The 119,683-nt window shown below is 43.0% G+C and overlaps 2 protein-coding genes across 4 annotated transcripts; one reads left to right on the top strand and one right to left on the bottom strand.

Moving 5' to 3' along the window:
- The first annotated feature begins 12,001 nt into the window (after positions 1 to 12,001).
- Positions 12,002 to 102,584, top strand: LOC146497723 (zinc finger protein 521-like). Of its 3 annotated transcripts, none has more exons than XM_085139682.1 (9): positions 12,002 to 12,693; positions 19,757 to 19,813; positions 26,586 to 26,786; positions 53,781 to 57,289; positions 57,425 to 57,509; positions 57,826 to 57,858; positions 84,584 to 84,715; positions 90,554 to 90,669; positions 100,991 to 102,584. In XM_085139682.1, the coding sequence occupies exons 1-9, from the start codon at positions 12,654 to 12,656 to the stop codon at positions 101,018 to 101,020; spliced, it is 4,203 nt and encodes a 1,400-aa protein (XP_084995808.1). In that variant the 5' UTR covers positions 12,002 to 12,653; the 3' UTR covers positions 101,021 to 102,584. The 3 variants fall into 3 exon arrangements, with proteins under 3 accessions (XP_084995808.1, XP_084995809.1, XP_084995811.1); XM_085139683.1 differs by having other exon boundaries at positions 19,760 to 19,813; XM_085139685.1 differs by lacking the exon at positions 57,826 to 57,858.
- A 3,741-nt stretch (positions 102,585 to 106,325) lies between these two features.
- Positions 106,326 to 116,647, bottom strand: LOC146497724 (histamine H3 receptor-like). Its single transcript, XM_085139694.1, has 3 exons — positions 115,430 to 116,647; positions 114,597 to 114,763; positions 106,326 to 111,095 (listed from the first exon to the last, which is right to left on the bottom strand). Exons 1-3 carry the CDS (start codon positions 115,674 to 115,676, stop codon positions 110,343 to 110,345), a joined length of 1,167 nt encoding a protein of 388 aa, XP_084995820.1. The 5' UTR covers positions 115,677 to 116,647; the 3' UTR covers positions 106,326 to 110,342.
- Between the last annotated feature and the right edge of the window lie 3,036 nt (positions 116,648 to 119,683).

Genomic DNA, 119,683 nt, shown 5'->3' on the forward strand with positions numbered 1-119,683 from the left:
GTGGACTAATGATGCTCAGATCAACTATAAGATGTCTGCTAGTTATGGGGTTAATCTCCTCATTCTTGCAAAAGCCATAAAGATAAACATCTTTACACAGAAATGGGCTTGTGAGGATCCCCAGAGATCTGTATCCCAACTTCATAGGAAAGTTTGAAGGACCAGAAATAAAACTGCTGTAAAGACTTGCATGGGCATATTTGCAAAATAAATTCAAAACAAAGCAAAGAACTCTAAGAAGAAAATGCACTAATTACATTTCTATGTGGGTGGTGGTTTCATGCATCGTATATTTTATTTGATGTGTGCGGAACGAAAACGAAAATGTATATTATTAAATATTTGTAGTGTGTAATTTAAATCATTCTAAGCATGCTAAAAGTCTATTCGATAAAGTCCAAAAATATGGACCCTAGCACCCTGGGCAAGAACAGGATATTTACAATATATGCAGCAAAATATCTCTGTGGAGCAACAAATAGCAGTCCCTATATTTATCAATGAGACTTTTTCTTGGCCTCAAAGATTTCAGCTGTTTCAGTGGAGTTTGTAATTCTAACTCACTAAAAGTGGAAACACAAAGTTTCTGGCTAAAAAGTAAAGACGGGATAAGTTGTTTCCTGCCTCTAAGGGTCACTGTTAGAAAGTCTAAAGTTGAATGTGTAATCACTTCCCCACTTCTCAAATGGATAAAAGTGTGGCGGAACCTGGGTTCACCTGAGTGTATGGGTGGTAGAGCTCATGCTAATACATCAAAAGTGTAAGTGTCACGGCTTCTGATGACTTTATCATAAATGCTCTGATCATTACATTGTCATTAGTTAGCCGACTCGGTTGCACCTCGTTAATGCACGCAAACAATCCGAGGAGCAGCAGATAATGTTGTGTGGTGGTGGTGGTGTTTAATGAGGGTCTGCATTTGCATACTGGCCTCCACCCCCACTTGCATTCCCACCCCTCTCTCATTTATAAAAATAAATCACATTAGAACATCACCAGCTAATAAAGTCGACTCCGGCCCACATCCCACGTCCCAGTGATAGCCAAGTCTCAGTGCAGGAAATACACAACGCAGTCTCCCAGGATTAGAGAAAACCTATTATAGAAAATTCTCATAAGGCACTGGAACATTCTTCATATTAACACTGTGCTGCTGAAGAAAATTATGCCAGTTGTTGTGCATGATACAATCAAATCATCTATCAAGAATCTCCTCTGGAAGTAGGAGCAAATGTTCAAAGTCAGCCTATCAAGTAATGCAACTACTTAGAGGAGTCAGATTTAATTACATATTCCATCACTGAAAATAGAAATAAAATAGGAGTGGGTTTGATTTTGAAGTAGTTTGTATTCTTGATTGCACTTAATTGTACAGGATACCACCTGAGGCGAGCCAGTTTCACTGCCATTTCTGCATTACTGAACAGCTTTGATTTGGTGAAGAAAAGATTGCACTTTGATTTTGAAGCAAATGCAGCTAATAGCAAAACCCACGTTTTTCTTTTTTCCAACTTAAATAGCTCAACCTGTTTAATATGCTTTCCCGATATCGTGCAGCGGTGGCAACGAACATCGCGGCCAGAACTAGAGAGGTCAAGAGCTGCAACCTCGTAAGAGTACTTTGTCTTGTGTCGGTGTGTCTGTTCGAGTGTGCACACGTTTGTGCCCCCAAGTCAAAACCCACTAAATAAACAGTGTGTTTCCTGATGCTTAACGGTGTGCACGGCCCATGCACAGCTGATGTCAATCCACCCAGGACTACCAGTGGCCCCACTTTGCTCACTTACTTACTCTTTGGCTCACTCCATCCTTCCTTCATGCTCAAATTGACACTTGGTGCAGAGGCAGTCAGACAGGGGGCCTCTCCGCCCTGCGCCTCCAGAGATGTGGCCCAGCTGTCAGCCGTCTAATCCAGTCCAACCTCCCCCTGAGCCAGGCAGGAACTCCAGGCTGCTCCCCCTCATCCTCACGCCTAGAGGCACAGCAAACAACTCAGCCTTTTTCAACACTACACACAGCAGGCCGGGAGGGGAGCACTTTGCTAGTCAAATCAGTCTGGACGACTCTTCATAAATCAAGCACAACTGTGTGATAGTGCACTCCAAAAGCCTCGTGATTGAGCTGAAAGACAACACGTTTTTGACCGTATGACGTTATTCTGTTGGTATCAGTTGCATCATATATCACCTGTTAATTTGAAGAGAAACTATAGTAAAGATAAGGGATGTAAGAGGAAATAAGCGACACTGCTATTAGCGCAAAACACACACACAAAAACTGTCAAATACTGTAGCTGTAGACGACTGTTTTTGTTTCCACTCAGCCATCACAATCTGAACAAAGGCTCAACTGGCTGTATCATCTCCTTTTACATCCTAGGTGTAACTGTTGCCATTGTTACTATGGAAACAACTATAGAGACAAAAACGGCATATTGGCAAATTTAGATACAATGCTAAGAATGAATGAGACACAATACAATCGATTCTATCCAATTTTAAGCCACACTGTGGATAAGCAGTCTGCATCACAATTACTGACTATTTGTTAATACATAAAACAGCATTTTTAAAAGTGGATTTGCTTTTTTTGTGCGGTTTGTGAGCACTCGTAACAGAGTTGTGGGCATGTGTGTTTTGAGGAGTACGTCTGTACCCTTTCGTGTGGATCCCCATGGCATTCCCAATATCTGTATTCCTGTAGATGTGTTTGATGTGTTTGAAGCCACGCAGCATACCTTGGAACATGACAGTAAACATGGCAGAGGCTCTCCCTCAGTGGAGCAGTGATGCACGTCACCCCTTCAGATGTGTGTGACGGGTGTACAAACCAAACCCACCGGGCCACGTTGCCTCCCGGGGATTTTCCTTTACCATGCAGCACTGACTGGCTGCATTTTGCTCAGCGCTCTGCTGTTCTACCCTCGGCCTGAAAACAAAAGAGCAAACTAAACTGGGTGACGAGGAAAGAAAAAGGAGTGCATAATGCGGACTTGTGACAAGTTGCGGAACCCAGTTAACTGGTTATCTGACCCAGCAGCGGTAGATGTCATGATATATTGTGGTCTAATGTTTTCCCTGTGTTTCATCCTTGGAAAATCACTAGTGTATGTTTCCCGCATGCATCCCCGGGGAAATTAAGAGGCACACTATGTATCTCGGGAGAATTCCCCCAAGAATGAGAATAAAGCAGGCAGCATGAAAGAGTAGTGTTGGTGTGAGGGAGTTATTGGTCTGGCAAAGGAATTGCCAACACATCAAAATAGCATGGGTGTTGAACAAGACAGAAACTTGCACCATTTACACCTGCCAGATAGAGAGAGCGTGAGAGAGACTGAATGAGAGGGAGCGTTATTCTAACATGGGAAATTTCCATAGCCACATACGCGCCACCTGATGTGAAGTGCAAGAGTTGAAGCTCCATGTCAGACTGAATTTTTCAAAGTGACATGTACAACATGTTCACATGACAGAGGTGCTTTGAATGTTATTTTTGGGTTGATAAGATAAGTCTTTTGTATACAGTAGCAGTTTTATAATATCACAAAGCTTTGAAAGAGAATGTGTGGACCCGAATTAAAAAGTAAGTGCACGAGACTTGACAAAATGCTAAGTAGTTTACAGTATACAGTATGTAGTTTATGAAAATGTATAGTATAGTGTTCCTAAATTCAGTGCATAGACATAAACGTGCCGTACTGGACAGCAACATATGTGAGACAATACTGAAAATGAAACATAAAAAAGTAAGAGTAAATGAGTTTGTTTTATTTATTTTCTGGGTTTTCTACTTCTTAACATACGAGCAGAGACAACCAACAACCAAAAGCAAACTCAACTCACCATCTCGCCATGAGATCACTTCAGTCATCCATCAACATCCATTAAGTATTCAAAAGTCATTAGTACTTAAGTACCCAGTGCTGTTATGTTCTGTGATATTGTATTTATTTAATTGAGTTAAGTTGTTTAAATATGTGCACTGGTTAATTTTTAATGTCTTTATCCCTGTAAAATAATGACTTACTTATTACTTTTTCAAAACTACTCTGAGTGCCTGGACTTTAGATGTTTTATGGCTTCCTCTGCTCATAATTTCACTTTTTCTCTCTTTTGTCTAAGCTGTCCTTTCATGTTTTGGCTGTTGTAATGCTGTAATTTCCCAGATTTTATAAATAATCAAAGTATTTCTTCTTTTTGTAGAATTATTACTGCCCACGACCAGTTTGAATTCTGCCTTAATTTTGATCGAATTTGCCGTCCTGTAAGGTTTGTGACAGTGTTATTTCACATAGACAAATACTCAAAACCTCCTTTCTGGTAACTTTTGCTACAGTTTTGTTATGATGACACACACACACAGACTCATAGGTGATCCATCTAAAGGAAAAACAAGGCGAACACAGTGAAAACATGTTCTCAAAACCAAATTAGTATGAGCTCTGATTTTGGGATTCTCTACCAGTTTTTTGCTGAATACAGAAGCAGCACTTGTTTTATGTCTATTTATAAAATGACTTAAGTCGTACCGAGATTTTAGAAGATTTCTGAGAACAACTAAAAACAGGAAATGAAAGAAGGACAGGGCAAAGGGAGAAGATGAAAAGGAGGGGCTGGAGAAGGGCAGTTCATTGAGGGCAGGATGACAGTAAAGAACAGATGAGATGGGGAGGCTGAGGAGTGTTGTTGTAGGTGGTATATTGTAGGAGGGAATAGGAGAGGAGGGGAGTAGTAGAGGGGGGTGAAACTAGGCCATTGTCCAGACTCAGAGCACCAAAGGCCCCGTGTCCCTGGATGCCCTGTGTCAGCCTTCTGACAGGAGAGATGGGACTTTAACACAGAGTTTCTCACCACCATACGCTCCCTGTCTCCTCTGAAGAATACCCCTCCTCCCTGACACACTCACCAGTCAGAGTTTGAGGAGAGAAATGCACTCGTTACAATAAGGAGGGCACATGGCATGGGACCTGAGGCTTTGAGTGCCGCCTCCTCCACACTCTCAGTAGAATTAGGATCTTTCCTGCAAGAAGTGTGCATTTCTAAAGTTGATGTGCAGTAAATAGAATGTTTTAGGCAAGTGCACGACCATACAATACGTTTTTTTTCCTGCTTGTTGGCCACAACCTTATTAACAGTGAATGCATGACTCTCTGATAGCTAAATTTGAATATTCCTCCTCATCCCTGCAGTCTATTCTGCTCACTCCTACCTCGCAGATAAAGCAGACTTATTGTCAGGCTTAATCAGGTGGTCTGTTACCTTGGCAATTAAAGCCTTGTTAGAGATATAAAACCTTGAGACTCAAATGGAGAGTCCCTAGTGAGTCAAACCACTGAGCAAATCCTTAAACCAAACAACCTTCCAGTGGGAACACTTCTTCTCTGAGGATAGATGTTTAATTATCTCTGCTTGTTTGGGGGGGAAAGGAAGGAAAAACTGTTTCACTCCCTCTTGTTTGTCTTAAAAGCTCATGAGTATTTATTGGAATTAATTAAAGTGGCAATCAGCGAGCTATGTTTGATTGTCACAATGTATTGACCTAAGATGGTGAATGATGGGAGCCGTTTGCGTTAAGACTTAAAAGGACTTAGTGCGTTGTTGTGTTCACTGTGAAAAATAGGAACCAAAATCCAAACATAAAATGTCTGTAAAATAAAAAAAAATCTAGTCTTATTACTGGAATATTAAACAGATGCAGAGTTCTTAATTTAATTTAATGAATTAATCTTTAAAATATTGCTGGTAAATGGGAATCCATTTATCATTTATTCCCAGTTGATGCAAAACACCTAACTCTTCTAAACTAGGTCAACAGTTTTCCCCAGTGAACATTGGAGTTTTTGGAAAATAACGCGGCAAAGTTGAGCGATATCAAGTGATAATTTATCATTATTTAATGATCTCCCACAGACAGTACATCACATATTGTGCAGTCAGTGACAACAGCTGTGCGGGATGGCGATGTTCTAATCTCAGCGATTCAACGTTTCTGCACGCTCAGGTTCACAGAAAACTCTGACCCACGCTTTGGTGTCCACCAAAGGCCATTTCTGTTCCTCTCTGTCTCCCTTCATTTTGCCTTTTTTTTATCTGTTTCTCCTTACCTCTCTGACATTCTCCTCTAAATGGGCCTGGCACACATCCCGCTGTCTAACGAAGGTTTGTGTGTGTGTGTGTGTGTGTGTGGGAGGTGTTTAGGGAGGTGAGACCTTCTCTGGGACACACTAATCAGCTCAAAGCCAAAGCCCAGGCAGGGAGGCGCTGGACAGGTGAGCGGAACCACTCAGTACACCTACTGGCTGATCTTTAGTTTGAGGGTCAAATCCATCCTTTATGCCACAGTCACTTCTTCGTTCTGGTGTCCCCCACTCACCTGGCCTCTGTCCCAGGTTGCCAACTCCCTTCCTTGGGGTCTCTGTGGGAGGAAACAGCGAGCAGCTGCTCTACCAAGGGAGCCTCCTGCTGAATGCACCTTCTGCTAACCCCAAGTGTGTTAACCTTTTCTTTTAATTAACACTGTACCAACTCCCAGCTCCTGCAACCATAGTCCAGAGAGAGGTGGCTGCAACTGTCAGAAAAGCCAAGGAATCATCAGGGGACATGAAAAGGTGGTGGGTGGGTGGGAGTGGTGAAGGTGAGAAGGGTGAGGAGGAAGAGGAGGAGGAGGTGGGATGAATAATGTGTTCATGGCCTGGGAGTGAGGCTTCTTCTAATCCTTCAGAGCCTTCTTTATCTGCATGCCTTCACATAACTGCAACACACCAGTCACTCTACACAAAAACTGCCTATTGTCCAGGGAAAATCCTGAAGTAAATGGGACATGCTGATGAGAAGATCTCTACTTCTAATTTACACTATAACTCATAAGGCTGCGGGATAATCAAAAAACCTTTAATTTGTTGTTTAGTCACTCAATTTGTAAGTGTGTGACATTTCAGGAAAACAAAAAAACAACAACTTTCGAACTGTGCATGTTTGTGTTTCTTCACCAGGTTATAAAAACTATAAGCAGTATAGAGGCAGCGGACACACTGAGTAATACATGATATACATTTATTTCTAATTTTATATGCTTCATTAACTTGTTAATTCGGTGTGAAATCCAGTGAACCGAATAACCAGACACCGGTACCCCTCCAGGTGTCTGTCTAACTGTGTAAAATGTTCTGTATGAGAAGGGGCTAGCACAGCTATGTGTGGCAGCCTAGTTAACTAGCACCATATAGAGAGGTGAGCATGCTTGATCTCACCTTAAAGTGAAGATCTCCTAATGAGAGAGTGGTAATGAGCAAGAAAAAAAATTACTCTCATTTCTCTTTAAAAAAAAAAAAAAAGTGTTGAAAGTATGAAAGTATGCTGTCTCTTCCTTTCGTCTCATGTGGTGGTGCCAAGTGGAAAGTGTCCATCTTTCACCGGGAGATTTTTATGTTCACCTTGGCTCATGGTAACGTCCCTGGGGATCCTCTTTCTTGGCATGTTCACAGTGGTCACCATTTGCGAGAGATGGGCTGCTGAGGTCAAAACCATTTGAGAAGGACATAAAACCTCTAAAATAATTTTTGATCACACTATGAAACCATCCCATTGTGGTCAAATAATATTCTTTAGGCCAGTAACGCATCACTGTGGAGTTTATTGTTAGAAAAGTAATTTTAGCCGGTGTATATTCTGGACATCAATGCAGCCAGCTGGTGAATGCTAGAGCTTTAGTTTGTCTGCTAATTTTTCATGCTAGCAATTAGCTAGCTGATGGTATTAACCACCTTTCATTGCCTGATCCAGCGCCACGGGTGATAATTTAGTTATCAAACCATGCTAAGACCCTACAATTCAGGTTGCAACGTTCCAAATGAGAGATATATGCGAATCTAACATCTCGTGACCCTCGGTTTTATGATGGAGTAAGTAAGGGGGAAACTGCCAGGACCTTCTCCTTATGAAGACCCAGAGCAAGGGCACTGTCTCCCCAGCCCCATAGATCAGCCAGCCCTGAATGTCAAACTGCACAGCAGCCACTACAGTGCCAGGAGTCCCTCTCTCACTCCCTCTCTGGCCCATGATCTGCTGTCTGGTGACACCACTGTGCTAATGACCTGGTTTGGGATTTGCACCATGGGGCTCCTTGGCTTACGAAGATGGAAGTTGTGGATATCCAGCTGGAAGGTCACCGTTGACGACGTCCACTCACTCCACATTTCCTCTATTCCGTTGACATCCTTCAGTTTTCAAGGAGGTTGACACAGTACGGCTGTCACCGTTTCTTTGTATATATATTTTTTCAATATAATACACAGTTTCTCAAATTATGAAACAATAATGTCGTTTCCACAGAGTTATTGAAATGACATGCACTATTTATTTTATTTTTATTTTTTTTGGTAGTGAGGGACACAATGTTTATGTGAACTGCATGCATATGATGTTTTTTTGTTTTTTTTGCTCCAGAGTTTAATTGCTTGACAATTTGGATAACAGTAAAGTTGGAAAGCAGCACTCACGCCTTGCTTGCCAACTCTGAAGCCTTGTGATTGTTAGCTCTCCATGTAGTTTTTGTTCTCTTTTTTTTAAACCAGTTTACTGTGAGAAAAAAATGCCTCATTGCTTGGAGAGGGCAATGTTTTCAGTCACTCGCTATCTTCACTTTTTTTTTCAGCCTCAGGAGTTTGGCTTGTTGGAGCAGAGTGTAAAGTCCCTGGGGAGGAGCTCCTCTGGTGTTGGGGGCACTGCCTCGACCTCACTCATGCCTGGTGTGGGTGGCATCCAACAAGGGAGACACACAATGGAGAGCAAGACTTGAAGATGGTGATGCTTCTGGTGGGCTCTCTCAGGACTCAGCCTTATTCTCAGGGTCATGCATTCCAGCAATCTCTGTAATTATAAGCAAGTGAGAAAAAAGTCGAGTCTTCTGCCTTTCTCAAAATGAACGTGCCCCACTCCTCAAGGGAAACATTCACATCTCTGAGTTCTAGTAGCTGGACGGGTTTTAATGAGGCAAGTCAAGTGTGTGTGTGTGAGTGTGTGATTGTGCGTGGTTGGTGTACATGTACGTCTGTGTATCTGCCCTCTTCTAACGAGCGTAATTGACCGACTATGCTTTTAAGCCGCCGTTTTTCACCATTTGTGAGAATATTCTACTAAATAGCCTTCAGTGATTATTACTTCTACGGGAGACACTTCATTGGGATTAAAACTTTCTCTGAGTTTTAAACTTCAGTTACTACTTTTTTTCCCTCCCTTTTTTGACAGTGTACTGTTAGAGCCAAATGGACAGAGGTTGAAGAGGCCACAGGTCAAAAGGAACTGCTGAAGAATCCCACCACCCGAGGACCATGAATTCCACTGGGGAACATTTCACCCTGCTGAGAGGCAGAGTGAAATCTGTGATGCAGCAGCACACGCTCGCTCGCTGTGGTGCCTCGATGTCTAGCTAAAATCTACGGGAGATGGGGGGGAAAAAAAATCTCTGCACAACTGCTCAGTTTTACTACAAATACCGTGGCAAAAAAAAAAAAAATGGAAAAAAAAGACTGTGCTTTTGTGTATTTGATAGCATTTCAAAGACTTCTAGTCCACATAATGACTTTTGGAAGCGCAACGCAATATTGGGGATTGATGTTTATGCAAATGGCTTCATGTGAAGCTGCAATGCAGGCCTATAAAACAAAAGAAAATAGTTGAATATTGAAGGCACGTGTAGGTACATGCATGACCTTATGCGCTGAATAGAAATTTCCTGGCTTGCGTTGTTTTCATTGCAAACATGTCGTCTTTTCTGTATAACTTTGTTTGATTCCCCTTTCCATTCTCCTCAGAGATGAGACTTGAAACAAAAAACAAAAACAAAAAAAACATTTGTGATGATCTTCATTGTGCCTATTTGCTCCCAAAATTTCCACATGGTTCTCCTTTCCTTATTTATAAGGATATCCCTAAGAGGGAAGCCATGTCAGACATGTTTTTTTTTTTTTTTGGAGCTTCTTGAGCAACATTCCTCACATGAGGTTTCTTCTACTTGAAGAAAAAAAACAACTTCTGAGGAAAAGTGTACTGTAACTTAGAGACTTAACAGTGCAAGCTCTGAGTCAAGCCTTGCTTTGTCACTAATGAAAGTAGCAAAGAGCCCTCGAGGACTGAAGAGCACTGTTTGTTTGTGTTTGTGAGAGGAGGTGTGTGTGGGGGGGGAGAGGGGGGGAAGGCAAGGTGGTAAAACTTTGGGAGAGCCGCCTGACAGAGCGCTGAGACACCGAGGGGGGAACTTTGGAGCATTGTTAAGATTGAAGTTTTAAGGCAGCTGAGACCTCCTGACAGATTCCAAGCACCTACAAATAGATGTTTTATATGAGTGTGTTTACCAACTTTACTGTAGTTTGTGAGGGCTTTGAATTTACCAAAGCACCTCGTGTCAATCTGTGTCATACTACCTTTTATTGATCTTCTTCGAGCATTTTATGGCACCATGTGGGTGGGGAGATTATTCCAAAAGCAAAAGGTGTGGACTGCGATTACAAACCGAGGAAAGCTTTGACATCACATATACATCGAAAGCCATATCTTAGAATATTTTAGCCTTGCATTTACTACTGATTGGGGACGAACGAAGGAAAACAACAAGGCCTCTTTAAAGCACGAGCATAATAATGGCTGTCAGTTAATAGCTACATCTTCTCCCTTCATGTAGGTCTAAATTTTCTATTACTTGTGCATTACTTCTCACTAGATGATTACCTTAAATGTCTGTAACAGTATTGCCTCATTATGAACTCCAACGAGAAACTGGGTATGCCCTATAGAATAAGAGCAGCATTATTATACAACCACATCATTAACTTTTATAGTTATAGCTGACTTTATAGTGAATTTTCTTTAACAACATTACATTTGGCCACACTAAAGGCTATCAAAGGTTGCTGTTAATTTTCTTCTTCTACACCAGCCCGTATTCGGGAGTATATCCAGACTGACTGTTTCTCTCCTTCCCTTTAGGATTGCAGTTGAAAAAAAAAAAAAAACCCTTGGTTTCCTCTTATATTTGGCTCTGTGGATCAGTCCAAATAAGAATGCACTGAAAGTGGTGGAAAGCAGTTGCGTGACTGTGATTTTTAGATGGGGCCCTGGCAGAGGCAGCCTCCAGCCTGCAGAGGGGAAGAGTGCAGAGTGAGAAGCCCACTGCAGGGCTCCTCTCTGGATCTCATTTTCACGTAGCAGGGGTAGGTTTGGGGCATGGACCTCCACATGCAGGTGAGGGTGTATTCCAGTGCACTGCTGTGAACATCTTGATAAGAGGGGAAAGGAAAAAAGAAAGAAAGAAAGAAAAAAAAGCCATTTCAAACATCATTAAATTAAGACACACTAAAGTGATGCTTAAAGAAATGATAAAACAAGATAAATCACGGAATATTAATATTATAGTGGGTTGTTTTCATTCTATGTAGCCTCTTATTTGAAATGGAAGAAAACAATGTATTTCTCATGAATAACACTGAAATGATTAAGGGATAGGCTGTAATAGTTCTAGTCCGTAGTACGTTAAAAATCCCTCAATCTTAAAGTACACTCGATATCCCAATTCCGCGCGTGCCGTTACATGTCATATATGTCAACAGCAAAAGAGAAAATGTCTTTCTGCTTAACCATTTCTACCAGAAGGGGGACCAGTCCGTCTGCCGTAGACGGAGAGTGGCCGACGGCGAGCTGAGGCAGAGGAGACGCCAGGGTGAGCAAGCCGACTTTGGGTTTAGAGTTCGACTCCGGATCCGGGGACAAGCAGATCCAGCAATCCGCATCTTGCCATGATCCCTAGGATTTTAATCATGCCTCTCTGTCTGTGTGTGAGTGCAGGCAGGCTGACAATGATTTCCTCAGTGATTACGTACAGAGCGAGTCCCTGCGGGGTAGGGGCCCCCTCTGGAGCCATCCTGATGGCTTTGGGGGCCTTGCTTCCATTTTCCATTATTATGTGGACTACCGGAGCGACAGCGCAGTCCAAGACCTTGCAGGTTTGTGATGAGGAGGGAGCTTCCATCTTCTCTCTGCTTCTTCATCCTCTTTTTAAGAGCAATTTAGACGTAGACTTAGATCAGATTCCGAACCTAATTCATGATTAGCTGACTGGAGTGAGAAAAGGAAGAGTCTGCAATAGTTTTGATGCTGTTAGGTGGATATGAAGTGAAAAGTGTTATTGTCATTTTTTTTCCTCTTTTTTTTGGGTTTTGTTGCATTTTTGCACACTCACGGGAGGCGTTTTGCTGATGTCTTTCTCACGCGGATGCATTTGAGATGAGAAGCGAAAAGCAAATATTGCGCTTTTGTTTCTAAACGAACATCATGCCTACACGCGTGTGTGTTTTCCCGGAGAATGGACGCGCATGACGGGATTACTATATTCTCACACTTTTCCCGATACCTAGCTCAACTAAATAAAGTCGCCTATAGCGATCGGGCTAATTGGATTTTATAACATCCACCTACTCATCACAAAATAACAGCAAACTCGTGTACAGACGGCGCGGCCGGGGCTAAGTTGCATCTTTATGTAATGGTAAAAAGGCAGCCGCGGTTTTGGTCAGTCAATTTTAGAGAGACTATACCTTTAGACTACCCCGTCCTACACAAATTGTCAGGCAGAAACTGAGCAACTTCAGCGTTTTCTATAGGATGTCGCGCCGCAAGCAAGCTAAACCAAGATCACTGAAAGGTAAGTGATAAGCCTGTTTGGTGGCTCTCAAAACATTTTGCTTTTTAAGGACATGACACAAAATGTGGACGAGCATGAACTGAATGCTCGTGAAATGTAACTGTCTCTCCCCCCACCCCTTTCTTTCTTTCTTCCTTTCTTTTTTACGCATTTCGAAGTGTTCCTTCCTATTTGTGTTGCGCATGAAATCGACTGTTTACGTACTTGGCATCGGAGGGGGATAAATAATAATACTAATAATATTAATAATAATAGAAAATTAAAAACATGCTCGGCTTTCAGTTCTCACTGTATACTGATGAGAGTTAAAGAAGGGGTAGGGATACGTTTAAAGAGCAACAGTGCAGCGCGACGCTGGCGAACATCTGGATGCGTTAAAGACGCTCCTGGTCGGAACTTGAGCCGTCTGATGGAATGGGGTGCACAGTCACGTGACTCACCCCGTCTGAAAACTCAAAGAGGAAACATTTTATACGTTGGGGAGGGGGGCTGTGATGTGCGTGCTCGCAAGTGTGTGGTGAGGTGCAAATACTACCCAACGTTTAATACTAATGAGACATTTTCATTAAGAAAAAGAAAAAGTTCTGGATTTACCAGTCAGGTTGCTTAAAGCTTGAAAACAGCTGAATTTCATCGGTAACGTCTATGATGTTATTTGGGGTTTTTTTCTTACTCCCCTTTTTGGTCACTTTTTCCCTTCTTCTTCTTTAAACAGTTGGTTTGGTGGTAATCTGATCCACCATTTGTCACAGAGTGTACATGTCTGTGAGAGTTTCAGAAAGGGGGAGGGAGAGGGAATAGAGACAGAAAGGGAGAGCAACATACACACACACATACACACATATTCACACATTACTTTTCTCTGTAGCATTTTAGTGGGGGGAGCTGTAGGTTTTTGGAGGTTGAGCTCCAGTTCATCTGGCAGGCATTGTATTTTGCTCAGCAAATAATTGTCCACAATTTCACATTCCCAGCTTGTGGTCTGTGGACCCCTTTCTCTCTCCCCCCCTTTTCGTTCTCGGAAGTCTTCATCTCAAAGGAAGATTACATGGTCTGTGGTACATTCATGCAGCCACCATTTTAAATCAATACCCAGGAGAGAGTGGAAATGTGAGTGCATGCACATCTTAAAATTGTCACATTCTGTTTCCAGACCTGCACTGCTCTATTCGCGGTAAACAGCTCCCTACATAGATTTCATATTTTCTCAGAGCAGATTGGCATTGGCATTATTTTTTTTTCTTGTTTAGTTGGTGTGACATTTGCTATTCTCAAAAGACATATCACATATAATCGTCTCCTGCCAGCATGCCTACATGCTACAAGTGTGTGTGTGTGTGTGTGTGTGAGAGAGAGAGAGTGTGTGTGTGCATTCAGAAGAACATCTGTTAAGATTTGTGTACATCTAAGTGTGCGCCAGAGAGGGATGCAGAGTGAGCAAATCAGTATGCAAATGAAGTCAGAGTGATGACATTGTTTGTTTTGTTATTGTCACTAAAATTTAAATTGGGAAAATGTGGAGCACGGAACATCGTGACTTTTATGTCTTCATTCCGGCTGCTCAACCGGAGCAGAAATGCAGATACGTCATAGATATTCCCTTGTTTTGGATCGGACCCAAAGAAGGCCAGGCAGATGTTATTTATTGTTCTTTGTCCATCTATTTCCTCAGGGACAGAGATAAACTTATACAGATGTCCACAATAACTTTGTTTGTCTTTTTTTTTTAAATTGTCATTTGACACTTTATTCTTCCCTATTGTTCAAAGAAGACATGATTGGTCATTTTATTTGTAGTTTCTTGTTTTGTGGCATCTCCTAATTTGTGTCGCTCACATTCATACATGTGTGAGCCCGTGCCTCCTATTCCTGTGTCTTTTCGCGAGCAGACCGGGATCTCCGAGTTCAGATTTCACTTTTATAGGTTGTCTTGAGGCAGTGGTCAATGTGAACGTTCCAATTTTTTCCCCTTTGCTCAGAAAGAACGCATTGTTCTGCGGAGGAGAGAATGAACAGAGGTGCCGATGGAACGTGGTGGGAAGGTAGAACGAGCATCATGTGCAGCGTTTTGAGGGACTGGTATGGATAGTATGGACGTGGGGTGCATGTAGAGAAGATGAGAAAATAATGCTGTGACAGTTGGCACTCCTTTTTCCCTTGTGTACCTCCAACACACACCCACTTGCTCAGTATTGGCTGCTTGTGGGAGTCAGAGGTTATGTTTTTGGTCCCATGGAGGAAAAGGGCAACATTACAAGTCCCGTTTCAATTAAGTCTGAGAGACAGATCCGGCTACGTTATTGCTTGGGGGAATAAATGGCACAGGACGAGACCATACATCATTCGCTTATATGCAAACACTTCACCCCAGCCACTGACATTTACTCAATCCTGAGCCTTCTATATTTCTCAACTGTAGGCACATTGTAATTTTGTTTTGATGTGCAGAGGCTTTGGGTCAGCACATTGCCTCAGTCAGTGGTGAGCAGCGAGGAAGGAGGATCTCACTCCAAATCCTGCATGATGACTGCCACGTTGCCTGTCCTCCACTACTTCCTGAATAACATGAGACGCGGTTGATATTTTCATTTGGAGCGCAAATTACACTCTCAGGTCTTGGCACTGATGTGTTCATTGGCCGAGGAGGAAGTTTCCAGGTCTGTCAATTGCATATATAAATATATTTTCTGCACCATTTCCATTAGGTATGGTGATTGCCATGAAATCAGGGCTGTGCCATGTATACCGTAAATATTTGATGATTTTAAGAAACTCAAATTCATCACCAGACGAGTGATCTCAGGAGGTTATCGTGCTTTAAATATACTTGACAGGAAATATCACTTTACACTTTAAATATACCCCTCATGCACTGGGTGGATTTGTAAAATCTGTAATAGGCCTGTAAAAATAAAATTAATGATTAAATTGTCTGTTTTGGGGGAGGGGTTGAATTCCTAATGCATAATAATTTGATTTTAAAGTTTTTATTGGCATTTTTCTGGTATTGAAACCAGACCTTTCGGGAAAAACTGAAACAAATATTTACTTGCTTAATCAAAGAAATTGGCCATAAAATTCAAAGCTTTTCCTTTTAGTGAAAACAAAATTGAACATTTGACACGCATAACCACTCCCACTCCTATTCTCTTCAGTACTTTGAAGCATAGGTCTGTGTATGTACAAAAAATAAATAAATAAAAGTGTGAAGGGGCGGTTAAAGCTTCTGTAGTTTAGTCGGAAACAAGTCAAAAACTCGCCTGTTTTTTGTTTTTTTTAAGGCAGCCTGTTTGCAGTATGTTCACCGTTAAATGGTCTGAATGTCTAATCTTAATTTTATCAGCTGGAACGCAGACGCATGCTACAGTCCACTCTTTTTTTCTTTTCTCATGTCTGAAAGGTGCGTTATTCTTAGTTTACAGCAAGCTGCAGTATTCCAGTCTGTTCACAATTAATGATCTGTGGCATAACACCCATTAACACTTTTCTAATGTGACACAAAAATATGGATAGTATTATCATTAAGGAAATTATGATGGAGGCATGGAAAAATCCCATTAGCACGGCTGTCAGTGCTCTTGACATGCGGCTCAGTGTGTCGGACTGGGCGTCGCGGGAGCTGGCCGATATGTCTTCTTATTCCATGGCATGTGTCTCTCTTGTTGTCATGGATTGTCTGCCACATGGAGAAAGAGTTCTGATTCAGAGACAATGACGGATTTCCTCCACTGCCGCAAATGAAATGCTACATTTCTGGGGTTTCTTTCTTTCTTTTTCTTGTCCTTTTTTTCCCCTCTCCTCTTGTCTCGTTTGCATTTATGAATAGCATTAATATTTTTGGAAGCTGAAGTTGCAATAATTGCATAATGAGATTATTGATTTGTGACATTTTTATAGTGCTGCTAGTGGAGTCCTCTCGCGCTCTCTTTCTTTTCTTTTTCTTTTTTCTTTTGCTTACAATGCAAGGCAAAATATAGAATCTAAATATTATGCAACATGATTAACATGCTCCTCTATTGCAAATTATTTATGACACCAATCACCAGTTCAAATAATGCTCATTAAGAAAGTTATTCATGTGCAGTGTGTGTTCTCCTCCCTCCCTCCCCAACCCTAATTGAGGAGCGTTGACCTCGTGACCCGAGCTAAATTGAGTTGTAGTCCCTGTGGCGAGCGTCTCCTTCCCGGTCAGTCAGGGCGGATTACACAGCCATTGTGTTCGGCACTTTATCGTCCAAGCTGGCTGTAACCAAGCAGATGAGTCACGCATATCCAGGAACACACTCAGGGCTTTTTTTTTTTTAAATGTCTGAGAAGTGCTGCGAGATACCCTCACACACAAACAGAGACACACCAAATTTGTGGCAATTCTCGCATAAAAGCGCAAGACATGTCCGGCATTAAATACACGTATCTGTGCACATACACACTTCCCAAAGCAGCAGGAATTCATTTGATGGATTTGAAAAAGTCCAAGCTTCTGCGACTCTGCCTTATTCATCTCTGTTAAGCCATTAGTTGTTGATGTTATGGCGTGTCATGGTTTGTGCGCATGTAAATTAGCGTGGGGTATTTTGTTCAGTTGTGAAGGTTTTTTTTGTTTGTTTTTTTAGTTTTGTGTTATTTTTTTTTAATTTTTTGCTCCTCGTTCTGTTCCGATAGAAAATGAATTCATTTCCTAAAAAGTAAGCGTCCTGTCTTGGGAATTGTCACTCACGATATAATGACAGTTACTCCACATTCCTTTTTTTTGTGTGTGTGTTTGGTCATTGTGTTAATTAGCGGCCTTTAATGCTGTGCCACTTGTTGTGGGATTATGTTTTTCCTGCTCTGCATTTTGAAAATCAAAGGAGCTGTGCTGAAATGGTCCCATGTGTGTTTGGTATTGTATCAACAAAACCTTGCAGCATGATTACAGTTTGTCACTGACTGAGTGATACACTGTACCTTGTCAAACATTAATTAACTGATAGCAGTGATGCAGTTACAGCAGTGTGGACTGAGTTGCAGTCAGCTGAAGTCATTATGAGGTAATCATGAGCTTCAGAGTATATTAATTAAAAGTGCCCACCCTATTTATATATGTACTGTTATGACTGTTCATCAAATGTCCAGCCTAAAGGAAACGTCACAGGAGTTTGGCCTGACTTGACAGCTTACCCTCTATGATTGCTCCTAGCTAGCTATTAATTATCTAGCAGACAGGTGCAAATGAGAAAAGAATTTGCATGGTGATGGAAGTTGTTTACTTTAAATGGCAAAACTTTTAATAAGTTCACCGTGGTGACAAATCATCGCAAACCGCTGTAATGTTTAGGTTCTTATGGCAATGTAAAATAGAATTTTCTGCCTGAACTCCCTCATCTCACCAACAGGGACGGTAATCAAAACAAAAACTCCAGCTCCCACCACCAATCTCTGATAGAACCATGGGGGATTTATTAGGACCCCCTATCTCTAGCCCATTTAAATGATTCTAGATGCAAGGCGCTCAACGGTGTTAGAGAAACTCATTAAACTCTCAGGGCGCCAGCCACTAAGGCCTCCTTTAAGAGGACAAGGTTTCTCTGTTGGCTGAAACAGTCCTCTTTGGAGGCTCTGAGGGATATATACCTCCACGGTGTCCAACTATGTCTGCTCCATCACTTTTAATTGATTTAGCTAATTAATTGCTAGACCCATGACCATTTGTTTTGCATATTTTCTTCCTACATCAATTATAATTGTTGCTCGGGGAAATATTAAAGATATTCGGAAAACATCCCTATATGTAACTGAATTTACATTGTCGTTTCTTTACAAGTTTATTTTGAATAAAAGCTTCTTTTTTTTTTCTATATTGGAGTTCCTTGAAAATTCACTTTTGGCTGGACACCGGATGACAGCGAACCATTGTCGCTCCATCGTTTGCCGTCTTCATAAGAAACAGCTCGACACTTTCCTCTTCATTTTTCACTGAAGTTTGACACCCCACTTGACACTAACTTGTGCTCCCCTGTGGAAAAGGCTTCTGCCACCATAGGATCCTGGCTTAATTATGCAAAGTACAGGATATTTTGTGCGATTTTAAAAGTGCGCCAGTTTCTGCTTTGGCAGTCACTGCCACACTCCCCTACTGGGAGGTCCTGTCAGACTCCCCCTTCCTCTTTGCCCAGGAAAATGAAAGGCTAGAAAGAAAAGACATAATGGAGAATGCATTTCAACTGCAGGGGTGGAACGCAGAGGCGTAAGAAGTCCTCAGTGAGACCCTCATTTTACATGGAACAGGTGGGAGACTCTTTTGTTCTCTTCCCGCTGTTAAAATCCATTTCATTTCTTGTACTTGACATGCCACGAGGAACTCTCACCGGTTCCAAAAAGGCTCCAATGTAAGAGGTTCCTACCTTTTACTAAACATAAGTCGTGTTTTTCAAGGCCGGTGCTGTTGTCAGAAAGTCAAAAGTGGTTTAGCTGCCATGCACCTAATGAGCAGATGCGAGTGCCGATCAAGCCGTCACTATTTTGTCACCCACCCTGTTAAAGAGCAAAAACACTTTGCAGCCACTTTGGCTGCATCTATTTTCTATGTGTCTGTTGGCGTCTTATTACATTTGTATACTTTACTGTAGGTTTCATTTTGGATCACAGGATCACAGCTTTAGGAAGATACATATTTATGCTGCAGTGCTCTTTTCATGATGCCAGTCTAACGTTGCTAACCAGTGCACCGTGCAACCTTCTTACTAATATAGTCATCAAGGTATTTTTCACTTGGTCACTGTTGATGTTGGGAGTGTGTTTCATGGGAGACGTTCATAATTCATCACGTCATTACTCAGTCCAATATGTTATTTACGTGGGTGGCTGTTTGCCTCGTTGCCAAACCTCATACATATGAAAGGCTTGTGCGGATTGCCAAACCACAGGTTGAGCTTTGGAAAGCTGCTGAAATCTCCTGGAGTTTCCATATAGAAAATCTCAATAGTAAATAATAGAAAAGAAGGAAATCTCAATGTGTCTAACTTGTTTTTCGCTGTTAACTGTTTCTTTCCCTCTGTTTCTCCCCCTTCTCTTTTTCTGGCAGTAGAAGACAATGTGACAGAGGACCAGCACAGTCCTGGGCAGACTGCCATTCCAAGCGGTAATGCTCCATTTCATATTTCATCATTTTCGGCTGGAAAGTGGATCATGTGTCTCTGTGTGCATTTGTGTGTGCGCGCCTATGTGTGTGCGTCTGTCTGTAAAATTTTTGGTCGGGACCAGAATGAAATAAAGTATGTGCTTCCTGTTTCTGAGGTTTTCTTGCTGTAAACCAAATAGTTGCATGTGTTTTTTATAACTCGAGCGCTTTAGTGCATTTTCCGTGTTTGTGTGCACGCATGCAGGTGTGCCTATAGCTGTCCTTGTGTTTCTGTGTGTTCTTGCCTCTTTTTTTCTTTTACGCTCTTTGTTTCCAAACCCTCTGTATGATGTAGAATAGAGCTACGCAGATGAATGTGTCCTGTCTCCACGCGTGCCATTCACAGTGGCCCTCCAGGAACAGAGCGGTAATTCAGGTCAGGCTAGCAGAAAGCCCCCTATGAATGAAGCCTGCTCCTGATGCACCACACTGTATATTTTCATTTCATTTGTCTCTGGTAAAGGTTAAGTCTCAGGCGTGGTTATTTTAAACCCGATATGGATGGTTTTGCCCAGCAGGCTGGGGACCCTGGGTACTCCTAGGCTGCCACATTAGTCCAGCATTTACCCATAGCTTTCTGAGTGCCTCTGTGTAAAATACAGGAGCTGTATGCATTACTGCAGTAAATCCTGGCTTAACTCACTTGCTCACTAGTACTCAGTAACTGTTTTTGTCTGATGTCTTGTTTGTTAGCTGCTATCTTAAGGTAGATGTGAGGTTCCTGCACTGTTTTAGAAAGAAGCAGTTTTTGCACATACACTTTTCTGCTATCTGACCTGTATGTTTCCGACTGAGCTTTTCCTCTTCATCAGACTTACTGTTAGACCCTTTTGCCACATATTTGTGCATGGCTAAACTAAATAACCGGGCCAATACATCTTCTGCTGTGTTAATTTGTATTGATGGCTATTGGTGGGTGGTTCTTTGAAAAGAATCTGCCTCCTTTGCCCATCTAACCCCGGCTCAAGGGATGAAGGACTGGGCATAAGAGGCAGACTTGCCTCGGAGACCTCCTGTCATCCAGAGCCAAAGCAGAGCTAATGAGTGTGCCTGATTACAACGACCCCCTCAGACACACGAATCTCCCCTCTCCCCGTCTCTGCACCGCCTCTATCTCCAGAGCGAGGGGAGACAGCCGCCACATGATCGATGTCTGCCTGTGGAGAAATCAGGAGGGCGCACAAATTAATTTCTCACTTTCCTCATTTGACTTCGTTTGACTGATTTATTTTTTAACCTCCTCTCAGGATGCAGCTTGACGAATGGTCAATGAGGAAATAGTTGTTTGCAGCGATGAACTTTTAAGATACAGCGAGCTTTCGTTTTGCCTATCTGTCACCTGTCTGAGTTTTAAAATGCAGTAATTCCACACAATGCCCCAACAATGCCCCAACTGAAAAGCAGCAGAAAGAGCTCACCTGATTTTCATGCATTTGCCGCTTTGACGGACAGGGCGACAATAGCCATTAGACTTCTGACAAGCTAAGGGCTTCACCAGACATGGTGTCAGGATCTGCCTCATAAGTAGACCCCCAGTTGCGCTCTTCTGTGACTCTGCAAGCATTCTGCAGACCCTGCATCCTGTTTCTTATTCATGTTTGATATGTAGCAAAGGCAAAGGAGAAATGCTAACAAAAGAGGCCCTCTAAAAGATAGACAGTATTATGCATAGTATAGAGGGGCAGGAACAGTGTGATATCTGAGATTTAATGAGGCAGTGTGCTTTTTTACCCAGAGAGTCTGGAGCAGGCTTAAGATCTGCAGCTTGGCTTTACCACTGCGCTGCCTGTGTGTAATTATAACCACATGCTCAGTGCTTTTTCTTCTCTTTTATATATACATCCCTTTCTTTTTTTCTTTTTTTCTTTTTTTTTTTTGCTCTTGGCTATTACAGATTGAGGCTTTTTTCTTTCTTTGTTTCTTTTTTTTTTTTAGAAGACTGTGTCAGCTCTGTCAAAGTGGAGTGGAGTGAGGCAAATAGAAGAGTTTCAGAGATCTGAAGGGGTGTCTGGGTGGCTAGGTGCTCTAGTGTGGAGTAGTGTAGCGTATTGGTGCGGTGTCTGAGACTCTGGCTCTGGCTGAGGTTGAGGCTGCCCACAGATCAATGTACTGCAGGGCTCGCAACAGCAGGAAGAGGAAAAGGCTCTTTCACTACACCACTTCAGAAAATCATATTCTCTATTATTCATTTCCTTTGATGTTTTACTGCACTAATGGCATAGCAAGGCGCTCCGTGCAATATTATCACTGCCTGTGAGAGCGCGAGTGAGACGGCTGAACAAGAGAAAGAGCATTTGGTGTGTTCAAATGTTGTTTCTCATTCAGCTTCTTTGATTTCCATTCTTCTTTGTGTGCTCATATCTTTTTTGGTGCAGAGATTTTAATGCGGATGATGCCATCTGTATACCTGTGATTATATGTGCTGCTTGCTTCATGAGCTGCTCTCTGTTGTCTCCGTTGTTTGTTCTTGTCTCTCCTGTAATTGTTTGACACCTTTTCTCCCTTCCTTTGCTACTCTTATCTTCATCTCAGCGTGCATCATAAAATTTTCATAAAAATTCTACATGTTTATTTGTAATTTATAACAAGGTGCCAAACACTTTCTGCCAGTGCACCACTTTAAGCTCGTCTTTAGCGCTCTAAGAGAAATGGCTTTTGACAAACACCTCTGCTAATCGGTGTTCAAATTTAAAATGGATCAAATGACTGACTAATAATTAGACTTAATAATTAATAATTAGACTTAGACCCACACACACACACACACATGTAAATTCTTGACAATTATTAACAATCTGGCAAGTGTCAAGCTCATAGCCCTGTCGCCGCATCATATTCTTTAATGATGGCGAATCAGTGGATGTGACGGTTTAAGCGGAGAGCCCCGAGTCCCATCCTCACAGAGGAGGATATACTTGGAGGCACATGTGGCATTAGAATGTAGTGTGACCTATATATGGTAGGTTCTCTGCAAAAAAAAAAAAAAAAGAAAAAAAGTTTCAGATTTTTAAATAATGAGGTGCCGGCAAGCGTGTGAAGGTTATTCAATCTTAATGTCCTCCTATTTCTGACAGCCTCCCTCACTCTGATAAAGAAGCGTGCCCACCTTTGATCAGGCCCGCCGACACGTGTCGAGAGAAGCTGCTTGCTGGTTGGAATAAATTCTTAATTCGAACTTGGGGGTGGTTTGTTGTAGGACGGGGTGCCATGGAGAGAGGGGAGGGGCGTGGGGTGGTGGAGCGGGGGCATCGTAAGATCAGGATCTTTGTAGCATCATGGGGAAATGAGGAGATGGGTGCACTGGTAATGATGTTTTTGACACCCAAGTTCTTTCGCTGCACAAAGGAGGCTCCGTCAGGCTAAACCCCGATGGAGCCTGTATCTACAGGCAAGTAAGAACATGGCCCTCAGTGGTTTCACACTTTTTTGTGCTCAGTATGTCTCAGATGCATTTGAGTCAAATTCACATTAAAACCCTGACATCCGTTAAATTTTGTGCCTAGCATCCACAACTACTTTTCTGTCTTCTCTTTATTGTAGGCCCACCAAGTTTTTATGAATTTTTCCAGCTTATGGTTAGATATTAAATCTCCAGTGTTAAGGTTCACGCAGAGAGTTAAACTTTTTAGATTAAAATTCTATTAACAGGCTTGGCCAGACAGTTCACTTTATATTATTATTGTTTTTTATTATTATACTTTCTTCTATCCCTCTGTGCTCATGCCTCCCTCTCTCCCTGTGGTCAGTGTCTGCACCTGTCGCAGTGTGTGGGCCAGACAGTGGGGGATGAGGCTACGCTTCCTTGCTAGGGACCACGGGTCCCTGGTGGGGCTAATGGAGCAGCGAAGAGAATATCAATTAAAAGGTTATAAATATTTAAAAGCAAAAAAAATATTCAATAATATAAGGGTAGGGGGTCCAGGAGAGTCTTCAACTCACAAGATGAAAGTTGTGGCATGATAAATGTCACTAGGCACCATAAGAGATCATAAGTGTGCGCGTGATGGATGGATTTGGACCCGGACAGATATTACACGGCTCTAAAGACGTCAATCACCATTCAGATCCCCACATTTTATTAGTACAGTATTAATGTGCTTTTAGTACAATAAAGGTTTGAAATTTATCCTTAGGAATCATTTTGTTAGATCTTCATTATATCCCCCCTATGAATAATTTCTCAGTCGCAGCTATGATCATCTCCCTTTGAGCCGCCCTTATCAGAGTATGGATCAGCGGTCAGTGTGGCCTCTCTCTTGTCCTTACCTTCCACGCCGACGCTGTTAAGATGCTCATCGGAAATTAACAAGGGTGTTAATTTGAACCTTTGTTTTAAATTAAAAAGGGTGTTGGGCCTGATGGAAAATTCTCAATATCTTACACATCTTCGCCCAATATTCCACAGCCATCCCGAGCACACTGGTATCGATCTGCTGTCCAGCCAGTAGAGGCTGGTAGAAGAGAATGTCCTGATCTGATGGATTACTGTATGAGGCCCAGAGGCACAGGAACCTCAGTATTGATGTGGCTCTTTAATCCCACGGTTGGACGTGACCTTGCCGTGTCTAAACCCCCACGCCCCCAGAGCGACTTTCCAAACCACCGCCCCCATCCCCTTCCCCCAAACATGTAACAGTTTACACTTCCAGTGCCGCATCGCTACAGCTCAGGTCGCTCACCTCAGCTGAGTGCAGTGACCCAGCTCAGATTCGCTGAAAGTTGGAGCAGAAAGTTGTTACCTGAAACAAGAGAAAGCAAGGGATTGGAAATCAAACTTACAAATGCATAACGCTGATCCTTTTCCCCGGTAATCATAAAAAAAATGTATTTTATTTGGTCGTTATTGAAATAATGAAATAATATGAGAATACCAGTGAAATTCATCCACGCTCTGCTCAGAGGAATGTATTTCTATTTCAGATTAGACATAAAATGCTTAAATGTAGCCATCAGTTGTTTTCCCTGACAGGACCATGCTGTAATATTAGAGAAATTAATGATTCATGAAGGCCTTTGGGAAAAAAAAAAAGTTTTAACCTCCTCCACAGGCACCCTGTAAAAAACACACACACTTGAAGTGTTCACATTTCTGTGCATATTGTGAATTCTGTGCCTCTGTGTGTGGATGAATCATAACTCTATATTGTGTGGCTTTTGGCCTCAGTCAGAAGTGTTTCCCCCCAGAGCAAGAAAGGCCTGCATCTGTGAGGATTGGGTTGGGATTTTCATTTTCTTGAAACACCTTCTGTTCTGTTCTGCATGGTCCCACCGGGGACCACAGTGCTGATATTTTTAGAGGGCATGTTCCGAGAGCCTCAGTCGCCAAGAGGGAAGGACAATGGAGGGTGTGATGTTACATCAATACTTGGCGCAAGTGGGGGAAAGAAAAAAAACCCTGGGTGGCCTTGATGAGTTCTCGACCGCCTTTCCTCAAGGAATTTCACAGTTTAAGAGCACCCTAACAGAAAGAGGACCTAAAATGGCCGCCCCAGTGTACACGCACCCAGCGCCAGTGCAACCACACCTGCACACTTTTGGTGCCACACACTCCTTGTCCTCAGGCTCTATTAACTGTGTGTGGGGTGAAAAAAACAGGCTTACTCCTAACGTTCCCCTCCGGAGTTTCCAGACAAGCCGAGGAACACTTATTGGAGTGGGGCTTAAAATGGCTGCCAGTGAAGTGCAGAGGCTTTTCTTCTACCCCGCAAAAGCCTAACCAGGGTGGCGTGATTGTTTGATTGTAAGTATGGTTTTTTAATTAGACGTATTGTGAAGTGTAAAGGTCGCAATGTGAGGAGAGACAGGGCTGCGGGCCATTCTGCCTATTAATAAGATACTATTCCAAGCTGCTTTGGCTTAACTACGTGTCAGAATGAAGATATGCGTGGTACGCTGCGAGTGAGCGATGCAAGGTTTGATTTGCTGTCGGAACGCTTTAGTATCACGTGAAGAACTTCAGATTAGAGTGGTAATTTGAAAGATGGTTCCTCCTGATTCAGGGTAGTAAGTTGCCCACCCCTGGCACTGCTGCAGCACAAAGCCAACGAGAGACAAAACTGCAGATGGATTGAAGAATATTGATGTGCGCGACCCGCAGCTGCCTGCGAGCAAAGCTGAATAATTTAGGGAAGTGTGTCGTGACGACAGCCCAACACACACCAATCTCACTTTTTGTGTGTCTTCCTCCGCTATGCTACATACATCCACAGTTCTGGTCTAAATGTCTGAGTAATATGGCAAGGTCTTTCTCCTCTGATAGATGCTGACTGATGCAATTCAGCACTCGCTGGCAGAATTTCATATTTCTTTGGTCCAGCCAAAACTGCAATCCAGGATTTATTAACTACACATATTCCCATCAGTCTAGTTTCATATACTGAAGTTTTGCTTGGGTGAAGCAGGGCAAACACAACGTAAAACCATTTCTAATAACAGAGGGTGCGTGCTTGTGTGTTTGTATGTGTGTGTCGGATTTGTGTGTGCGAGCGTCGTACCGCCTTCTCCGCCTGTATATCTCTCGCCCGCACCTGCCCAACAGTTCTGTTATGGCATGAGTGGTTGAGTTACAGAGGCCCAAATTGAACCTGCATTTTTATTACAGCTTTTATTATTGTTTTTATTAAATCCAGAGTCTAGAAATCCATTTTATTGTCACCCAGAGGAAGCCGTAGTACCTCGCTGTGTGGGTCACCCCTCTGACTATGTGGTGCTGTCATTTCCTGTGGCTCGGCAGATCCAGAGTGCGCCCTCGAGAGGGCGGCGGAGGATGGTGAGACCGGGCATCTAAGGAAGAGGCTGCTCTCTCCAGAGGAAGGAGAGGAGGGAGAGGAGGAGGACGAGGAGCCCGCGCTGCACAGCTGCGACAGCTGCCGGCAGGTGTTCGAGTCGCTGAGCGATCTCACCGAACACAAGATTAATCAATGCCAGCTGACAGGTAAACAACGTTCAGCCCACCGAGCCTCCCCTCCACTCTGCCACTCAGCTCTTCTCCCACTCTCACTCTATGCTTTCATCTGAGAATATGCCACACTATGTGTGTTAGTACACTGCACCAAGGGGAGCACAACACCAGACTACCAGTTTCTTTGGTAGATATCCAGCAGCACAGGCCTCCACACACACAGCGCATTAGTTATATTGTGGTGTACGTTAATATCATCAGAGACGACATATAAACAGGCCCACACGTGCCCATTAAAATAGATAGCAGTATATGTATTTATAGTATGAGCCTCGTGTCCTTACATGTGTCAGTGTAAGGTTTTATACAGCACCATACTAATTCGAAACGTTTCAATAACACCGAGTGTTAGTAACATGGAGCTAGTAGGTCCCACAGTAACCAGACCACCAACTGGAGATGGATCTTTGCTCCAGGAAAGTCCCTCAGCTGCTCCCAGTGCGAGCTAGCTGCAGTTGTAATACCTTGTGGGATTGAAAGAGAAGGATGCCATTGGCAGACTGTGTCATTGACCTGTTGATGGATGAATAGGACTATAAATACCCTGACAAGGTGGCAGACAGAACTAATGATGTGAACTGAAGGTTTCCATGTGTTTCTCCTGGACTTGCTGTCCTCCTTTACATGCCCTGACAGGCCCGTATTGAGAAACGCCATCTGATACTCATTTTCTAGTGTTTGGGCACATGTCTCGTCTCTTTCTACTGTCAAAAATAAAGTGAACTAAAATGTCCTATTTCTGTTTCAGATGTAGCACAGACGCTATTGTTTGTCATTCAAAAGAAAAGCCCAGAGATGTTTAGTGAGAACGTCTTTTTCAGCTACTCGTACGATTGAGTTGCATTCAGTCTTTAAGTATGATGACTAGCCTGTTTCATTTGGGCTCAAAGTCCAATAAAGTCATGTAGTGCTTGGTGTGTAAAAATGCCAGTCATAATTCTTTAATGACAGTCATTGCATGTGTTATCATGAGAATTTTTCTCTTTAATATGTTTAATATTTCTCACTGAACCCAGTAATCGACTCTTTTATTGATGCCCCAGGGATGATAAATGGACACAAGAGGAGAAATTGCAAGCAAGAAAGTTTATGGCTTAAAGATACACTCGATAATTGAAGTGGAATAGATAGCACATTGAATTTTAAAAAGAAAATGAATGTATGTATAATGTGTATATATATATATATATATATATATATATATATATATATATATATATAAATGAATGTATATATAACATAAGACAGAAAAAAAATACCTCAACTGCACTAGCAACATAAAAAGTAAGCTGGTAAGTAAGCATTTGCAGGAAACAACAACCTCAACCAATTAGAGATGTCGCTGTTTTCAGTTTTGTAGGGTAGTTCTTTTCCGTGACACTGCAAATAAGATGGGTTTCATGCAAACTTGTGGTTCCTACAAGAACACATACTGTTGTTTCACAGTGTTGTAGCTCATGGTAAGTCTACATTACAACACAATGGCTCATAATCAAAACCCCTGCTTCTAGAACATCACTGTTGCGCTCTATTAGAGGTAGTCCTTTAAGCCTTGTGGTTATGTGCTCTAGGTTCAATGTCACAGCTTACTTTATCCATTTCAAATTTAAAGTCTTGGAGCATCTCAGTGCATAGAAACCCTTCCTAACAAGGCTTTTATTGTGAAACTTTGAAAGAAAGAAAGTGTTGTATAAACCTCATATTGTAACCTGAGGTTGTTGTTTGTTTTTTTTTTAACACAAATTTTTTTGTTGGGTCACTCAGCAGCAGGATGTTATTACTGACCAGCTGACAGACACAGTTGTCGGGGTCATGCGCCTCTCTGACTGTAAGGAATCTTCCCCAGCTGGTAGAAACAGTATTTACGTGTGTTATGCCCCCCTCTTAGAATGTTTCAGCTAGCACTTTTGTGTGTGCCCAGCAATAGTCTCTTTTCTGTTTACATTCAAGCACAGTTTGATTTCATATTTTGCAACCGTCAGCAAACCACAAATTATAGGTTAGATATCCCATGAGTTTTACAAAGATTTTCCATTAACTGTGAGACAGTCTCAAGTCTTGTGTTTTTGTGTACTCAGTATGTAAAAATGCCTTCTGTTACCCTCCTGTCTGTGTTAATTTAAGCAGAAATGCATACATGTGCATTGCACAATTGATTTTATGCCCTGCCCTGTTTAAATTCAGAAGAAGCGACACTCAATCAGCTAAAGGTTTGAAAACTGACTGCACTCTTCACTTCTGCATTACTGTCCTCCAACAACAACAAAAAAGACTGGTCTAAGGGAAAGAAAGTGCAGAGTCTCCTGTCACCCTTTTTTTTTCTTCAATCTGACACGCGATTCAATCAAGTCGTTGCAGATGTGTGGACAGTCTTTGTTTGGGGACAATTTGAGGAATGCAGAAAGAAAAAAAAAAACCCACAAAGGATTTTATTTAATTAAAGTTCTTCCTATACTTATGCTGTTGCACAACACTGAGAAAACAATAATGTTATAAAGTTGTGTTTCTGATTCAGGGACAGGTCTTTTCAGTATGTGGTCATGACCAGTGTTGGGTAAGTTACTTTAAAATAGTAACTTAGTTACATTACTAGTTACTTCTATCAAAAGTAACTCAGTTACTTCAAGTTACTCGTTACTTTCAAAGTAACTAGTTACTAGGGAAAGTAACTTTGGTTTTACTCAGAATTCTCTTGTTAATGTGTTGCTTCCATAACTTTGCCAGTCTTCTAGCTTGCTTACTTGCCACAAGTGCACTGTGCCACCTACCAATAGAAAGGAAAAGATAATGTGCATATTTCCACGAGAGAAATCCCACGCCTGGACCGTCATTGACTGCTGCCATGATTCTAGCCTACGTCACAGCGTCATGTGCGCCTTTTACATCCAACACAAAAACTGCAGTCGTGGTGCTTTGATTGTACTCAGAACTCGGAAATTCTGCCTTCTGAATAGGAAGATGTAAGTAACACCAGACTGCAGATGAGCTGCATACAGGGAAGGACGGGGACAAAAAATTGGCCCATTTTGACTAGAGACCGGCCCGCCATTATAGGAAAAATCATAAAGCCTTGAATGAAAACAAACGCTGTTGTGACAGTGATGTACACTGTTTTGATGGTATATATGCATCAATCTATCAATCGTTTGTTGTAAGATTCAGATAATTATTTTTTAAAAGCTAGACATTTTAAATGAGAATAAGAAAGAAAAGTATTTCTTTGTGCCCACCTCTCCCTGTTAATGCCCCACCTGGCCCCCCTGGCAAAACTTTGCTAGATCCGCCCCTGCACAGTTACCAGCCGTCAGCTACCTAAAAAGGATCCTGGGGTTATCTGTTTCTCAGAATCAGTTCATAACTTCCCTTCAACTCATTCATGTCACCTAAAAGGTAAACCTGTTTCTCCATCACCTGTTCAGCTCTGATGATTCAGTAAGGACATCTCCTGGTTTCATCTTCATGTTTCCCTCTCACCAGATAACCAAACCGATATCATGACCAGCAGCTATTTTGCAGCTGTGGCTCCAGCAAACATCAGCTGATACTAGAAATTAATATTAAATAAATTCTAACAACTGCTGATCAAGCTTAAACGTGCTGCTGTTGTTTAACGCGACATCGGCTGGTTTCCTCTTTCTGGCGCAAAGTGGGCGATAAACAAACAAGAGAGCCGATCAGCTGATCATTGATCAGTTTTCATGATTGAAGTAGAAATGGGAGAGGGAGGGGGGAGAATGAAAGAAGAAGAGGCAGCTGTGCAGCAAAGACAGAATAACTCCAGCTTTGTGCCTTTTTCATTGTAGCTGAATTACGGGACAAACTGTTCCTTTTCACCTCAATAAGAAACGCGTAATATTTTCTCTGGAATACCAGACGGGACGGTTGGCAACTCTAATAACTTATGAACAAAATAAAGTTCAACATTAACTTCATAGCACCCACCCAGCTGTATAGAAACTCCGTCATGCTAGCTAGCACGCAGTACGGAAAAAGTCAGAATAACGAAAATAAACTCCACCTAAACTTGGTTTATATCTGACCCAGATAGACTGCAGGTCATAACTTCTTACCTGAAGTTCAGTTCACACTTGGACCGGCGGCCGCCTCGGGTCTCTTTTCCTTCTGCGTCCCCTTTCCCTCATCCACCTGCTGCCTCCACCACTTGCTAATGTTACTGAATCTGTGGAAGCTCGATAGCCACCACACGAAGTAACGAGTAACGACCCTATCTAAATCCCAGTAACGACTAACGCGTTCCTCATTTTGGCATAATAACTAGTTACCGTGCTCGTTACCACAATAATAACGTAGTTACTGTAACGCGTTACTTAATAACGCGTTAGTCCCAACACTGGTCATGACTGACTCAGCCATATTTTTTTTTTCTATAATTAAGCCTGTCTTTTAAAAATGTCAATCTTATGGACAAATAACTCTTAATTGCTCAATGATGAAAAAAAAAAAAAACCACAGTTTGGATAAGAGCCCCTGTGGAAGCCAAACAAAAGATTCTAATTGCCATTAGGGTATTGTGATTGTGCAGAAACACTCTATTAGTATTCAAACACAGTGGGAGAAAAGAAACTTCTAGATGGCATACTAAGTACTTTGAATGCGTGTGTGTGTCTGTGAGTATGTGTTTGTGCATTCTCTGGAATATGGGATATGAGATTTCCTATGTGGCATTATGTAGACATCCATGACCAATTAATCTGCCTTACATCAAGTCTCTACTCACAGATGGATCCTTTATTAGAGTCGTTTTCTAATCAACCACCAGCACCTGCTAAACTCTCCATTTTTACGATTTCAAATATTTTATTTTTGGTTAACAAATTGCAGAGCTTGACTGGAACCAATCCATGTATGAAGATTTGCATGCTGACACAACTCTGCATTTTTTCCCCTCCCATCAAAACATATACAGTGAGTTTCCTAAGACAGACAGCCCATGCTTAAAAAAATACATATTATAAAAGCAGTCGGATAAGGCAAGTGAAATAAAGTCTAAACAGATTCTAACTGTGTGTCGACCACACCCGATGGACAGAGAGAAAGAAAAAGATGTTACATGTCACTGCGATCAATGGCGGCCATTGTCTCTCCCCATCTGGCAGAGGTATAACACCTTCCCATGCACTTAAGCTGTGGCCACTGCAGTGCGCTAAGGGAGCACATGGGTATGGATTGCCTCGTGTCCCCGATGCGATCGGTGCTATTGATCGCACTAATGCTGGACTGCAGAGGAAGGCGAGCGCCTGAGAAAGAGAGCAAGGGAGAAGAAGGGAGATGTGAAGAGTGAAAGAGAGGGAGAGAGAGTGCTGCAGGAATGTGTCCCCAGGGAGCCCGTCTTGGGCTGGGGCAGGGCTTCAGGAATGCTCCCCAGGAGATCCCAGTGAAGGCTAGGGCAGGGCTGGAAGAATGCTCCTCTAGAGAGTTGAGAGTGGAGGCTGGCTGGGGCAGGGCTAGAAGAATGTTCCCCCAGAGCACCCCTCTAACTCTGGGGCAGAAGTAGAGAGGCTCTGAGGGGGGAGACCCCCCCTACCCCACCCCTCGGCTCCAGAATGGCTGCGGATCAGGTTTCCGTGTGGGGATCAGCATCCTGCCGACATGGCTTTAGGCTACCCTGGGGAAGAGACAGGAGGCTGGAGGCATAGCTATTCCATAGGACTTTCCAAAAACACTTCACAAATGCTTTGTCTCACTATCACGCTGCATTGTCTGCGCACACTTATATTGTTACCTATCCTTAATGGAGAAAGAGAAACAGTGTGTGTGTAGTTTGACTTTTGTTCTCAGTTGGCACAAGAGATGTTCATATGCCAGGTATGATATTGCAATGGTAGGCAAGGAAACATGCCTTCAAGCCTACTCGCCAAAGAAATACCTTGCTTCTCATCTCATTTCAGCTTGTGTTTACTAGCCCACACTGTAAATAAAAATAACACCTCTAGCTCAGAGTTTAATTCAAAAGATTGCATTTTCACACAGCCTTACTCGGTCAATTCTTCAATTCCGCCTCTCTGAAGGTATTTGAATAGCCTAGTGCACACATGGGCTGTCAGCCTAGTGGCCGTTCTTTCATTATGGGTCCAGCTCCCTTGAGCAACACCTTTTCTTGTGTCCTTCACTAGAGGAGGGGCATGTCTGCTCCCCCCAGAGAGATCTGTGCCCTGCTATTTTAACCCTCTGTGAGATGACCTTTTTAATAAGTGTCTTTCTCTGCTTTCCTGCCGGCCACTGTGCGAGCAAACAGAGCATGTCTTCTGCTTCCCTCAGATAAAGGAATCAATCAGAGTGGGTGCAACAGAGAAAGAGAGAGAGATAACTGGGCCATATATGGATTTATATTATGTAGATTTCCCCTTTTCCTCATCCCTGTAGACACTGCAAAATGCACTCAGCTTCAATAAAACACATTTCAGATTTATGAGAAAAATACAAATGAAACACTAATACTCACTGAAAAACAATAACATCTCCTCACAATGCAGAACATGCTAATATGATAGAAACTCTTTCTCTGTTCGCAATGGGCACCATTTCTTTTTTAAACCTGCTGATATATGTCCCCCCCCCCCCCCCCTTCTATTCCCAACCACAACATGTTTGCTTGAAGTGTTTGAATTCATTTACATCAAGCCTTTGGGTCAGCAGCATGGAAACATTCAGTAATACCCTCAACTATGAACAGACTCCTGGCAGTCCGTGCTTTATACTAACTGTTTCCAACAGGCTCCTATTGGTTGTACTGTTTTTTTTTTTCTACTAACTTTGTGTATTGATCCAACAGCTGCTTTGTGGCTGCCAAGAAGAATGTGCCAAACTGCAAAGACTTTATTCGCTTCAAAAGGGCTCACATAAGAAGAAAAGCGACATGACAAGACCTGATTAGCCGAACTCTGAGCCACCACCGTTCATCAGAAATTCTGCTGTGTTTTTGCCGGGGCGTCTTGCGACATCCTGGTACAAAGAGCAGCACACTGATTACAAGGCTTTGAAAGGAGGAGAGGCGGTCAGGGGAGAATAGCTACTTCTGGCACAACGCAGCCACTGAAAAGAGACCTCATGCTAGAGTGAGCTCTTACAATTGGGCTTGAGTCTTTCCTGTGTATGTGTTTGTGTGGGGGGCATGTTCTACGTGAGCGTCTGAGAGAAAAGAAAAATAGGTATGGAGGGAAAGAGGTAGAAAAGATATTAAAGTAGATGTTGACTCCGTGGTATAGAGTCCCCGTGCATTTCCTCTTTGTGCAACAGTGCCAGCAACGTTAACAGGAATGTCATTAGGAATTCAAAGCATATGCCCTCGTGAGGACGCCCTCTTTCTCTTTCCCCTGTGCTCCACACGGCACATATTATGCACTGTATAAAGTATTTATTGGTCTTTGTCAGACGAGGGCTGCATTTTCTGCAGAAAAACCATCAAAATAAGAATAGAGGAACTTGCAGGGTTTTTTTGTGTGTTTTTTTTGCTCGGCTTTGTGGGTTTAAGGCATAAACAACAATGGCTAGCACTGCAACTCTTTGCTTTTCTCGTATCCGCATCCCCCATCTATCTAACACTCTGTGTCTCTCACGTTTTCGCTTGTTCAATCAGTCATCCGTGCACACACAAACACTTATTAACGAGCACACACGCTCCCTCTCAGCACCTGCGTGCCTGCACTTTGCATTTTAGACGACACATAATTCATCGCCCAGGAGGCTAAACACATGCCGGGACTTCATCCAGTTGACCTCTTTCTTAAGTAGGTAGCCACAAAAGCCGAGATGACATGTGGACAAAACAGAGATAATCTCCTGCACTCACCCAGAACTACAAGCTACAAGCACCTGAGCGAAAACCTATACCAACGACAGTGTTCTTATTTCCCCTTTTTGCTGTGTAGCGGTCCTTTGAAACTACAGTCTTCAGTTCTGAGACAATGACCAGCCCAAGAAGCGGTTGTTTCGGTTTCTCTCACACTCAGTGTCTCTCCCTGGCCCTGGCTCTGCCTGCTCTTTGTTCACTCTCTTCCTCAGCCTGCAAGTCTTTTTCAGCGGCACAAGCAGAAGAATGGCACATTAAATCTTAATAGGACTGCGTCTGGCCGTGTTGAATTGCAGAGCGTGTTAAGCCGGCGCTTTCCTCCCCCTTGGCACACGCTTGTGGAAGTGGAAAACAATTGAATAAAAGAAACCGCTCTCTCTCTGTAACACAAGTGACTTCGGCTGTTCTGCTGAAACTATGAGATTGAACTGACTCCAGCTCACAAATGGCTTAAGCCCTTACTAAGAGACTGTAAAATAAACATTTGTACTTTTCAAGATGCATATGTGGAAGGTGCACAGAGGGTTTACCTGACCACCCACAATGAAGCCGTCGCATTATTCCCTGTTCCAAGTGACAGCTGAAATATGCTGCCGTAGACTCTGTGCTTAACTAGTGGCTGAGGAGGCAGGAGTAACCTCGCTAGGAGGGATATGTGAAATGTATGAAGAGAAGGAGATAAAAAACGGAATATTTAGATTGAATACAGTCAGAAAAAATAACAAAGAAGTAGAGAAAAGACAGTAAAGGTAGGGAAGAGCCAATCTTAGCAGCAATGTGAGTCCAGGCCTTCTTTGTAAGGCAGTCAGAGGTGGTAATTAGCCAGTGATGAGTTGACGGGTTGTGTGTCCAGTGCTCGGCACTGCTGGGTGGGGCTGTGGGAGGTAGATAAGGCCAGCAGTGGGCTTATCTCTGAGAAGGACAGGCACCAGGCCTGCCAGGCAAATCCACCCACAGACCTGCCGTATTTTATTAACAACATCATTAATGCCAGACAGGTTATGTGCGATGGCTCGGAAGAGAGACGGGAAAAAGTAAAAAACAAATAAAGTCTCAATTCCTGCTTGGCCGGCCAGTCTGAAGTACATAGGCACCGGTTGACGTGTTTTGAAAGCAAGGAGCTTGTGGAGATGTTTACCAGGTAGGCAGCCAACGGAAGGGCACGGAGAGCGAGCTTGGATCTTACCTCTGGGTTTTGCTCATTCTCCTCTGGGTCCCCAGAATTCAAATGATTTTCTTTTTTTCCCTTTCAAACGTGGGACTACTCACCAGAATAATGATGAAGCAGATACAGAGAAACATAACTAGACACAAAGAAAAGGCAAAAATGTTTTTTTTTTTTAACTTTACGGACATCCAGGGTTTCATTTTTAAACACATGCTTTGTAAAATGCTTAGTTTTCCCCATTTCTCTTTCTCTCGCTCACCTGCATCTTTCAATCAGGTGTTCAAAGTTTTGTCTTCTTCATGCTCCTTTAAATTATAGAGCATTAGTAATGCATTTATTACATTTTTTTTAGTTTGCAGTAATCTATTGACCTTGAATCAGATGGCACTATAACAGTTATCAGTTATCATTTTGTATTAGTATGTGAAATATGTCAAACAGCGTTTGTTCAGTGGCATGTCTCCCCATAATAATAATCACCCCCAGGTTATGAGGATGTGACCTGGGTGCACCAATCAGTGTATACCTCACTCACCCCAATGCACACCTAAATGAAACAGGCTTTTGAATTGTCTTCTGCAATTTCCCCCCAATGAAAAAAAAAAAAAGTCTTAGGATTTTGCTCATGTCTGTGTGGAAATGTACTGCACATTGATCCCCATAGGGCTTTTTCCTTACATGGCTTTTGCCAAACTCACCAGTAATGGGAGGAAAGGAAGGAGGGAGTCGGAGGGCGGTGGAAAGAGTGACCAGTCCGACAGGTTTATGTCTCCCTGCAGGCTGAGCTCTGTGGAGCGGGCCCACAGGAAGGAACGGAGCCAGCTGTGACGGCATCCTGCTAGCCACTGTGGTTTAGGAGCTTTGGGGCTACACTATCACCAACTCAACATTTCCCCCTCTCCTCTACCCTTCCCAGGGGTTGTTTTTGTTGGCCAGGGGGCAGTGTTTGGGTGGGGGCTGCTATGTGGCTCTGTGGAACAGCCACTCCTACACTTCAGGATATGGGAAGTTGAACCACCCGCAAGGACAGGGATTCTCAAATATCGTGTAAAGTAGCACATTTGTTCCTTAGCACTAATTGCCATTTTCAGACTGGAAGGTAGGTTCATAAATGTTATTTTATGGGCACGATGGGTGTCATTTAAGGTCTCCAAGGCCACCAGCTGGACTATGCTTTGGCAGTGAAAGCACCATGTGCTATAACAGAATGTAATGGTTCAACAGTAAAGACATGCTGTCAGGTAGCACAGAGACGTCCTTCTAATGTTAAGAGCAGTGGACAGATTGGGTGGGTGGGACTGAGAATGTAAAGGTTATCTGATCTATTTCACCTCCAACCTGCCTGGCTGATCAATCTGCTGGAAGAGTCAATCGATTTGATCAGAGAGCCTCTCCTTAGAGAGGACCTCCCAAGGAGTGGGTAGGATTCTGCGAAAGGCTGCCAGCTTGGAACATGTCTCCGCGATAAACCGAGACATTAAAATCCCTGATTAAATAGTGACTCACCACCTGTGGCAGCCATTCTCTAAATAAGCCACTGATTTAAGACGGCAAAGAACATCTACTGGTGCTGTCACTCCATCGTGTTATCAGGCTCATTATAAATGCAATATGTGTACAGTGAAATCACATCAACAAAGTCCTGCAAGACTGACTGACAGCCAAGAGAGATCAGGCCGTAGTAAACAGAGTGGTAATCTTTATATTAGGACATTATGTGCCCCCAGTCAAAGCATGATGCATCTTTCTCATCATGAACTTGGTTTGTAGAACATACCCCACAAACAAAGTCAACAGACAAAACCATCTTATGATTGGATTTTAATCCAATTGCATTATTATTCAGGCCTCCCATTGGCCATTCATTACTCTCACATGGAGCCTGTGTGGGTTGTTATCACCCAATCAGGCTCAAGACTGTATTCTGGAGAGCATGCTTTCGTTTGCATCCTTTAAACCCTATGAGCCTTCCCTCTCTCTGGGCCCGCCAACGGAATACCTAATTCCAAAGTAAACTGATTGCTCTCTCCAACAAGATTACGCTGTGATGATGTTAGCCAAATGAGACTGCTATTCAGATGCAACCAGGGCAGGCAAGGATGCTTACCGCAAGATGACTGATCAGCATGTTAAGAGAAACAAGGTTGGGAAAAAAAAGAGGAGAAAACGAGGGATAGAAATCGAAAGAGTGCGAGAGAGTTGTGTGCGTGGGGGTAAGCAGAAATGTAATTTGCTTCTCACCTCAGGCGACTGGGCTCTGAGGCCAGTAAATATGCAAACAAGCTGAGCCTGGCCATCAATATGAAGACCCTAGATGATTACTAATCTCCACCGCAGAAGTAGATTGAGGTCTGTTCAGCAGTGCCATGTAGCATGAGGGTAGGGGTGGGGGGGGGATAGGGAGGTTAGAGTCCAAACTTCGTCTCCATGTTGGCTGCCAAGATTATGCACAATTCAGAGTTATAGGTGTAGCTGACCTTCGGTTTGGGAAGTGCTATACTATTTATGATGCATACAAATTAGCAATAGAGCGGCAATAAAAATGCAGGCGTCTTAAACCTATATTGTACATGTTTTTGAAAGGATACATTAATCATGTTGCGAATGTAATTCAGAAACTTCTTCTGCAAGTTTCCAGTAACTTTGAACCTTGTTTCAAACTCAGCCTAGTCTTTTCATCATGGAGAGCTCCTTGTCTGATATGAGCTCTTAGACGTGCGGCACAGTAGTTTACCAGCCCATTGTCATTCCCCATCCGTAATCCGGGATAAAACCTATGGGACGCAGACCGGTCTGGAGTCATTAGGTGTGTGCGTGGCTTACCCAGACAGCCAGATAAACCAGATGCCTCGGGATGGCCAGGGGTCATCTCTCTGTGTGAACACGTTGTTGATGTCCTTGTTTGTCTCTACCTCTTCTTTGCCCGTATCCCCCCTCACACCCTTCATCATTCCTTTTTTTGCGCGCTTTCTTTCACTCCCTTGATTGCCCTGCACAGTCATCACAAACACAGAAGTCCGCGTTGGAGCTTAGCAGTCGAAGAACCTGTCAGCTAAAGGGAAGGCGGAAAGAGAGACAGGGGAGTTGACTGTGGCCCTAGGTTGAATGCCTGAGGGTGTACTACGTGTGGAGGATAGTTAGTGCAGAAGGACGCGCCACAGTCTGCAGGTGAATTCTCTCATTTTGGGAGACTTAATGCATTTGAATCATCACCTCTAGGGGGACGTCTTATGACTTTCTGTTACAGAATGAGCCTTGATATAAAATGCAGCAAAGGTTGTGTGTGTATGTGTGGTTTGTGTTTTTAATACAGCAGGAGGGCCTGTAAGAGGAATATATATATTCTAAGAAAGTCTTTGCAGTCCTAAACATAATTGACTATTTCTTGTATTTTGGAGTATGTTTCCAGCATTGAGCTTTACCCTCTGCAGTGAGTGCACAAGGCTTGAGGATGTTTACCTGGCATGGTGCCTGTTGTAGCTGCCCTCCTGTTGAGGAAAAGCAGGTCAGGGTATAGCTTTGTGTTTGTTTGTTTGTGCAGGTGTGTGTTTTTCTCGCACGTGTGTATTGTGTGGCTTGTGAATGTGTATGGCTTTGTGTGCACACGTAAGTTTGCGTGTATGTGAAGAGGAGGGGAAGATCATTAAGATAGAAATAGTCGGAGAGTGCATTACATTCAGCTAGTTAAAAAAAAACACAGAATGTAATCTAATGTACGCAGTTATTTTTCAGGAGAGGGCGGGGTGGTCAGTGATGGGGATGGTGGATGGCGGGTAACTGGATTCTCAGTTCACCTGAACCATCCATCTGCTCAGCCATCAATCTTCCTGCTTTCTAGCCCTCCGTTCATTTACTCATCCACCCATTTATCCAGCCTTACCCATGGCCAAAGGGCCATGTCTCTTTGTGGCCCTGATAATCTAGACCAATTTCCTCTGCAATTTATTTCCCAGCCAACCACCCACCTGGTCAAGCAGCATCAGGCTTCTCAAGGTAGAGCCACTCATCCCAGCAAGCCCCTTCACACCAATCACAGCCTCCCCCCCCCCCCCCCCCATCCTCAAGCCTTAGATCTTTTTGTCTTTTGTGTTCTGAAGTTTCAGTTTTATACAATAGTAATGGAGTATCCTTTCCCTTACAGTAATCTCTGACACCACTCAGCATGTGTTGTTTACCTCTAATGCCTCAGCCCTTCTTCTTCTTTGATTTCTATTATCATTTCCCATTTCTACCACTTTCTGTGCTCCTTCATCTCTGTCTTTCTCTTCCTTTGTCACTTTCTCTTCCTCTCTTTCTTGCATTCTTTCCTCCTTTTCTCCATCCTGTCATGGCTCTTCAGTATTCTGCTGCTGTCTTGTGTAGAGTGATTTTGCCCAGACACGTCTGGCTCTGGGTAAAGTGCAGTCCCCAGAGAGCGTGCTCCGCAGCCCCCAGGTCGCCAGCACCATGAATACATTATGATCCCCATTTCCATCCTGTTGCCACGGCAGCACTTTTGGAGCCGCAGGGCGATTAAGACGTGTGCTGTCGATACCCTGATAGGAGCAGAAGTTGGATCTGGAAGCTGGCCTTTGATCAGATTTCATCCTCCTGCCTGCTATTGGTAGCTTCAGTGCAGGAAGACAAAGACGGAGTCTTGTGGGTTTTTTATTGGTTTGACAAGCTCACCTGCTGCACATAAGCATACCATGCATCCATCCTTGAGCTTTTTTTCCCACCTCTATGCTTTATCTCTGTCTTTCCTGCCTGAAACCATTTCCCTCCCTTTTTCTCATTTCCTTTGCTCCTCCCCATCACCGCAGTTCAGCTAAGGCAGCATTATACGCAGTCTCTCTCTGCTCTATGATATTCTGCTATGCTCACAAAGGAAGCAACTCCCTTACCTTTTATTGTTTCCTTTTTTCTTTGGGGGATGATGTATAAAACATGGTGCCTCAGGTAGAGGATGTTGGGTAGGAAGCCATGTCCCCCTAAATGGCCAGCCGTGTGCATGCGCCTAACACTTCACTGAGCAATCTGTCAACATGTCAGCAACACATGTTTTGTAAAAAGCCTCTGGTGGGAGCCAGGGGAAAAAAGGCACTCCTGCCAGACCAGAGAGGAAATGCTTTTTTCTCCTCTATGCAGTGGATTTTCTATTGCTGGTGCTCTGTCCCACGGGCCCCCCACCACCACGCTCTCCTCCCCCACACATACACCCGTTGTCTGCACTTCAGAAATTTGAACTGGGGACCCTCGAGGGGGTTTACTGGGAGGGTGGGGGTAGGCTGCGAGGGAGGGGCTCCCTCTTTTTCAGAGCGTATGAAATTGTGAAGGTATATTGTGGCAGGTCCCCAAGCGGTCTTTTCTAATACCTGAGTTTCTGGCGAAGCTGGAAATTACCAGCGGCTCCCCCGAGGGACGGCTTTATCCACACCAGGAAGGGGAGCAGAACTCAGTGGGGAGGTTACTTAATGCATGGCTGAAATAAAAGAATTTCTGAGAGACAGAGGCTGAAAAGCTAGTTTTTTTTTTTCTTCATTTTTCACCCCCCTCCTCTCTTACTCTCGTTCCCTCTCCCTTTCTCTTTTCCTCCCCAGTAGTATAGTTTACTACTCTCTGCCTTCTCTTGAAGGGTTCTAGTTTAATAAACTTTCAGAGGATCCTGCTGGTGCAGACAGCTAGACAAATACCCTTGTGTGTTCTCTTTTGTCAGAGATACAGCTTTTTGTTATGTTCTTGCAAATTTGATTTCTCCCTCTGTCTTTCGTTTTCTCTGCCGCCCTCTGTCTCTCTCCCTTTCTGCATTTGTCTTCATCTCCCTTGTCCTTCTCTTGCTTTCTGTCTCCCTCTTTGATTCACAAACACATAAATACACACACACACACACACACACACGAAGTTAAACTCTCTTGTGGTTGAGTTTATTGTTTGGTCTGTCTCTTCGTTCTCCCCCTCTGTGTTCCCTTTTGTTTTCTGTATGTTTTGTTGTATTGTGCACAGAGGCTGAGATGCAGATAGAATGCAGACAGTTTGCCCTGGGTGAAGAGTGTGCACAAGCATCGCTGTTATCTATTTAACAAAACACATTATTCTATTTATACATGACCAAATTCTTTAAGTTCCACCTACCGTTAAGGTGCAAAGTGCAGTATATTTTTCATCAAGGAGATTTAGAGCAAAGTGTTGGGGGCAATTTACTCATCTCTGTATAGTTTCTACTCACTGAATCCGGCTGCCTTTTTAATCAGAGCCTGTATCTAATGTCTGTGCATCATTAAGCTTGCCATGTTCATAACCTATAAAAAAACAACAACATAAAAATCTCATCCATGTATGAAATGCCTCTCTCCTTGCTTCTTACTTCCTCTGTCTTCCTCCCCCTCTGCTGTTGGTAAATAATTCAACCTTTCCCTGTAACAAGTGCTGGCCTTAATAGGGAGCAGTACCTGTAGTTGGGATAAACAAGGCAGCCGGCCTCACCAGTGAAACAGAGGGATTTGGGCTTCATGAGGGCAGAGGAATAAGTCGTTTCCTTCTGAAAGGCAGAGTAGACTGGCTGACATTAATTAAACCCTATAGGATAAAGGTTATCTGAGGCCTAGCAAAGCAGAGGCCGTGCATGCAGGATGTTATGTCTGACGAATCCTAATCAAGTCTTCTTGGTGAAGCAACATGTACGGGTTCAGGCATTATATGTACGCTATGTCTGTGATATTATTATTCTAAAATCTGTGTTCCTGCGGGAACTCATTTTACAAAAGAGTGGTATTTCATCGATAGAGGAAAGGTACTATGATGTTTGGCTGTCTGTTTTCAGTTGCAGACACATGCTGATAAAACAAAAAAATCGTTTTCAAAAAAAATAAAAAATACGAAGAACAGGCTTCGCTAGAGTTTCAATTCCAAGAAATTTCCTAGAGAATTTCATGTTGAGAAAACACTGTTGCCCACTGTGCTCTATGGCGGAAATTGTGCCAAGGAGTCTCCCATGTGATGTGTGATCAGTGTCGGATGTAATGTGTTGCTGTAATCTCATCAGCTTGTTCATGACACAGCAATGTAACACAAAACTGCGACTTAATTCAGTAATCATATGATAATCACTAATCAAACAAATCTGAACTTGCTTTTGTTACAGTTCCTCAATTATCTGCAAAACTGCAGGGCGGTTTATGACTTTTGAGTTGTTAAGTTATGCACATTGCTTTGAATTTCGTTTGCACACTGTGTCCAGGACAAAAGCAGCTATCTACAGCAAACACAAGATCAAGGCTCTCCGTGTCGCTGCAAACGTGACATGCTAACACAAGGTTAATAGCAAACCACCCGACCCAGAAGTGAGTGTATAACGGCCTCAACCAAGCAGTCAAGGCTAACAAAAGCAGAGATGAACAGGCTTTTAGCTCTGTGTATTCTGCAGCCAACACACTGTCACTACATTTTTCTATGAAGTGTGATTAATCGGCTTTGCGATAAAAGCCGAAATACTACCAGAAAGATCTTGGGTTTGCTTTCCTTATTAGGTTTAGTGATTTGCACATTATATGCAGATTTGACTTAATGCAGTTAACTGTCACAAAAGTAATTAAACAAATAGTTTCATATAGGCAGAAAATAAGGAAAGAAATGCATTTAAAAATAAGTAGTGCCCAGTGCCTTACTTTTTTGAATAATGAACAAAATCCTGCTGTGACTGACTTAGCTGACCCTAAGTTTGGCATGCCACTCGGGTGCCATGGCTCATGTTTTACAAATTACCCAGAGGGCCGTGCATCACCTCTGTGCCCATATTTTCTCCCTGCTGTATGCATAGTGTGTGGGATTATATTCCCCCAACTCTAGCTCTTCCCTAAGACAATGAACAGCTGCAGAGATGACAGTCACCTCACTAACCCAGGAATGCAGAGAAAATTTCAAATTAGGGGAGAAGCGTCACTCTGACCTATTGGCATAACCCATTTGTCCTGGTTTTATACGGGGTTAAGGTAGGTAAGGCTCCATGTATATGTCATCAGGACACCCGTGGAAATTAAAAGTCACCTTCTTTGAAATGGTCTTGTTATTTAAAATAGCCAAGGAAGTGGGTGAGTGACATGGGTTTTATTACCATCTCATTGTGTTCAGTTTCTATATTAAGGACTTGTATTGTAACACTAGCTCATCCGCGAGAGTAGTAAAATAGTAATGTGCGCTCCTTCCATATACTGATAACAGCTGATGTCCGCTCATGAAAAGTAATTAGCTGATATGGATGTTGCTGTCAGTGAGAGCTGATATTGGCGGATTATTACATTCATTCTCCTTGAAATGAGTTCATCACAGTAAGCTGTACATTCAGATAGACATTAAGATTGCCACATGTAAGAAGGACAGCTTGTTATTACAGCAGGATAGAAAGATTCCAAGAGGATGTCACAAAACGGCCACACTATCCACAAAAATTATAGGACCGAATATATTCTTCTTCTTCTTCTCCTTTTTAAGATATCACAGAATTCGCCTGTGACCGTCGATCTACTCGCCATATGTTGCTTCAGATGCAAAAATCATATGTAAAATTATACAGGGCATCTGAGATGTTTCCTCTGATTTTCTTGTATTGAACTGATGGTAATTCATGTGGGGGATATTTTTTGGCAGGCATGCCAAGCTCCTCTCCTGAGACTAAGATAAATAACCTCCCCAGGTGGTGTTTTTACTTAGTAAACAGGTACTAACCCAAGAATCGCTGGTTTTATGTAAATAGGGAGATAAGTATTTGTTGAGGTGTTGGAGTGAGGGGATGGTATTCAAGGGTGAGATGAACCTCAATAATCTCTTTTAAGGATTTTTCTACAGTGACCCTGAAAGTTTTCCACTAAGTACGTCAGCATACAAACTTTTAGCAAAACAATCTAGAGGAAAGTGTTTTTTTTTTCAGCTGATAAATAGATAAACATGAATAAATCAATGTGAAGTGATGGATGAATAAGTAAAATGCCCTGTAGTCATTTGTCTAGTTGTATTCAGGCCTCATATTCCATCCTTGTTCTGCAAATGAAGATGAGGGTGAGGGGCAGGGAAGAACGTGCTTCGCTCGTTGAGGTGTTGGCATGTTTGTTTGTCTGTATCGGCGTCTTGTGTGTGCATTTTTATCATCTTTTAGTATTAAGATAGGATGATGAGCTGCCTGGATACCAGCAGAAAACAATAGAAGGGGAAACAAAGCAAACCCCTAAATCTGTCTGCCATTTGCGCTCACATACTGTACACACATGTCATGAGTATCTTGGCACAGTTACTGGGCCAGGGAAGTGCTGGTCTGGGGCCTGGCCCATTCTCCAGAGACACCCCACCACCTCCCACCCCACCACCTCCCCTCGCCTCCTCATTCTCCACCCCCCCACCCTATCCCCCTTCCTGTGCAGTCTGTGGACGCAGTCTGAGGCGACAAGGTTGCACAACAGCTCTCAAAACCTTCACTTTGCAAAGATGATCATAAAAAACAAACACAGTCTGCCATTAGAAATCTTTTAAAGAAGGAAAATAATTAGAAGGACTGTGATAATTGTGTCAAGGGGGAAATAGATCAGACGAATTATGGGAAGAACCACAAAATCTTGCCATGGCTTTGTTACTTTGCTGTTTGGTTCATTCCGACATTGATCCACCCTTCCATCTGTCATCCTTTTCCTGTGCTCCTTCTTCAACTCTCCATTTGTATCTCTCTTTCTTTCATTCTTTCTTCCTTTGTTGGAATCGAGAGTGGAGGAGCCTTCTGGCTTTAACAGAGAAGGGATGAAGATGTTTATTCATCTGGAGGGTATTAGAGCCATGATTAAGGAGGGGAGGGAGTAGTAAGGCTGATGCGACGTCTGCAATGCTCGTTCTTGGGCCGCCTTTGGGATTCTGGCCAACACACACCAGGAAAACAAGAAGTGAAGAAGAATGAAAAAATACTTGTAGTGAAATTCGATTCTCTCGGGAAAGGACAGAAGTTTGAATTTTAGCTGGCTCGCTCTCCCTCTCTCTCGCACTCGTTCTCACTCCCTGTCCTCACAGCTAAGCTAATTATTAATGAATGCGGTTTCTGTTGAACCTTGGAGAGGTGTCAGCACTGCAGTCACTGAGGGTTAAGAAATCTTGACATTTAAGACAGGGATGCATGAAAATACATCGTCTTGCTTGAGTTGATGCTTGTTTTTCTTCCCCTCCCGCTTTCCTCTCCACGATGCATGTTTTCTTCTCCCTCTTGGGCTGTCTCCAGTTGTTTTACCACTGACAAGCTGGGCTGGTATTGAGGAGATATCAAATAAGGCCACAGTGTATTAATCGGGGGAACCAAAGGTCATGGGTCAAAAGACAGACTCAGAGTTCGCTGATAAATGCTAATGCTAAACCTAACACAAGTTCATTTCCAGGTTGTTTGTCCACACGCATGTGATGCTCTTTGTTGTTTGCGGTGAGGGGAAGAAAAAAGAGGGAGAGATGAGGATACAAGTATTTTTATGGGCATTTGACAAACTAACTGGCCCTTTTAAAAATATTTCCAGTGCAACTTAAACTAATAAGTGAGACGATCCTTTCTTGAAGTCTAGTCCAAGTTTTATGGGTCACTCTGAGGTAGTTTGATTAAAAAGAATTAGACCCTATTTTCTGAATTCAGTCAGTGCTGTGTTGGGTTTTAAGTAATGGATAGCGTCTCTGGAAACTTGCAGACCAAACCCTATTTTAATGAAGCAACCATACAGTAACTCAGCATATTTCTCTATGCACAACAATTTTTTTCTGTTCCACGGTGATCGCATAAATCACATTTCTGTGAGTAACTAAGAGTGTTTGTGGGGGGAGGGGGAAATAAAAGAGCATCCAAGTAAACTCCCGCACAGTGAGAAAATATAGTAGCGGCACAGTGCTGCAGCATCTCTCAAATTGGCTGACTGGCTGGCTGGCTGGCTAGCTGACTGTCCACTGGGTCCTGCGCCTGGTCTGCCGCAGTGTTGAGGGAACAGCACGCACACACGCAGGCACCCTTGCCTATTGAAGCCCAGCCCAGTCCAGTCCCGCCTGGCCCAGCACTCCCTTAGAGCCAGTGCAGTGAGGCAGGCGGTGAAGGGCCATGCTGGGGGACAGATTGTCATCCTCCTTTCTCCCCCTGGGAGGCTCACTGTGGCTGCTGGTCCAGCCAAGACCTGAGGAACAGCCTCCTTCCTGTTTGTGCTGAAGTCTACCTGAAGTGGTCAACAGTCCTCCTACCTTACCAACACCACCAGCTGCTCAGTTGAAGAGGAAATGATACCGCTGCCACCGTCGCACTCCCACACACAAACTGCTCCAACTACATCGCAAATACAGCGTTGATCATAGATAGATAGATAGAACACCAACATGAGCCATCAAGCCCACCCACTACTACTCTGAATAATAACCTGCGATGAACCCCAAATTCACCTTTTTGAATAATAGTTTAATTAAATGCCTTGATTTTCCGTTCTCTCGTTAATTTCCCTTTTTCTCATTTGAAAAACGGACTTAATTTTGAAAGGAGGAAAATGAAGCACTCCTGACAATTTAATTCCTCCGCTCCACGTTAGCTTGCCTCATCCTGCTATAACACCTTCTTTTCTGGCAGAAAAACACAACAGGGCACACGCAGGGCCAAATAGCGATACAAGTCGACATCCCTGCAAATGCTGTGAATTCACATTTCTACAAGCATCAAACGGCAAATTATTAAATTAAAAACATTTTCATAAATAAGTTCACATCTTCTATTAATATTAAGTGTTAAAGTCTGTTGCTGGCTTCAGATATCTAATAGTATGCAGAATGATAAATGTGTTATCCAGCAGACAGACAGCCCTGACATGCTTTTAGAGTTCAGTCGCTGTGGTTATGGATTATGGTACGATGTTAGCTTTCACAGGAAATGCAATGAGTCAGATCATGCACTAAACATCCTCCCTCTTTTTAAGAAACCTTATCATTGATTATTATTATTCAGCTTGTCCATTTTGGCAGCGACGCATTAGTGCTGCAGTGACACATCTTTGCAATATGTAATAAAATTCCTCTTTGGCTGTGTCTCACCGTCACAGAGAGAAAAAAGCATAGTAAAGGATGACTGGCCGCCCTACTTTTCTTGCTCTGGCCTTCCATTTGTCTAACTTTCCTGTGTTGCCACTGGGGCGCTGTGATTTCTGGGACAGTGACCAAGTGCTCCTGTCTGAGCTGGGGGACGTGGGTAATGTGGACAAAGTAGTTGACAGTTTGCCGCTTCCCCATGGTTGAGAGACAGAGCCATGAGGGCCAGAATAATGGACACCCAGACCACAGAGTCAGGACAGCGCTTGATGTTCCAGCTCTTTGTGTCAGGCCCTGCGTGAAAAAATCCCCATTGACTGCAATTTTCCCTTCAAGTTTGTGTGTGTCTGTGTGTGTGTGGATATGTGTTGTGTTGCGCATGTACATGATGTTAGGCCAGAGTAACTTGCTGCCACGGCACTGATGAAACTGCGGGAAGTGAATCCTTATTCCATCTAATGTTTTTCTACCTTGTCCAGTAAAAGACAGCATCCTCGTTCGCTGATCCTCCAGCCGTCTCCCACCACCCCTCCTTCTCATCCTGTAGCATAGTGGATTTGATTGATCTGTAGCAAGGGGGGAGAGGGACCTGACATTTCTCAGTGATGTGTAAAAACATATTGTGTTTGCTAAGAAAAAAAAAAGGAGGAAAAGAGAGAGACAAACCCAGTATACACACAACACTAGTACCCACACACACATACACAACACAATGTCTGAGGTTAGGGAAAAAGTGGTGAAAAAGCAGCCTCTTTAACTAGCTGTGCTTGTGCTTATTTGTGTGTGTTAATCAGCTGCATGGTGCAAAAAGCCACATCAAGCCACCTGGTACTTTTGTTGACAGCTACTGGGAATTATCAGTGTTTCATTTTGACTGGATTTGATGTCTTAAAACAGGGATGTAGCAGGACTACTGTGAGTAAAGCCCAGCACTGGGCCTCTTCCAATAGCTCGGTGTCCTCTGAGGTCTCTGTCCTGAATCAACTGAGTCATTTGTTCATCTGACTGGAATTAGTCCCCCTGAAAAAAAAAAAAGAAAAAAAAAAGCTATCCTTGCCCAACTCATCCTGCTTCTCTGTCAGGAAAAAGAGCGCTAATATAGAAAAAGAAATATATACATATATATATATATATATATATATATATATATATATATATATATATATATATATTACACCACTATTAGATCTTAAGTGATTGTGTCACAAAGCGGCGTACATGAATACGTGTTGTTCAAACACGCACTGCTATTTGGACATCAGAACAGGGAAAAGTGTTGAGATGACACATGCATCATCTCATGGGAAAGGCTCACTACTTTTCCCAGTAACTGTAAAAAGATCCCCTCTCTGAATATGAAGTGGGGTCACGGTGTTACATCAGACAAGTTGTCAGCTTTTTGTTTATTCAATGAATCCCCAATCCCCAATGTGCCACAAATACACTCACACAAACACATCTCTTATGACAACCACTATGTACAGATCTCTGGTACAACACACAGGAAGATAAGGTTTGGCGACTGAAAGCCTGGCCATGCTTTGCTTCACTAGAATGGCTTTTGAACAAAGTCTAGCTTGTTATAGAAGTGGCAGATGAGTGATGGGGGGGAAAAAACATTTTTTTCTGATAAGATAAGGTCCTGGACCTGGATAAGAGTTTGGCTTCCTAAATAGAGGAGATGTACTCTGTTGCTGTCAGACAGTGATAAGGCATCATGAACAGCTTCCAGCGCCTCAGACACGAAGGTCTGGGCACCAGAAGTGAGTTGTTCCCAAATGATGCGGTCCCTGAAAGGTTTAAAGAGGGTGTAACTGCAAAAAATACATTTTCTGAAACACAAAAAAGGTAGATAATTGCTTTTTTTATTGATTTTTTTGTACTTTTCATAATGTGGACTAAAAAAGTGTAAATAAATTCCAAAAAGAAAACCGCCCCTAAAAAGATGCTTGGTCAACTGAGGCATGGTTTGTATTTTGAGCCAGCTGGAATAAAATAACCAAGGATATTTTCAGTATTTTAAAAGCTCTGCACAAAATCAGCTTGAATACAGATGTAGCTGTTTTTGCTCAGTTGTTTCATATTGTATGAGACATTTCATAAACATCTTTAAAAAGCGAGACATCTATGTGCATGTGTATGAAAGCAATAAAATGCTTTTGCAAAGCAATATGCAGTTTTTTAGGATATACATGCAAAAGCATTAAATATTATACTAAATGTCAAACCAAGCACCCATGCTTTATCTCAATTACATTTAACAAGAGACTCAGTTACATTTGTGTGCACTCATTCCCGTTACAAATACTTAATGGTCATTAAAATATTTTTATAATCCCATTTTAAATATTTTTTTTCTGCCAGTTGAACTTTAACGTATACCTTTGTTTCCCTTTTTGCAGTCTCTAATGGAAAGGAGCTTTATTAGATTTTAATATCAATAACTTGGACATTTTATTTATTGTGCCACTGCTAAGCACATCATACATCCATACATTTGAAGAACAGTTTATGTGAAAATCTGTCTTTGTTGCCTTCTTTTGAGGTCTTACGCTCAAATTATACTGAGATTTTTTTTGTATCATTTAGCTTTTAAAACATAGACACAGTTTGCCACCATATGTGTTAAAGTCCAAAGGGAAACAATGTCATCATGAAAATTAATGACTTGCTCTCAAAAAATATTTATGCATGCTAATTTTCAAATGCATTAATTGCATAAATAAAAGATTCTTCAGGGGCTTGGAAAGCTATTCTGCTGTGCAGAAAAGTGGTAAGCGTACCTGTTCCCAGCATTAGGGATCTTATTTGAACAGGGGTATTTACTTTGGGAAAGGGTGCTATAAATGAACACAGAGGAAGTGCTGCACAAAAGGCAGTTCAGACTGGCTTAGAGGAAACTGAGACCTGCGTGTGAATCGGGAATTCTCAGTGGTTACTTCTGCAGTACCAGGAAAAAAAAAAGAAAAAATAATTTGTATAGAACAGAAAACGTCTTTATTAATTTAGCATATTTTGATCAGTGAACTTCACAGGCCAGGTTATATTTTTGTGACTTTTAAGAAGTTCTTAGTTACTTTAGCTTCGACTTTAATGTTTATCTTTCTGGTAAATGTGGCAGTGGCACATTTTGTGCCATTCCCTATAGGGGAACTCCAAATGAGGTTGTTTTGTTCCATATAGGAGACTTTAAAAAAAAGGAGGGAGGGGGGTAGGGACAGAACTCCCAGAGAGGGACAGGCCTTAAGATGGAGGTCTTCCTCCCAGGACGTGACAGGCTGTTGGCTGGAGGATGCTCAGGAAGGCCTTGGCAGACCAACAAAGACAGCCCTTCAGCTGCAGGGTGTAGTTTTTCAGGCCCCAGCATCCCCTTTGGCAGCGGCACAGAGAGTGCTGGCGTGCACAGGCCCCCGGCCCGAGAGACAGGGAAGTAAGGCCCGTTCTTTTATTTACTCAGGCTGCTGCTGAGGCCTGGGCATTTCTTGTCTGGGTGAAGAAGGAAAAAAAAAACAAGTCTCTCTCTCTTTTTCCTCTTGAGGTCTCCTGAGGAAGATTGCTCTTTCATCTGCAGTTGTTCACACACTTGCTTCGGCCATTGGACTTGTATCTGTGTATTCTATGTGTACATGCTATGTGTGCACATGTATATTCTTGTCAGTGTATGCACACAAGTGTGCTCTTGCTCTGTGTGCACGTGTGTTTGGTGTTGGTTGGGTGGGGGGTGAGCGGTAGACAGCAAAACTACTGCAGTTTTATAGTTTTATCTATCGACTCACCAGAAAAAATAGGTGAAGAAGCACAAAAAGAGAACCTTTGTCTACTGGTTACAGCATGGCTATAACGTTTTTGTTGGCCAGTGTGATTATATCCTATGCAGTCCAACTTGAAATCAAATGATGCATTATTACTAACTGTGTTATATTTGCTATCCAGCCACAAATTTTAACATAGCTACTTATTCAAAGCACTTCATTGCAACTTTCATATATATGAATCAGATATTACTCTATATATGTCATCACCGTAAGGCCCTAAATAAATAATATACACTGAGCAAACAAACAACGAGAATGGAATGAGATTGTCCTGACAGCTTAGTAATGTCTCAAGGCATCAAGACATCCTCATTTAAGACAGCAGAATTTCATTTAGCCTTGTATACAGAACCATTTATTTGTTTGTTTTATACTATTGTCTCGAAGCCAATACGTTTGACTGTAAGGCATTGGCTGGGGTCATTCTTCTTGCACTGTCTTCTTCTCCTATACCCGGAGAGGCAGTATGAGATAGGGCAGATCCGCCCCCTCTGTGGAGGAGGGCATAGCACTGAGTCACCCATCCTCCCTCAAACCAGAGAGAGAGAGAGAGAGAGAGAGAGAGAGAGTGAGAGAGAGAGAGAAAACATTGAGACATGTATGAAAGATAAAGCAAGTAAATCAGGCAAGGTTTGCTCCTTCAGTGAGATGTGTGTACAGAGTGGGCGCCTTGCCAGGGGTGGGAGGTTTCCGGGAGGGCCACGGTGTGGAGGTGGGCTCTCAATGTGCCGCTTTCAGCAGTTTGGAGGGGCAAGGGAATGGCCTCCGACCCCATCTGTTTCCTGAAGATAGGCCCTGATGGGGGTAAGTGCTCAGAGAGGGCATGATATCCTGACAAAGGGCAGATCTCCCAGCAAAAACAACAGAAAGGGGGAGAGAGAGAGAAAGACTTAGATTTGTCAGCTGAAGGAGAGTACAGAGGTTGGATCCTGGAAAGAGCTCGTGCTTTTCCTCCGTCCCTCTCATAAATCTTTGCAGCTTCCTCTTGTTTTTCCCATTCCAAGTTATGGCCTTTTGACATATTTTTTTTTCTGAAGAGGTTGGGATTATGTTGTTTTATTTAGGTAAGGAAGTTCACAGCACTTAGATTTCAGCAGCGGGAAGAAGTGGCCTGTAACCTTTTGAACCTGTGGAAAGTGGTGCTCTGTTTTCCATGCATATAACCGCACAGTGAACCAGTGGATTGGAATGTTGGAGCCATTTGAATAGGAACACATTAAAGTGATTGTAAAAAAAAAAAAAGTTGGTCATTCTCTGCACCTGCTTGTCCTTGACTGAGACAGTAAGCCACCACTAGCCACCTACCCCCTACCCCTCCTTGCATCAGAACATGGATGGCACGTTCATCCATCCACGATCACTTGCCTCACAGCTTAACGCAGACTGCACAGACAAATATGGTAATAATGCATATTCTATAATCTGATATCTATTGACGGATGTTCTGATGGGTCTATGTTTCATGAAAATCATCCGTTTTGCAGCAGAGCGTTCCCAAAGGCTATGCATAGCTGTGGTTTAAATTGCATATTTAATATTCTCCTTCATCCTTAAAACTGCTTTTGCCTGTTTTTCTCTTGTCTTAAGGTCATTTCAAGGGCTCTTGTTATTCAAAAATATTCAAGTAATTCTTCAGGAATAATAGAAATGTTCTAATTTACCACATGCAGGGCTTACATCCTAGAGTAGACCCATTGTCGTGTGTTGGCTTTAAATGTCAGAGAGATTGTGTTTTGAGTCACAGTGGGCTAAGCCATTACATGGCCACATACAAGGTTAATTGTAGTAAAAGTATTTCCACTTATTCTCTTCTCTAATTATACTTTAAATTGCATATTTAATGTAACTTTTTAGATAACACCTAAGGAGAGGTATTGTTTCTGCTGAAGAAAAAATGGTCTACATTGCAAAGAATTCGAAAATCATACACCACAACCTTATAATTACTATGACAAATAACGCCACGGTGGCCTACCTTTTCAAGACTAATGACTTGCTAATATAGTGACTAGCTTACAAAACACCTTTCTAACTCACTCACTTTCTCCATTTTTTCCTCCTCCATCTTTTTCCCTCTGACCTGCCCTCAATGCCTTCATTTCTACATTTCTTTCTGTCTTCTTCTCCAGACGGTGCTGATCTTGAGGATGACCCATCGTGTTCTTGGCCAGCATCATCTCCCTCTAGTAAGGATCAGACTTCTCCAGGACACTGTGAGGACTATGATTTTGGCGAGGAAGAAGGAGGCCCTGGCCTACCGTACCCATGCCAGTTCTGCGACAAGTCTTTCAGTCGTTTGAGCTTCCTCAAGCGTCACGAGCAGAGCCACGGTGATAAGCTGCCTTTCAGCTGTACCTTTTGCAGCCGCCTGTTTAAACACAAGCGGAGCCGAGATCGACACGTGAAGCTACACACGGGTGATAAGAAGTACCACTGCGGAGAGTGTGACTCTGCCTTCTCCCGCAGCGATCACCTCAAAATCCACATGAAAACCCACGCCTCCAACAAACCCCACAAGTGCCCTGTGTGCCGTCGAGGCTTCCTTTCCTCCAGCTCTCTCCACGGCCACATGCAAGTACACGAAAGGGGCAAAGATGGCACGGGCTCCGGTTTCTCTAGGGCTGATGAATGGAAGCTGAAAGAAACCCGCAAATGCAGCCGGTGTGAGGAAGGCTTCGATGTTCCAGAAGAGCTCCAGAGGCATATCGCAGAATGCCACCCTGAGTGCTCCCCATCAGAGGATGGAGGCCTGGGTGCCACCCTGCAGTGCATCTACTGCCACGAGCCCTTCAGCGATGAGGGCACCTTGCTGACCCACATTGACCAAGCCCACAGCAGAGATAGGAAGGGCCACACCTGTGCTATCTGCTCAGAGCATTTTCTGTCTGTTGAGGACCTCTATGCTCATATGGACATCCACCAGCTCCCTGAATCTAGTAACCATAGTAACAGCCCTTCCTTGCTGACTGTAGGCTACACCTCTGTGTCTAGCACAACTCCGGACTCCAACCTCTCCGTTGACAGCTCCACAATGGTGGAGACAGCACCACCTGTGCCCAAGACCAGGGGAAGGAGAAAGAGGGCTGCACAGAACACTTCAGACATGGGAGGACGTTCCTCTAAGCAGCCTAAAGTCTCTTACAGTTGCATCTACTGCAACAAGCAAGTGTTCTCCAGTTTGGCTGTGCTTCAAATTCACCTGCGAACCATGCATCTGGACAAGCCAGAGCAGGCTCACACTTGCCAGTTTTGTTTGGAAGTTCTGCCTTCTTTACTAAATCTGAATGAACATCTTAAGCAGGTCCACAATGCAGAAGACCACGCTGCCCTGTTAGCGAGCTTGCCTGATGCCCTCCTTCAGTGTAATTTCTGCCCCGAGGTGTTAAATGACCTAAATGCCCTCCAGGAACACATCCGCTGCTCTCATGGCTTTCCCAGTCCAGTGGCCAAGGAGAGCAATGCCTTTTTCTGCCCCCAGTGCTTCATGGGGTTCTTGACAGAGGCTACCTTGGAGGAGCATGTTCGCCAGACTCACTGTGATGGGGGGAGCCTGCGCTTTGACTCCCCCTTGGCTGTAACTCCCAAGGAGCCAATAGTCGAAGTGTACTCCTGTTCATACTGCACCAACTCCCCCATATTCAACAGTGTTCTAAAGCTTAACAAGCACATCAAGGAGAATCACAAGAACATTCCACTAGCCCTGAACTACATCAACAATGGGAAGAAATCCCTCCGCACTCTCAGCCCCTCTTCGCCAATATCTGTGGAACAAACTGCCGTGCTGAAACAAGGCAGCTCAGCCTCCCGTGCCACCAGTGAGTTCATATGTAACCAGTGTGGTGCCAAGTATACAAGCTTAGACCTTTTCCAGACTCACCTCAAAACGCATCTGGATGGTCTGCAGCCTCAGCTTACCTGTCCGCAGTGCAACAAGGAGTTTCCCAACCAGGAATCTCTGCTAAAGCATGTGACAATTCACTTCACTATTACGTCCACTTATTACATCTGCGAGAGCTGTGACAAGCAGTTCACTTCAGTGGATGACCTGCAGAAGCACCTACTCGACATGCATACTTTTGTGTTCTTTCGTTGCACTCTGTGCCAAGAGGTGTTTGACTCAAAAGTGTCTACTCAACTCCACCTGGCTGTGAAGCACAGCAACGAGAAGAAAGTGTACCGCTGCACCTCCTGTAACTGGGACTTCAGGCATGAGACTGACTTGCAGCTTCACGTCAAACACAGCCACCTGGAAAACCAAGGCCGTGCCCACCGCTGCATTTTTTGCGGGGAGTCCTTTGGAACGGAAGTGGAGCTGCAGTGCCACATCACCACCCATAGCAAGAAGTATAACTGCCGCTTCTGCAGCAAGGCTTTCCATGCCATTGTTCTTTTGGAGAAACATTTGAGGGAGAAACACTGTGTGTTTGAGGGAAAGTCACAGAACTGTGGCGCCAATGGTTCTACTGTAGTTGGTGGGGAAAGCCAGCCTAAAGAAGATGCTGAGCTACAAGGTCTCCTAACTAACAGCCATGGTTCAGGGGCAGTAGGTGGATCTGTGATGGAGTCCCAGAACAGCCATGATGGAAGTGAGGAAGAGGTGGACACTGCAGAGCCCATGTATGGATGCGACATATGTGGGGCATCTTATACTATGGAGTCACTGCTCACTAACCACCAGTTGAGAGATCACAATATACGCCCTGGTGAGAGTGCCATGATAAAAAGAAAGGCTGAGATGATCAAGGGTAACCACAAGTGCAATGTTTGCTCCCGTACCTTCTTCTCTGAGGCTGGGCTGAGGGAACATATGCAGACCCACCTTGGACCTGTCAAACACTACATGTGTCCCATCTGCGGGGAGCGCTTCCCCTCATTGCTCACCCTGACAGAGCACAAGGTCACCCATAGCAAGAGTTTGGACACGGGGAGCTGCCGCATTTGTAAGATGCCACTGCATAGTGAGGAGGACTTCCTGGAGCACTGCCAGATGCACCCTGACCTGAGGAACTCCCTTACAGGTTTCCGCTGTGTTGTTTGCATGCAGACGGTCACCTCCACATTGGAGCTCAAGATCCATGGTACTTTCCACATGCAAAAGACAGGCACTATGTCCGCAAACCAACCCATGGGCCGCACCAATGCCATGTCTCAAATCCAGCAGCAACACCACGCCCCAAAATTTTTCAAGTGTGCCTCCTGCCTAAAAGATTTCCGGTCCAAACTAGACCTGGTAAAGCTGGACATCAACGGACTGCCTTATGGACTCTGCGCGTCCTGTGTGGCGGCTGCCGGCTCCAAGAGCTCCAGCCCAACAGTGAATGGAGGGAGGCAACAGCAGCAGCAGGGGGGAGCCACCACTCCAGCAACTACAGCCACATGGGTCCAAGGGGAGAGTCTCAGCCCTGGAGATGGAAAAGGCAAAGGTGTTTCTTCATCATCCTCATCCTCTTCTACGTCGTCCTCGTCTGCAGCCAAGACACGATGTTCCAGCTGCAATGTGAAGTTTGAATCTGAGGCAGAGTTGCAAAACCATGTCCAGACAGTGCATCGGGAACAGTCTGGGGACAGCAACAGTGGACAGCTGAAGACCCCTCAGGTGTCTCCCATGCCAAGAGCCAGTCCATCGCAAACTGAAGAGGTATTGCTAAGTAGCCTCGCACTAAATAAGTAAATGAAACCATGCAGAGAATTTACAATTTACAAATCACACAAATATTTCTACCATATATCTTTTATTCACACTTGACTGTAATCGCTGTTATCTGGTTTACAGAAGAAGACATACCAGTGCATCAAATGTCAGATGGTGTTCTACAGTGAATGGGACATCCAAGTTCATGTGGCCAACCACATGCTGGGTAGGAGATAGCACTTTCTGATTCATTTATTATGGTTTCTGTTATACTCCAGAAACAAGAGTCATTAAATACAGTGCTTGTGTAATATATACAAATATGTTTGTCCAAATTTCCCAAGTGTTTCTAAAATCTAGCGTAAATTTAATCAACATATCTTTTAGGCATGCAATTTAAGTGTTAAAATCTCACCCGCGCAGTGTGCAAATTATTAAGAAAAATTCACCCAATTTCAGTGTTTTCCTACCTTTTTAAAGATGAATCACATACTAAAAATAAATGTGATATGTAATAAAATATTTGACCCTGTCTCATTCAGGCTCACAAGTATCTGGATCACATCACCAAATAGGTGGAATTATTTTATTATTTGACCATCAACTGCATCCCCAGTGTTGTGCTTTCATAAACCCACAAGCTTCATTTCTCCATGCATGTGAATGGTATAATATGGTCCGTGTGCATGCTTCAAGCTGAATTTCTCCACTTCAAACCACTCTGTAATTAAGGTAGTTTGAAGTAGTGGAAAATAAAATACACAGATTATTCAAATATTGAAATATCAGACAGATTTGATCATTCTGATCATTCCAAAGATTATCAATCAATTTTCTGAAGAAAAAAAAAAAGACAAAAATTTCTCTAGTTCTTCTATATGTATTTTTGGTTTGTTTGTCTGTTGTACTTTGTCACACAAGTACTGTTTTCAGATGACTGAGATCTGCATACTAGATTTTATACTTTCATGCTCTCTCCTTTTATGACGTCAAATCAACTGAAAAAATGGATATTTGCCATTTCGGTGTTTAATATCAAAAGAAATATTCCAAATTTTGCATTTCATTTCGCAAGATTTCTCAGCTAAGAGTGCTGGTGTACGACTAAGCTCCACATTTTCAAAATGTCTCTACTTTTGGTTGTCATTTGTATGCAGGCAGAATAATTTATAGGGAACAGACAATTGGAAAACAGGTTTTCTTGCCTGCAGTAAGTAGGCGTCTGAATTCCGGTCTCACGTTCCTTTATTCATTCATTTATTCAGCTCGTTTGGCGGCTCTTTCATTACACTGCATTATCTGTTGTCTTCAGTGGGAGAGAGACTCATTGATCTGGAACCAAACCGCCTCTCTGTTTGGGACACGCTTCTAGGCGCAGGTGAATTTAAACACGGTGGGCAATTCTATCAGGACCGGTAGGCAATTCTATCAGGGACCCACTGTTTGTGCATAAACAATCAGAAGCATGTGATTTGTGATTTTGATGCTGCGGTGTATTTGCAAAAGAGAGAGATGAGCTGAGAGTGTGTAGGTGTGTATTTTGTATTCATCTTTGCGATCTGCTCACCCACTAGTCTACTGGGGGTGCCTAATACAGTACCATGCCAGCATTAGTCCTTTCTCTCGCAAAGGCAGGCACGGAGCACACTGGGAGGGTAGAAAACAAACCCCCCTACTGGTTATTTTATGTTTTTCAGCCGCACAAGCACACAGTTTCCCCGTAATAGTGGAATTCAGACAGCTTAAGATAACAGGAGGATAGGTGATTGGGTTATTGTCTGATGTCTTACTTCTCTGATATGCCATCGCTTTGTATTCAACATGATCACGGGTTTCATCTGACTTCTCAAAAGGGTTTCTGTTAGATACGTTTGCTTTGTGATCTCTAAAATAAGGAGAAAACAAAACTCATTGTAATGTGAAGTTGTCAAACAAACAAGAGGAAAACAGAGCAGAATGAAGTAAACTTAAGGAAATGTGTTTAATGGACAAGGCGTGAGGTACGACATGTGAGCCGTGTTTCAAGCGCTGATCTTGTTCTTTTACGTACCTTCTGAAGAATTGCTCTGTTTAATTTGGAGCATGGTTAAATTCAACCCACACTTTAATCACTGAAGAGCCAATTTGGGCCAAAAACAACCCCCCAAAAAATGCACATTTGGAAAAGCTCTAAATATCTTTTCGACAGAAAAAAAAAGGGACACTTTCTCCTTTTAATGACCATCTGCACAGGAGAGGGGAAACAGGGGGCTGGGGTCATCTCCGCTCAGCTGTCAGCGTTATTAGCGTAGGTAATGGAGCAGACGCTGGATTCATAGGGGTGTTGTTTTCATCCATGCCCCGCTCCATGGTGTCAGTTCACACTGATAACTCTATATATAGTGATGTGCCGTGACATAACCATAGTGCTAAGTGTATGGAACAACAAAACCTGAGCCCGTCTCACCCAGACGAGTCCACATTAGCTGCCTTTGTAATACAATAGTCTCCCTCAAACCCAGCGCAATGAGCCTCCACCCCTTACCTCCTCCCATCAGGCCGAAGTGGTCGCGGCTGCCTCTTCTGTCTGACTGCCAGCACATTTTGATGCATGGATATTACACTCAGATGATGACGCTCCTGGTTCAGACATAAAGGGCAGCTCTGGTGCTCAGCTACTCAACATTTACTATGATAATGGTGTTAAATGAAAGGGACGGAGGTAGCCGTGGGTGCAGAAGGGTGTGTTGCGGACCAGCCCCAGCCAAGCCTGTGAACGGCCCCACGTGTCTTAAGATGGAGGCTGCAGCCTGCTAGGGCCCAGATGGATCAGTACACATTTGCTGTACAGCTGGTCGCTCTGTTTGGGGACCTGGTGTGATACTCCTATGGAGAAAAAAATGATATCGCCACCATCCAAGGAGCAATTTAATAGCAGGCCAGAAGACAGCTGGCCACTCTTTAGTTTAGAGTTTTTTTGGCATGGCACACTTACAGAATTGAGGGTGTCCGATTTTTCTCCAGAGACACACAGATTTATACAGCTTTCAGCTGTCGCAGTCACTATCAATTCTTTAATTTTCTGTTTTTCTTTGAGATTAGAAGAAAGGCCTCTTTGTGAAAAAAAAAATTCTCATTTTGAGATGTAATAACTGCATTGCAAAAAAAAAAATGTAAATAGTAGTCCCCGTTCATTTTGTTCTTTTCTTCTTTTTTTTTTAAGAGGACCTTTGAAGGTCCTTCACTGACACAAAAGCCTGTTTGGTTTTATCAGCATGCCATCATGCCACCCCATTGCTTCACTTTGACCCCAGTGTAAACTATGACATTTGGAGCCTCATGGGGGGCACGTTTGGCCCATTTATCGCACTGTTTCAAATGTCCCTGTGTGGATTTTCAGAGCCCTGACATGTTTTGAAGCATGGGCTCTGTCTTAAAGGGTTCTGAAGGTGAAACAGGGTTTAGCTTTTTTTGTGATATCTGCTTTCAATCTCATTCTCATCTCACTTCTGTCCTTTCCAAGTAGCTACTGCCAAGGTGGCAGTACTGGGAAGGACAACTGTAAACAAACAAACCAAACCACATTCCCCCCCCCAAAAAAAAAGTGTTTTTTGGGGTCACCTCTACAGATTTTTTGGGTTGGTGACAGCACAGAGCTTGAAGCCAAGTCAGGGAGGAGGCTTTTCTCTCAGAGTGGAGCCAGTGGCCTGGTCGGCCCAGGCAAAGGGGGGCACTGGAGGGGTGGAAAGGTTCGGGGGCGGAGAGGGAAAGGCACATTTGCTGTACAGCTGGCCGCTCTGTGTGAAGCAGGCACTGTGGGCCGTTACAGAGCTGGAGAGGAGAGCGAGTGAGAGGCCTTTAGCTCTCCTCTAGTTTCTCCTCCTCCGCTCTGTTCTCTCGTTCTCATTCCCCCTGTCCACTATCTCTCAATTTTCCTCTGTCTCAGTATCTAGCGCTCGCATTTTCATATTAACTGAGCTCCATCCTGGCAAAACACACTGTGTTGGCTGTTATTGGAAGAACCGACAGGAGGCACACTGTAACAGTATTTGAAGCTGAAAGCCTTGTTTTGTTTCTTGCTAAGGGCCGCAAATTATCCTTGACACATATCCTCTTGTCTTGGGCCCCTAGAGCAGCTTGGCCAGTGTATGTTGATTATATGGTCTCCATCACTGTCTCTGCCCTGGTGGAAACACATTTACTACCCCATTAAGTGCTTTTTTCCCCTCTTGATACATAAGCAGAATGTGGTATTTTCATTCTTTGTTTCTTTTCCTATAATCCTCTTTGATTAGGTGCGTCTGATGGTGTTCCCTCCGTTTCTAGAGCTCATTCATAGAGCACATACACATGTAATCTGTTAACAAACATGACCAAACACTCCTCATTTGACTCCTAGGGGGCTAAATCAGAGTCAGAACTCAATAAACAACACAGCAGAGGAACAGGATCAATCTTATGAAATAAATAAGAGAACAGGTTTGGACCAGCCATTGGAAACAAAGGAAACCATGCATGCCTTATGCTGAGCATGATATCTGCCTGCTTTTATTAATTGGTGATTAATAACGCCTCTCTGTTCGTTAGCATAGTCACCTCCCGTGCAGCCAAGTGTGTTGCTGCTAATATGCAATTATGCGCACCTTACTGCTCGTTACATTATACCTCTCCCTGACTAATGTGGGGTCCATGAGGAGAATAGAAATCAGAGCGAGCTGCAAAAAAAAAGAGCTATCAATAAGACTTTCGCACCCACTGTGTTACTTACCTGTCTGGATGGAAAACAAAAAAAAAAGTTGGGCTTTTTTTTTCTTTCTTTTTTTTTCTTTACAAATTCCTCAATGTAACCAGGAGACTGTATTAAAAGTTTAACAGCATTGCAGAGACTGTTTTGCTCTTCCTGGTGTTTTTGTTGTAAAGCAGAGGTAATTGACATCACCATGGGGATGCTCCGTTGCTAGGCCAGACAAGCTCAGTCTGATGTGGTCCTTATCTATTGATTTTCCTGACATTTCCCCACACCTCACAGACTAGGCCAACATGTGAGAAAATATCTGATGCTCTCAGTTCATACAGCCTGTTTGTACAAACTCCGGGCGAACTCTTGCTGCCCCTGACTGCATCGCAATTGGTAGGTTGATGTCACCATGGTGACTTGGGGCAAATTCCTGCCAGTGATTGGCTGAAATCTGCTCAGTTGTTGAGTTAATCGTTGTACGGGACTAATAATAGTTTAAAAGGAGCATTTAGATTTAAATACCTTGAATTTAAAGACATTCACTGGCATTTTTTTCCAATTTTCCCATCCTAGGCTTAGTTAAGGACTTTGGCGACCTGAATAAAGGTAGGCTCTCCCTGTCCTTCTGTTATGTTTTATTGATATACAGGAGAGATGTCTCCTTTAGAGTGTTAATGCCAACCCTTGTTCTGAAGTGAAGCCCATAAATACTGGATGATCAGAATTAACCTCTGCATTACTCCACCTCCCCATGGTCTCTAAGATGTCACCAAGGCCGGAGGTGCATGCACACCCCTGGTCTGCTGGGGTTGCTTAGCAGTCTGACTGGAGGGGGGCTTATGGGAGAAGTGCAAACAGACAGTCCTGCCTTAGTAAAGGTCAGATCTGCAACCTACACCTCTCAAATCCCACTCTGGCCCTGATGGGACCTGGGTTCCAAGCGTGCCTAGAGATGCTTGTGGTAAGGGAGACTTGCAGTGAGAATGAAGTGGAGTGCAACCACTGAACTGCACTGCTTTTAGAGGTTGTCAGCACCAATAGTAGTGTGATAGATATGACCTAACTTTGTGTAGGGGCTCTTACCTGGCGTGTTTTTGGAATGTCATTCTGTAGCTATCATATGCTGCTGAATAGAAATGGCTTCCAGTGTTGTTCTCAAAGCTGTTATTAAGCACGCTTCATAGGTGTAGAGAGGTTTGTTTTAGAAAACAAACAGAGAACAAAAGAGTGCCGCAAAAAAGTTTTAGCTTTATGGACCACAATGGTGGTTTTCCAAAGTACCATGTAACAAATGACTATCCTCATCAAACTTTGGCTGTGTGAATGGTAGACAGGGGAGGAGCGGGGAGGGGAATAGGGTTCTGAAAGGCCCCCCAGCGTCAAAGCCTTAATAATCATGTGAGCAGCGCTGGACTTCATTACCCTCCTGTTCGACAGGCCGAGTGCCAGCCTGGATTGCTGGCTGGCTGTGGCAAGGTCAACGGCGGAGGAAAAACCAGTTACTGTGTTACTCTGGAGCGGAATGGAGAGGGGCGGCCATCTGTCAGCTCAGGCCTGCCATACCCGCAGAGCAAATGGACACGGGCGGCCAGAGGAGAGGCCACAGACACCCATAGAGCTAAACCCAGTGAGCATAACACTGAGGCATGGACACAAATCCAGCCAAAGTGATGGGCATTGGTACCACTAAAACACACACACGCACACACACACATATATATATATATATATATATATATATATATATATATATATATATATATATATATATATATATATATATATATATATAAATATATATATATATATATATATATATATATATATATTTCTTTCCTCACAGCCTCCATATATATATATATATATGTATATATATATATGAAAGGCAAGGCTGCAGTCAAGAAATTTGGCAGTAGGCTATGTCTGTGTTTATGCATGTTTATTTTTACTATCAGCACACTATTGGGCCCCTACTGCTTTAAATCCAGATGGCAAACCATTTGATAAAAAGTTGACAAAAGTTTCGCTTTGCTTGCCAACAGTAAATGTGTTTAATCAGCTCTTTTATGGAGGCAAACTCCTTCTGAATATAAGTGCAGAAAATGTAGATCATTTTGTACTTTAAAAGACTCATGTTTTCTTCCTAAACACAGCAACATAACACAGTTTTTTTTTCTTCATCAAACTCTCCCATATCCAGTTTTTAGTGTTTCACCTTGCTGGCTGTTTGTCAGCATCTGAGTCGCATGTACCTTCTTTGCGAGGACCTTTATGGTGCCCTCTGGCCAAAGTGGAAGAACCCTGTGGAATGTTCCAAAACTCTCTAATAGGTTTCAGGTGCTGCAGGCCACCCGCCAGCCTCCCCACCATCACCCCACTCTGCGTGTCTTGTGTGATAAGACTTCAACAGTCAGAGCACCAGCAATTCTCCTCCATGGGATTGAGGGCAGAGCTAAATGCAAAATGTTTCCCCGTCTCCATTATATATGAGTGTTTTCCGTCTCCTTTGACCGAAGCGGCAAGGTAAATAAAAGTATAGCTTCTCTCGTGAGTGTGGCTCAAGTTCAGACAAGAAATTTAGCAACTCCGCCATCCCACAACTAAGCACAGCTAACACTCCTTTTTGTTTTCCTCTCGAACCCCCCGGCTTGAGCATCAACACACTCCGGAAAACAGGGAGATGGTCCTGGGCGATTCCCCTCACATTAATGGAAATCACACAGGAACTCCCTGGATGAAAGCCTTATGCGTTATTAAGGTTTAATGTTGATATCAGTGCTTATATGTTTACTTGAGTGCGCGGTGTTGCTGATGTAGAATTGTCAGAGAGGTGCAGATTTAGTAAGGAATTAGTGTACACCCAGGATTTAATTAAGCGGATCTATTTCCATCTTGTTAGAAAGAGATAATGTGAGTACCGCATGCATCATAGGTTACCATATTAAATGCTGCTTCCTGTAACAGCATTATATCTTCTAGAGTGGTGCTTGCAGATTATAGAAAGGAAATGCTATGTTTATCTGAAACAGTTGTCGCTTAAAGATGAGGGCTAAAAACACACGAGCTAGCACGTTGTTTGCCATACTTGCTACATGCTCATTAAAAATGAATTTTAAAAAAAGAAAAATGGTCACACTTCCAATTTCCTTTTACAGATACCTTGTTCCATTTCTCGCATGACAGTGGAGTGTGAACACTGAAGCGACATGGCCTCTTTGTCTCTCCATTTGTCCCACTGCTGCCTAGAGACGTAAACCTTAAGCCACTCACTCGCTGATTAATCTTTTAACATTTATAATTACTAATTAAGTTAGTAAGAGACTTTTAATGTAGTCCTCCTTCAATGGGGAGCAGAGAGGACAACAGATCATTAGCTTCAATAATGAACGCGGATGAGACAGATAATGGCCTATGATAGGTGAATACTGACAGTTATATTAAATGAGGCGAGTATATGGGAAATGCAGCATGGATTCCAAAAGCCATGCAGAGACAAGGTGGTAAAGTGCACCACTAACTCCGGAAAAAAAAAGCATGTGAGGCATAAAGAAATAGCTTGTACTAATTAAAGCATGCATGTAGCTCTCTGATAACGTCCCTTTTATATATGCGCTGTGTATTTAACATGCAACGATATCTATATCTGATTTGATAATTGTGTCAAAGCCAGTTTCAAGTGCAGATTTTATGCAGCAATTCACACTGGTTTCATTGAGTTTTTGGTCTCCCTAATGTCATCGGTGTATCTCATTATCACATTATTACATTAGTGTCTGCTTTATCCTGGTGGCTGTAAGTTGCTGCCCATTAAAAGAGTCATTTCATCTCGGGTTTTCTTGTCTTTTTTTTTTTTTTTTTTACCTTAACGACGATGCTACTCTGGCACATTTCGTGTGCTTTCCCACTTTGGGGAAGGTGCTTATGCCATAATGATTATTATCATTAAGAAGATATTAATGTGCTTAGTGTTTGCGACCCAGCTGCTCATCATGGCCCGAGCTACCTGCCGGGGGAGGGAAGTGAGCTGCTGCCAAAATGGACAGTGCACATAGGCCACCGCCCACCTGTCCAGAGGTTTCAGGGTCGGTGGAGGTCACACCTACCTCCCTTTCTCCACTCTGCTGAACTAGCGGAGGGATGGCTCAGAACATAAAATTGGAGGAGATGAATTGTGTTATGTGGGAGGATGTTAAAAAGTGTAATGGAACGGGCTATGTTTCGGGCTTGACCGTGACTGTGTGCATCCCCTGTCTTATATATACATATTAAATAAATAATAATAATGGATTAGATTTATATAGCGCTTTTCAAGGCACCCAAAGCGCAAAATAGTAATATAGGGAATTATATCCTTTAATTCTTAAGTGGCATTAAATCGTGTTTCAGCCCATTTTAGAGGCACTACACTAATACTAAATTTGTTTGCATTAAACTAGAGTTTTACAAATACGTTTGTGTTAACTGGATTTAAAAAAAATTCTTTACATTTTGCACTGGCTCTTGTTTTGAAGCCTTATATCATCATCACCATAGATAGATGGTGCAAGCCAGACTGGCTCCACCTCCAGTCTCTCCGTTTCAAATTGCTGCTTCATTAGGACTTGGAAAAGAAACCCATGGTTACATTTAATCAAACGAATCTTTATGGCAGACCAACATAATCAATCACAATCCTTATCCAATATGCTACATTCTGTAACTACCAAGCTGGCTTGGAGAGAAGTCAATTATGGCCCTACTCTCTCTCATCCTCTGCCGACGTAGCTGTGTGTGATATTATACAGTTTCTGCAGTTATTTTCATTATGCAAATCTGGACTGTGCATCTCACACGCGCAATCTTTTTCCTATTCGTGTAGTTAATTCCTGCTTCTCTCTTTTATACTTGCAGTTCTTGTATGATACATGAACTGGGGGGGTTGTTGGAGAGTGTGATGTGCCATATCTAGAATAATCAAATTAAGTATTAATGATTTTTGCTCTCAAACTAACACTTGTGTTGCACAGTGGGCTGCAGTCGGTGGTGTTGTTCATATTTCATATGTTTTGTGTCCATACAGAGCTGTTTGCACTGAATCTTTGTGTGCGTGTGTGTGTGTGCGTGTGTGTCTATGAAATCATTTACAGTTTGTTTTTTCCATACAAGTTCTGTTCTCTCGCCCCATATCCTCAAGTACATTTATGTCTGGATGCAAAACACATGCAACTTCACACACTGCAAGCGCATTTACACATTGTACAGGCACTCATCGTTTAATCTATCAATCTGTTTTTTTTCCCTCCTTTCCTCCTCATCTTGTGTGTTCTTCCTCCACGCCTTTTCACTTCGGCACTCGGAATCATGCACAATCCACGCACACCGCATAATACACATAAGCACGGAAACACACAGAGGCGCAAGCACACACAAGGTAGCTTGGTTGGTGGGGGCCATGGCTGCAGCTCTTCTGCGCAGTCCCAGAGTGGCTCCCGGGGCTCGGCTGCCAGTTGTTTGCCAGCGTCTCCGGGTGGAATTCATTCAAATTAAAGCGGTGGAATGAGGCCCGAGTCCCAGAATGCCTCGTCCCTCTCCTTCATCAGCATTCCGCCGATGAGAGTAATTAAAGCAGAAATTAATTCTGCTGTAAGCAGAGGAGCCACAGAATAACTGATATTAGAGGCTGGATGATGAATGCTTGGCATCAAGGGAGGTCTCAGGGGAGGAAGAGGAAATTCACAGATCTCTCTTTCTTTCTTTCTTTCTCTCTTTCTTTCTTTCTTTCTTTCTTTCTTTCCTCACAGCCTTTTTCTCTCTTTTCCCCTTTTCTGCCCATTCCTATGTTTGTATTTCTTTATTTTTTGTCGTCTGCATTTCTCTCTCCTGCGTGGTCTATTACTCGTTTCTCATCTTTGCATTTCTTTCATCCTCCATGGCAACATTTGTCCTTCTGTGCCACCTAAAGACTGCTACAAAGCACTGGAGCTATTGACTTTAAGCATGACTGAAGACATTGGGAGTAAGCCCCCTCTGCTCAGAAACAGTATTTCACGTTCTGTCAGCACCGGTGTTCGTATTTTCAGTCAAAAAAAGCATATTAGAGTGAGGCGATGCTGCAAATGCTCGTGCTTTGCTGTTTGTTAACAGAAGCCGAAATGGAAAGGGCTTTCAGGTGAATTCTTAGTATCAGGCATCACAGAAAAATATAAAGCTGTTGTGATTAGAAATATAGATGATGTTGGCACGAATAAAAATACACAATTATTAAATTAGGGTGTGTATTTAAAAAGGCTTGGAAATAAATAATTTGTAATGTTTTTAAGGCAAGCTGCCTCTTTTTTTTCTCAGGCTTAATTTGAGACTGCACCTTGAATCTCTCCAGATGATGTGATATTCTACCCAGGATGATTCAGTGATCCCCCAGTGTCCCCTGACGCGTTATTTTTGGAATAGCACATCTTTAGCAAGAACAGTCACAAGACTGAAAGACAAACAACTGAACTCTTGAAACACCGGGCCTGGATGAGGCTGTCAGTGTTTTCCTCTCTTAGAATCAAATGGAATTGAACAAAGGTTAGCTCTTTGGGGCTTTATGGTAATGTGATATACGATGCTGCCATGGAATTTGCCAATGCATGTCTTAGCACTGTCTGACTCTAAGGAAGAAGTGAATGGTAATTACGCTGACCTCTGCCCCTCCCTTTCTTATTCTGCCCTCTGGGTAAAAAGCCCGAGGTGGTAATAAACAATAGATAGATCTGTCTTGTTTATATTGCAGCTGCCGCACTCTAATGACACACGAGATTGGTCTCTATTTTGAAAATAATGCATGCCAAGAGGTGCAGGTAGTAAAACTGCATTTTTAATTGGTTTTGTGCAAGAATATCTCAATCAGATGTAAATGAATGGAAGCCCAACCTGAGAGTTACCGACTGTTATTAAGAATTTAGGAGGCTGGCATGGAGTTGAAACACAGAATGAATGATTAGACACTGTAAAGAGCCCCAGATGCAAAAGAGATGCAGACTGGCTAAAGCAGCCTGTTGATGAGGCCTCGCCGAATAGAGGCTAAAGATTTCGCTACTACTGCCCAGCAAAGGTACCCTAAGGGGTCAGAGAAGGTGAACTGTACCCCTGCTCACAGTTTAAAGATGCATAAGATGTTAAAAACCAACATTATTTTCACCATGATGATTATTTAGATGTAAAAATAATGAGTTTCTCTGTTTTGACCTTTTTAAAGTTTCTCCTGAAACTACAAAGTCCTCCCCAATTCTTCCTTGTCATTTTTTTTTATTATTCCTCCTTTGGAAAGATGATATGAAGCATGAAGCAGAAATAGTGATCATACAGTAAAGACATTTCCTCTAAATTATTTAGCAAGAGTGGCTTTTTATAGACGCAAATTTACCTATGGACCTAAAAGCTTAGTACTTAGCTGCAGTTTTCTGAGAATATCTCTACAGTGGATCATGTTGCTGTGGAGCATGATATTTCTCTCTATCATTCAAATGGTGTTGCCATTATGAACAGCGCTGGCCTATCTTGATGTCTGCCATCCTGGAAATGGCGGCAGCATTGTTTGTTTGTCTACTTGGTTCCATACACCAATAAAAATACACTCAAAATGAAACCTTGGTGTAACGATGACCTTAAACACAATGACACTCTTTCCCATAACATTGTCCTGTCCAATAGTCCAGAACTCCCCTAAGAGGCCTTACAGCAAGTCTAGGAGGAACCAAATGAGAGAGAAATCGATTACTTTCCTCTCTCCACTGTCTCTGCCCTGGCTGAATTACTGAAACAAGATGCTGCACTTAGAGGAGTCTTTGGAGAGGCAGAGGGAGAGAAAGAGAGGTGGGGAAGAGAGAAACACTTTTAGGGACATGGGTGCCATTTAGACTAGGACCATCTTCTCACAGAAAGCCACTAAAAGCAGTGAATGATCCTCTTCCTGTCCCAGGCTGGGAGTTGGTTAGCCTCCCGTGGTTAAGTGAATACAGAAAATACACTCAGGTTTGAGGTCAAAGCAAGATCATTAAAAACAATATTAATTTCTGAAATCCAAGCACAACAGTCATTCGCATTCACCCCGAACTTGGCCGGAGCACACTCGACTGCTACAGTGTGTGCGTGTCCAAAAGCACAAGACCTACATGGCTACACGGATCCAGTCTGATGTTGTTTTCTGACTTCATAATGTCAAATGGGTGTTGTTTAACATCCACAGATTTTATTGTCTGAACTATGAAGATGAAAATGAAGCCCGCTCGTTTGGTAGATAGAACGTGGTGCTTAAGGGACCCAATCCCTGTAAGTGCCATTAAGTGGAAATTGCCGTTCACATATTCCAGTGGTTTGATTAATTACACTCTCTCATGTGCTTTCATAAAGGCCCAATGAAATATGGGGAGCAAATTGCATTGTGTTCCTGTATCCTGTTATGTAAAAGCAGTTTAATTATTGACACATGTTTTGCCACCTGGCAGGGGAGAGGATGGTTGGACATGAATAGAAATCAAACAATAGATATTATGGAAGGGTAGAGCTAGCACTTGAGATGCCATGTGTTTCCGTATCTGTGACTCACTTTATGTCCCCTTCTTCACCTCGCCTCAGGTCCTCCTCCTGAATCAGAGAAAAGAGCAGTCGTGATCGGCTGCGTGTGTCAAAGTTGTAAGGGAAGCTTTATGTGGAAGTGAGCGCACTTTGAAACCTGTTTAACTTTGGAGGCAGGACTGCTTTTTTAAAGGTCTCTTCTAATAAATGTGTAGTTAATGTGATATTTTGTGAAGGCTGCATAGTCTCTCTAGAGAATTAAAAGATCCCTGCTGGCTTTGTGTGATATCTTAAGATAGCTCTTTTTTGATCAGAGTAAAGACGCTACTTAGCTGCTGATACACTTTGAACTCAAGGAAGCGGTGTGAGAAGACAACAAGCAAAGTTGCAGTTTTAACATAAATGTCTTTATTTCCCTTTTCTTTCTTTTTTCTTTGTTCCTAGATAAGAGCAGTGCCCTCTACTGCCATGGAGACTGAATAACATGAGTGTTTCAGGGCAGTACTTGCCTTCTGTTGTAGCCAGTAGTACTTAGGCTCCACTCTATTCTGTATTCTACAGTGTATGTGGAGGTATTAGCTCATAAAACCCTCCTACTGTCATATGAACCCACTGCAGTCCCTGAGCTCTATATGAACAGCAGGGCTCTGATACTTAGTCCCAAGCTGTTCCTGTTTGCCCAAAACGATCAGGCCTGGCCTCATGCTCTCTACCTGATCTAGTTGACTGGGCTGTGTAAGTTAGGTAGGCAGTCCCTGTCTCCATCCCCCCTCCTCCCTCCCAATATGCACTTGGACCCGGGCTCAGGCTGCACCTTTTGTGTTCCACAGGGATAAGGGGGCCAGATGGAGGAATTTGATTAACCAGCAGTGGAGGACCAAATGTTCAATTGGATACAGAACCAGTTGGAAGACGGGAGGGAGCGAGGGATGAGGCGGGGTAGAGGGAGAAATCTAAAATGGCTGGTCATGTGCACCGGCCAACACTTTGCAAAGGGGAGCCCAAACAGACACTGAGGTGTAGTAATGCAGAAGCCCTTTTCCAAGTACCAGCTGGGCCTTTTAGGAGCCTCTATCCCCACAGCAGACACACGGCAGCCTCCAAGCAGCTTGACTTTACCATATGTGGAACTTTTTTATGCTCCACCTGGTTTCCCCAGGGGACCTGTGCCGCTGGGACGCCGGAGGCAGGTGAATTGCTCTTAATGCAAGGCACTGAATCACTAGGCCAACAACATGAGGGAAGTGCCTAGGGAGAGGAAATGGATCTGCAGAAAGACTGGCGCGGACTGGCGCGACCTTGGAGCTAGTGCCCGCTGTGCAGCAGAAAACTGTGTGGCGTGTCACCGTGCCTCATCTTTAATAATATCCACGCTTAGATTTCTTGCACAACATTATGTATTATTTCACAAAGTGTTTTTTTCTTCCAAAATGGAACTGTTCCATTTGTAAACTGGCTTTAGTTTAGAGCCTCGTTACGCTCGCCTGAATCCCCCCCCCCCCCTCCCATTTTTCCTATTAGCATTTTTTTTACTGTGAATTTACTGGTTCACAAAGATTTTGGTTTATGTAATACATATTGTGTGCACTTTGCTAATATTTCTATGCACTCCTGCTTAAATCTAAGTTACATCGTAGCTTCAGCTGTTTCTACTCCTTTACATAGTTTTCAGTGCCGACTTCCAGGACAGGTACTGTAGGTCGAATGAGGGAAAATTTGGCCAAGACAGTGAGGCTGTGGTCACTCTCCTGCCTGCACCTGTCTTACTGAGTCTGTGGCAAAAAGCCAGAGGTCAGGGGTCACCACAGGGGGCTGTCAAGGTCAAAGGTTTATCACTCTCCAAGGGGTCCTGGAGCCATCACTCAGACCCTACAGTACGCACGATCTGCCCAGTTGAGGGTTTTTTTTTTTTTTTTCCTTCCCCTACTTTTTCTAATCCCTCCAAATGGCTCGGGCAAAACTCCTGACAGCAGCAAGAGAAACAAACTGTGGGGTGTGGAGCTCTAAGCCATCAGCTGGAGATTTCACTTTGAAAAGATTCCCTTTTACTCACTGCCCTTTCCACCAATCAGAGGGCTCGCCAGAGTCCAGGCACCCAGAGCTGCTGCCCTCTGACCCTGCCAGCAGTTGTTGGTTTATTTTGTTTGGGCATTTTGGAGAGGATGGGGCTGCTTTTGACAGTTCAGGCAGCAGGACTTGGATAAGGTCTTTAACAAAGACAGCCAGAGAGGGTGAGTTTCACAGCTCGAAAAAAGGCACAAGCTACCCTGAGCTGGTTTTTGCAGTTTCGGTACTGCACTCGTATTGCTGGAGAGGTTGTCATATTCATTGAGACATGTGGAAAATGGCCCATTTTGGAGGGGAAATAGGGGCCATTCATGCAAAGTCAATCCCATCAAGTAGACAGAAATTCCTCGATACCCATGTTTATGCAGCTGTGCCCGGCGATCAAATTACACCAACCCTCTTGTAACAACCTCGCCTCCTTCTGCCCTTTCTGCTTGTTCCCCCTGACCTCCTCTGAATATGAAAGGAGCCTCAGATGGGTCTCGCCATCACCGGGGAGCAAGGGAGAGGCAACGAGACAAAAGGGGGCACCTAACCTAGAGTTTTACCTACCCGCAACAGTAATTGGGTCAAAGCCACGGAGCTTCCATGGGTCAGCGGAGGGGTCCGTCATATGAGGGGCACACAGGGGCAGTCAAAGAAGGCCCGTCCCTAGAGAAGAAGTACTAACCGTCATGCTGTAGCACCAACTCTGACAGACCGCAGGGAACGGACCCACCGCATCGAGCTTGTCAGCTGTTCCGGCAGCGCGGAGCGATCGTGGAGCCCTCCACTGGGAGTGTATTACTGAAGGCTTTTCTTCTCTGCCTCTGTGTTTTATTTTTTTGGGTGGGGAGGGCAGGGTTGCAAGTCTGTGTGCAAGAGGGGGTGTTGAGGGGTATAATTTAGAGCACAGAGGGAGCTTCGTCTCTCCATCTTATGATTTGGAGGTGAAGACAAGCGCCCTCGGGGGCCCCCTGTCAGAGCTTTTGGGCGCGCTCAATGCAGACTTCAATAAAAACACACAAAAAGAATTCCCCCACAAGGGTGCCCGGCTGAATTGCTGACGCCAATGTAAAAGATTCAGTTTTCTGTGAATCATTTAGTACAGCGACCCTGAGCTCTCTACACAACGTGACAATAACAGGAAACCCCCCTCTGTCCTCCTCATCATGAAAAAACGAGACTTGCAACAAACCCGGAGAATGCAGAATTATTTTTTTCACACATACAATTTCACACATCGATCACCCTCTGCCACTCCTCCATTTTCCTCTTCCCCTCCCATCTCTCACTCCTCTTCTCTTTCCTCCTCTCACTGTATTCCTGTCATGACAAATGTCAAACACAGTCAGTTAGGAGAGCGGGTTTTTTTTTCTAACCCTCTTTTTTTTCTTCTTCTTCTTCTTCTTGGTAACCAAGAGCTTGCCAATGTGCGCTGGGACAAGACTGCTGCAGAAGCATCACATTGGAGCATCAGCATCAGATATTTCTGTGAAAGTAACAGAAATGTTTGAAGGTGTTGTCACAAGCTCACAGGTTCCTGCTGTTTGTGTGCACCAGAGGGAAATGGCGCCTTCTCAGCCCTTTTGTCTCCTCCCTCCCCATTGTTGTTTTTAAACTTATTTCTCTGTTTAGTTGTTATCACTTTTATTGTGGTTAAGAATCTCAGCATGGCTGTTTTTGTGGGTTTTGACAGAGGGGGTTGGTGTTATAGTCAGAGTTAAAATTAGAGGAGTTGCTTTTCTGTGTGACTTGGAGACATGTCATCTTCTGGAAGCAGTGGGGAGTCTGTCAGTCACAGCCATGGTGTGTTTTAATCATCTCTGTCCCACTTGGTGAAGCGCTGACGGTTAGAGTGAGGGTTACCTCCCCTGGACAATACCAGTATGCTAGAATCTCATACACTCTGATGTCAGACATAGCAACCAGTTAAGAAATATGAGACGTTTCTTCCTCAAGTTAATCCTGCAAATTCAATGGGGGAATCAAGCAACGTCTGGTGAATCTGAAGATATATCACAAGTGCGTTTGAAGGGTTTTCTGATCTTTCAAAAGATATGACAGCTGGAAGGAGATTGGCAACAAAATAGCAGGAGTTTGTCACTATAATAAGAGCATGACGCTGATAGAATAATCAAAACCCACGACATCTTAGAAGCTTAATGAGTGGGGGCTCCCCCCAAGCGAGCAATAATAATAGTGTTTTGTAATTCTATCGCCATTATAATGATACTCTAAGGAATTTTAAATAGACATTTCTTTGTAAAACAAAGTAGGTTAGACTGCAAATTATATTTTCCATAATGAAGCAGCTGTGACTACAAGCATGTATTTACAGTGCTTGCATGTGACGACGCCATAAGAGTTAGGCCACACTGGCCTTTTTTACAGGACGCCCTTCCTGCTCGTTTTCCTTTAACCCCTATCTGAGCATGCTCCCTGCTGTCCTCTCCAGAGATATGGATTCTCATTTCTGAGAGCATCCTCTGACAGTCTTAATGGACAAGTATTCTCTACAAGGATCGGAGAGCTCTCGCTGAAAAGACTGCTCTCGTCATCTCTAGAATAAGTACGGTTTTCTCCTCTCCTCTTCTTCCCCGAACCCATCTAAGGTTGCTTTTAAGGGGCAGAAATTAAACCGAGCCTTCAGAGAGCAATGAAAACAGAAAACAAGGGTGGAGAGCGGATGCTTTTGATGCCACCTTAATGTCAAACAAGCACTGTTCAACAGAAAGTATTTAAATATTAAAGGATAAATTGCAAATGCATTAACAAATATGAATCCTAAATACCGTTTTCGTTCGCAGATGCATGATATAAGCCACTAAATTGAGCTTTAAACAGAAGTACTTAGAAAAATATTCCTGCAAGGCCCCAAGCAATTAGTCCAGCTGCCTGCCTTTGTCCACCTACCCATTGTGTTCTTTGTAAAAACCATTCTCTTACACCTCCACTTACTCCATCCTTTGAGACGCCATTGGAAATCCAGGGCTCTGAGTTGAACCCACAGTTGGTTTAAGTGTAATGAAATGTATGTCATGTCTCTGGCTCGCTCCCTCTGGCTTCCCCTCACCCCTGGCCCCCTGAAAGCACTGCCTTTGACAGGAAGGCCTCTGTGGCTTCTGCTGCAGTGATCTTTAGCCCCTTCAGGTCCCACTGACTATTTAGGACGTCCCTGTGATTTGAGGGTGGACTCAACCGTCCACACATGTTTCAGAGCACCAAGTGATAGACAGATAATAGACAGATAGATGAGAGTGGGAGCCTTGGACAGCTAAACAAGCCCTGTGGGAAATTTTACCCTGATTCCCGACTGCATTTTATAACAAATAACCTCTATCCTGTTACTATTTATTAATGTTTTACAGTACGCTTACGGAAAACACCAAGTTGGCTATGCTTATCGTACACACTGGGAGCCTAGCAATGTGCACATTTACTCTGCGGTTTATGCTGTTTATCTGTTATGTGTGTTCTGTCCTACATTGTGCACATTATAGAGACCCCATGGTAACAGAAGTCAGATGCAGTGTCTGTAAGAGGACCCAAGCTGAGCCATTTCAGATGATGCGCATTTAAATTTGTACATATATTGACTATGGAGTTCCCCGTTTATTTATCATACATTCAATCTTTATGCAGATGAGGGTGAACGCATCATGCATGGCACACCTAGGTTGCATCTCGATGTGTGTATCTTTATAAGGCTTTTTTTTGTTTTCTTTTTTTATTTACCTGAAGCTTTGTGAGCGTTAGACTCTTATGTGTCTGTGCATGGATATTGCAGCTTGGAGAGCGTGTGCATGTCCACTATATTAGACGGAGCGTGCGAGGGGTGCCTCAGCGTGAGTGTACTGCTGTCTGTTCAGAGCTCTCTGCACCAGCAGGGTGCGCCATTCCAATTTACCCATCAGCCGTGGAGGTAGGGGGTAAAAGTGCGGGGCAGCACTGTCGGAGATTTCACATTCGAGGGACGAGATTACCAGTCAGGGGACCCCTGTGTGGAGGTGATGAGGGAGGGCGACTGCAGGGGCACAGTGTGAGGGAGTTGGGGCTGATGGAGGATGGGGGAAGGGGGAGGGCAACAAGACTCCAGCACCACCCTGGAATCCATGGGCTCTCTGTTTTCTGGGGAGCATAGCTGCCAAGCTGCACATCTGTTTGACACCAGGCGCTGTGGTATGGCAGTCAGGGGCTGTCTGTCCCGATTCACGTCTCTTCGCCCTCTAGTTTGTTGTAAGGATCTGGACAACTTTTGAAGCCTATCTCTTTTGAAATCCTTCTTAAAACTGTGCAGGTTTTTGGAAAAGAAAACCAAAAATAAAGGACAGATGGAGTCTCTCTTTCATAACGGCAAATATTTATACTTCTACCGCTCTCTTTTTTTATTTCCTCTAATCACATGCTCGTGAAAGATTTGTATATCCTAAAACTCTGGAGCATAATCATGGCATTAAAAATCATCTTTAGCAGTTACCTCAGGCCCACAGACCAAGCCTGCTTTTGGCTGTACTCACTCAGTCTGTATTTGAGTGTCAGCCAAGTCAGCCGTGGCTGCTCCAGAGACCCAGAAGTCTGTTGGGGAGACAGGACATTCCAAACAGCATAACTCATTCTTTACACCATCTCCACCACTATTAGTTAATTATATGCAGGTGTTTTCCTTTCTGCTTTTTTTCATTGTTGTTTTTTTTTGTTTGTAGATCTAATAAAAATGTGACCAAAGTACATAAAGCCAGAAACACGGCGAAAAAAGAAGGGAGAGATAGTGTGGAGGAAGTGGCTGAATGTGCTGCATGAAGCAAATTATTGCCCCCATGTAGATTCATCAGTTCTCCCTGCTGGATTAAGGAAGGGCCTTTCTAATGAAGTTCGCCCCGTCAAAATGAAGGGACTAATTCTGATTTAGCTGAGGTAATGAACTTCCCCTCTCCTAGTGAGAGCAGCACCATGGGGTGGTTGTGCAGGGGGGGGTGGGGGCAAAGGAGAGTGGCAGCAAGAGAGAGGGAAGACGAGACGGGAGAGAGACATGGAAGGAGGACAGATAGAGCTAGAAGGGAGAGAGAAAGCTAGGTGGAGAATGAGGGGAAAAAAAATTATGCAAAACGGCTGTCTCGTATTTGCTGAGATGTATTAAATTTCCAGTGCGGGTGCCTGTGTTATATAAAATTATGTTAATGTCTTGTGGCCCGCTGCGAATGGCGGCTTGCTGGTCCTGAGCATGCGTGGCTGGCCGCTACATGGAGCGCACTCAGTGGGACTCAGCTTTTCTATTAAGGAAAACCTCTAGACACCTGATGATGAATTCTCTCTCACCAAATGTTCCCCCTTTTTTGTGTCGAAAATATGAGCGCTTTTCTAAATGACTTTGGAGAGCCTGGCGTGGCGCTTGGCGGCCTCCATCGAGCAGGGGGGAAAGGGGTATGGGGGGGGGTCCCTCTGCAGCAGGCTAAGGGAGTCAATTAAGGCAAGCGCTGATAATTATAAGCCGGCAGAACGCAGAGGCTGGCTAATTGTACAGTGTTCCATGCCGCGAGCCCAGCCATGGGGCCTCTCCTCAACGCTCTCCTTCCCTGCTCCATTGTGCGGACCTCAAACCCCATAAAGCCACAAACCTCGGCGCGACAATGCCACAGTGAGGCTACCAAAAAAAAGCCGGTCATGTGTCCATAATTAACTTTTTACATTCAGGCCACTCACTCTGTTGAGACCTGAAAGAGAGTCTGGTCTGTATTCACACCTCATGTATTTATTTGTTGCTCTTTTACGTTACTTTTACTTTCCTCGCTGTTGTGTTTCTGTTCTTCTTTGTAATTTTTTTTCCCCCTTTGCAAAGCAACTTTCATAGAGTACAAGATCCTTGGAAAGTCAGGGCATAGTCACTTGACCTTTGTTTCCTTCTAACAAGAAAAAAAGCCCAGCAGTTTAGAATAGGCACGTATAGAGTAAATTAGAGCATTTCAGTGTAGAATGGTGTTTGTGTGGCTGCAGGGGGTCCGGCACTCCATGCAATCCATCTCAGCAGCCTGCACTGTTTGTCCCCAATGGACCTCCGTACCTGCCTGCAGCTGCAGCGCCTACATATCATTCGTTAACAAGTATTCGCCTCTTGCCTTTGTTGTTGTGGATTTCTCCCTTTTCTTTCTTCTTCTGTTCTGTCTCCGTGACCTGCACACTGTTCATTTGACCGAGTTTTAGCCATTGTGGGCTTTAGCTGCGAGAATTGCAGGTAGCGTGGAAACACAAAATGGCAGTGCATTCTTCAAACGGTACTGCAGATCCAAATCCTGCTGAAACGCTAGCTTCGTCTGGTTTTACCAGCTACTCTCCCTTTGGCAGACTGCAGAGTGAAACATTCAATTCAACTGTTTCAAATCTAAAATAATCTGTAAGCACAAAAACTGAAAAATAGACAGTGTTCTAGCCACTACACCAGGTATTCCAAAATATCTGGACTTATTTGAAATAAGTATATATATATATATATATATATATATATATATATATATATATATATATATATATATATATATTCCTGGATGAGAGGAATATATATATATATATATATATATATATATATATATATATATATATATATTCCTGGATGAGAGGCAACAGGTCTGCATAATTTCCTTCCAATTTTCCTTTTATGTAGTTATTTGTCAAGTGTTCATAAAGGTGGGTCATTAAACATAAAACAAAGCACAGAAGGCTCTGCACAAATACTGGTGTTCATGTAGTCAGTGGCACACAGACTCTTTTGCATAACTGGCCTCAGGTATTCTAGTAGAAAATGGTTTAATGTATTGTAGTAATTCATAGCAAAGCGGTGTCCTTAATAATTCAGTAATGACTGCTAATTATAGCCTTTATATATATATATATATATATATATATATATATATATATATATATATATATATATATATATATATATATATATATATATATATATATATATATTATTTACATATATAAAAATCTGAGCATTGCTATATACATGTGTAGGGAATCGGAGCAAATAGCTCAACTAAAAATGTCTGCTCGTTGTGCTTATGGAGAAGGAGAAAAGTCCTTATGCTTGCATCTCTCTTGTTTTGTGAAACCCAAAAGGTGTTCTAGTCGGCTAAACCTTTTGTAACACCCGTTCAAGCGTTACGCATGTTTATCTCGACACAAAAACCTGCCAGTTTGGTGTTTCTACCTCTGGCGTGGTAGCCAAGGGAGCTGTGAAGCGGTTAATGTAGGCGCAGAGTGGCTGATCCTAGCAGGAGCCTAGCCCTGCTCTGATTAGCACCTCCAACGAGCTGCCATGCATCAGAGCTGACATTCTCCGAGAGTCATGTTCCCCCAGAATCCTTTGCTCTCGCTGTGCGAGGGCGTCACCACTACTGACATGTCACAGCCAACAATCTCACTTCACCTCTCATTCTCCCTCTGGAGGTTGGAAAGCAGCATCAGCCGCGCTCCAGCGTTGGGACCCTGACACGGGGGCTCAGCTTATCTTTTCTTTTTTTACTTCTTTCTTGCAGACATAGGCTATATCTTTTCCACGTAGGTCTTACTACAGTACCAACACCTTTCATTTTGTATTGTAGTAAGTTCTCCAGTATCTCGATTCCATTAGCTAGCTCAAACACATTACCATCACTGTTTGTGTAATACATTAGGTCTTTGATGGAGTGTGTGGAGGGGTTGGGGGGATTTTACAATGCCTGAGTAAAATCTTATACTTGAATCTCAAACATTTTGCACTTGATTGTCTCTGTCCTTCTAAAACTGTGGAGGCAGGAGATAGATATTAGTGCTGTTCCCCCCGGGCAGTTCTCCAATCAGCTTCAGTCCAGGGGGAGTCCATCCCTTTGCGTTCCCACCTACAACCTCCCTACCCCCACATGCTGCATTCACCAGGCCCTAATGGGTGTTGCAGTACTTCTGAAATGAGTTTATTCCTTATGAGCAGTGCCTCCACCTCAAGAGAGCGCACCACACAGAGGTGGAGTCAATTTGTATTCACCCATAATTCCCTGGGCCTTAATCACTCTGATTTTCCTCCCATTATCTGTTAATGGATAGTTCCCGCGGAGAGAAGAGAGAAGTAAACCCACCTACTGTTTACAGGCCTGAAGCTACTACTCTGCTACCATCCACAATCCCATGGTGGGTTGTATATACAGCAGTGAGTCCGCTGAAAACCGAATCTTCTTGGATTATTAACATATAACTCCAATATGTGGCTGAATAGTAGGAGACAGATGGTGGAATAGAAACCAAACTCTTGCTAAAGGTGAAATTCCTCGTAAACAAGATTGTTCAGAAAATAAATGTAAAAAAAAAAAGGCATTTCTGTTTATATGGCTAGGTTTGGCAGTTTAGAAACTCAACACTGACCTGTTAGTTATAAATTGACCCCCCCCCCCCCCCCACACACACACACACACCCATCACCCTGTGATTACTATGGTTGTTGTGCCTGTATCTTGTTTAAAACAACCACTAAATATTCCCAATTTGTTCCCCCAGTTGTTTGCTCATTACTTTCAGCGCAGAAGTGCCTTGATTGATGCCGTTAATATCATCTGCTTTGGCGACACGAGAAACACGAGCCCCTGTGAGCCTGAGCTTCAGAGAACTGTTCATTATGCCCCAGAGAGGAGCGCAGATCTAAGTATCAGATTTTTCTTGTCCAAAGTCAAATGCTAAAAGTGGTCCTGAATTCCCTTCGCATTCTCACTGCTTCTCGGCAGAAGAAAGGGGCAGTGGTGGTGAGGGAAGCGGTGGCGTTGGAACGGAATAAGCTGAGGGAGAGTTTTTAATTAAGCAATGCCCTGCGATATACTTAATTACACATTATTGTCAGAAAGTTAGAGCGCCTTTAGTTACATCGGTTTCAGTCACTGTCAGCTGACGGCTGCGCGTTTGTACTCTTAAGCACAATAAAACATCTATCAGAATCACAGGCGCTTTTACCGCTGCCTTACAAAATTCAATATGCTGCAGCTGTGTCACTGTTACATAAAGAGTTCACTAAACTATGCAAGCGAGACCTGCAAGCCCCAGCGTCCCAAACAACCTTCAACGGCACATGAACTTCAGCCTGGATACAAAAAAAAGGGGAAAAAAGTAAACAGCGCAGAGAAATAAAGACCATTCTTTTTGAGAGTAGTTTTTTCCTCTCCCCCTCTCCTGTCCTCCACATGGGAGAGATATTAGGCGTTTGTGTTTTAAGGAGCTGTGAAATACATAAACCATGAGCCACAGGAACGCAAGGCCCTGTGGATATGCAGATGGGCTTACTTTGCTGGTGTCAGGGATGCTTAGAGGGAGCAGACACAGGAGCAGTTCTCATCTAAAGGATTTTCTTAGGAGTGCGGAGGGACAGGGTGGTGGCAGTGGAGAACACCCGGGAGACTCTGAAACAGAGAGTGGGAGGAGGGAAAGGGAGAGAGATGAGGATAGAGAGAGAGGGCTGACAGTCCCCTGTGGCCCTGTAACTATATCCAGAGTCTGCTCGGTGGATAGAGAGGGGTGGGGGCTCACACAGGGCCATGCTGATTGGGCAGCCCAAGAGAAGGGCTGGGGGAGCAACAGGAAGTGACCTCAGCCCAATGAGGCAGCTATAGGGGCGAGCAAGCCGACTTCCTCCCTTGGCTCTCACTAAGAAACAAGCTGCCAGCCTGATTCAACCCCTGTTACACTGCTGAATACAAACCCAGCCCTAAACAGGCTACATTAGAGGCGCTAACGGAGCAGAATTTGCTTGTGATAGGCCCTCACTTAAACCTCGTTTTTCCTCTTAGTCGCATATCCTCAACAGTAAAAGATATTATATATCAACAGTGGCATCATCTTAATGTTGACAAATCATGTGAAAATTAATACTTTGACTCCACAAGTACAAGTAGCTTTGTGGCCAAAAGCCTTGTGAGCATCGTGGCCACATAAAGTGCCAGTAGAGAAATCATTCTAAGGCATGGATTTGCTAACAGTAAGAAAAAAAAACAAAATTGCTGCTGTATTCTTTAAATTGTGAACATTCTGTTTCATTTATATCTGTCATTTTCACCTGATGCACCTGCTCACAGACACAGTCACACACATGCACACATGCAAGGTCAGTCAGGCAGGTGCAGAGTTATATGCATAATGAAGCAGGCCAGGTCTCCAAAGGGACCGCATTGTGCACTAGGGTCAAATGAGGGCTGCACATATGGCAGAAAAACAGATCTGTGCACGCTACAGCAAGGTTGACCTTAGTGTACACCGTCACACAGATAAGCAAACTGAATGGTGATCAAAGAGGACAGTGATCCTCTTGCACGGCTGCGTGGATGCGCTCGTGGCAAACACCCCCTCCCCTTCCCCTCTTTCGCTGATGCCTGCTGCTACACTCAGATGCACATGTAGGCTACAGAGTATCTCATCTGTCAAATGCATGATTGGAGAACACAGCATCAACTCTTTCCCTTTCTAACTACCATGAGCTGCTTTGATCAGCTTTTACCTTTTGTGAGACAGACATACAAGAATGTTGTCTGTGAGCTTGTGCTGATGCACAACTAATTTGTTTTTTTAGGCTTCAGACATCATATTAAAGGATATGCATGATGAAAGAAGATTAAGAAGAAAAAAAAAAGGCAAAAATGTGTTATAGTAAAAACTGCAGTGTACTGCAAAGAGCCTGACACTGTAGGAGATGTTTTCATTCCTTTTTTTTTTCAGAATATTGGGGTTATTGGGTCACAGTTGTCTCTATTTGTCAGTATCAGTCCATGAGTGCAAACACTGTGATACTATCTATTTTTATGTCTAGTTTCAGCTTTAAGAAATTCAAAAAAACATTTTAGGGCTAAGGCTTTTTTTTTTCATTCTCTAATATTTTAGAAATAATTGCCCAGTATAGCTTAAAATGTGGTGGCCAAGGTGACCATATTCTTGGAAAGCTTTGCTTTTCAGATTACTTGTTTGCCAAAATTGCCTAAAGCATGTTCAACTAACCCTCTACCTGGACCCACCAGGACTCGAGCTCTGCACAGCTGTTTAGGTGGATTATGTATACATGCTTCTGGCATCCAGGGTCTATGCGGTGGGCACTGGGCTGCAGAGACCTGGGGATAAACCATGGCTGAGTCCCAGAGGTATGCACCCCCGCCCCTTTGCCGTACAGTAGCAAGAGTTTGATCGAGCACTAGTCTGGCAGAGTGCATAGGCCTTTTATTGACACACCGGAGATGGGCAGTTCTCTAAAAGTCTGAGTCAGCAGATTGTTGTGCTGCAAAGAAGTGTGCAGGTCTACCACGATGGCATTTATTTAAGCTATCATTGGCTGTGGTTGAGGTAGTCAAATGTTGATATAGACATTTGGGTATTTTTAAAGCAAAGAAGATAATCTGTCGTGCAAGTGAGCGTGCTGTAAAGGAGAGTTGGGTTTATACGCTAAAGAGCTGATGAGAGCCGAGATCAGGGACATATAAGTAAGGTTTGAGAAGCATTTTTTCAGTTATTTGGGGGGGATTTTGTCCTTGAAAAACTGATAATGACCCTCTGCACCGTTTGACATGCACTGTTTGACTATTGTTGATTTATTTCGATTCGCAGTCTGCGAAGCACATATGACTCTTTCCTCCTCCATTTAGACTTTGCAGATTTATTTTTATGTAAGTTGATGAAAAGAAAAGGGAAAAAAAGATGACACTCGCCATGTTCAAAGTGCAAGCCCTCGTCTGAGCTATTAGGACCCCAGCTGGTCATCCAATTTATGCCTGATGGGAGCAGATCACACGATATTTTTTTTTCCTGTTTGAGTCATGAAAATCACAGACACAAGAGTGTTCCTATAAATTTGTTAAATTTAAATTTCATGTTAAAAGGGAAGAGGGAAAAAAGGACCAGGACAAAGTGAGATCTCTGCAACTCCTCAGCCATTCATGCTCTGCTTGTTCCGCCTCTTATGGTTTTCTGCGTATTTTCTTTTTTTTGTTGTTTCTTCTCTACAGAGGAAGGATTGAACCATGAATGCAAGCTCTGCAGTCAGTCATTCGACTCACCAGCGAAGCTTCAATGCCACCTGATTGAGCACAGCTTTGAGGGCATGGGTGGAACCTTCAAGTGCCCAGTCTGCTTTACAGGTGCGTATTGTGCATGTGTTTGTGTGCATGCAAGCGTGTGTGTATCGTGCAGTATCAGCCCAGTGAACACATGGAAAGATTATAAATTAAAAGTTTTTTTTATGTTAACTTTTCTAACACATCTACATTTTCAACAAAGCTTCTTTGCATGTTTTTTCTTTTTCGCTTTGAAGGCAAATGGGTTCTAAATGAGTTGGGAAAGGTCGATCAAGCAGGCCAGCTAAAGCTAAGAGCAGTTTGCTGCATGTGGATTTTTATTTAGTCAAATTGCCTCCAAATCAAGGCCAAAGAAGTGTCATGAGGTGAGAGGGGGAGAAAGAAAGAGAGCAGGGGGGAAGGCAGTGTGAGCTGAGGGGAGATGGGGGATTGAGGAGTGGGGAAAGAAAAGGAGATGTGCTAATTGTGGATGGCAGTGGTGCTGATAGCTGTAATGATCTCATCTGTCTCTGTGCGTGGAGGTGGAAGGACCGGACTCCTCCTGAGAGGATAGCGCCCTCCTTCAGTGTCAACAGGGTTAACTATCTCTATAATGAAATCTGCAAAGTCGTTAACTTCAGCTCTTCACTCTTTCTCCCATCTCAGCTCTTTACTCTTCCTAACACTTTTTTGGTCCTCAGCTCATTTCCCCCTCTTGTGCTTCCTGTAACCCCCCATCCACCCATTGCACAAAAACTAATTTGTCTCTCCTTCACTTGTTACATCAATTAACATCATTAGTTCACATTTTGCACGTTGCTCAAAGTTGTTTTCGCATCTTTTTTTTAACTCCAGATCCCCCTCACATCGCCGCTCCTTCTTCCTTTTCCTTCTTTCTCTCCACTCCCCTCTCTCTAGTCTGCTCCACTTCTCTCATTGCTGTTTTGGCCTTATCTCTCTTTTAGGAGAGGCCTATTGATATTTCCCCACCCCGAACTCCCCCCCCCCTCCCCCTCTACCCCTCACAGGGGTCTGGGCATTTAATATACAGAGCATGCCTCCTTCATCTGAGCCTTCATTTTCCACCGCCGGCTTTGACAGACAGGTCCCCCCCTCTCCCTCTGCGTCCATATCGATCACGGCGCATGAGAGAGAGGGATGCTGGGAGGGAGAGGGGAGGAGGGAGAGACAGAGTACACCCTCAGGACAGCGGTCGCAGTGCAGACAGACAGATGGGCGAAGGCCTATGGTAGCGGGGAAGGAAGGCTGTGGAGAGTATGGGATGAACTGAAAGGCCTCCCTCTGTTGGGGATGCAGGGGACAAGCAGACTGAAGTCAAAGCACTTGGAGAAAAAGGAGCAGTTGAGAGATTGGCTAAACAGCTGAATGTATTTCTTCAAGCTGAGCTTGACCTAAAGTAAAGAAAAAACACTTGTTTAACATCGTAACATAACTCTACTTACAGTATATTGTCAGATAATATGCATTAAGTTCGTTTTTGTATGTGCTTCATTTCATGGACTTTTTTGGATTTTTTATCACTACACAGAGTAGTAGAAAAAGTTAATTACAACTTTTCATCGATAGAACATACATATTAAGTTAAGATACCAGTAAATTTAAGCAGCAAAAAATAAAATAATGTTTTCTATATATTTGTTTGTGTTTTACCGACACTTAATGGAAACCATAGAAGCCATTTAACTTTTGCACTTTAGTACTTTTGTTGCATTGTTGAGGCAGTAATGATGTAAAAAAATTGTTTTCTACTAAAAAGTACCATGCAAAAGTACTTTAAAGTAAATAAAAAGTACTTCAGTGTTATCAAAAAAATGTAGTACAAAAAATTGCAAAAAGGTAAAAAAAAAAAATTAAAAAAAAAACAGCTATTATGTACATTTATGAATGAGTTCTTATACATATGTTGCAACATACTTGTCCAAAGTAGAGCTAATTTTAACTGTTAGTTTAAGGTCCACTAGTGCATTAACATATAACAAGATTATCCGGTGATTCATACATAAAGTTGTAATATACAGATATCAAATGATAATGGTAAATGAAACGGTTATATTCACATCAAACACTTTAAAACAATACTTAAGTGTATTACCAAATAGACTTCAGTACTTTTTACTTCTGGTCATTAAAACTGTTTTGTTTTCAGAAAACGCTTTCTAAAATCAACCATTTTTGTTTGCACCATTTCAAATCCATATTTGCATATTAAAAGGATTCCCATTTTAGGTATAATGATTGGAACATGAACATGAAAGCAAAACTTTGATCAAACTAGGTGGTGGAGGTAGTAGTTGCTGGGTTATTGAGTCCGCTTGATTAACAAGGTTACTCTTTGTTTAAAAGATCATCCCCCCGTGATGCCCATGTTTTAGTTTGATCTACCCCCATGTGACCTGAAAAACGCAACGGGAGGTAGAGAATGAATGTCATTCTTTGACACACCTGATTACTCTCAATCCACACCAATGGGAATGGCGAGAGGACAAAAAAAAAAAAACCTAGCACAAAACAGACCAGAGCAGAAGTATGGAGCGGGGGGGAAAGTAAGTTGTCGATGGTGGATGAGGAGAGACAAAATAGAGGAGAAAAGGAGACAAAACTTAGAGGAAACTGAGAAGGTTGCAACTGGCAAGTTTGGATGTGAGATGAAAGGAGGGAAGTGGAGGAGGAAAAGAGAACTGTGTAGGGGAGGGAGGGTAAATGGAGAGAGGTCCATAAGCCCCTGGATGATGAGAGAGAGGCTGACTCTCCCAGGACAGATTTGACAGGTTTCAGAAGTGGGGGAGCCTGCAGCTAGAAGTGTCTGCCTGCACCCTTAGGAGCAGTAGTGAGGGCTGGTGTGGAAATTGTGATTGGGAATATGTGCTTAAGACAAACAAAACAGAAGAAAGTGTGCCTGATGAAAGTCCTGTGTATGTGTGTGCGCGCGTGTGTGTCTGTACGTGTGTGTATACATATACACTTTTCTTTTACTTATGTCACAGCGTGAAGTAGAAACTTAAAAAACTAGAGAAGGCGCTGCTTTAGAATCCACACGAGTCTGACAACTACAGTAGTTTAATTAGGTTTTTTTTGTGTTTAGCTGCTGCGCATGTTTGCGCTGGTGCTTGATGTTAGAATTATGACATCTTACCAGCAAAAACAAATAAGACACACGGGCTTAGCCTTTTTCCGAAATTTCGCAGTTATCGGCTCCATGTCAACTCGCGCGGCCGACTTATTTGTGTTGCCTCGAAACTCTCGTATCGGCCTCTGCATTGTGAACCCTTGGATTAAGCAGGAACCAGTACGTGTAGGCTAGATGAATAAATAAATGAAAAAGGAGAAAGAGGAGGGGAAGGATAAACTTATTTTTCCTCTCTGCACAAACAGCTCAGTATTGGTGCAGTGCAGCCTGCAGAGAGCACCACCCTGCCAAAATAAAGATGAGCTGGGGCCTGTAGTAAAGGAGACGTCTGCCATGGGCGGCCCCTGAGATCTAATCAGAGGGCTTAATATCCCCCACAGCGAGGAGACCTTGGCCCCTCAGCCCCCTCAGCCCTGACACCCCTGACGCCCAACCCGGCTCAGCGCTCTGTTCAGCTCTGCTCTGCTCTGCTCCGACTCCACAGCCAACAAACTCCACAAAGTTCTCTCTTTCCCTCTCTCGCTCCCTCCCTCTCTCGCTCCCTCGCTCATACTCAGCAGGGAGAGACACAATGGGCAGCCACTGATCCTGTTTGGATGTGGTTTTGGATTATTTCTTCCTTGTTTTTCTATGTCCTCATTTTAACCCTCTAGGAAGACATGCCTGTGTTCCTCCTCTAAATGGGCAATGCAATGGCATATTTTATATCTGACTCATGCTGCCAAATGCCAATGCAATGTCCCCCCATTGCCCATTTCAGCTTATCCCTTTATTACACGTTGCATGCTAATTTGAGAAACAACGACGAAGACAAAGGACTCCAAATTTGAACCCTGCTGTTAATTAAATGTTTACCACAGTAAATATTAGTGATTGCTGATTCTTGCAATCATCTTTAGTAAACATAAATACAGGCCGAGCCTTTAAAAATGTCAAAACAGACATATATAAATTAGCAGAAAAGTATTTATTGGACTTACACTGGCATGAAAACATTTCAGGTCCCCGGTGCTTTAAATCAACTGTCACTTCCCACTTGTGTGTAAGTGACTGCCAAGCTATAAATTGATAAATGCGCTGCTGATTAAATGTAACGCTTACTGGAAGTGGACCAGAGATGCATGTAAATAGCAAGAAACAGCTAACTTGACATCTCAGTTGTGTTTGGCCCTATTGTACAGTATTTGAAGGCCCCCCAAGTCTCAAATCCATTTTTATTTTTGCTGTATTGACTTTTTCCTCCTCTAGCCAAAGACATAATGAAGGCTTCCTGCAGCTGCTGTGACCTGTTTCTGTACAGTATATGCAGACAAAACACAGCTAAAGAAATAGGCTATTGTTTATCAGCACATTATTTTTCCTTTCCAAGCTGTGTATTCCCCACAAAGAAAATTGTCATCGTTTTTGGAGCATAAAAGAGGCACAAATGTGCATGATAGCCGAGGCCTTAACCTTGAGCGGTAATATTTTGTAACCCGACTGTAAAAGCAGCCGTGTAGCCGCAGTTATGTTTATCCTCATATCGCCGCAGCCATTAGTTTCAGAAATGGACCATGGAGTTGTTTGTCAATTAGAGGAGGTTTGTTCATTTCTGGTTTAACATGCTGCCGTGTTCCAGAGACAGCTGTCACCCAGGCATTAGCAGTCGGAAGGCATCACAGCACTGCGTCTGCTTTGGATCTAAACTTTTATTCCCCAGGTCAGGCGTGTGGCATTCGATGCGTCTCAAGTCTATATGACTCAGTAATTAATAACCCGACTCTCACGTGAGCTCAAACTGGGACACGCTGAAGTTGCGGAGCCTCGCCAAGGGGGTTGCAGCAACCTCCCCAAAGCAATCGCCAGCAGACTCCTCACCTTTTGTGGCTTTGCTCCCCCACCCCTCTTTCTCCTTGTGGCTCTCAGTGCATGCATTAGAAGAAAAGTTATTTCAAGCCGTAAGAAATTCAAATGAAGCCCCCACATGCTAACTTTTCCAGAGCATCCAGACCTTTGAGATTAGGCAGCCATCCTTAAAGCACAAGGGTCTGGGATAACAAACGGCATGTTTGAAGTGCTCCTTAGAGAATCCAGACACACACACACGTGCCAGACACATACACTCAAGACGCACACAGTTGCGTCCCCCTTGGCGTCTCAGCGTGGACTGTGGCTTAATTAAAGCACAAATGTACGGTATATGTTTTAAGTACCAGCAAGTTGTGTGTTTCCATGATGGCGAATGTAGTCTGCATGAATAAATAGTGGAACACCATGAATATTTATATTGTCAATATAATTAGCGATGTAGACTAATGGAGGCCATGTTTTGCACTTGAAGCCATGCCAATTTTTGCGGTTGTTTATTTTCCGGCTTGTTGTCCCCACAGTAGTGCTAAATAAAGACCGTTGTTATTCTCAAAACATTATGCATCCTCTAGCTGTGGCGCCATGCGTATGACCACTGCAGTTTTACTTTTAACACCTAAATTGTTCTCTGTTGTTTTTGGGGGGGCTCATAGCGCATGCATTTGTTTGTGATTAACTTATTTTTCTTGCCATTTGACATAGTCTGCTTTTGATTTCTATTCGGGCTAAAGCACTCAGGATGTTGCCTTGATGGAAGCAACACCTTTCTTTAATTTAGCCCCATCAATAAGAAGAAGAAGCAGAAAAAAAACACGTCTTAATCTTGCAGCGTGTAAAATGTATGCTAATATTTATCAATTTCTTCTCTACCCTTTGACCCCCCCCCACCCCCACCCCACCCCCTACCTTCTCATGTATGTGAGCAGTGTTTGTCCAGGCCAATAAGCTCCAGCAGCACATCTTCTCTGCCCACGGACAGGAGGATAAGATCTATGACTGCTCACAGTGCCCGCAGAAGTTCTTCTTCCAGACAGAGTTACAGGTGAGCCTTGGGCCAGGGGGAGCTGAAGGGGCCTCTAGCAGAAACTGTGACTGCTAATCACACATGACAGCTTAACAAACACTAAACACCGCTCACAGCACTCTGGTTATCCCCCTCCATCCCGGCTGGGATGAGAGACTCAGAAGGAATTATTTCAGTCCGTTTCCAAAACTCATTTGTGATGTGCAGATATGATTTGATTTGCTTATTAGACCAGCAGAGCACTAAAATATCTGGAATTAGAGGATTAGTGGAATGTTCGTTTTTGAAGAGGTAATTACATACGGTGCAGAGGCAAAAACACAGTTGAGTCAATATGCCTGCATCTCCCCTTCTAATCACAGAGGAGGCCTCGTGGCTAAATATGAGCTTTGTCCTCTGGGAGACCGTATCTGCCCTTCAACAAAGTTAGTAGTTGGACTTATGAACTCGCAATGTTAGAGAGATAATCCATTTTCTAGCAATCTTTTTCCATGGTCCTTGGAGAACCTGAAAAAATGAAACAAACCTTATTATATTATTTCACTGTGGAGGTGCTTTCAAGCAGCTCTGTTTTGTTTGGGGGATTCTTTATCATACACATGGCACACTTCTCATATCCACATTTTTTCTCTTACCTTTTTGAAACTAAATCATTAAAATATGAGCGGTCTTAAAAGAACACCGTGTTCAGCGTAATCACTTAAAGTATTTTAATTCACCTTAAAGTGCTAAGAGAAACCAGTAGCCCCTGACCATATCCTCTATGTGCATCTATTTGAAACTTGGATTAGCTGCGCCATGTATTAGCCGGGTAGCTGGTGGAAATATCCAGGGCTCGGCTGGCGATTGATCGGCAATGATTTTCATATTGAGATTCAGGTTGTAAACGCAGAGTTGTGTGTCTGCCAGGAGGAAGGTGAATGCGATCATTATCTGCTGGTCATTTGAGCATACAAACATGAATAAAACAAGGCCTGATCTACTGACATGCAACTCCACAGCAGAGAAGATTATTTAACAAGGCTCGCACTCCACCAAACTGCCAATGTGGAAGCCTTTCATTCACTTCAAGCTCTGCTATTTATCACATTTTCATCTCTCATTGGTACAAATGTTCTCTATATAGCGAGGGTTGTAGCAGGTACCTGTAAACAATCTCAAATAACCTGGGGATGTTTTCCTACTTTTTTTTTTTTTTTTTTTTTTTGTCTGACATTTTTTGGAATGAAGTGATCTCCACCTCCCGGAGGTGATGTTTCATGCATGATTATATTGTTTTACTCTGTGTGAAGAGACAAGAGCAGAACATGAAAGACCTATGGCACTCTCTTGTGAAACAGAGGGTTATGAAAGGAGAGCAGGAACGAGCTTGGGGGATAAGACGATCATTATGCTCAACATGTGCCATGCTCTCAAGGCAGTCCCATGTGTCTGCATGCTCACAGTCTCAAACATATACGGAGCACATATAGATACAAATATGTGCACTGCTTTCTTATACAAAAACAGCGACTTTTTTGTATACTTGCCACGGCCAGCTCGTATCTTCAAGCTATTTTTTCACATTTTTATATAAGCATGCTAAAAATTGATTCAGTAAATGTTGGATTTGCTGCATCGCCCAGTTAAAACCTTACAAAGAGTGCAGGTTGGAGGCTTGTTTTTTAGTTGCTGTTTGTTTGCGGTTGCCATTTCCCATGCATCACACTTCAAAATGTCTCACTGACACAGGGCAGTCGTTTGTCAGTCTGTCAGAAGTGGAGCTGTCTTCCAGCAGCGAGAGCTCTCTCTCTTCGCCGGGTCTTGAGTTTGGAGTTTCTCCCTATTTCTCCCTGACACTCTGGCCCACTCACCGGCTGCCTGGGCTCCTCATCTCTAACAGTAGTCGGAGGGGTCAAAGGGCCGGTGCAAGCTGGGAGAAGGAGCGGCGAGAGGGAGAGCTGCCACGGCAGGTAAAGGGAAGCAGGAAAGATATTTTATTAATTTGCTGCTGAGATCCTGAAACAGACCAAAGGCTGTGACAGGTATCCAGCGCACCACTCCACATCATCCCCCCCACTACCTCCCCCTGTGAACTCTACCCTGCAAGGGGCTAGCCAATTTTCGCCAGCCTGTCGAGATGGATGATGGGAGAGCATCCGTCTAATCAGCCCTCCTAGGACCCCCCGCCCAGCCACCCCCCTCAGACCGGCCAGATTGACTGACTCCTGGGCCTGTGTGCCCCAGAATCCATATTCCAATGGAGAATAATCTCTCTTTCTCTTCTTCACCTTCCCTCCATTTCTCAATTTCTCTCACAAAAATAAGCTGTGAGACGCACAGACCATCCTTCCCTTCGAAGATCTCCGGAGGACTCCCCTCTACCATCACAAACTCACACAGCCTGCACCCTGCGCATCCCTTTCCCTCAAATATGGAGCAGTCTAGATATTTCATGAAGTGCTGATAGGGAGGGCAAGGAGGCTGGCTGTGCTCTGCTCTCTCTGACCCTCAACTTCTGCCCACCCCTTGAGCAACAAACAGACATAGCTTCACTTCAGAATACACTCCCACCAAAATAAAATCCACTGTCTTGCCGTTGCTAGCGTCCCCGTTTGAGACAAAAAAAATGTCCCTGGGTTCTAATAAAGGCCATATTGCAATGTGAAACTTGATAATGAACTTCCTTTCCCCTTCATGTTGCCGTCGGATACAGTAGCTTTTCACATTGCAGAAAGAACAGAGCCACTGACAATGCTGCTAGGCTGGATTAATTAGCCAGATTCATTAACTGATGGATGCGCAGTATTAGCCACAGCTTAAATCTGACATTTCTCCGAGTGCAGTTCGTTTGTGAAGAAACGCACAAGTTCAGCTCTCGTACCACAGTATACTGGAGGGCTGCAATCATAGGATTCTCTCCCAATGATCTCAATTTCTCCATAGACAAGACAATGAGGCCGAAGTTACACAACAGTCAAGATGACATTTTCTGCGTGAGACTCCCTTGTTCCTTTTAAGCTGGGGTTGTCTCTGCTCCTTCCATCCTCCAGTTTCATTATCATTCCTTGGAAGTGACATGAGATTTTAAGTCATGTGTTAAGTCGCGCCATGATCGACGGAGGAGTGGAAGGACTGGGATGCTGCATGACTTCTCCCTCTCTCCTCAGACGCCCGCAGGACACATACCTTAATTGGAGTGTCTTTTAAAAGGATTCCTTCAAAGACAATTCAAAGCTCCCTGGCCTTAATGAGTGCTGAAAGTGACAAGAGCACATCTGCATCATGTTCTACTTCCCCACACAAATGAGATTCTCCTCTCCCCGTGTGATACCCATTATTGCCAAGCTGTGTCCAATTCTGCTGTTTTAATTAAGCATATTTATAGGCTTTGCGGTCACCAGGTCATTGTAAACAGCTATGTATGTCATAACATGTGTCCAGGATAGAAAATAGGGAGAAAAAGGGGACTGATGGACACCGAGTGAGAAGAAGGGGGTAGCTGTATTAGATGGAAATAATTGTTGCCAAAGAAATCAGCGCAGTGTATGCTTTGCGCATTACAATGCAGCAAATGTCTGGAGTTGATTCTCTGAGTGATGGATCTTTAAAAAAAAAAAGCAAAAACAATATTTTTGGGTTTTATTTCCCTCCTTCCTTTTCATGAAGCATTCTTCAGTCTGAAGCACAGAGACCCAATTCCCCAGAAGTTATTCTTTCTTTCTTTCTTTTTTTTACCTCATGAATTTTAAAATATGCCCCGAAAAAATGCCCTAACTGCCCCGAGTCCCAAACGTGCGGCAACGAAAAAAAGCAAAGCTTTATGTGTTTGTCCCTAAGTGGTGCTCAAACACCAAATTTTCTCTGAATATCTTGATCTGCCAAGTGTGACAGCTCTTCACGCTTTTGGAAGTTGCATATATATTTATATATATTTCCTTTCATATGACAACTTGTTTTCTTCTTCATCACCCCAGGTGCTCCGCATCCTGTCACCATTTCAAAAAAAGTTGCACTACAAAATAAAAGAACAAGGAATTAGGAAGAAAGTAACGGTGGCTTTTGTGAGGTGCCATCATTAATATTTTAGCGCATTTGTAATTACACTGTACACACACGGCTCTGCACTGTAAACGGGGACATAAACACTCTTAGACGACTCGTGATGAATCACTGGTGTTCTAGTTTTGTAGGTGGATCAGAATTAGACAGCATGACAGACCTAATGATCCTAGGAGGATATTCTTTTTTCTTGGTGCAAGAGTATGTTTGTGTGTATACATCTGCGTGCGTGCTGTATGTATTTGTCTTTGTCTCCATCTCTCCTAGGGTCTGATATGTGCATGCAAACACAATGTCTGGAGGGAGACATGACAAAAACTCCCAGAAGCCTTTGAGCCACTCTTTTTTTTTTTTTCCTTTTTCCTCTGTTGCACCACTGGGGAAAGTTAAATCCAAACAAAAGAGGAGACTCTTGGTGTACTGTGCTAGAATCCATCACCGGATCTCTCCCTCAAAAACATGTCTCCTTTACTTTTCTTAGTTGACTTTTTCCGGCAACTTTGATAAAATACCATTTCAAGCGCTTCCCAGGAAACTCACTACAGGTTTAATTTACTCTCCGTGGTGATCTGATTTTTCAAGTGTCTGTTATGCTGTTGATGTTAACAAAATGCAACAGAGGCCAAAATAAACAGCATTAGAACAATTATTCCCCCCTCGAATTTCATATTCGCACATCATAACAGCCAAGTAATTTGACTCTTCAGCTCTGGAAAAGCAGGCTGAATGGCACCAATTGTGGGTCAATTAAAAGTTTATTTTGTGATCCGCTCCTCTATTTTGGCGAGGAAAACAGGAGAGCGCAGCTCGACTGTCGCCTTCGTGTGAAAGCGTGGAAGTGCAAGAGAAAATATAGTCCTCAAATAAATCGCTGCATTTGTGAAGTGGCATATCTACTGCAGCGGCACTGGAGAGGTGGGGGGGGGGGGGGGGGCGCTCTGTAGTATCCCTAGTCAAAGTCTGTCCCTGACTGAAGTGGTTAAATGTGAAAGTAATTGTGTTTTGTTTCTGGGACTGACATGTGGAACCCCATGGACCCCATCTCCCTCCTAGTGACAGGCAGAGATCCTCCCCCCTCGCTCTGTCTAATTAGAGGATGTAGCCCAGGGCTCATGTCCCAGGAAGACCCATCCCCCTCCCAAGATGGCTCCCCTAAGAAAGCCCTTAATTGGGTTCTTTAGTCATAGTCTTCATTTTGGCTGGAAAGGCATCTGTGTGTTGCTATCACCTCAGAATACAGTTTGTATCGCTCTCTTGTGTTTTTTTTTTTCGTTCTCTCTTTTTCTGCCTCTTGCTGGCCCTCTTTCTATTGCTTTTCCTCTCTCCCCTCTCCCCGTCTCCCACTCTCTCCTCACTTAATGAGGCCCCATAATAACACAGCAGTTGTGCAGTTGTTTTGCTACCTCAGTCAAACAGCGGGATCACTGCATAGTGTGTTTCTAGTACCATTCACTTGTCTACTTAGACAGGGTAATGAGTATCATTTGGAGCTACAAAGCACCAGCTCACAAAAAAGGGTGGTCAGTCATCTCCAGTTACACCTCAGAAGTATTTGGTTGGGGTAGTTAGACATCTAATCAAAGCTTTTTTTGAACATTATGGATTTATTATATATTTTTACAACTGTTCGGTGTGGAAATGACTCACGTGGAAGACGCTGAAATCCATTGCTGTTGTCAACTCCACCCTAGCGTTTTGCTGTTACTGTATGACTATGACTCCCCGGGCACCTCACTTCAAACAAGGCAGTCTGTTACCAAGGAGACCAGGCCGGTTGTGGCATAACAGTGTTTGGGGTCAACCCTCCCTACGGCCTGATAAGTGATGACTGTGGAGAATGCCAACCGCTGTATTATTTATTTATTTGATTGTGTTCTTCATTGGCTAAACTAGCCAGCAGTAAGCCTGGCCTCAGGTCAAAGCAGGAAGGGATTACTCCCTCAGTGGACTGGTCAACAGCAGAGAATGCGCAAAGGGAGGACTGAGTCAATACTGGGCCGAGTTCAGCACACCATTAAAGATCAAGAAGGAATGCAATGCTCCTGTCTATCCCCACAGTAGTTTTGAACAGCGAGAAAACATTTTACGTGGCAGCAAAGCATGAATTGCAACCGCAAAAATCGCCCGAGAAACAGAGCGGCCATTACTGATCGAAGGCCGCTGTACATCTTTCGCTCGTTACGCAAACATAAATGAGCCTAAATAACCAAGTGATTAAATTCCTTCAAGTCACTCTACAATGTGGAGGCTGCAGAAACGAATGCAAGTTCTTTGTTTTAGTATCGTTTGGTGACATTCTCTCTTATGCCTTAATTAAATTCCTGAGTGATGACTACGGGTATGCGTAGGTCTCAGTGGTTTTGTGCGCCGTCCCCGTGCTCCAGATGCGGCTATGCAGACTTACTGCATGCCAGGCATGTGATGTAAAAGCAGAGGCTTTCATTCGGAGCTTCGGGAGGGCGGCGTTTATAGTTTTGATTAGCTTTTTAAATATTTCATCATAGATAAATAAAATAAGGCACTTGGGCTGCAGGTGTTAAATGGATGTGCCGAACTCTTGAAATAAACAGTTTCTTTAATCTGATCTTTAATCTCCTCTGTAAGTAAGTTTGATTTATGGATTGCTGTCACACCAGCATCTCCAATCATGTAAAGAAATGTTCTAACTCCAAGACTCTAACTCTATTTTATTTCTTTTTGTTAGAGCTTCCTTTACTAAAAATCATAAGTGAGTAACATTATCATACTGTTTTCTAGCTACATTTCTTCCTACCTTTGTATGGATTACTAATATAGTAATTATGCTGCAAGTGTAAATGTGACTTCTTAAGATTGTAGCTTATAGCAGCAGTTAAGCCATTTAATTACAGGTCAGTTACATTTTCAACACTTGTTTTTTGAGGGTGGCATAATGCGACAGATTCTAGTCTATTCACTAGTCAACGCTGCACAATGCTTTATTTGTTTAAGGAGCCTTAAATAGGCCATAGCTTATAAAGTCATTATTGTTCGCTCAGCTCTCTAACCACTCAATAAAGCCCGGGTTTAATGTTACATGCCGGATAACACCAGGTAGAAGAGCAGATACAATGTACTTAACATGTGCTCAGCAGGTATTAACATTATGCTAATCAAACATTGTTAGCTTTGTGATTAAGCTTTACATCCTATCTCTGTGATGTTGGGCAATCTGAAGATTGTCTTTAATACGGCAAGATCAGATGAAAGGGAGGACGTGTCTGCTAGTCAACTGGCCTTCCTCTGCAGAGCTGATGTAAGAGATGCACCTCTGTTGCCTCACTGGAGACCGGGTGCTATCGATGGAGACCAGAGCAATGGGGAACGACATAAAGAATGATTAGTTAATAAATCAGCTCCCTAGCCTGCTTGCTCTTTCCCGGTCTCCGCTCTTCCCCAATCGTTCCCCATTTTTTCCCCTCGCTCTCTTCTTCTTTGCAGCCGCGTTAAATTCCTAAGACATGTTGCACCTGTTTGCATGGGTACACAAGACCCCTGCCGGGTGTTCTCCCTTCTCTTCCACTACCCCTGAGGGCGTTGCAGAAGGGTGATGTAATAAGATGAAAGTGGTGGTTTAACGGTGGCGGGGAGTCGGTGAGAGAACGGGAGAGGAGGAAAAGGCTCGCTCCGAGCCAGTGCAGCCAGTGCTCATAAGGGAGAAGCGGGTGCGCATTATTGATCAGTGCAAAATTTAATTTAGTGGAGAATTGACTGCTATGGTTTACCTGAACACTGCTGGTAACTGGGCCCTGCAGCAGGCCTGTGTGGCCAGCAGGTGGTTGAAAGGATCGAGGAGGAGATTAAGGGTTGGATATAAGGGAAGGAAATGGATGATAAGGGGAATGGCAGCGTTTCAGGGGGAATAGGATGGCATTGAAGGAGGGAGTTAAGATGAGAGCTAAAAGGCTTAATGGAGGGCATCTAATCCTAAATTGCAGTGATTCTAGTGTGACACCATTAGTGACATCCTCCTTCCTAGGGCAGTGGACATTTTGGTCATTTTGATGTGAATAATGCGATTTTCTATGTAACGTGACATTTGTTGAAGCGCACCGTGGGTATTTTACTTATCCAACACTTGCGCCGAGGCACTCGAAAAACTTGACAAGGATGAAGACGGGAAAGTGAATTTTCACTCTCCCTCCCTTTTACCACCTTCCGCACTCGTACACAGAACAGTTTATAGCTACTCTGCAGAGTTCAGTATCCACAGAGATAAAGGTATCAGTTTCATTTTCTTTTAATGTTTTTTTTATTCCTCCCTCCCTCTTTTCCTCTATTTCCCTTTAGTCTGCATGGCTGCCACAGCCACTGAAGTCGTTTAACACCGTCCTTGAGAAAGCCCTCAGTGAGAAAACTCCTGGCATGTTTAAGGAAAAGGTAGAATGCAGTGTGTGTCAGACAGAGCTGGGACATGCAGAGGGGGGAGCCATTCCCCAGAGGGGTTATTTTCCCCTCTAATAGCTGTTACGAGCCCTACATTATATCCAAGGAGCTACATTCCTTTGGGGTCCACAGACACACACACACACACACACACACCTAGACGCACTGGCACACTCACACAAAGGCATGCACACTCAGTTGAGCACAAATTTTCTCTCTGTGTTTCTCTCTTTTTCACATACACACACACACACACTCAGTTCTAGCCGCTTTGCTCTCCCCGTGTCAATATCCTGCCATTTGAAGTCACGTACTGCAGGGGCTTCTGGGAGTCGCTGAGGAGCCAGGCTGACGGGTAATGGGCCGCATTCATTAATAAGGTTGCCGTGCTCCTGTCCCTCCTCAGCAACGCCAAGGATGTCTTCACCGGGGGGTAGGGGGTTGGTGGAGTGTGAGGAGGGGGAGGAGGTGAGGTGAGGAGAAAGAGAGAGAGAGAGAGAGCATCCCATGGGGAGTCTCCTCCCAGACTCACTTAAAGGAGCTTTATTTCAGCAAGAGAGGAAAGATGGAAGCAGAGGAGCTGTCCGGAGCCGCCTCTCTTTAAAAAAGGGAGCGCAGGGCCCAGGTGAGCTACACTAACCCGTACAGGGGTCACAATCCTGTTCCCCGTCAAACAGCTTATTACCCCACCTGTCGGGAAGTAATCGTCCTAGCTGAAAGGAAAGCTGTCGAGGCGTTTAAATGCTTTATATGGAGGCAGCCGAAAGGGTAAAGAGGGAAGGAATGAATGCAAGGGGGCTAATAGTTGCTCCCTACTGCTGCCCGAGGGATTCTGCACCACTGAAGGTGACTGCTTTGGTAAACCTTCAGACTGAGGTTGCGCTACTCATTTTTGGTTGTATTTGAAAGGCTAGTTAAGCAGTAAAAGTAGTGTAATTTCACATACTTTGATTACTCATTTCCGTGCCTATGTGTAGGGTAAAATGCATGCGTGTACCGAGTGTGCGGCAGATGTGTGTATTTGTGCATGCATGCGTAGTGATGTCTCTGTGACAGGTGTGTCTAGTCCATGCCAGTTTAGAGAGTCCAAGGCTGTGTTTTAAACAGAGCACAGCAAGTGGGGCATGTAGTTTGCATTAAAGGGATTAGCAGTCACTTCAAAAGATGACCTGGATTCAGCCCACCAGGGACACCAGTTACACACCCCCTGGTCCACACTCCCTTTAAAGAACCTGGCACAGCTGCCCCACTACAACCACTCTCGACGGTCTGTGTGTGTGCTTGCATAATTTTGGAAGATACAGCACAACAGTGCGATATTGTCAGCTTGTTATCCTGTCATAGTGAATTGTGCACAGTTAGAGACTTACAGAAGTGTGGAGGATCAAATCTTCTGAGGCCTTATCTGCGTGTGAAGTATTCCTTTTTTTGGCGTACATTTACAGCATGCTTAATGCACGTAGTCAGCGGACAGACAGAACTCCAAGGATGATATTCCATCGGGTCTGTCAGTGTGTTGTTATGGATTCGCTTTTGATTGGACAGGCAGGGTGGGGTGTTATCGGTCAGTGGTCTTGTGTGTCTTAGATTTAACTGTGGTATGGGCCCAAAGCTGACTACTATTGATCCACAGACCGATTTGACTTCCTTGCAAGTTAATTAGAAGGGAATGACGATGATATTCAAACACTGAGACGACCACACGGCAGTGCTCATGTCTGGATCATCGAATTTAAACAGAACTGTAAGCTTTGAGAACATCTACAGCCATACAAGGAGGTTTTGTTATGTCTTTTTAATGAAGGGGAAGGATTTTTTTTTTTTTTTTTGAATTTCTGTTTTTGCGGTGTATGCGATCATAATGTTTTCCCTCTTTCTTTTTGTGTCCTTGCAGAACCACACGTTGACTCAGCACAGCAGCTAACATGGCAAAGCTCAGCGCCGTGGCCGAGAACAAGGATCACATGACGCACAGAATTATGCCCGACCGCCAATTACCGTCAGTGCAGTTTCCCACTGACTGTCTTGCACTGAAATTTTCAGTTACACCACAAGAAACGATGCCAGAGCAAGAAAAAAGAAAAGCAAAGCAAAGAAAATAAAAGAAGGAGGGGGGGAGAACAAAAAAGAAACCTCTCAGTAGGCCTACTTTACTAACCATTATTTCAGAAATAAAGAAAAAGCCAACTTGTTTGTACATAGACTTCTTCATGTGTTGCTTAACTACAGCTATATTGCAATCTTATACAGTATTTGCCGATGTACAGTTCAAAATGTTTGTCCAAAAAAAAAAAATGAGAGACAGAGAAGAGGGAGGGAGGGAAAGAAAAAAAAAGATTCATTACATTGTCAGTCAGACCAGATGGGACTGAAGGAGAAACAGGGTGCCACTGAGAGCATAGGAAACTGTAGGAACTGGTGAGTGTTGTCAGGAAGACTCTTTTCATCAGTGCCACTCCTACTGCGCAGTACGTCACTCTGTATCCTGACATGGTCAATCATTATTGGGTGAAAAAAAAAAGCTCGATTCACCAGCGTAGGCTGAAACCTTGTCTGTGTGTTCGTCCTAATATGGCTGCCAGAGGACCAGCTGTGAACTGTGGTGCGACTAATCTCCACTGCCTGCGCTGGAGTTCAGATGAGAGGTGAAAAGGAAAAAAAAAAAAATTAAAAAATCATCCCAGAGAACAGAAAAAAACAGAACAGAGGACAAGATGCTGATATATGCAAACGCAGTGACACAGATTTGGAAAAGGCTAGCTCCTTCTGTTGGCTCATGAACAGAGGCGTGAAACTCCCATGTGGCTCTCAGAGCGTGGGGAAATCTCCAGCCCACTGATTCAACCTGTACATTTCTGTTATTAATGTTTACTGCTCGTTCAAGCCTGGAGATTACTGGAATATTTTTTTTTTTGTTTGTGTTTTGTTATCTCTACTTGTTCTCTTTTTTTTCACAATGGGGGAAGTAAATCCAGTTGAATTTGGGATCATGAACGCTGAACACAATTTCGGTCTGTTTCGGGGATTTACCGTGGTTGCAAAACTCCATCCCTGGCTCTCCTGGAGAGTGCCCAAGTACTTTTTCTTGTTGTTGTGTTTTTATTTTGTTTTTTTCTTTAAGTTTTTTTTTTTTTTTTTTTTTTTTTTTTGCAGTGTCCCATTGCTCTCTGCTCAAGCTGGAAGCCACTGTGGCATCATACATGACTTTAATCCATTCTGTTATGTAAATGTTTTGCATTCATTGAACCTGAGATGCACTTTTGTATGAAACTTTAATGTTTTGACATTTTGATCGAGAATCGTTCGTACGCAGTTTACAGGAAATCACCATCTCCTGCGGCAAAAAGACAGTTATCTCTGATGTTATTAAAATGTATTGTACAAATATGGAGTTCTGTATTTGGCAGACCTCATTTTTTTGTGTTGCACATGTGATGGAAATATTAAAAACTGTATGAGGAAATGGACTCCATGTCCCTCCATCTTAACAGTCTGTATGTTAATGTGTTGGTCTGTGCGTGTGTGTGTGTGTGTGTGAGTGAGCGAGAACACAATTAACCCATCAAACGAGACCTATGACAGCATAAACAGGATCATCATCAGATGCTTACACCGCTTTTTTTTTTCATTGTATCAAATTGCATCCTATTTTTTCTCCCTCCCTCGTGGCTCACACTAACGAACATCTGAGCATCTTAAGGGAGGTCTGTGTTATTAATGACTCCATTACCCATCACCCTGTGCGGTCCCATTCTACACACCCTTGCGCTGGGTCTATTTAGGGAGCCTCCAGCACTCCGGGGGACAGAGGAAAAGATTCTTCTGCCTTTGCCGAATGGGACAAAACCCGCGCAACAACATCTGTCTGTCTCAGTAGATGATTCATCAGCGGTGACACGCGAGCAGCATAACATTTGTTGAAGCTTTCCGTTTTGTTTTGAAAAGGCTCAGCGCTGCAGCTCGAAGCACTTTAACTGTGGTGAGTAACAAGACTGAAAAGTGATGGTTCATTTGAAATAAACAGTGGATACGGCTTTCGAGTTGTACTGTATCTAAAAACACTGCATACTTAACTGTGTTATAAGAACAATAGGAGGAAAAACACACGCTTATATGCTATTTTGATCCATTAAGACCAGAATATATAAAAAAGCAAGGGTGCGATCCCTTGGATTGGGATTTAAGCTCATTTGTGCCATGATCACAATCACAAGATCTGAGAATTTTATCAAACATCTGTATAATTTAGCTTTTCCTAAACATGCACAACATGAAATGCACATTAGGTTTTACAACATTAACATATTGGGGATTGTGGACAGGGCCTCACACAATGATTGACTTTCACAATGAAGATGCAACCCCTCATCCTAATCGAAAGTGGTACATCCCGGCATTAACTGTCATACCAAATGCAAGCTGGGCATCCATTAAACAACTTTGCTAGCATCTCCCTGTGCCAGGCACTTTTAATAAGCTTCAAGGGCATTTGAACAGGTCCAAAACTTTGCTTTGCCAGAGATGGACTGGCCCACATCATCCATTACATTAAATTGGGTGGCGGCCTCCAGCTCATATTTATGATTTAATTAAATTCACTTGTGAGGCGTATCAGAACCACTGCGGCCTCCCTTTTAACGCCAGCCTAAGCAGCAAAACGTACACACACGCGCGCAGCTACACACGTTGTGTTTTTGACACTCGCCCAAGTGTGTGAGACTTTGTGGGCGCTTTGGCAGGGGGGTTCTCATGGGTTCATTTAAAGCAATATAATTACACAGCCCCCAAGTATTCTTCCATCAGAAAGCAGCAGAATGGATGACTTGTTCAGAGATAACTTAGCCTGGCTGATCCTCTGCGGTGTCGTCGTACCGAACATAACCTCAATGCAAGTGGCACTCAATGCTGCTCAGAGCCTGGCCGGTCCTTAGTGGAACTGGGCAATCGGGCCAGATGTTTGGGAGTCGCTGAAATGGCATTGTTCTTGTCCGGGATGTGTGAAATGGGATTTCTTTTTTTGGCGCTGTTGTTTTTGATTTTGATTTTTGTTTTGTTTTCCTGTTCTATTCGACAGCCACACACCCTTAGTCCTCTGGAGTAAAAGTGTCAGCCTGTGTAAGGACTATATTAAAGAATTAAGAGAGCTTACTGAGGCTGTGCAATGTGCTGCACTCCAGGAAGCTCAAAATGTGTCATTTCTCCCCCTGTATGGACAAACCCACACAAATCTAAGTATGCATTCAGTGCTCGTCCCTTGTGTTCCAGTGTCCTTGCTATTGCTCTTCTTTGGTGCAAAATTTAGTTTGGTGAAAACTCCACATTGTTAGGCTGCACATTCCTCCCACTGAAGGAGACCTCAGAGACCTCTTATGGCATTCAATATGTGCGCCCAAGCGTGAGATCCAGATCCATTTGGCCGGGAGATCCGCTGGGAGTGTCTGAGGTAACCCAATCTCTCACACCGGCACTTCACATCCAGAGAGCCATCTTTTCACTTCAGAACTGTGTCAGCAAAATGGACGCCTCAACCTCAGCGTGTAGCTCTGCCAGGGTGTTTTTGGACAGAGCGCCACGGCCTCTGTTATTGTTTGAGCATTTCCTGTGTAATCTTATGAACACCCTGTTTCTATTTATTTGAAATGCCACGAAAGTAATGAGAAAAGGAAAATAAACAACAGAAATTATATCTTGTCTTCCTCAGAGTGAAGTTACTTTAAAGACTTTTCTTCAATGTTTGAATGGAAAAAGAGCTTCATCAGGCATAATTAAGGGCCACAATTGAAATTTCCAAGCTATTTTTCCTGTCCTGGGTCACAGGGGACTTTAGTCTCTCCCAGCAGAAAAAGTGGGACGCAAAGTTTGTCACGCAGGAAATGCATGTATGGACAAACAAATACACTCACACTCTTTCCTCCTCTGTAGCCCCTTCTAATGATCCCCCTGCTTCCTGTACAGGGAGAAGTGAAGGTGAGTATCCCCCTCCAGTCATCTCCTTTTGCCTCACCAAGACAGACACCTGAAATAGACAAGGCACTAGATGGGCTAGGATTTTCAAAAATGTATTAAACGCCAAGCAATAAAAAATAGACCAGGCGGGGTCAGATTTACTGCAACTCTCCAGGCTCTAAAGCCAGTGTGGCTGGTGTGATGATATGAGGACAAGAGAAGAGTCGAACAAAAGGAGGGGAAAGGGAAAGAAACTATCAATAATGCAGGGTACACTGTATACAGCTGACAGTAAAAATGGAAAAGACACTGCCTAACAGAGAGGAGGGATGAGTCCATTGTATGTAAGTGCCAGAACACATCATTGGTCAAATTATTCAGTTTGGGGTTTTTTTTTTTTCTTTGTTTGTTTTTTGCAACCAGTTCGAATGGTCCACTTTTATGGAATAGCATGCAGCAATGTCAGCACAAATATCTGCACTTCTTAACATGTTTGTAACATTTTTTTAATGAGCAGGACTATTTGCAGATTGGGTTTATTTAATGAACATGGCGCAAATACTGGTGTGTGTGTGTGTGTGTGTGTGTGTGTGTGTGTGTGTGTGTGTGTGTGTGTGTGTGTGTGCATAAAGTAAATGTGCAGAAGGAGAATGTAGAGCAATATTTATTTATTGTTTTGCTTTATTTTTGTTGAATTTTAGCTAAACACATTGCTTCATATTTTCTACCCATTTTGCTCTCGTTTGCTTGTTTGTAAGAATAATGGCTTCAATCCTCCAGTGTTCCACACTTTTTCTACCTCTTCTTCTTCTCTTTCTTCTTATTTTGTCTCTATCCCTATTCTCTCCCCCCCCCCCCCCTTACATTGGAGCATCCCGTTCATTCCCTTCCCGTCTTTTCATCATTTATTCTCACCCTCTCTCACCCAAGTCAGTCTTCCTGGCTGTTCGTCTTCCACCACTCCTCCTCTTGCTTTGCATCTTTTGTATTGTAAACAGCTCACAAAAGCATGACAAGGTCTCCGCTCGTGTTCCCTGTGCCTCCCTTCTCTGTTCTCCGAGCTATTTGTTATTGTCTCCTCGCTATCGTGCGTGTTTGTCTCTATCACGCGTTCTTTATTCTGTTTTTTTTCCTCTGCGTCAGAAAAGCAAAAGTTAATTAAATATGGAACGAGATGGAGCAGCATCTCTTTAAACCATCATGTCATTAAAATGGCATCCCTGAGAGATCAGCTTAAAAGAAGTTGGAGAACAATGTCTTCTCAGTCAGATATTTATGGGCCTGGTTATGTAAACATGCTCCCTTTATTCACTATGTATATTTCATGTAATTATCGCTTTTTGTAGCTCTTTCCCCCTGAGATTCATACAGGCAAGAAGTTACTGGGGGAATGTCATTAGAAGAGACTATTGTTACAGCGCTGCTATGATACTGCACAGAAAGAAAAAAAAAAAGCTGCATTCGGCATCCTGGTGAAACTTTTATCTATATTTGACTTCATCATATTAAAAAAATCATCAATGTCTTGTTAAAATATATTTGCAGCTCATGGCCTATTCACACACTTACCCATATTTAACAACAACAACAACAAAAAAAAGCACAGCGAGTAATGCATTCAACAGTATTTTTGCTCCTTCCAGCAGCATTTGATCTAGATACCAGGAACATTCACTGATGATTTACAGGTTTACGAAAAAAAAAAAAAACCTTGATGCCTCTTATTTAGACCGCCCATGCATTCATCTGTTAGACAAGCTAAAGATCTGGAGTGAACTAGATTCCTTCAGCAGCAGAGGCCAGCGACTGGTGCTTGAAGGCCTGGGTGCCAGCTGATGGAAGCCGCTAATTAAGAGGGCTGGAGAGCCAGTGGGGCGCCTTATGAAACAGGGGCACCTGGGTTTCACATGAGGGGGGCGGGTATCCATCACTACTCATCTGTGTTGCACAGCAAAGACGATAGTCGGCTCCAGCACCGTGCCACGTAGCACGCTTTCACTCAAGCCTAATGTCAAAATACAGCTCTCGCAACGACCTCCTCTGCCCTCTCGCAGCTTGTTTGCCATCACAGGGGGAGGTGTTATTGCATAGCATGATGAAATTGCACGTGTCGAGATGCATTTCATTCGAGCCAAATGGACTTAAATGCAGATGCAAAAAGAAACAGCCGCGTATAGACACATAATAGAAAATGAAGCGTGCACACACTCAAACATCTATACTCCCACATGCATAACTTAATGCCCCTCTCCTTTCCATTGTTCAGTGAGTCTTCTTAGCTGCAGGGTCAAAATGTCTCCAAGTAATCTAACTAGCTCCGACTTATGGGACAATATAAGGTCTGCCATGAGTTCTGTCATTACAGTTTCACGCACCAGAGGCAGATACAGCTCTAGACCACCAGTGAACCTGCCATATTGCTATCCAACCTGACCCCGCAGTTGCAGTAAACCTAAGTGAACCGCAGTTTCGAAAGTCGACAGCAATAACCACTGCAGAATTGCTTTTAATCAACGTCTGAAATGAGGGTGACTTGAAGCGTCGCCCCATGCTGATTAAATGTAATTGTTTAATTGCCAAGTGCTGGGAACCCATCCTAAGAGGATTCCAATGGAATTATTTAATCTCTAGTCAGGAAGTACACTGCAGGAAAAAGCTGAGGGAAAACGAAAGCAAAAAAAAAAGAAAAAAAATCAAGCAGAATTAGCCTTTTTATATGTGTATTTTTGATTACATTTAGTTAGCTCAGAACAGAATGAGGAAGAGGACCATGATGCATTCACTAGTGTGGTTGCATTTTTTGACCTGTCATGATAAAGGGTGTGACGCTGTCTGCAGGTTTACTTTTACATTCCAGCTTTACCCTGGAAATAACAAAACTGTAGAATATTGGCTCTACGTTGTAAAGAGTGCCTGTAGCTTTTGCCACATATTACCGTTGCTTCATACCACATCTGCCACTTTTTACAGTCTCTTTGGTATTATCCAGTTTGAAAACAAGAGATTCCAGCATTAAATCACTCCAACAAAGTGCTACAGGAGGAGCTCTAAGAGTTTACTATTCAAAGACCCTCATGGGGAAGTTAAAAAGGCCCTCTCCCCCCTCTGATCACCTACTGATCTCTGCTAATGGGGCTCTATAAACTTAAGGGGTACAGGTGTGCTCCATTTGAGGTCACAACACGTTGCTTGGGGTCACAAACAGCCACCATTAACACACAACACAGACATGGTGGGATTAAGAGCCACATGAACACACATTTCTATGTGTTCGTAATTATTATCTCTCATCTGTATTTCCCATGGCGCTACCTCTCCTAGACCAATTTAAGCTGGCATGATCCCCAATTGGTTTGGCACACAAGCCATGACATTTCAATCTATCAACAAAATCAATAGCAGTACTCCTCTCAATATAACTGTACACAGTGCATGTGCTCCACAGTAAAAAACGTTCTTGCTGTCGCATTCAAATAAACAGAGAGTAAAGCCAGCCTCGCCATTCTGCTGATAAATGCAGTTCTGCCCTCCCGAGGGAAACGTGCCTGCATCCCTCTGGTCAGAAGTGTGCTTCTGCCCCCCCATCCCCCCCAAACACGCCACGGGCAGAGAGAGAGTGGGTTGGTTTGGGGTGGGGGTTGTGGGGGAGTAGGCGGAGGCCACTTCCCTGCAGCTGTGCCCTTATTCCCAGCACCTGACCAGGGGCCCAGATGTGCACACAGGCAAAAGCAACAATTTGAGAAATGTAAGTCCCCTGTGGGACCCAGGCACCTGCAAATGTAACCTCACTATCTAACATGATGGCGTAATTACAGGTCTAACAAGTCTACATCTGGAAAGGACTCATTTAATCTATCAAATCAAACGTTATCAGACTGGGGAACAATACAAAAATGGAATTGCACTCTCAGCGTTTCATCTGCACATCAAACAAACTCCACTCTGCATTTGGCGCTGACCCAATTAGCCATCAAGTAGACAGCAACTACAGGGCACACGGCGGTCATTTACAACACAACGCAGAGAGAAACTTTTATTTATTTCACTCCGCGCCTGCATAAAGATCATGAGCCAGTTAAAGACACGTGTTTTTATTTTTGCTTTCATTCTTTAAAAAAGGAAAAAAGCTGATGTTTAATACAGTGCGGTTCCTATGAGCCGAGAAGATCACATACGAGCGGTCACTAATAGTAACTATTACAGCTGCACAAATATATAGCATTTATAGCATCAATAGCATTACATCACACAGTGACTATATTTAACATTAGTCAGAGCACAGAACATACTGCTACTGATTAGGTTTTTAAAATTTTAAAGTTGCTATATGCAGTTTACAGTAAACTGACTGGCCGACTTCACTTCATAAAGCTTTGCACTCAAAGGAAACTGTAAAGGTTAATGGTGACATCTAGTGGCACATACGGATATATACACATGGTAATCACAGTAAAATGGGGGTTTGGGCATTGTTTGTAAACACGTATGCTTCCCTTTCCTATAGGAAGCCAAAATCTTTCTGAATAATAAACATTTGATTATTAGTAGTGATAAATATGCTACACGCTGACCAGAATCTGGTACTAATAAATTTGTAAATGAATTTCAAATGCCCTCAAGAGTGGGGAGGAATATAATCCATCACTAATATATAACATTTTACCTTAAATATAGGCTTTAAAAGCAGATCTCATTTTCAAAATTGCACACTTGAACCTAATGGCACCTTGTATTTTTCTCACTGTGCTTCTGGCATTACAGCAGCAGTAAACCTTCTGACAGTAGAGGGTGATAGTGATCTGTTTATTTAAGCTCTGGCCACAGTGGAGGAAACCCTTTAAATATATTTATTCTCACACAAAATAATCTATCTATCTTACCTGTGGCTTAATTAAAAAAGACAATTAATGTGCTGTTTTGCCAATAAAATGAATTTCTTGACAATATTTCACTGACACATAAGCTTGCAGATTATATTGCAATGTTTGGGGTTTTTTGCAATATATTTGTGTATATGTGTTTCACCTCCTAATGATTTTTTTCTTCCTCATATTCAACAACTGACATAACACTGCTAATATTTTTCAGTTCACAGTTCAGTTGAACACAAGAAACTGATTGCTAAATTCTGATATGTTTTGCAGCAAAAATCTTGAACTTCCAAATGCTGAAAAACACAACTGAAAACGGTGAGTTACTTTCTATATAACAAACTATGGTGCACAGATTGGTTTTATAAACACATCCATCAACAGTTCAGGCGCATTGTTCATCACCATCCATCCACAGGCATCAGTTTGTCACTGGCCAGTGCGTAGGACAGATGATGGGGGAGTAGTGTGCCGCTTTGGGCAGAGAATCTTGCTAAAGGCCCTGCGGAAGCTACTGTGGCACAGCGGGTAGAGGAATGGGTTAATAGCAGAGTTGAGCCACAGGAGCCAGAAGGTGACCTCGTACCAGTGATGCTGGATGCATCGCCCTCTGCAGGCAGCACGGATGATCATCAGTAGGGTGTACGGTGCCCAGCAGATGGCAAACACACATACTATGATGGCCAGAGACTTAGCAATTTTCTTATCCCTGGATAGACGGCTAGGATGGGCTGCCCTGCTGTTTGAGGCATCTAGCTTACCCAAACCAGGAGAGGATGTCTGGGAGTTGATAGAGCCTCTTACAGCCAGTTTTATCCCAAACCCCCAATTGTGGGACAGGGGGATACCTTCCCCCTGGGCAGAGGCGGGTTCACTTGCTTGAAGGTGAAGCTGAGCCTCCCTGCTGTGCAGCCTCCTCCTGCGTATACTGAGGTAAATGCTGAGGTTGAAGAAAGCCACGGAGATGAAAGGAGAAAAAAACTCCAGCATAGAGGCACTCAGCAGGAAGTACCAAGAGTAATAGAACTCTGCGAAGCACTCATCCTTTGGCACACGGCTTCTGCCCACCACCAGCTCCCAGAATATGATAGCAGGGCCATAGAGGACAAAGGCTAGCACCCAGACTGCAGTCATGTTGATTATGGCTTGATGAGTCATGCTCTGTCTGGCACGGTAGCTTACCTAGAGTAAATACATACATAAATCAGGAAATATACTTTAGAAATCCTGCCAGGGTAAAGACACTCAATTAGTCAGTTATTGTAGACATATTTGCAAATGGTTGTTTAGCTACTGCAGCAATACTGGAGGATGAGGCTTTCTGGCTGTATAATGCAGTTTTAGAAGAAGGACACAATATGAAAAGGTCATATTACAGCCTAACTCTCACATTCACAATATTCTTGATAATAAATTACAAGTGAAACTAGACTGAAAAATGATTATGTTTAAAAAGAAGAAGAAATGTCCGTCACTATTTAGTGTGGATGCTGATTAAGCATCCACAGTATTGTTCTCCAAATCTTTATTCTATTTTCTTCATAATTTATTACTAAATCGCCAAAACAAGAGCAGATTTTATCTGTCATTCTGTCTGAAGGTTTGTCAAGATTAGATTAAATACTATCAAAACTACAATGTGGTGGAGAGGTGTAGAATGGCCGTAGGAAGAAAACATTGAACTTTGGTACAGATCCAGATCATTTTCACTGGCTTGGCAGAGGATGAGCCCTTTGAGTGCCCTTCTAAACTGAGCTGCTTTAGTCATGCATGAATAAGTGTGCAGCGTTTATGAATATCTAGTCAGAGTGGGGTTTGATGTAACTGTTTTATATACTGCAATGTTAATAATATTTAGTAATATAGTTTTTTAAGTACCAAGTAGTATTTGTGTTTCTCAATAATGTGAGAGAGTACAGCAAAAGAATACCTTTTTCCCCTAAGTTGTATCCAAAAATTTATTTAGTTTTTTTAAAAACACTTTTTTACTATTCACGGTCTTGCTTCAGCTAAAGATAGGCAGTAATTATGGAGACCAGTCTTCAACAAAGTGACACTAGGTAGGTCACTGTGTCTGTAAACCCTTCAACACCAACACTTTTATTTTTAATTTGCAAAGAGCCAGAGTTTGTTGTCATTTTTAAGTTGATCTTGGAAATAGTTTTCCAGACTTTGTGAAGATCTTTCAAAGTTTTTCTTTGGACACTGCCTGCTTTTTGATTCGTTTTCAGCCCAGTCTTTTACCTGATCATTTTTGTTTTCATTTAAGAGTTATAGAAAAAAAGGAAGCTGGACAAGACGAGGACACAGAAAGAGAAGTGCAGGATTACAAAGCAGGTGAAGATTGTCTTAAGGTCATGTTGGTCGAACGGTCGCTGTCAAGAAGCTCTTCTTAAGGAATGGAAACAGGGAAAAAATAATGTATCCCAAATTACACAAAAACTGGGCTTCAGTTCAGTGGCAATAGTTCTTACTGAGTGACAAATCCAAATTTAAAAATTTGGTTTGAATTGCCATCAGTAGATACAGAGGATGCCAGGCGAGAGGTAAAAAAGTGAGTGTCTAGTAAAACAAGGGGGGAGGCTCTACCATGGTTTGATGCTGCGTTTTAGCCAGTGGTGTTGAGAATCTTGTCAAAACTGCTGAATTGTGAACTCAGAAAAGTACAGCGAGATTTTGAGCCACAATGCAATACCATCTGGAAAGCATTGACTTCCTTTTTAAGCATGACAGTGATTCCAAACACACTGCCAATGCAGTAAAAGCACACCTGGATAGAAAAACACATAATGGACCGCTATCAGTCATAGTCTGAAGCCCAGACCTTAATATTACTGAAGCAGTGTGGGATCATCTTGACAAAGAAGAGAACAAAAGGCTGCCAACATCCAAAGAAGAGCTTTGGATGTTCTTGAAGAAGCCTGGAAAAGTATTCCTGAAGACTGCTTAAAGAAAAGACAAGAAAGCTGCCTAACAGACTGTGAACCTACCAGATATTGACTTTCATGCATGTTAGAATTGTACAAACTCTATTTTTGCCTGATATGCTTTTTTTGTGTGCATGTTTGCACATGTTTAAATAATTTACCACATCTATTTCCCCAAAAAATGAGGGATGACTCATCACTTTTGTACAACACTATATTTACCAACCGTCATAGTATACTGATGGAAAGACCAAATAAACACATAATGAGAACATCAATGTAACAATGTGCAGTACAAAAGTCCGTGAAGTACCCCTTATCACCACTTGTCTCAATTAGTGTCACATCCTATGTCTCTGCCCACATTCTTGCCCAGCTCGCAGCATCTCTGAGCACACATGTATGTCACCCTCTGTCTTTCTGATTAACTCAAGACCTTCTGCAAAGAATATGAAAGAGGATTTCACTTTTGTTTGCATAAATTTGCATGACATGAACATGGCCCCTCAGCTATACATGTTAATCAGTTAAGACATATAGTGTTAACATGAGGCATGTTAACTCTACACTCGTAAATCAGTTTTATTTAAAAAAAACTTTGTTGAATTCTTTCTAAGATCTTAGTAGGCAAACTCCCTCTTATATTCCAAACTAGCTCATACGATGTTTTCTCTCCGACATTGTGCTATTAGCATTTTAGAAATGTGTTGACATTTGATCTATTTAACAGTCAGTATTTGTCTACATCTTTTCATTTCAAAGACAAACTTTGTCTGTGACTGCTGCTGACCCTTTGTCTTTCCATGTTCAGAGAAAAATGCTTTTAGGAAAATGTTGCTTGGCTGCCGGTGGCCTGTTTCTGCTACGATTGATCTCTTCAGGTTGGAAGGACCACGGTACGGAGGAGGATCTCTATGATCAAAGCTTGCTAATTAAAGAAGAGGCTCTACCTCTCCAGTGTTATTTGTATTCATTGCTCTGATGTTAAGTGTTTCCTTTCTGAAAGGAAACAGAGCCCTCTCTTTGTCCACTATGCCAAGCCTTGTCCCACCTTTGAGTTATCGCACATATGTGTAGGACACAGTCAGCTGTGTAATGCACAGACAAGCCCCGACAACAGGCTAAATGGGTCTAACATCTTCAGAAGTTACAAAAAAATTCTCCTCAGAAATTGTGTTCCAAAGCAGGAAGAGACAGAGTATATACAGGAGCAGTGATGTACCATTGTCTTTCTATGTTTTAGAGGGGGAAAAAATCAATTAATTAATGAGTGGCAATAAAGCAGATTTTAAGATTAAAAAAATTTTTTGACAGTGATTTATTGTATACTGAATATTTTCTGAAGCCCAGTTTGTCCCAAAGTCATAACGCAACTTTTTTCTGTCTTCATCATGTGGAAAAACCATAATTAGGGGTGGCGCTGGGCCTGAACGGGTCAGGAATGATTAACCTCTGCAGATGGGCACATTTGGGAGACTGAGCTTCGATTGCCCCTACCGATGACCTGGGAGATTCATCGGAAACTAAGCCACACAGTGGAAGAACAAACACTGGTGTATTTGCAAATAAGTGAGATTTTAAACATTTAATATTACCCTTTAAAAGACTCATTCAAATAGATAAATGGGTGAATGGCAGAAAGAGGGCGATAATATTATTTTTTACAAATATGGGAGTTAATTTTGTTCTGTCAGAGTCCCTTAAATTATTTTTGACATCTGTGAGCATGGCATATTCCACGACATATTCCACTCACTGCTCTGGTGACTGACAGGAAGCGGTCATAGCTGATGAGAACAATGCTGAAGACAGACGCCGAACAAAGCAGGTAGTCCATGACCAGCCACAGCTTACACAGTCCTCGACCCAGCGTCCACCTGCCTATGAGGATGTAGGGGATGTACACCGGGATGCAAAATGCTCCTAGAGAAATAGTGATGATGTAATGGGAGCAGAAACCAAAGCAAAAATAACAATACTTAGTATATTTTCATTTCTTTAGGGAGGAAAGCATGTAACCAGATTATCAATATACCACAATACACTTGCTAACATAAAATATGTCTTTACAGGAGAAGTTATGGTGGTGGATAATTAAAGAACACTTTAAATATATATTTAAATGTTATTACAACATTTCTGCATGACTGTTTCTATACTGCTTGCATTCTCTAATAAAGCGGATTAAACTGTAAATGTGAAGGAGCAGTGCTTATAAATGAGGCAAAATTCGCCCTTGCCAAATAAAAAATGTATCAAGATCTCTGATTATTTATTGTCAGTCACATTCATTTAACTGATTAGCAGCTATTTAATCTTGTAATCTAGCTCCAGTCAATCAATGCACAGGTATCTATTAGCAGCCATCTCCATTGCCGGGAGAATGAAAGCCATAAGAAACATGTCCTTATCACTAAAATACTGTGGGAATTTCAAAACTTTACATATCATCGAATATACACGCATGGATCACATGCTATTAGATTGCATCACATCAAAACATGTTAAGTTAATATGTGCATTTTATATCAACTTAACCAGCTTGTCTGATATTCTAGGCTCTGCAAGGCAGACTGCGCTTGGACTTACCTACAAGAAAATCAGATATTGCTAGATTCAGGAAGTAGTAATTGCACTGTCTCCTCAAACTCTTGTCCACTTTAAATGCCAAGATGACGAGCGCGTTGCCCAAAACTATCACAACAACCAAAGTCACCATCATCACCATTAAAATGACAATCATGGGTCCCGAGAAGACGAAGCTGCTCTGGACTCTAGTGGAGGCATTGCCAAAATAGTACCCAGTGGAGTTGGAATCAGTTTGCTCCTCTGACATGGTCCTGATGTGAGGTGAATGCTGCGGTCGTTAAATCCCCAACGGGCCAGCTCTAAATGTAATAAGCAACAGGTGCCAGGCGAACGGACGCTGCGTTCAACACCCCATGTTCCGAAAGCTCCGGTTTACTGATGGAACTGAGCATTATGTCCACGGATATCCACGAGAGAGCGCGCGACGCACAACACGACCCGGGCACCTGATGAATTACGCACGTCTGTCAGCGTTTGTCTGGCATGAAGCACTTCGGTGAAATGAGAATTTTTCTCCACACAACCATTAAACTGCAATTTTAGAAGTGACCAAAGTCTGTGACGTTACTGGCACAAATCTTTAGTTTGGCTTTAAACTTATATGCCGATATGCCTTTAATAAATAATTGAGGGACAGCAAGAAAAAGAACAACAAAAAGGAACTGAGCTTATATTTCAACAGCATCCTATCCGGTGTTTATGGAAAGGTAGTTTCTGTCTTTTTACAGTAAATTGAGATGTCTCACCTCTGAATGCATTATCTGTGCCTTACTGACTTTCCCCTACTTTAAAATATATTCAGGATGTGAATCAACACCGAAAGCACTTAATAGCCGTCCCTCGTATTTTCTTCGCTGAAATAAGTTCATAAAAGTCTCATATCTGAGTCACAGACGCACATTCCCCTCGCCACGGCTCACACAAGGTGAAAAGCACGTGGGTGTGCGCGCAGCTCGCAGGAAGCCCATTTAGGCTATGCTGTTAGACTAATTTAATTCGCTATGGGATGATGCATGCACACACAGTAGCATGCTGAGGGTTTGACACCAGCTAACTGTCCAGACAATTACCTCACCCCAAACGCAACGTCAGTGAGCAAAAGAACATTTCCTTTAAGCCATAAAACAACTTTTTTTTCTTATTTCGCTTGTTTACTTCCGTCCTTTGCTGTCAAAATGCTTCTTATATTGTTTTTCCTAATCATGGACTCTCTCTCTCTCTCTCTCTCTCTCTCTCTCTGTGTGTGTGTGTGTGTGTGTGTGTCATCTTCCTTGAAACCTCAACGTCTGAGGTTTGATTCTAAAAGAAGAAGTCTTACAATTTTTGTTGAGGATTCAATAAAAAAAAATTATAAGGCTCATTTGCATACTATCTTGCCAGCTTCTCAACTGTGATCCAGGAAAAATGAGCAACATTAAAGAACAGTAGAAGTGACTGAAAGAATTTAGTATGAATAACTGTTATTTTGGAGCCACCGTCATCTCTCAGAGTTAGCCGCATTGGAGATGCAACACTGAGTAGCAGAGTAATGTAAGTACACATTTTCACACAGTCCATTTAGCATTGTTAAAAGAAGATGAGTGCGCTATCATGTGAGAAATGTTTCAAAATTGGTCAAACATGACAATGCATTTGTGAGTTTGAAGAAACAGGGACTGAGTGGAAATGTGGAAAGATAATAACAAAAAGCACACCGGCAGCAAGGGTAGGTTAGGGATTATATAAGAGTCTACCCTCTCATATTGTACTGTGAGTTGAGCATACAGTCTATGTAATGACAGGTCTAAAGTATGTACAGCTGAATTGCTTTTAGTTGTACATTTACATATGAATTGAAGCAAGTCTTGGACTGTAACTACTCAAATCTGGGAAATTGTTCCTTATAACCTAATTAACACAATGCCACAGTCTGCTAAGGATTGGTTGTCTCAGCAACTTTTCCCTAAGGTCAGACTGTGCAATGCTCAATGTAACTGCAAAAACATCAAAGTGGTACATCCCAGACTCTACAGGGCCCCAATTAGCAAACATTTAACCAAATGTTAAATGTCCACAATAGTAGAGATTGACAGAAAAAAGCCTCTTCTGTCCAAAAGGAAAATGACAGCACAGCTTTCATCTTCAAAGTTGCATTTAAACAAACCACAAGATTTCTGGAACAATGTCCTTTATGTACAAAAGACCAAAGTGGAGACGTTTGGAGACGCAGCAGAAGGCTGATCTGGGCAGCTTTGCAGGCAGTGGACCGGGGAACCTTGTAGTCATTGAGTCGACCATGAACTCCTCTGTTTACCAATGTATTCTAGAGTCAAATGTGTCAAACAGCTAAAGCTTTCCTGTAATGATGTCAAACAACAGGTCAATGATCCCAAGCACACCATTAAATCGACAACATAATGGCTGAAAAAGAAAAGAATGAAGTTGTTCTAATGGCCCAGTCAATATCCAGACCTTAACCACACTGAAATGTTGTGACGGGACCTTAAGAGAGTTGTGTATAAATGCATCCCCCAAACCTCAATGAACTGGAGTAGCATTCTAAAGAAGCCTGGGTCAAAAGGTATAAACATACAGGATATTAGTTGAAGTTATTGCAGTTAGAGACTAGAGACCAGACTGCATAGAGTCCTAGACTCCTGTGAAAAATCATTTTTTCAGATAGATAGATAGATAGATAGATAGATAGATAGATAGATAGATAGATAGATAGATAGATAGATAGATAGATAGATAGATAGATAGATAGATAGATAGATAGATAGATATCTCCATACGGTGGTGGGATAAAGTTTTTTGCCCCTTTCCCAAATAATTTTTTTGTATGTACACTTAAATGTTTAAGATCATCAAAAAAAAAGATAAATTGAAGTTTCTAAATGAAGTTGTTTATTTTTAAGAGGACAAAAATCTAAACCTACATGGCCCTGTTTGTAAAAGTGATTTTCCCCTAAACCTAATAACTGGTTGGGCCACCCTTAGCAGCAACAAGTACCATCAAGTATTTGTGATAACTGGCAATGAGTCTTTTAAAGTGCTGCAGAGGAATTTTAGCCCACTCATTTTTCCAGAATTATAGATAGATAGATAGACTAAAGTATAGTTGGTGAAGCGCTGAAACAATTAAATATTGAGAACTGTTTAACATGAATATTCTTCTTCTTCTTCACAAAGGTGTGTCAGGAAAGCAATCTGTTTAGCAGGTGCACTGCTGCTGGATTTGGAAATACAAATGAAATGACTCATCTAAATATGGAGGGCACTCAAAAAGAAAGCAGTGTCATGGAGGGTACACAGAGGCTCTAGTGTTGCCTATTATACTGTGTCCTGCTGTGGCTCTCCATTACTCTAGTGCTCAAGTGTTTGCGTTTGGATGCTGGGCTGGAATACAGATGCTACAATACTGTAACAGTGTGCCTATCCACAGTCACCGTCAAGATTTAACCAAAAAACATGCACAGGAAAAATGCCTGTATTTGTATAGCACTTTACTAGTCCCTAAGGACCCCAAAGCATCCAGTACACATCCAGTCATCCACCCATTCACACACACATTGGTGATGGCAAGCTACATTGTAGCCACAGCCACCCTGGGGCGCACTGACCACCACCAGTAGGCAACGGGTGAAGTGTCTTGCCCAAGGATACTGTCCAAGCCGGGGCTTGAACCGGCAACCTTCCGATTACAAGGCGATACACCCTGAGTCATCATTTTGCAACATTGTTTCTGCAATTTTGTAAAAGTGTATTCCAGATTAATTTTTAATGTGTAGAAATATATTTATATTTAAACTAAACATACTAAAGCAAAATGCATAGCTTCACACACGAACGCAAGCAATATTTGGGAAATATGATTGGCAAGAAAAAGGTTAAAAGGCCTTTTCACTATTGGTCATTGTTGTAAGTGGATTACAAAGGAATAATCAGAATAATTGAATTGACATACATGTATTCATTTTTTGTCTGTGGAGCTCAAAAATCTAAAATATGTGAAGTTTTTATAATTGCTGCCTTCATTTACTGTTTTGCAGCTTGAGACTTGATCTAAGTCTTCCTAAATGTCACACTGATAGCAAAATTGCAATCTTAAATCTCCTAGATAAATTGATTCCTGTCCTTGCTGATTTTTCTACTTGAAAGAACTCATGTTCAGTGAACACTGAACAGACCTATTATAGTGGATGGTTATGGGTCCTGTGCAGATTTGTTTTCACTTGGCTCAGTTCTGAGGAGCTCCTGACAAGCAGCCAACTG

The sequence above is a fragment of the Neolamprologus multifasciatus genome, chromosome 18 (genome assembly GCF_963576455.1).
Source record: "Neolamprologus multifasciatus chromosome 18, fNeoMul1.2, whole genome shotgun sequence".
NCBI classification, from domain to species: Eukaryota; Metazoa; Chordata; class Actinopteri; order Cichliformes; family Cichlidae; genus Neolamprologus; species Neolamprologus multifasciatus.

Bases quoted from the DNA above. Each gene is read 5' to 3' on its own strand.
- LOC146497723 (XM_085139682.1), top strand. From the start codon at position 12,654: ATGTCGCGCCGCAAGCAAGCTAAACCAAGATCACTGAAAG. The intron at 57,290-57,424 runs GTATTGCTAAGT...TCTGGTTTACAG, and splicing joins GTCCATCGCAAACTGAAGAG to AAGAAGACATACCAGTGCAT. The intron at 57,510-57,825 runs GTAGGAGATAGC...TGTCTCATTCAG, and splicing joins TGTGGCCAACCACATGCTGG to GCTCACAAGTATCTGGATCA.
- LOC146497724 (XM_085139694.1), bottom strand. From the start codon at position 115,676: ATGTCAGAGGAGCAAACTGATTCCAACTCCACTGGGTACTATTTTGGC. The intron at 114,764-115,429 runs GTAAGTCCAAGC...CTATTTCTCTAG, and splicing joins AATATCTGATTTTCTTGTAG to GAGCATTTTGCATCCCGGTG. The intron at 111,096-114,596 runs GTGAGTGGAATA...TATTTACTCTAG, and splicing joins TCCTGTCAGTCACCAGAGCA to GTAAGCTACCGTGCCAGACA.